We start from the raw sequence: 140,106 nt of genomic DNA, 5'->3' as shown, positions 1-140,106 counted from the left end.
CAGAGATTGACATACAGTTGGGCCAACAAGGAAGTGAGAGCTGTATGATCAATGGTTCCTACTTTGCAGTGGGAAGTCATTTGCAGTTTAGTCTTTGTGAAGGACTATGACTCTGAAACTTGGAGGCCGGCTCTTCAGTAGTCAGTGCTGCAGCTTTGGGGGGTAGTTGGCCTTCAGTTTGATTGATTGATTGATATGGATATTTATATAGCGCCTATCCTAGGTCGGAGACCAAGCTCTAAGAGCTTTACAAACACGGGGTCATTTGCACAACAGGCTGCCTGCGTGGGTACAGCCCAGCGACAGACGGCTGCCGCTGGGCGCTTATCAGTCACTCGTTTCCTGTGTCATTCAATCCGGCAGATTTCAGGCACGCACACATACACACTCAGACAGACATTTAGCATTTTACGTGTATGACCGTTTTGTTTTATTTACCCCGCCATGTAGGCAGCCATACTCCGTTTTCGGTGGTGTGCATGCTGGGTATGTTCCGGCTTGTTTCCATCAGTAACCCACCGAACGCTGACATGGATTACATGATCTTTAACGTGTGTATTTGATTTTCTGCGTGCGTATACACACTGACGAAGAGGATTCGAGGCACTAGCAGGTCTGCACATATGTTGACCTGGGAGATCGGAAAAACCTCCACCTTTTACCCACCAGGCGCCGTCACCGAATTTTGAACCTGGGACCTTAGATTGAAAGTCCAACGCTTTAACCATTCGATTATTGCACCCGTCAGTTGGGAACCATCCTAATGTCCTAGAACCCTCTATCGGCGCCAACACGATCACGACTGGAAATGATAAACGGACTACGATTTCACAACCGATGGAATTCTCATGTGTCTGTGGGCGGGAATTCTCCACTGAGCGTGGCATGAAGATTCACAGGACCAAAAAGGGCTGTAAGAAGAATCTGAAGAATGCTCAGCAGCGCACTGCACCAGCACATAAGACGTTGGAAAACCAAGGCCAGGATTCAAACGACAGTGCTACGACCATCCACTCTGATGATTCAGACGAATCATTTGTACAAGATCTTGAAGCCATACGCCAGAAACTAAACTTGCCACCTGCAAGTGCAAAAACGAAATGGGAACAGGTGGACCAGAAAATAGTCCGAAAACTTGATGCTTGGTGCTTTGACAGGTTAGAGCATCTTGGAACACAAGTTAGCCACCTGTCGGGAAACCTATGGAGTGAAAGAACCAATGACAAGAACACCCCCTCAAAAATCCAGGCGACAACGATAAATGGACAAAAGGATGAAGGCTGCTTGAGAATTGAAAAGCAAGGCCTACAGAAACTTTGGAAAGACCTGAAAGCAAAACACAGTGCCCCCAGTAAAGCAGAATGAGCAAGGAGGAAAAGGAGCAAAAAGAAGAAGACACAAGAATGCTTCTTCCAAGACCCCTTTCAGTGCGCCAGGAAACTGTTCGAGCAGCCCAAATCAGGGTCACTCACAGTGGACAAATAAACACTTGAACAGCATCTCAGGAAAACATATTCCGATCTGCAAAGCATGAAACCATGGTTCATCCCAGGAAACCAGAGAAGGAGTTCAGCCATAAACCACCAACCCTTGGGGAAGTCAGTACAGAAAGTGGTCACGAAAGCCAGGGCCAAATCATCACCAGTGCCAAACGGAATACCGTACCTGCTGTACAAGAAATGTCCTAAAGTCCTTGAGTGGCTTCAGAGAGTTATGAGATCAGCATGGAGGAATCTGGAGATCAGCAACCAGTGGATGAGAGCTGATGGTATGTACATCGGAAAGAGAAGAATTCAAGTACCATCAACCAGTTCAGATCAATATCGCTCCTGAATGGCTGCAAGACTGACAAAATACCTCACAGAAAATGAATACCTGGATGTGTCAGTCCAGACAGGCGGCATCCCAGGAGTCCCTGGTTGTGTAGAACATGCCACAATGATTTGGGATGCAATCCAAAGAGCAAAGGCAAAGAAAAAGGACATAGACGTGGTATGGCTGGATATGGCAAATGTGTATGGGTCAGTTCCTCATGAGATGATCCAACTGGCTCTCGAGATGCACAATGTACCAACGAACATCAGGGAAATGCTGAAGAAGTACTTCTATGGCTTCTCAATGCAGTTCACCACCAAGGGATACATGGCAGATAGAATCAGTCTGGAAGTGGGCATAGCCATGGGCTGTGCAATTTCTCCAATCCTGTTCGTGCTGGCAATAGAAGTGATCTTGAAGGCCTCAGTGAATGCGAACATGGCTCGAGCCGACCTCGGCAACGAATACCACATACCTCCTTTGAAAGCCTTCAAGGATGACACAACAGTCCTTTCAACAAAAGAGGATGACACCCGTGAAATATTTAAGTGGTTGGACGAGCTAGTTGCCTCAGCCAGGATGAACTTCAAACCAAAAAAATCACGGAGCCTCTCACTGCGTAAAGGAAAGGTAGCTGAATCGGTTACATTCACAGTAGCCAACCAGGCCAGTCCAACAGTGTCAGATGAACCAGTCAAGAGCCTTGGAAGATGGTATGATGAGTCCCTGATGGATACAAAAAGAAGAAAGGAAACCAAGCAGACAGCAGAAGAAGGCCTGCATATCATAGACCAGTGTAGCCTTCCTGGCAAATACAAAGTGTGGTGCCCACAGTCTGTGTTGATACCAAATCCCCTGTGTCCTCTCCTGATATATGATATCAGCTGTAGCACAGTCGAGTCGATTGAGGCAAAGATCAACAAGTACACACGCAAATGGCTTGGTGTCCCACCTGGTCTCACTGACGTGGCACTCTAATGTCGCCAAGCAAAGCTGAGGTTACCTCTGAAATCCCTTGTCGAAGAATACAAGGTAAGACAAGACTTCTCAGCATGCTAGAAGACTCAGGAGACATTATTGTGAGGTCCAACCAACCCAAGCTGAAGACTGGCAGAAAATGAAAAGTCAGGGAGGTAGTCAGTGCAGCGAAAGAAAGTCCCAATACGAATGAAATAACAGGACACACCCAAACCAACAGACAGGGCCTGGGATCAACAAAGATGGAATGGTGGTCCAAAGAAAAGAGGAAAGCAAAAAGAGACATGATCATACAGGAGATCAAGAAGGAAGAGGATGATAAAAGAGTCCGGAAGGCAGTCCAGCAAGGCCAGCAGGGGCAGTGGACAACATGAGAAAATGCACTCCAAAGGAGCCTCAGCTGGAGCGACATGTGGAACATGGCCCCTCTGAGGATCAGCTTCATCCTAAGATCTGTGTACGACCTACTTCCGTTGAATACAAACTTGGTGAAATGGGGCAAAGCAGATGACCCTGCATGCCCACTCTGCTATGGCAAACAAACAGTGGAACATGGCCTTAGCTCATGCAAAGCGGCGTTGAGCCAAGGACGGTACACATGGAGGCACAACCAAGTGCTTAAAGAAATTGCACACGTGGCTGCAGAAGGCAATGAACTCTGGCCAAAAACAGCTGTAGCATCCAAAGCACCGAAACGTGGGCTGCTTGATGGTGCCGAAGACTGGGAATGCACAGGTGACCCACCAGAGGGGAAAAAAACACCCGAAAATCATCAGCAAGAGCGGCATGAGACCTGAAATAGTACTCCACTCCAAGGCAACGAAACAAGCGATTCTTCTCTGAAGACTTTGTACTGTCCAACTCTCCCTAGAGTTTCTTATCACTCTTGGCCGAGAGAGTGGGGATGTAACTGGCCCAGATAGTTGGGACAGCACTGGTTGCCTCCTCTGCTGTTCTGATGGTCATAGTCGGACACAACTGTCATACATACCGCGTACTGTTCTTCATGGTCAGCTGCTGCTGCATTGATCATCTTGTAACTAGTCTGGTCTGGTACAGGCTAACAATGACTAAGCCACAATGCAACATCTGTTACCACTGCACTGACATCGCATTTCTCTCGACGGAGTGAGATTGAGACGGACTGGTGAGCGTGGGGGAAGTGGGGTTGAGGGGGTTAAGGAGTAGAGAGGGCAGACTGAGTTTTCTGTGTACGAACACACACACACACACACACACACACACACACACACACACACAGATATATATATATATATATATATATATATGTCTGTGTGTGTGTGTGTGTGTGTGTGTGTGTGACTGATATGATATGTGTGAATGAGGTGGGGGGAATGCGACGGAGGTACGGGAACAGCGATCGATAAACACACTGGCAGACTGGAGGGAAATACTGAAAGAGAGAGAGAGAGAGAGAGAGAGAGAGAGAGAGAGAGAGAGAGAGAGAGAGAGAGAGAGCGAGATGGGGGCGGGTGGGTGAGACAGAAACTATTGAGACAGAGAGAAATGCGAGCCATCAAGTAATTATGGCTCGCATTTCTCTCTGTCTCTCTGTTTCGAGAGTGAGGAGAGAGACAGAGAGAGAGAGAGAGAGAGAGAGAGAGACAGACAGACAGACAGACAGACAGACAGACAGACAGACAGACAGACAGACAGAGAGGGGGTGGGGGGTGGGGAGGCTTGGAGAGAGAAAGAAAGGGAGACAGGGAAAGAGACAGAGAGAAAGAGACAGAGACAGATACGAGCCATAATCCCTAGAAGAGAAACCAAAAGTTAAAGAAAAAAAATGTTTTAATTGTTAGGCCTCTAGCCCATAACGACAGAAGTCACAGCAAAATGTAGCATGCAACATGTGTTCATTTACATATTATAATCCCCAGAAAAGAGAGACAGAGAGACAGAGAGAGAGAGACAGAGACAGAGACAGAGACAGAGAGAGAGAGACAGAGAGAGACAGAGACAGATACGAGCCATAATCCCCAGAAGACAGACAGACAGACAGATTTCGGCCGAACAGAGAGAGAGACAGCCGGGAGGGGGCGGGGTGTGCGGGGGGATGGGGGGGGGGGGGGGGGAAGGAGCGGAGAGCCTCGGAGAGAGTGAGAGAGAGACAAAAGACAAGACAAGACAAAATCTTTATTAACGAGGGTAACAGAGAAGCAAGTAACATGCTTTTTTACATCCAGCCCTCGCCCTAAAGAGGGAATAAAGCTAAAAAAGCGAAAATGAGCACAAAATCAAAACACAATCAAAATACACCATTATTTCACCATTCAAAGCCATTCCACAAAAGGAAGAAGAAGAGAAGAAAAGAAAAAAAAAATCATGAAACACACACACACACACACACACACACACACAAATGCACCCACTCAAGAGACAGTGAGAGGGAACCCAGAGAGAGGGAGGGAGGGGAAGCTTGGAGTGAGAAAGAAAGAGAGAGACAGAGAAACTGAAGAGACAGAGACAGATACGAGCCTTGATCCCTGGAAGAGAGAGAGAGAGAGAGAGAGAGAGAGAGAGAGAGACAGACAGACAGACAGACAGACAGAGAGAGAGAGACTGAGGGACAGACAGAGACAAAGACACTACGGGCACACACACACACACACACACACACACACACACACACACACACACACACACACAGATAGGGGAGGGAGAGGGAGAGAGAGGATGAGACTGAGACTGAGAGAGGCCGGAGACAGAGAAAGAGAGGATAAGACAAAGAGGAACAGGAGTGGAACGGAAGCAAAGACCGTATACGGACCTGTGGGGAAGTCTAGGGAATACGAACGGCAAACTGAAGGGGAAAATAGAGACAAAAGAAAAAAACAAAAAGTTACTCTAGTATTTCCACTCAACTGCTTCCCGCAATATCAGAGAATAAAAACGAAGATTTGAAAAAAGACAGAAAAAAAAGACAAGTAACTGAAGACTGAGAAAGAAAGAAAACAACTGTAACTTGTATCCGATAAGCAGTGTTTCGATCACTGACTGTCAAGTCCTGGACTGTGCAGCTGTTGTACGTGCAACTCAGCCCCCACTGGATGTGACGAATCCGGCAACGCAAGTGTGTTGTGTACACTCCGCTGTGTGTGTGTGTGTGTCAATGTGTGTGTGTGTGTGTGTGTGTGTGTGTGTGTGTGTGTGTGTGTGTGTGTGTACACTCTGTGCGCACGCGCGCGCGTGTGTGTGTGCATGGCTCTCAGTCGTAAAGCAAGGTCATGATGTGTGTGTGTGTGTGTGTGTGTGTGTGTGTGTGTGCCTTTACTAATGTGTATGCGTGTATGGATCTGGTCAGTTAAAAAAAGAAGAAGAAAAAACAGCCGAAAAGAAAAGAAGGCCCTGATATGTGTGTGTGTGTGATCATGTGTGTGCGTGTGCAGTGTATTTATATACATGTGTGTGTGTGTGTGTGTGTGTGTGTGTGTGTGTGTGTGTGCCGCCGGCGTTTGCAAGAACAGGCCAGTTTAAACTGGTTGTGTGTCAGGAAACAGAACAGTGACGAACCCAGTCTGAAGCTGGCGATTGACTCATCGTGACTGTGAGAGTGAGTGGCCTCATAGCCCCGACCAGGGTTCTCTCTCTTCGTTAATTGCAAACAGGCGATGTGTTGAGACAGATGCGAACGCGGAGAGAAAACCACAGCAGCCTATATACTACTATAATACTATACTATGACTTACAGACCGTGCATAGCAGCAGCAGCAGCTGGCTCCTGGCTCCTTGGCTGTCAGTTCTTTCTGACATGCCGTGAGGTCTGTGGAGGGGAGAGGATTGTGTGTCAGTCAGTCAGGGTGTGAAATGTATACAGTACGCACATGATGACACAAGCCAGCCCCCCACACTCCCCGAGGCTTTGGCCCTTTCCAGACTGCGCACAACAAACATATCAGTCGAGTAACTTTGAACACGCGCGCGCGCGTGCACACACACACACACACACACACGTACGCACACACGCACACATACACACACAGCATTCTTCACCCTCTGCCCAATACTGTTCCCCCCAGGCCCCCCACCTTTTCTTTTTTCCGTCTAATATCACTTAAAGTGGAAGACGTTAAACTGAAGACTACTAACTACTACGTACGAACAAACTAGCGTTGGCACACACACAGACACACACACAGACACTGAAAAGAAGCATGTATGCATACACTCAAACACACACATAAAACATAGTCTACACACACACACACACACACACACACACACACAAGTGCCAGCACACACATGTGCACACATCAATACACTCACACCGCTGACTCACACGCATGCGTGTGTGTATGTGACGGTGTGTGTGTGTGTGTGTGTGTGTGTGTGTGTGTGTAGTGTAGTGTCTGTGTGTGTGTGTGATCATCATCATCATCATTACAGATGACGCCAGATAACCCATACACGTACGCATTCCAGAGACACCGAGGCATACATGTATTTCTTTCCCATTCGAAGCATCTACATTAATAAGCTTCGTTTGTTACTGAGGTGAGGGAATCTTATGTCTGAAATGCTTTTAGATCGAAACAATTAAAAAAAAAAAAAAAAAAAAAAGGGGGGGGGGGGGGGGGGGGTGATCAGTGGTGGTGGTGAGAAGGTGGAATGAAAGGAGGTGGGGAGGAAGCCGAGGAAAGAAAGTGCCATATCGCTGTGTTACAGTCACTGACACACACACACACACACACACACACACACACATCTGTCTGTGGTCACAGTGCGTAGAAAGTACCAGAAAAGGTACATCAACTTCTGCACCAGAAGAGGGCAATTAAATGGCTTACTAGTACGGGTATTCGCAAATCTCTCTCTTCTACCGAGTACAATCAGGAAAAGTATAACCAATCAAGTCAAAGAGAAAACTTTCCTCGCGAGGGGCTGCACGCGCGGGGGGCAGTGCACAGAGGGTAGATAAGAAGGCACATAAAATATAGCGGCGCCGTCTGTCGGTGAAACTTTTTTTCTTCAGTATTACCCCCACCCACTCTCCCGGCCGTTTACTCACATGCCGACGCGCGCGCGCGCATGCATTTCTCTCTCTCTCTCTCTCCCTCCCCTTCACACCAGTTTGAGTAGAATTGTTTTTGGTCGTATACACACACACACACACACACACACACAGCAGATAGAGCAGAATGGTTTTGGGTCCGTCGCACATACAGACACACTGACAGACAGACAGACACACATACACACACATGTGCGCGTGACATACACTCAAACTGACACACTTGGAGTGATGGCCGAGAGGTAACGCGTCACCCTAGTAGGAAGTGAGAGAATCTGAGTGCATTGGTTCGAATCCCGGCAGAGTCGCCAGTATTTTGTCCCCCTCCACTAGATCTTGAGTTGTGGTGTGGACACTTGTCATTCGGATGAGACGATAAACCGAGGTCCCGTGTGCAGCATGCACTTAGCGCACTTAAAAGAACCCACGGAAACAAAATGGTTGTCCCTGGCAAAATTCTGGAGAAAAATCCACTTGGATAGGAAAACTAAAATACAACTGCAGACAGGAAAAAAATGCAAAAAAAGAAAAGAAAAAGAGGGGTGGGATTGGGGGTGAGGGTGGGGGATGGGGGGTGGCGCTCTCAGTGTAGCGATGCGCTCTCCCTGAGGAGAGCAGCCCGAATTTTACACAGAGAAATCTGATGTGACAAGAAGAGTAAATATAATTCACACAACTGAATAACCGGCGACAGAAAAACAGGGGGAACTCAGCTGCTGTAAGACTGCCAAGTCAGCTTTCGCAGAATTCCCACCGTCCATTCCGAACAACATCATTCATCAATCGAGATAATGCGCCCATACTTTGCTGCACACACACACACACACACACACACACACACACACACACACACATATATATATATATATATATATATCAGTATTTAAAAAAAATGAATATTCATTTAATTCTTTATCTGTTCAGTTCTTTTTTTTTCTCAAGGCCTGACTGAGCGCGTTGGGTTACACTGCTGGTCAGGCGTCTGCTTGGCAGATGTGGTGAAGCGTGTATGGATTTGTTCGAGCGCAGTGGCGCCTCCTTGAGCTACTGATATGATACTGATACTGCTTCATGCATACACTAAATATGACGACAGAAATTGCTTGAATTATCATCCTCCTCATTTATCTAATGATAATGATAATAGATATTGTTATTGATATTACTTTTATCTTTATCCTTTTTTTGTGCATTACGGTGTCTGGACTGGACACTGTGCTTTGATGCTGCCGGATCGTCAAGTTCACGTTTTACCATCTACCGGCTCAACACGTGAGTCTGGTCGATCGACCGGTTCAGGCAGACCATGCTGCGTGAGTCATTGTTGCAGCTGCTACACTGTTTCGGCAGCAAAGATGCTGAAGTACAAGTTATTGCCTCCAACCTTTTTTTCTTCTCCTTCTCTCAATCCCCCCCCCCTCCCCTCTATCTCTCACCGTAGATAAAACACACACACAAAAAAGTAAAACGTTCTGTCTCTCAGACAGAACCGCACCATCCCCTGCATACCGATGACGTAATGTAAAGGTGCAGCATGTTTTCCCTGGTTAAAAGTAGTTCCCGACGAGATGCTCGTGACGTCAGGAGCTCGGCAGGGCTCGGCATCACACAAGAAAATCGGTTTTTACAGTTCTCGATTAAAAAGAAGCGACTTTGGTTAACCAGTACATAACTACACTGATTTTTATGCTTCTTCTCGTGATCCGCCACAATATTATTAACGTGTACATCATCATGTTTTCGAAATTCGTAGCACTATTTTGATGCTGACGTTGGCCACTGCGGAGTAATTTTCCGTTGAGTCACCGCAGTGATAGGCTAGGCTCGCCGACCAACAGCAGACAGTCAGATTCATCCCTGTTGCTCAGAAGATAACACGTCCACCGCCTAGAGAGAAAATTCAAAATGCGTGAAATTGTTCATCTCCAAGCTGGCCAGTGCGGAAACCAGATTGGTGCTAAGGTAAGAGTACAGAGGGTACTGATGTATGTCTTTGCCTTGGTTATTTGCAGTATTTCGGACTTAGTTTTGACCCGCATCCGAAAAGCAGCCGGCCGGCCGGGTTTTTTTCGACGGCCGCAATGGCGGCTATGCGGCTATGAACTTTTGAATGTTGGATATGAAATTCTTGGGAATGAGCTACTGGATTTTAGAGTAACCGATTGTGAAGGTTCTGCCTGTTACTGTTATGCTATATGTTCGTGTCCTTTAAACAAATGGTTTCTCATGTTTTTAAAATTTGTTTTGTATAGTTTCCTTCGTGATAGATGCCCCCATTTTAGGCGCGGTAAACATGACAGGTGCGGTTGCTCGGCAGTATCCACATTTCCTCTGCACTCGCTCTGTGTGAACACTGCTCATTCCGTCGTGAGGGAGAAAATAGTGGATATTGCTTGGTTGCCCCGCCCGCGGTTTTGACCGTTGACGAGGTTTTCGCTCGAGGCTGTCTAGGTCAGTCCGCATCAACATATTCGGCGAGTCAGCAAAAATTAAGGCGCGGCCCTTGCTGGTCAAGTGGCGCGTTTCCTTGGATCTCGTGTTCGAAATTCCGTTGGCACGGAAACCGGTCCGAACCAGTTGTACCTCACTTTACCTCTTAACCCAGCTTTAAGGGGAAAAAAGAATAAAGAAAAACAAAATATAATAATAAAGAAAAAGATTTAAGGCATGAATCAGACTTGGATTAATTTGGAAGAAAAATACTTGTCTTATTTGGAAGAACATGCTTTCTACATTAAAAAAAAAAAAAAAAAAAGAAAAAAGAAAAGGAAAAAAAAAGGTAAAGTCACTTTAGCATCATAAATTCAGCTCAGGAATTTAGGATGCTATATAGTATAGTGTGATTAAATCTGTCCCACTTTAGAATTCTGAATTCAGCACCAGGAATTTAGGATTCTAAAGTGCAACATTATTTGAATGCACATTTATATTGTAAGCACACTTCACTATAGGTTGCTTGATTAAGAAAAGGAAAACAAGAAAATAAAAACCCAGAGCCACAAAACTTGAGAATTTTGTACTTTGCAAAAATAGTAAAGGATAATATATTCATGACATTGTCCTTTTCAGTAGTGACAAGGAAACGGCTTAAATGTATTTCTCTCTCCCCCCCCCTTGACATTTTTCTGTGCGCACAAGGCATCCAAAAATCTAAAGATCAGTTATATTGACAAAAGGTATTGATTTCTTTTCAACATGAAATGATTACTTGAAAAAGCCATTTAATGGTCACTGAAAAAGAACAGATGAGTAAACCAGGATATTGAATTCACCAAAATTTGTGCAGAAACATTTGAACGTACAGTCGCCAATATTTTCTTCCCCTCCACTAGACCTTAAGTGGTGGTGTGGACGCCAGTCATCCGGACGAGAGGATAAACCAAGGTCACATATGCAGCATGCACTTACTGACTTTGCGCATGTAAAAGATACCATGGCAACAATAGGGTTGTCCCTGGCAAAATTCTGTAGAAAAATTCACTTCGATAGGAAAAACAAATGAAACTGCACGCAGGAAAAAAAATTATTAAAAAAAAAAGAAAAAAAGGGGGTGGCGCGGTCAGTGTAGCAACACATTCTCCCTGAATTTTATACAGAGAAATCTGTTGTGACAAAAAAGAGAAATGCAATACAATATGCCTTAAAAGGCACAGACCAGAAGAGATTTGATTCAAGCCAGTGAAAGACAAGTTTTTGAAAACAAATATTTGCCAGTAATATATTTGATCAAATTGGGTTATTAAACTAAAGCTCACCAGTAATACATTGGATTGAATCAGGTTATTAAAGTTAACAACAGTGGCAGTAACTTAACAAGAACAGCATGTTCGTTCTTTAGTTTAACGTCTTTTCACTGTTGGTGATATTAGCATTTAGCAGTACAGCATGTTTCTCGAGTCAGTAAAAGTTGCACCCCTCCAAAATCATGTATTTTTTCTTTTCCAGTTCTGGGAGGTGATCTCTGATGAGCATGGTATTGACCCCACTGGTACCTACCATGGCGACTCAGACCTGCAGCTGGAGCGCATCAATGTCTACTACAATGAGGCAACAGGTAGGCCTGCAGTCATCAGTGACGGAAAAGTCAACTTATTTAACCATCAATTGTCTGACGCTGGCATCACCCATTTTTGCTCTGGAGCAGGACAGACCTTTGTGATGAAACTTTTACGCTTGGATTGTTGGGTTGAACTTCCGTAGATCATATTTCGTTAATACCATTGTACAAGACGGTTACAGAAGTAACAAGTCTGAAAGTTTTGGATTTGAACTATGTTCTGTGTGTTGGGAAATGCCTCTTAACATCATTTGTATTTTCAAATGATCATGGAAAGCTATGTTTGTAAGATCTAGGTGATTAATTTGTATTGTCCTTGTTCTGTGTATTAGGAAATGCATTTTACTTTCATTTTATCCTTGTTCTTTGTATCGCTATCATTTGTGTTTTGTTGTGGAAAGCAAAATTATAAAGGTATTCTGGTCACTTCTGGATGCTTGATACATCCCCTTGACTTTGCAGGAGGCAAGTATGTCCCAAGGGCCATTCTGGTCGACCTTGAACCAGGCACAATGGACTCGGTTCGCTCTGGGCCCTTCGGTCAGATTTTCCGTCCAGACAACTTCGTTTTCGGACAGTCTGGAGCAGGGAACAACTGGGCCAAAGGTCACTACACTGAGGGAGCAGAACTGGTCGACTCTGTCCTGGACGTTGTAAGGAAAGAATCAGAGAGCTGCGACTGTCTGCAGGGATTCCAGTTGACGCACTCTCTGGGCGGTGGAACCGGATCTGGGATGGGGACTCTTCTCATCTCCAAGATCAGAGAAGAATACCCTGACAGAATCATGAACACCTTCTCTGTCGTGCCTTCCCCCAAAGTAAGTGCATGTGTGTGCCTGCAAATTCTGGCAAATGGCATGTGTGAAACTAGATATAAATGGCATCATTGGTGGGGTGGGGGGGATAGCCATGACTTAAATTTTCTCTTCACAGGATTGCATAACTCATTTTCTGATACTTCTCACGCTGTGAACATGAGTACAGAATTCATTTCAGTTGGGTTTTTTTTTATTAAGATTTTTTTTTTTATAGTGCTGATCAGTGCAATATATATGAATTTACAAACTATAGTATGAATTTGTTTAGTCTTTGCCAGTCTATCAAAACAATGCTCTTTCTTTCAAAAACATTTTATTTATCAATAATTTTCGTGGGTCTGATCTCTTGGCTTCTGCATGCATTGTGATTAACATAATTTTACTTTTTCAAGACGGCAGATTCTTGCGGGCTGTTTGAATGATTCATGTCAGTCACAGCAGAGTAAGCAGTCAGCCTTGAGGCCCAAGTGATTTGTTGTTCGCTTAGGGGGTGGTTTCCTACATCGTTCACCAGAACAAGCACTTCTGAACACCATGCATGTAATTCCACATCAGATTCTTCTGGCGTGTGTAACATGACAATCTCCCATTGTCTGCTGGAACTGGGATTGTGGCAGACAAGCCAAGCTATGGTTGTATATACTAATTGCGGTATTCAGTCACAGAAGTGCTGCATTTTGAAAAATGTTTCCAGTTTGGTTATTGTGCCTTGTTGTGTGCAGGTCTCAGACACAGTGGTGGAGCCATACAATGCAACTCTGTCAGTCCATCAGCTTGTTGAAAACACAGATGAAACCTACTGTATTGACAACGAAGCTCTATATGACATTTGCTTCCGCACACTGAAGCTGACCACACCAACATACGGTGACCTGAACCACCTTGTGTCAGCCACCATGTCTGGGGTGACGACATGTCTGCGTTTCCCAGGCCAGCTGAACGCTGATCTTCGCAAACTGGCTGTCAACATGGTCCCCTTCCCTCGTCTTCACTTCTTCATGCCAGGTTTCGCTCCTCTCACCTCTCGTGGGTCCCAGCAGTATCGTGCACTCACCGTGCCCGAGCTGACGCAGCAAATGTTCGATGCCAAGAACATGATGGCTGCCTGTGATCCCCGCCATGGCCGCTACCTTACAGTTGCTGCCATTTTCCGTGGCCGCATGTCCATGAAGGAGGTGGATGAGCAGATGCTGAACGTACAGAACAAGAACAGCAGCTACTTCGTGGAATGGATCCCCAACAATGTCAAGACTGCTGTTTGCGACATCCCTCCCCGTGGACTGAAGATGTCAGCCACCTTCATTGGTAATTCAACAGCCATCCAGGAACTGTTCAAGCGCATCTCCGAGCAGTTCACCGCTATGTTCCGCCGCAAGGCTTTCCTCCACTGGTACACTGGGGAGGGCATGGATGAGATGGAGTTCACTGAAGCTGAGTCCAACATGAATGATTTGGTTTCAGAGTACCAGCAGTACCAAGATGCCACTGCTGATGAGGAGGGTGAGTTCGAGGAGGAGGATGGAGAAGAAGAGTTGGCCTGAAAAGCATGAACTCGGCCAAAGGATTGACATGTCCATTCCCTTATTTATTTTTTTTTGTTTTGTTGCTTTCATACAGCCAATCCTGCTTCTGGTTTGGTGCAATTAATGAATGGATTCAAGGACCTAAAATCTGTTCTTGTAAAGCCATATCTGCAATTTTTGAAATGGATAATGTGAACTTTGTGGGTGAGGTTTCTATCTCAGATGCTTTTTAAAAAATTTTTTATTGCAGTTTTATTACAGGTGTGACTATGAAAATCTTTTCATTTATGTGCAACAAAAATTTAAGAAAATCATTTTTGTATGTGTTTTTTTTTTTTTTATACATTTGTTATCACTTTTGAAATCGCACATGTCTAGCATATATAGAACCCAAATTGTCATTGTTTTTGTTGCATCCTTTAGTAAAGCCTTTCAAACAAATTTTAATTGTGTACTTTGAGCATGAATGTGTTTGTTTCCACTTGTATTAGTCTCAGTGACCATAGCCCATGCAAATGATGCCATCCTAGCAGCAGAAAACTTGGTTACTCTGTGTTGAACATGCAAAACACAAATGGTGAACTCTTTTTTTTTTTATCAGTCTGTCACAGTAGGGGGGGGGGGGGAACACAGCATGTAGTGATGTTGGATGCGCACAATTGAGGATGGCCTTTAACCTTCGCTGGCTGTCGCTTTTGACTACACATGGAAGCTCATGTGGGTTCACGACCCATACCTTTTAGAGACAAAAACCTGTATATTCCTCCAAAGCTTGCGTGGGTCGTACACGACCCATATTTTGTAAAGAGACAAACCTGTATATTCCTCCGAAGCTTCTTACAAAATATAGAAAAGGAAAACATTGTAACTGATGATACACATGCGCTTGCATGCACACATAGACTCGCACATACTCAGAAGAAACATGCTCATGCATTCTCTCACACGGCACATGCACATGTGCACAAATAGCTGATCAAATTAAACCTGAAATCACTATTAAAAAGATATAGGTTGAGCATGACCCACACGAGCTTTCGAGGGGTGACCACGTTTTTTCTTTTTTGAAAAGCATGGGTCATACATGACCCACACAAGCGTCCGTGTGTAGATAAAACGCCACCTTTACTCAACTAATAATTTTTTTTGCAATAGTTGGCCTTTTAGGTGTAGGAAGCACTTATGAAATTTTGTAGAAAAATATTGAGAATTGGCGGAGATATTTGCATTTTTGTATCCTGGGTCGTGTACGACCCACAATAGCCAGCGAAGGTTAAGCAATTAAGAAAAAAAAAAACAAAAAAACTTTTGTCATGAAATTAGATATGAAAAAAAAAAGTATATTCCTTTCAATGTTCCTGACTGAACACTTCCCTGCTTCGAATAGATAAAAAGACTGGCTTCACAAACTTGTAAGGAATAACCAGTTTCTAAGAAAATTTATAAAATGAAGCTTGTCTGAACCCATCAGTTGCTGCAAGTGCACATTTCTTGTGGAATGTTAACTACATCTACCTGAAATGAAGACCAACACATGCACAACAGAGACTGGGTGATTATTTTAAAATAAACCCACAGTATTTACACATGTTAAAAAAAAGAAGACTGAATTGTCACTTTGAATACACATTTGAACCAAAGAAAAAAATGTGATTTGTACCTTTGGTAACATGTAAAGAAGAAAAAAGTCAGACCTGTGATTTTGGTAAGTTTTGATCAACATGACTGTAGAAAAAATAAACACTGCTTCCTGAGTGCAAGACCTTGGGACTGGGAAGAAAAAAAAAGCCAAAACAAATTTACGAATTTAAAATGTGGACAAGCTACATCATTCTGAGCAGTGGACACCAGACCTGAAACTACCAAACTGGGGGGAGGGGAAGAGCCACTACCACAAAACTGGTTTGGATAAATTTCATGACGAAAATGAATAAAATGGTAAAAGTTACATTCACCTAATGTTAACTTCTTGGGTCAAGACAACCAAAATTTTACACCAAATTCTGCAGAATAACAAGACGGCTTTATCCTAAGCACAATGTCGAGAGTTTTTAGCATTGGACTTCAATCCTGCAGCACTGTTAGTGGTTCAAACCCTGGCTGTTTCTTCCAAATTCAAGTGGTTGATGGCTGACAAAGCTGAATGGCTAGAGCTTTGCACTTGAGGTTCTCAAGTTGATTAAATCCCAGCTGTGCCTGGTGTATCAAAGGAGTTTTTCCAATCTTGGCAGACCTGCTAGTGCCTTATTTCTTCATCTAGTTCAAGTGTATGACATGCAGATCTCATTAAAGCTCCTGCTAACCATGTGATGGAAACAAAAATACATCCAGAACTGCACATATATGAAAATGGTACAAAAACTGCCTAAATCAGTTATGGTGGGGTTAAAAAAAACAAACCCACCTCAGAAAATGTGCAAACTTGGAATGTATCCTGTGAAAACAGCAAATGTGCTGACAGTGCTTAATCTGGAGTGTACATACACACAAATGATGAAATACATGTTAAAATCTCAGTCCATTGGTATTTTGGTGGGTTAAGTGAAAAATAAAGCCCAGCATGCACCCATATCTGAAAATGGTGCACAGCTGCCTCTTCATGATGGGGCAAGAATGGTCACAGATGTAAAAGCTCACCCAGTGATGAGAAGTTAGGTGTTATTGCCCATGAACACAGACAGCCATTTTTAGAATCTTTTAACACAAGAGAGCCAATGCCGACTTTCTTAAGAACACATTCACAAACAGCAGAGGAAGAAATAACCAGTCACAAGCTTCGGCTGAATATTTCAGGTTTCTGACTAGTTTGCGAACTTTTCTTTGACAAGATGTCGGGCAGAAGGGAACGCATCTGCATTTTTACACATATAAGATAGTCGTGTTTGACCATGACTATCAGAACAGCAGAGGAGGCAACTGCTGTCCAGACTATTTGAGCTAGAATCTGTTTATAGTGGAGAGTGTCTTGCCCAACTTACATCCCCACTCTCACGGCCAAGAGGGTTTTAGGACAGTCGGTGTTAAGGATGGTTCCCAAAGGCCAACTAGCCCCAAGGATGCAGCAGCAAGAGCCAGCGCAATTTTGCCTCTTGTCCGAGAGTCACAGTCCTTCAGAAAAGACTAAGCTGTAAACGATTTCCCAATGCAATGGAGAAACCATCGATAATACAGCTCTCAACTTGGCTGTTGGCCCAACTGTAAACTTAGTCAATGCATTTATAAAAAAAAATTATATCTATTTTTCTAACAAGTTGAGTTTAAACGTGTTGCCTGAAAATTAGAATTTAGTTTCCAAGATCATAATGAAATGAAAAAAATACTTGCATTGACAAGTTGGCAGTTTCCATCCATACAATTGATAGGTTTTCAAGTACCAGAGCAGACGTTAGTACCCTTTCATTGCATTGGTTCAGTTGATTCTCATCCTCTACTTAGGATAGGAGAACAAATAAAATTGCAGGCAGGAAAAAATACAAAAAAAATGGGTGGCGCTTGGGAAAGCAGCCCAAATTTCACACAGAGAGATATGTTGTGACAAAAAGAGTAATACAAACACAAATGCTTAGTTTTATGCATTACAGAGCCCTGCATATCTTGAAATCACACTAAAAATAGAGACAGCTGGTTTCTACATTATGAAGCCAACAAAAGGACATGGATCAGCATTTTCAAAAACTGATGACTGCCGTAACCATGAAGTGTAGACATGAAAGGCTAGCAATGGGATTATGCTGAGTTAAGGATATTTGGAAAAATCCTTTTCCCTTCAGGGTCTAGAAAAAGTCTTGAATAGTTGTTTTGCTTCAGTCTTGAAAAGTACAGAAATTCTTACAAAGAAAACCTTGTCTTGAATAGTTGTTTTGCTTCACAGTCTTGAAAAGTACAGAAATTCTTACAAAGAAAACCTTGTCTTGAATAGTTGTTTTGCTTCACAGTCTTGAAAAGTACAGAAATTCTTACAAAGAAAACCTTGTCTTGAATAGTTGTTTTGCTTCACAGTCTTGAAAAGTACAGAAATTCTTAAAAAGAAAACCTTGTCAGTCTTGAAAAGTACAGAAATTCTTACAAAGAAAACCTTGTCTTGAATAATTGTTTTGCTTCCAGTCTTGAAAAGTTTTGGAATTCTTACAAAGAAAACCTTGCCCAGTACCACTGAACAATGCTGAATGTATTTGTAACAAAACAAATCAAACAACTAATCAATTGAAAAAAACAGAAAGTGCTGACAGTTGAACATTGATACCACGATACCCACCAGCCTATTTTGAACAGTAGCAAATTTTTTATTCAGTTTTGCGTTTGGTATGGTAAAGTTTCAGTCTGTTCTGCAAATAGTATGAAATTTTATTTGGTCACATCTGTTGGAAGTCTGACACACTGGTAGGTTGCTTGTAAAAATATTTGATCTCACAGTTCCTTTCATCTCACAAAAGCAAAAAGCATTCATCCATGTTTTCATCAAGACTGCTTTATTTTCTTAAATCAGTGTGGAGAATACAAATCAAAACCATGATTGACATTAAATTCCAAATGTATCAATGCGGAAGACACATCTCTGAAGGATTTTACTGTTGATGTGTTAGTATAAAAAATAATGGAAAAGATAAAAAATAAAATTTGTTACAAAGTCAATGGAAATGTTGATTTGTAAAACCACAATAATATATAAATGCAATAAAATGATGGAAATGGACTTAGAAACACACACAGAGTACACCGCATGATTAAATAAACCCCAGTCTGTACACACTGGTGCAGTGAAGCACGTTCCTGCCATAATCGGACTGGACTGGTTTCACCATTATCAACCACTCACGATGGAAGGCGTCTGGATGACAACCATCATGTAGTCATTTTCTGCAAGACAAATACCCACATGACAGTTTCCTGGATAACTTTACAGGATAATAATTTAAAATGATCAGTGAAAAAAAACACAAAAAAAACTGAACACAACCCCCCAACTCCCCTACCCCCCAAAAAGGACAATGTTTTGCTTTGCAATTTAAAATCTTTTTTTTTTTATATTAATGTCACAGAAGTATTGCAAGAAATACATAAGTGCGTACATATTACAAAACATGTGATACCAATACCGAAGTTTTAAATAAAGGCTAAACTACATAAACAAAAGACATGAGCCTGAGGGGAAGGACACTTTGATGCAAAAAACAAAACAAAAAAACAAACAAAAAAACTAAAACATATTCATTATGAATATATTTAGAAATATAAGAAATATATACTAAATATCTACACAATGGTTAATTCTCAACCCCTTCAGTGCCACACATTATTCTGTCTTTTGTTGCCTATCTGCCAAGCGATTTTTAGGAAGCAGAGGGTAATGAAAAAAATTATGGAATGCAGTGCAAATAACTGCAAGAAAGAATGCATAAACTATACTTTCTGAAAGGAGAATGAACAGACTATCAAGTCATGGATTACAGGATCTTTAATGTGTGTACTTGAACATCTGCGTGTGAATACACATGAAGGGGGTTCAGGCACTAGCAGGTCTGCATATAATATATATGTTGACCGGGATGATCAAAAGAATCTCCACCCTTTACCCAACAGGTGCCATTACCAAGATTTGAACCCAGGACCCTCAAATTGAAAGTCCAATGCTTTAACCACTCGGCTATTGCGCCCATCATCCTGGAATGACTATACGATCTGATTAGGTTTTGCTCCTCATGAATAATTAAAGCAGACATATAAAACTTTCTGACTGGTACGTACTGGAAAGCCATAATATAAAAATAGAGACCTGTAAGAAAATTCCTGCTATGATGAGCATGGATGTGTCCATTGTGGGGTACTTTTTAACACTTCAGCACTTCATGGAAATATTTGTCATTGGGCACTGAAGAGGTTAAAGGTGTTCAAACTTTTTGTCATGGCATTCTGGTTTGGATCATGGCATTTAACTGAACAGCCAGAATATTGTAGCAATGTTCAAAAGGTCATCTTCAGTTTGCATTTTGTAATCTCTTTTATTGGCTTTACTTTTTTTTCTGAAACTGCTCTTTATCTACTTTTGCAAAAACAAAACAAAACAAGAACAAAAAACAAAAACAAAATGTAGTTAAAAAAAAAATTGTTTTCATACAAAGTCATGAGTTATCAGTCAAAACATTGAGCCCTACATGGTTGATTCAGACAATGAGATGTCAAATGAGTTATCTTCAGAGTAAAACTGGACATGTCAGTAACAACAACAGCACTAAACCAGAACAACTGAAAATGCAACAGGCAATGCCATATGTAAGGATCGTTGGTGGTCCAAAATATACTCAAGAACTGTCTGAAAACAATGGAAATCAAGACTGAAATGTTCTAATGCTTAATCTTAAACAAACTTGACAGACTTAGAAAATGGGTTGGGGTTTCACTTCTACATGTATCTGTGTTATACTATATTCCAAACAAAACAAAATAAATTTGGAAAGCTGGTGCCTGTTTACACAGTGAGTTCAGTTTCAATGGGGTGTCAGAGCCTGTGAACTGATCCATAAAATCATACCCTACAAGTACAACACATCTGCTCAGGAAAAAAGAAAAGGAGCAGATGCCTGACCTTCATGTAAGCTGAATGAGCTGGACAAGATAGAATGATAATACCATGTTCACACTGTAAGCATCAAAACAGATATTTTCTGAAGTGTGATCAAACAACTGAACAGTTTTTATACAGGTCCTAAAATACTTTCAATTTCCTCAAAACATTGTGTACACACTGGCAAAAAGACCGGCACATACAAGGTTCAAACTCTCACCTGGAGCGCACATGATTTCATGTTTCTTTGAGCGTAGTCGCAGGAAGGTGAGGTCATTCTGACTGTCCAGCTCCCTGACTGTGTTCCTTGCCTTGTGCACCAGGTTGTGAATGTGTCCAGTGATGCTCACGGTGCTCTCCTGATTCATTGTGGTCCTCAGTGGAATGCCTTAAACAAATGATCAGGTATTTCATGAAGTGATGAACATCAGCTGTACTTTCTTCTGCTTTGATAAATAATAGATAAGCGTACATAAATAAGTAAATAAATACATAAATAGATAAATAAATAAATAATAATTATAATATGAAAAAAAGATCAAATACGCTTATTAACTTTTGTATAATGGGTGTGTGAGAGACAGCCTCCCTATTTTTGGTTGTCCTACAGCGTAGTCACTTCAGTTAAATGTACAACTGATGGGTTCAACAGCTGAGTGGTTAAAAAGCGTATTTGATCTTTTTCTCAAGGCCTGACTAAGCGCATTGGGCTACGCCGCTGGTCAGGCATCTGCTTGGCAGATGTGGTGTAGCGTATATGGATTTGTCTGAATGCAGTGATGCCTCCTTGAGCTACTGAAACTGAAACTCTTCTGCTTCTTTGTAGGCTGTGACTCCCATGTTCACTCAAATACACAAGTGGGCTTTTATGTGTATGACTGTCTTCACCTCCACCATGTAGACAGTCATACTCCGTTTTGGGGGTAGGTAGGGGTTGTTCCTGGCAAAATTCTGTAGGAAAATCCACTTTGATAGGAAAAACAAATAAAACTGCATGCAGGAAAAAATACAAAAAAATGGGTGGTGCTGTAGTATAGCAACACGCTCTCCCTGGGGACAGCAGCCCGAATTTCACACAGAGAAATCTGTTGTGATAAAAAAAAAAAAAAAAGAAATACAAATACAAATTCCGGGTGTGTTCTTGTTTCCATAACCTACTGAACGCTGACAAGGATTATGGGATCTTAAACAAGCGTATTTGATCCTCTGCATGCAGAAAACCATGAAGGAAGTTCAAGCACTAGCAGGTCTGCACATTTGTTCACCTGGGAGATCGGAAAAATCTCAACCCTTTACCCACCAGACGCCATGGCCGGGATTCGATTCTGGGACCCTCAGATTGAAAGTCCGATGCCTTAATCACTCAGCTGTTGAACCCATCAGTTGTACATTTAACTAAAGTGACTACGCTGTAGGACAACCAAAAACAGGGAGGCTCTCTCTCACACACCCATTATACAAAAGTTAATAAACATGTGCACATACGCTCAGTTACTGTGCACTCATGCAAGACCGTAAGGAAAAAAAAAAATGTTCATTAAAAAATCTAAAGACACTACACTGATACATATGGACATGAAAGCAACAAAGTATATCTTAGATCACAGTAACATCACATGTAATTTTTTTAAATCTGATTACAATAAGTGAATAACATGTCATATGAAGTTGTCAATTTGATTATCAATCAAACAGAAAACAACTGACATAGTAAAATGAGAGGTCAACTGTATCCATACCATCATTGTTGAGAATGATGATGCCAGTGACACCTTTATTAGCTTGTATCCTCTTGATGGTTTCATCAATCTCTGCCTGAAAATAGATGAGTGAAATTTGTTAAATGCCATAAAAGGAATTAAAATGGTGCAAAGATAAGAACACTGCAGTTTTCCTGTTCACCCCCCCCCACCCCCCCGGCACCCCTCCTAAAAAAACAACCCAGAAAGAAAAGCCTTTAACACACACATATATCCAAGCCACACTACATACTACATTCTTTTTCTTTTATGTGGTAGAAATGTGATACTGATAGTATGACAATGTCTTTTTTTTTTTTTTAATCTTTTTATTTTTATTTTTTAAATGATCATGAGACCATGTCTACTAAAACATAATTAACAAATTTATATGTCACATTAAGTCACTGTTGTACAAGATCTATGAAATGTGATATGTTAATTAATCTGTTGTAAATCATTAGCGACAACCCATCTGGTGTTCTGTGACAAGGATTAACTTTAAGAAAAGCAACTTTCTGAAAAACTGCATTCTATATGTATGCAATGCTGCCTCATGTTCTGATGTCTAGACAAGCAGTCTGTTTATTGCCTTATTCTTTATTTGGACCCTAGCATCATCTGAAGTATTATTGAATGAATTAACCCCTTTCCCCAGTAAAAAGAAAAGATAACAAAACAAAACAAACAAAAAAAACAACAACCAAAAACAAAAAAACAACAACAACAAACAAACAAACTAAAAACAACAACAACAACAAAAAGACCAATGTCATCATCAGAACAAGGAGACAAGTTAAACATGAGACGCTTATCTAAAGAATAAAGAATTTAGACAGGTTTACAGAAAACTATTTTCCTGTCATTTGTAACAGTGGTACTGGTAGTAGTAATAAAAGTTGCATTAGCAGTAACGTGACTGGCTAAAGCCAAAGACTTCTAACATAATCATCCCCTCAATCAAATTAGTATAGTTTACTGCATTTCCAAATTGCATGTCCAGTCTATCAGACTGCAAATCAATCACTGATGTCAAAATGTATTTTGCTAAAAAGTACAGAAGTGCCTAGGAAATTTTGAAAGTGTAAGTAGATGGTATTGTTTAAATGAGTTCCTGAAGTGAAATAATGTTTTCTTCTTCTTCCTGAAATGTCAATTGGTCATCGCCAACCTTTACTGACATTTTTTGAGGACTGCACTGCACTTATTGAGGGGAGAGAAGGGATCAATAAAGAAAGACTTCCCAGTCCATCCCCCTTTGGGTTTATACTTTCTTTTCCAGCAAACCTTGACACCCTTTTTTTGATTAAAAAAAGAAAGAAAAAATGATTTTTTTCTGTTGTGCATTCTGTGCTTACTGTCTGAGCTGTTTAGCTCTTGCCATTATGTGGTGATATTGTCAACACTGGGATGGGCGCTAGCTGTCCAGTATGCAGTGCTATTTGCCATTTTGGCCTTTTGAATGTCTCTTTGCGTCTTTGTGTAGGTGTGGTTTGAAGTATCTTTAATTCTTTTTTGCCTTTATTCATTTATTTTGTAATAATACTGATAGGGGACGATTTAATCAGAAGCACTGACATCATCAGCACAACCTTCTTAACTGCTTTAAGTCGCTTGATGTTTATGATAACATGTCATGAAATGTGTTGTTTTACAGGGTTTTTGCTTGTTTGTTTGCTGTTGCTGTCTCAGATTATTTTCAGATGTGACTAGTTATGTGTTGAATTTTTCATCGGGCAATCCATTCATCCCCCCCCCCCCTACCCACAAAATCCTCCTAATCCTCTTAAACCTAGAACTAACTAAAACAGCCCACTCGAAACCACCCTCCGGAAAAGAATTCGTGTAGCTGATTCATCGACAAGTCGATGTTGGCTACCCATCCAAAAGAAGAAGAAGAAGAATCATTTCATGGCCATGTTTCGGTCAGATGGACTGAAATAAGCAACAATGTCAACTGTTTTAAAAAAGATGTCTGGCAGTGATCAGGTTCACAGTTGTGGTGGTGCTTCTTTCCGTATGTTCGAGCCATAGACCAGACTAGTTATGACCTGTGTAATGAATGCGAGCACGCACCTGTTTTGTTAGCCTCGGATCAAAACGACAAAAAGATCAATTACTGTTACCGGTGAGTCACTCAATCAAAAGAAAAAATCACCTTTCATGTTTACCTCATCACTGTACGGCATTCATTTCAATAATACGGTACATATCATAATATAGATAAACTCGCAAAACAATAATCAACTTACCATCTTGATTGATTGAGCCCTTGTTAGATGAGGATGGTTGCTACCCTCGTTTCTAAAATTCTGCGCGCATGCGTGATGTCACATTTCTGGTTGTGTCCCTTCCTCACGTAGAAACGATCATTTCCTGTTCAGTCGCGTTCCATCAACTGAAGTGGCGAGCGTTGAATCCCCAGTTCTAAGCAACCATGAGTGTAAGTCTTGTTGTTTATTATTATTAGGAATATTTTTTTATATTCACGATTTCTTAAAATGCTGACTGGCTTGGTTAAAATCCCTTGATGAATTGTATCAGTCAGATTCTGATCACACACCGTTCAGTTGCTAACCAAGGATTGTAACATGAGAACCAGTGACGAGATTCGTCAGCTAATTTCAACAGCTTGTGTCGCATTTAGGAACAAAGCAGTTTTATATTTATTCATTTTGACAAGTATAGAGTGAGCAGACTGATTAATACTTCGGGCACAGCAGAGTGATATCATGCTTTTGTTATAGAATCTGTTTCCTTGTTGATTGCAAACACAAACTATTAGTTTTTATACCTTCCAGTCACCCTTAGTTACCAGGTCTTAACATCTTCTTTATCATCTCCATTTTTCTTAGTTTGATGCACACATTAAACAGCCCCATCACATCACCAGAGAATTGTTGGTTGTGGCATCTGCATTATTGTCAGGGTTGAGATACCAGCTGCACATGTACCATTAAGGAGCTTTGTACATCATATTATATAGCAAGTCTGCATGTTGCCATCATTGCTATGAACAGGGATGGCCATGCTTGTTTATCATCTTTCAAACAGAGGAGGTCTTGTGTGTCAATTTAGAATCAGCATGTTTGGTCCCCTGAGTCCCAATATGCTGAAAATACTTCTCATACACTATACAGTTGTGTGTTGAAAGTAAGGAGTGCTGGTGATAAAACCAGTTCAGTAGTTTTGCTGCACTGCTGTCAGTAGTACTCTCTTGCTTTGGTTATTGGATCTGGATATGGGGCTAAGTAGTCAAGAGCCGTAACCTTGCAAGCAAGAACACCCAGAAAGAGTACATCAGTACCACGGGTAAATCCACATCCAGAGATTCCAACTTATAACTGAATCCAATGCCACATTTTGGCCAGATCTAATGTAATTTGTTGAATACAAAAAGATCCAAACTGTAATCAGTAAAACAATGAGGCCTTATTCAGTTATTGTTTATTAATTTCAAGTTGAAAAACCACTGAGGAAACCATGTGTTTGTTCTTTATTGTCTATGTGTTTTGTTTAGGATTAAAGAGGCTATGCCAGTCTTGAATAAAAACTGAATGAAGCCCGGCGCTGCCTTTTTGATGAAGTGTCTGGGTTTTTCCAGTGTACCTTTTATTTACCTGTGTGCTAGCTGCATCGGTAGCATAAGCAGCATTGACTTGAAGTTGTGTACCTTGTGAATGGAGAGAGTTACCACTCTTTACTATTTGTTGAACCAAATTGTATTGAGATCAATGAAATTTCTTGTGGAGCAAGATACAGTGACATGTAACAATAATCAGTGGAAGAAAAAGGCAAATAGTCTTCATGTAATCACAAGTAAACCCATTCACAGTTAAATAGCATAACTTTTTTTGGGCTTTTTGACATGATAGATATAACACCACTCTGCTTGAGATGTGTCAGTTTCACCAGGTCCATTATGATGTATCTGTGATGGAAGAGAAATTAGCTGCAAAACGCAAAAGGAGCATCATTGTCCTGGAGTTTGTTGGCTTCCTTTTCCAAATATAATGAAAACAAACAAACAAACAAACAACATCAACCAACAACAAAAAAAACCCAAAACACAAAATACCTATACAAAAAACAGTAGTGCTTGTTTTCATGTCATGCATTTTGTTGCTATCTTCACTCTTTTCACTGAACTAAGTGCTTCAGTAGCTGGTCATCTGGATCCAAGAACTTGAAGAAGTCACTATTTTTCCACAACAAAAATTCCCCAAGTGAACAATTTTGCCCCCTCCCCCCCCCCCCCCTCCTCATTTAGCTGTGAATCTTCTCAGCACTTATATGGATCTTGACCAGTGCCAAACAGCTTTTTGTATTATTCTCATGATTTTTTTTCTTGCCAGAGAACATTGCAGAGTATCCATCTAGAACAGAAAAAGATTATTCATTTCTGTTCATACTTGCGTCTTCCAGGTGTCACTTTATTCCCAAATCTGTACAGATGCTCTCAGAAACACTTCTTGAAGCAGTCAGTTCAGTGTCCACTGACACAACCTTTGAACACCAAGGCAGTTTTCTTAAAAAAAGACAAAAAGACAAAAAAGAATTAAACATCGCATGATGATATTCTTTCTTTGAACATAAGATACAAACAATCCCCTTTTCTGGGCAATGGTCCATCTTAGCCCTTTTCTTCTGCATTTTCCTTTCTCTTTTCAGTCTTCTTTCCTGATATTTACCAGGACTGGGAACACTTTTTTTTTATGCTTCCTAGATGTTTTTTCTTCTTCCATAAATGCAGCAACTCCTCATAAAAAGCCAATATCAGTGTCAGTTATTTATTTTATACCAGTTTCTGCTGCTCTGACTCCTCTCAAACACTATCCACTCTTAGAGCATATATAGTGGCTTTTGAACAAAATGTATTAGTTTTCTAATGTATGTACGGAGTGACACAGTTACCAGTAGCTTGAATGAGTAGCTTAATCTTTTTTGTTTCTTGGCATATCTTATTGGTTAAAATATATTTTAAAAAGAGAAATAACACAACATCAGTTTGACACCTATAAATGCATGAAGGACATAAGCAATATCATTTAACCTTACCCATCAAGGAAGAGAATAACATCATTGCTAATGGGAACATAATATTATACAAATTTTCATATATTTCATTGGACACACTCTTACAAGTTAAACAGAAAATTTGGTCAGTACTTCATTTCTTCTTCTTCTGCGTTCGTGGGCTGCAACTCCCACGTTCACTCGTATATACACGAGTGGGCTTTTACGTGTATGACCGTTTTTACCCTGCCATGTAGGCAGCCATACTCCGCTTTCGGGGGTGTGCATGCTGGGTATGTACTTGTTTCCATAACCCACCGAACGCTGACATGGATTACAGGATCTTTAACGTGCGTATTTGATCTTTTGCTTGTGTGTACACACGAAGGGGGTTCAGGCACTAGCAGGTCTGCACACATGTTGACCTGGGAGATCGGAAAAATCTCCACCCTTTACCCACCAGGCGCCGTCACCGAGATTCGAACCCGGGACCCTCAGATTGAAAGTCCAACGCTTTAACCATTCGGCTATTGCGCCCGTCAGTACTTCATTTTAACATGGATGGGTTCAGCAGTCTGTCTTTTTCTGATTTATTATTTTGGATAGTATTATGGATACATATTTTGGATAGTATTATGGATACATGTGTGAAAAGACTAATTGATTCATTTATTATAAATTACAGGAGGTTGACGAAATTCTGAAAAGAATCCAAAGCCACAAAGGTGTTATTGGCACCATCGTCATAAATACTGATGGTAATGTATGCAAAAACATGTGAAATATGCTGTTCATTTAGAGTGATCCCCTTTTGAAAAAATTCAAGTGGAATGTGTTCATGAATTTATTGTCACATTAGCAGTAAGGAAGTTGAACTTTGGAAAAAGTACTTGAGTTTGTGTGTTTGTGTGTATGTGCATGTGTGTGAATATGTGTGTGTTTGTGTCTGTCTGCATGCATGAACACTGAACTTTGCTTTTAAAAGTAAAAGATGCTGATGGAAATGACTGAATGTTCTTCTTTTCATCTTTCTTTCTCTTTGACGTTTCCTTACACAAAAATGTGTACAGTATTGATGGTTTCAAATGTGGTATTACTGTTTCCCTTTTTTTTCTACACATTGGTCAGATATATGTATGGGGTCAAGTAATGACACAGACCATGTTCTTGCAGGCATTCCCATCCGTACCAATCTGGACAACTCGACGACAGTGCAGTATGCAGGCTTGCTGTGCAGCCTGACGCAAAAGGCACGCAACTCAGTCCGGGATCTGGATCCCACCAACGACCTCACTTTCCTCCGCATTCGCTCCAAAAAGAATGAGATCATGTGTGCTCCCTGTAAGTGGTAAAATCTTACACTTGGGGCTTCCTGCATGAATAAATTGTTACATCAAAATGACAACTATTTTCTCTGGTTGCACAAAGTTTGTCAGAATCACAGTCAGGCTGTCTGGATGCGTAACTTATGTACTAAAATTGTACCAATGATGCAGGGGGTTGGTTGGGTTGGAGGAAGAGACATTGATTGTGTTGTTCAACTCACTTGTCACAACAGATTTCTTTGCATTAATTTTTTGGGCTACACTCATCAGGGAGAATGTGCTGCCTTTTTTTTTGCCCCCCCCCCCTCCCCCTTTTTTTCTATGTATGCATTTATTTACTTATCAGTGTATATTCCTTTAAAAAATTTTTTTTTATTATATAGTTTTAATGAATTTTGCGACGGACAACTCTCTTGTCACTTTGATTAAATTCATTAATTTTTTTTTTTACCTGCACTAAACACATGCATAAGAGGCATCATATCAGAATCGGTCAGGCATTGGACTTCAAGTCTAGTGTTAACCAGCGATCAGGGTTCAAGGCCCTGGTTTTTACAAGGTGTTGGGTACTTGGGAAAGGTACTCACATTTTTCTCTCCACCCAGTTGTGAATGGGTACCCAGCTTTGGTTGGGGAAGGTTAAAATCTCAGGGGGAGAGGATTGGGTCCCGCCTTCCATTGCCGTGAGCCCTAGACACAGTGGATTTGATTTCACTGCCCCCCGATGGTCAGAAAAGACTATGGGACCTATTTCCTTTTAACCTCGGAAAAAACAAAACATGCTGCATATGGGAGACTTGCATCATCGTTTCATTGGAAACATAAGCACAGAGGCTGTTGCTTAGTGTCTTACAGAGCAGACTCCCCCCCCAGCTCCCCCGCCGCCACCCCCCCCCCCCCCCCCCAAAAAAAAGAAAAAAAATTGACTTGAATATTAACCTTTTCAGCTTCTTTGGTGGATGTATTATGGCTTGAGCACCTCACTTCTGCTTCCTTTGCTTTGAATATTACCATTCATATTAAAAATTAAGTCTTGCACTACAAACTCTGGGTAAAAAAAAGTACAGGACCTGCCTGTTTACATGAAATCTGATTTAAAAAAAAGTATGCCATGCCTGCATATATTTGTACATGTGTATATATGTGTGTATACTGAAGTGCATGTACATATGCATATCTGGGTATATATTGGTTGTGCTACTGTGGTGTTTTAAAACAATGGAGTCCAAATAGCAACAGAAGTACCGATAACATAAAACCCTAGTATACACAGATTTCAGATTCCTGACCAATCTTTGTACTGTCTTTACACAATCCTTTCTTGACACAGCAGATTTTCGAAGGTGCATTTTGGAATCGTGCACTTTAGAGATCAGCAAGTGATAGTCACATTTAAACATATCCTAGAAGTCTACATTTTGTCATTTTCCAGCAGCTGAACTTGCTTTGTAAAATAACCTCATCATTCGGTGTCATGTTTATTCCACTGACTGTGTGATGTAATGATGGGTTCTCTTGTCTGCCTGTGTTGCAGGTAACGAGTACTTGTTGGTGGTCATACAGACCACAGACAGCACTCAGTAGAGAGGATGCCATTTCCACCTGCCTGCCTCTCCACTCATCATGGTTCTGTTACTACTCATTTGTCAACTGTTCAGACATGGCCTACCCTCCATGTGCATGTGCTTTCAACAGTGTTCCTGAACCCCAGGGCAATGAAAAATTGAAATGTTCACCATAATTTAAACATCATTACACATATTCCATTCGGTTTCCAAGATACTTTCCCCCATTTCCCACATGAAAGATAAGAGGGAGGGGAGAGAAGGTGGTGAGGGACTATAGAAAGTAGGAGGGTAGGGATGGGGAGGGAGGGAGGGAAGTTTTCAATTCAACCTGAACAGTGACAGTTGACAATTACTCAACACAAAACATCTGACTTTTGACCCAGCGGTTCGTCGTATAAATATATCTGCTACCTGGTTACAAGTTTGTTCTATATATAGACATTTCAGTGTGTATTTAACTTACTTCACCCCCTCCCCCCCCCCCCACCACCCTCTCAATACAAGCATTTTGTGTTTCAGTATTTGTTATGTTATGTTGGAAATTCTTGTTTAATAAAATCAGTAAAATAATAAATTGGTTGTTGAATCTTGGTTGAGTGTTGGCTGTTTATTTTTTTTTCTTTATCCGTGCAATAAAGGTTTAAGATGATGCAGAGAGAATTAATGGAAAAACAGAAGTAACTGCAGATTGCTCTGGTAGGAACGGATTTTCAAAAGATTGAACACTCAAGTTTCATTTTACCATCTTTTGCATTGTAATCCGGTTTGAAAAGATGTAAATAAAATGGTAACAAATTGAAAAAAAAATGTATGTTCAATCAGCTGAAAAAAATGCAGTTTTACAAGATAACTCTTACAAGAAATAACGTCTTCATGGCTTGAATATGAAACGGAATGGCTTAATTTAATAATTTTGTTGTTGTTGCTGTTTAAATAAAGAGTTATCAGAAGATGTGTAAAAAGCAGAAATCTGGCCACTTGCATTTAAATAATCAATACATTAAAATATAAAACAAACAAAAAATACTCACAGTTGAAACAATGTTATCTTTATTCCTATACAAAAACTGAACCACTTCAGCATGCTTTAATAATGAAGTGAAGTTTATGTTTGTCATGAATGACATATACTGTCGGTGATCTTTGCTCCCACCTGTGCAGAAATCAGTCACTGGCCTTGGCGACAAAGTGCTGTGGGATATAGCTGTTTCATGGTGATTACCATCTTTTTGTGCACTGTTGCTGTGTGTGTGTGTGTGTGAGAGAGAGAGAGAGAGAGAGAGAGTCTTTCTGAGCAAAGGAACTGCTCCAAATTTGAAGCAAAACGCATCCAAACAATGCGTCAGATCTGAGCATGGTTGACTGAGCCATGGACCTGCAGACTGGTTGATGACTGACAGAAATAACATTTTCCATGCCTCACTTCCCATGGAGATGCATAATAAATAAGACTGTAACCCTTTAGGTAAGTCACGATCATCAGACCAAGTTGCATAATGTTCATTCACTCATTTTCTTCATTTTAATTAAAGACCAAAAGCACCACCCCCAGTTCCACGCATCTGATGTTCAGCTTGGATCGTTTTTATCTGTTTTGAATTACATGTAACAGGGTATGTATAATCAAAATATCCATCAAAGAAACAATAAATAACACCAGTGATAAGTTTGAATGCTCTGAACAACAACCAAAAAAATACCACAATCACAAAAGCATTTGTTTTGAACATCAATAAGACATAGCAGAGGAAGCAGTGAGTCTTAGCTCCTTTAACAGAAAGAACGTTGAAAACCAGCACTCCTTTTTCATACAAATGTTCACGGTCGATGCATTCATTCATGCAGCATGACTTACTGCGCAAAAGGGTGGGTAATGTCATTGATGCATATTTATTCAGCCATGCGTGCATACTGACCATCCATATTAACTTTTTTGAGTGTGTTTGATTTGCCATATGACTGTATTATATTAGTTGCTACAACTTTGCCAGTTAACTCTACCACATTAATTGCAACTTTACATACCAACACAACTATCAAATTTGTGCAGAACTGGTTGTTAAAACCGACTCAATTATACATACACATATGCATTTATTAAACAAACTGAAGACATTAACAAACTGTGCAATCACAGCACTTCTGCATTCCACCTGGTATTGTGTTTTAAAATGGGTCTATACATACTTTACTTAGTGCAGGAAAAAGCAGTACTGCAAATTGCTACCTGTGACGGTTGTGTAAATGGTGCTGGAAGAAGTTCCAAAAGGACTGGTTTTACTGTCAAAGTGCTGAACGTTCACTGAAATAGTATGAGGTGTTAAAGGGACAAGTTCCTCTTTCTGCAGTTTTTCACAGAGTTGTGCAGTACAGTACAGTACAGTACTCAGTACAGTACAGTACAGTTGTATCATTTGGGACTTGCGTGCCACAGGATAAAATAAATGTGAAAGTTTAATAGTCACCAATGTCAACTATCCTTCATGAATTTTGAAATCCAAAAAATATTCAGTATACAGTTACAGAGTGCCCCCTGAATGAATAATTAGCAGCTGCTTAAGATGGAAACAATACAGATCCATGCATTCACCAACCGCAATGTGCATTTGCATCCATTCAACAACAAATGTTCAAATACATAATGCTGATTTAATCTAAACTGCTGGTCTTGCTTGAGATGAGAACAAATGGCACATTAGCAATGATAATAAGAAAAAAGAGAAACAAATAATCAAAAAGACACTATAATAAACTGTAAACATCAGTTCACTAAAAACACCATCAAATAAAGAGAATGCTTTAACTTGAAAAAAATTTTTTTTTTTCACTTACCCAGACCAACACATCAACACATACTCTCATGTGCTCAGACACACACTAAATTATTGAAACAACAACCCTGTACATTTGCAACTGAAGCAAACATACCCTCAAATATCAAACGCACTTGCAAACAAAACCAGAAGTTAACTGGCAGAGAATGCAATAAGAAAGAGCAATAAAAGAAATCAGCACTAGCAGAATTCAGACATATACAGATCAATATCAGACACAAGTATTCTCCAAGCACCATCATGTTAAACATTGTATGGTCTCACATCTTTGTACATTCCCTAAAAAATGACTTCTTCTGCGTTCATGGGCTGCAACGCCCACGTTCACTTGTATGCACACGAGTGGGCTTTTACGTGTATGACCGTTTGTACCCTGCCATATAGGCAGCCATACTCCGTTTTCGGAGGTGTGCATGCTGGGTATGTTCTTGTTTCCATAACCCACCGAACGCTGACATGGATTACAGGATCTTTAACGTGCGTATTTGATCTACTGCTTGCATATACACACGAAGGGGGTTCAGGCACTAGCAGGTCTGCACATATGTTGACCTGGGAGATCGGAAAAATCTCCACCCTTCAACCCACCAGGTGCCGTCACCGTGATTTGAACCCGGGACCCTCAGATTGACAGTCCAACGCTTTAACCACTCGGCTATTGTGCCCGTCTAACAAATGACTAATAAGAAACAAAACAAAGCTCAAGTCATAAGACACAACTGAAAACTCAACAGCCAAAAGATACAACTGAAAACTTGATGGCCACAAAACTAAGTAATCCTCATTTCCATGCATGAAAGAAAACATGATGTAAGGTAAATGAGATATGGCAGGAGGTTCTGTCATAAATAGGTGGGAATGTGAGGCAGTGGAGCAAATGGATGAATGCCTACCAACCTTTAGTCATTATGAATGCAGTGTTTCAACCCCACAGGCTCAACATGCAGCAGAAACACAGAGAAAATGAAACACTTAGTTACTGACACTTAACTAACACTTAGTTACTGACACTTAACTAAAGGAACAAAGGATCTGACTTCGAAGCAATTGTGGAGACATCTGAGCATTTAATTTTCTCTGCAGCATTCCTTCATTTTTGTTCAGCCTTTTTGTTCAGTGGGGTTGAAACGAGTTGCAAATAAAAGTTAAACACCCAATACTCAACGCTTTTATTGGATGTCAGGCATACAATAAGACTCCAAATGTTAAAGAGGAAAGCAAAAAAAAAAAAAAAAAAAAAAAAAAAAAAAAAAAGGCAGAAGAAAAAAAATCACAAGTAAAGTAAGTGTTACAATACTGGATGTTTACTCAACACTTTCATTGGGTGTCAGGCATACAATAAGACTCCAAATGTTAAAGATGAAAGCAAGAAAATTAAAAAAAAAAAATCACAAGTAAAGTAAGTGTTATAATATTGGATGTTTTATACCTTTTTTTTTTGTTGTTGTTCAGTGCTGACCTAGTGGTAATGCGTCTGCCTAGGAAGCGAGAGAATCTGAGCTCAATGGTTTGAACCCCACAGTCACCAGTATTTTCTTCCCCTCCACGAGACCTTGAGTGGTGGTCCCGTGCAAGTCATTTGGATGAGATGATAAATTGAGGTCCAGCATGCACTTTGTGCACGTGAAAGAACCCATGGCAATAAAAGGGTTGTCCCTGGAAAAATTCTATAGAAAATTCACTTTGATAAGAAAACATAAAATTGCAGGCAGATAAAAAAAAAAAAAAAAGAAAGAAAAAAAGTATGAGGTGACTTTCTCACCACAGTACATATCAGAACCGCATATCTAAACAACAAACAAACAAAAATACCACATACAAACAAACAAAAAAAAGACATGAGACACACACACTACATCCGAGAACTCTCAACACCTACACCTGACAGAAGGGCAAACATGAGACACACACATGCTACACCTCAAAAGGCCCTCACTCCTGACACGTAAACACTACACATCAGAGCTCCTCACTCCTGACACATACACGCTACACTTCAGAGCCCCTCACTCCTGACAAACTACAAATCAGAGCCCCTCACTCCTAACACATACACACTACACATCAGAGCCCCTCACTCCTGCCACACATATACAAGCTACACCTCAGAGCCCCTCACTCCTGACACACGACACCTCAGAGCACCTCACTCCTAACACATACACACTACACATCAGAGCCCCTCACTCCTAACACATACACACTACACATCAGAGCCCCTCACTCCTGACACACATATACAAGCTACACCTCAGAGCCCCTCACTCCTGACACACTACACCTCAGAGCACCTCACTCCTAACACATACACACTATGCATCAGAGACCCTCACTCCTGACACATATACAAGCTACACCTCAGAGCCCCTCACTCCTGACACACGACACCTCAGAGCACCTCACTCCTAACACATACACACTATGCATCTGAGACCCTCACTCCTGATACACATAGACACTACGCATCAAAGCACCTCACTCCTCACACACACACACACACACTACTCCTCAGAGCCTCCCTCCACCCCACAACTCTTACAACTGACAGAAGGGCAGGGCCCAGAAGATGAGCCAGGTGGGGAGGAAGGCGAAGGAGGCCAGGGTGTAGGTCCAGGAGTAGAACAGGTACTGGTCCACCAGCAGCAGGAACAGCATCTGCTTGACCTCGTCGATGGACCACCAGGCAACCAGGTACCAATGGTCGTCAGGGTTCCGCCAGGCTGTGTTGATCACAGCCGCCACCATCAGCAGCCCCATGGGGGAGACCAGCAGCAGGGCCACTTGCTGCAGTGTCCGCAGGATGCTGGAATTGGGAGACACAAACGGTTCATGCTGTATTGGTTCAAGTGTTCAACAGTACACAGAGATGCCAATCCCTGTCAAGTGTTTGAAGGAAAATCAGAAAATCTGGTAGGAACATTTTGAATTTGGTAGGAACACTCGGGACAGACAACTGAGTGACGATGCACAGATATTTTTCAGTGTAGGTTTGGCGAAACTTCTGTTCCTGTTGCTGCTTCTTTACAGCTGACACATCTGCGGCACTGTGTTGCTTCCATGGCTGACTTTCTCAGTTTTGAGGCGCTGTTCCTTCCTTACACTCCATAGCTTAATCCACCGGGCACAGACGCTGTTAGACCTAGACGCAACTTGATTTTGCAACATTCGCTCTTGTTTGGGCAAACAATTCAGCTGATTGGTCCACTCAATGCTGTTTGAATGTAAACATGCACGTGATTAGCTGAGTATCATGAGGAGAGACCAAGGTTAGTAGTGACTGTCCTGGTCTCATGATCGATAGGTCCAGAGCGTCAGGGTAATGTTACGACAGGAAAGCATGTGACCATGCTATGTAGTTGAAAATGAACTTGGAATTCACCCCCGAAAGCGGAGTATGGCTGCCTACATGGCGGGGTAAAAACGGTCATACACGTAAAAGCCCACTCGCGTATATACGAGTGAACGTGGGAGTTGAAGCCCACGAATGCATAAGAAGAAGAAGAAGAACTTGGAACAATTTTGACATTGGTGTAACATTAAAACAAACTGTGATGAAGCGTAACAAAATATGGCAAAATCAACAGTTGACTTCTCTCAGTACACATGGATTACTAATATATGTTCAACAGTACACATGAACTGCAAATATAAGCAATGATAAAACAACATCAACAAACTTAATAAGCCCATTCAACCCCTAGGGGAGTTTACAGCCATGGCAGGTCCCCCTGCCATATCGATGCAGAAAACACAAAGAAAATATACTGAAACTGACTGTTTTTTCCCCCTCCAAATTGACATGTAGGGATGTAGCTGGAAATACTGCAGAAGTTAGTTCCCTTAGCTTGCAGTTTATGCACATACAGGAACATGTACACCATTTTAATGAAACGAATTTTGGCGCCAGGGCAATGCTCACAGCGCTGGGCTAAATGAGTTAAAGCTTATAGTGCGCTCACATGTTGCAGCACTTCCATTCCAATGCGATGGCTGATAAACGAAATTATCAAAATCAAATCACTTATTCATAAACAGCAAATAAAGAAATGAGACAAAATATAAAGCAATTAATCTAAAAAATTAAAGATGTGTGAGGTAAAAGATAGGAGGGAGGTGTCAAAGTGTGTAGACTGATCCATATATGTTACACAACATCTGCTTTGAAAAAAAGAATAAACAGCAACCAAAGAGTAAAACGAAGTCAGCAGCATGCCTTATAGGATGCATAACCAAGAAATATATTTCGCTTTTAGCAGAGACTACGTTGTTTAAAACACTGTTGCACTATTTTCAAAGTTGCATTTTAAAAAAATCGTCTTTTTGGAAAGGGTAATTTAATAGTAAAAAGAGAGAGAGAGACAGAAACAAGGGGGATGTGGGCGATTTACCGTGCTGGTATCAGGAAGGCAAAAAAGTGTGTTACCAACATGTTCTTCTCCAATCATAAAAAACAAACAAATGAAAAGCCCCCCAAAACCAAAACAGATGATTTAAATTCCAATAGAAATCCAACACTGACGGCAAATCAAAAGAAGGTAATGAAGGCAATGATAAACCTCCTAAAATCGAGTATGTCTGCTGATATGTCAAAGTTAAAATGGTGATGCGTTTAAAAACCTACTCGAACATGTATACAACTTTTTTCTTTTTACGGGTGAATGTGGGAGTTGCAGCTGCCCACAAACGATGATGAAGAAGAAGAAGAAGAAGGGCAATCATAAAATCAGAACAGTATGATGATGACGATATGGATACTTATATAGCGCCTATCCTCGGTCAGAGACCAAGCTCTAGATGCTTTACAAACACAGGGTCATTTGCACGACAGGCTGCCACTGGGCGCTCATCATTCGTTTCCCCATGTCATTCAGTCAGGTTTAAGCCAGTGTGTATCCATCCCATCCCACTGTGCAGCTTACATATTCTTTTTCTTTCCATTTCTTTTTACTTGTCTTTACTTATACAAAAGAAACAATGATCCTTCCCTCACCCACACACACAAAAAAGGATACGTGTTTGAATTCAAATTATCACTATGGCAAGCGCTGCCTGAATATTTAAACACAAGACATGAAAGCAGCTCAGTAAGTAAGCCAAGGGAGCCTACTAGTTGCAGCTACTTTTGATTTATCCCCTTGGGTGGAGCGGCATTTTGCACAGGACAGGAATCAGACCCCTGCCAAGATCAGCACCATTGCAGTGGGTCACGTTAAGTAAGTTAAACATGATTTTTTGGGGGAAAAAAAAAAAAAATCCTCACATGCTGCGTGTGGGCTTGACCATCATGGTGACAGGCACGGACACTGCAGCCAGGAAGAAGGCCAGAGAGATGTTCATGAGGGACACAGCAAACAGCGTCAGCCCCTGCACGATCAGCCCCACACACTTCAGCAGCTGCCAGTCACTATGGATCACCTCATCGGGGCTGGCTTTCCTGAAACAAGCATCCATAACATCCACATAAACTCACCCACACTATCTGTCTATCTGTTTTATCAATCTATCTAGGCTTTTCTGAAACATACATTGACACCATCCACATAAACTCACCCACACTATCTATCTATCTATATCCAGGCTTTCCTTAAACATACGTTAACACCATCCACATAAACTCACCCATATCATCTATCTATCTATCTAGGCTTTTCTGAAACATACACTGACACCATCCACATCAACTCACCAACACTATATATCTATTTATCTATCTATCTATTTCATATATTTATCTAGGCTTTTCTGAAACATACATCAACACCATCCACATAAACTCACCCATATCATACATCTATCTATCAATGCTCTCCTGAAACATGCATCGGCACCATCCACATAAACTCACCCGCACTATCTATCTATCTATGCTTTTCTGAAACATACGTTGACACCATCCACATAAACTCACCCATATTATATATCTATCTATTTTATCTATCTATCTAGGCTTTCCTGAAACATTCATTGACACCATCCTCACCCACACTATCTATCTACCTATTCTATCTCTCTATCTATCTATCCCACCATCGAGGCTTTTCTGAAACATGCATCGACACCATCCACATAAACTCACCCGCACTATCTATCTATATATCTATTCTATCTTATCTATCTATCTCTCCAGGCTTTTCTGAAACATGCATTGACACCATCCACATAATCTCACCCAAATCATCTATCTATTTATCCATTTTATACATCGATCTAGCTTTCCTGAAACATGCATCGACACATTCCACATAAACTCAACCATATTATATCTATCTATCCATCTATCTATTTTATTGATCTGTCTTGGCTTTTCTGAAACATACATTGACACCATCCACATAAACTTACCAATATCACCTATCTATATATCTAGCTGTCTTATCTATGTATCTATCTATCTATCTGTATATCTATCTATAATATTGTCAAATGGCAGCAAGTGGCTTTCAGAATTCAGTTTTCAGACACAGACAGGATAAGATGCAAGGGTAAGGCATTTTAGTAGAAAGGCTGCACCTTTCAGGCTGGAAACTATGCTATGTGAAGAAGTTATAAACAAACAAATATGTGCATATGTACATACATACACACACACACACACACACATACACACCCACAGTACAATCAAGCCTCCTCAAGGAACAACAAAAACAGAAAAACAGGAAAACTACTGTACCCACTGAACTTTCTGAGAATCATGCATGTGTATGTGCATACACACACACACACACACACACTGAAACCTCCTCAAGTAACATAAAAAACCCCACCCAAAAACCAAATCACCCCCCCACCCTCCCAAAACCACACACACAAAAAAAACCACCTGTAGTCACTGAACTTATTGAAAAAACCCACCTGTTCATCAAGTAGGGATACGCCAGGCCAGCGGAGAAGATGGCCAAGATTCCGTACAGAATGGTGTCTGCGGCCTTCATCTTGATGGCGGGAGTGAAGTGGGTGAGGACGTAAGGGGCGGTGTAGGCCATCAGACCCAGCAGGTAGGCCATCATCAACGTGGGCAGCACCGACAGCAGGCCTGTCGTCGCCACTGGCTGTCAGGTCAAGGTTAAAGGTTAAAGGTCTCATGGCCTTTAATGGACACTGGGTGCAGTGAGTTCATATCCCCTGTGGTGGGTGCAATAGCCAAGTGGTTAAAGCGCTGGACTTTCAATCTGAGGGTCTTGAGTTCAAATCTCAGTGGGTAAAGGGTGGAGATTTTTCTGATCTCACAGGTCAACATATGTGCAGACCTGTTAGTGCCTGAACTCCCTTCATGTGTATATGCAAGCAGAAGATCAAATAAGCATGTTAAAGATCCTGTAATCCATGTCAGCGTTCCGTGGGTTATGGAAACAAGGACATACCCAGCATGCACACCCCTGAAAACAGAGTATGGCTGCCTACATGGCAGGGTTAAAAACGGTCATACACGTAAAAGCCCACTCGTGTACGTATGAGTGAACGTGGGAGTTGCAGCACACGAGTGAAGAAGAAGAAGAAGAATATCCCATGTTCAGGGCTTGGCACAAGAAAGTGGGGCCCAATCTTCTCCTTCTGTCTGCTGTTTTAATCTTCCCCAATCAATGTCAGGTAGCCATTCATACCTGGGTACAGTGAGGAAAATCATAGTACCTTTCCCCAAGGACATGATGCCAAGCCAAAATGGGGCCTGAAACCCTGATCACTAATGATATGAAATAAAGCAAGGGTTTGGATGGTGAAATACCCATATATGGCACAGATTTGCTAAACTCAAATACAGTGAAACACAGTCTTTCATTTTGGAAATAACAGGAGAGAAATTTAAAGCTGTCTGATGAAGATTCTTTTTTATATCAAAGTGGTGTTGTGATACATGCAATGATCTGACAACCAAAAGTATGAAAACGAAATTGGTAGATTAACCTTCAAGGCATAATGCCAAGAGATGAAATGCACAGAATTCTTGATAAAATGGTTCCCACATATTAAACATGTGGAATTTCAACTGACCTATCTGCTGAAAGATTAGTGGGCAGGGGCAGGGTTGCATAAGCAATCTTAGTAGCATGAAGTTTACTGAGCATTTTCCAAAGTCTATGCTAATTCCATAGAATGAGGACAAATCTAAAGCAAACTCAGAACTGCATAGAGCAGTCCAGTTGCATTGTTCTAGATGATTTCTGTTGTCGAGGCCTATTATTACTAGTATAAATAACTGGTATCATAATATTCATGTTTCAATGTACTTTTCCTGAAAACTTGATGCTGTTGTTCCTATGTGTTGTTACAGTACTAAACATGATTTGATTTAATGTCATGTAATATTTTTGTTTTAACTGCATTGATACAGCCATAAAAAAACGACAAATAAATACCCCCCCTCCCCCCAAACCCAAAAAACAAACCAACAACAAAAACAAACAAAAACAACACATTCATAACCCCCTATCCATACTTCAGACGGGCGGAACAGCTGAGTGGTTAAAGCAATGAACTTTCAATCTGAGGTCCCAGGTTCAAATCCTGGTTGCAGCACCTGGTGGGGTAAAGGGTGGAGATTTATCTTATCTCCCAGGTCAACAAATGTGCAGACCTGCTCATGCCTGAACCCCCTTCATGTGTATACACACGCAAAAGATAAAATACACACATTAAAGGTTCTGTAATTCATGTCAGCATTCAGTGGGTTGTGGAAACAAGAAATTTCCTGGCATGCATCCCCCCATTTCCGCAAACTGAGTACGACTGCCAACATGGCGGAGGTAAAAACAGTCATACGCTTTAGTTAAAGCCCACTGGTACATACGAGTGAATGTCAGCCCACAAACAAACAAAGAAGACCCATACCTCAAAGTCTTCATCGTCCAGATCTGAGTCTTCCCCAATCAGCTCCTCAGCAGCATCTCCCTTGCCCTCTTCTTGCGTCATTTCCTTTCCCAGTGGACTCTCTGCCTGGTCTCCACCCCCTTTCAGAGGCCCTTGTCCCTCCACAGTTCCACTGTCCTCCTCGGTTTTAGCATCATCCTCTGCTGTGGTGTCTTCTTCTCCTTCATCCACAGACTTTTCCTTTTTGTCTTGTAGTTCATCACAGCTGCCTGTCTCCTCTTTTTTCCCATCAGCTGTGGGGTCGGTTTTCTCCTCTTCACTGGAGTGGGTAATGATCCACAGAGCCAAAGCTTGTTGGTGTCAAGGAGAACTCTGCATTATGGAGGTGGTTGTTCTGAACACCCCAAATCACAGAAAACTCCAACCCGTCCATAGCAAGATTGATGTGAGCCAGCTCTATAAAGTGCAAAATGGCATGAGCTGAATTTTAAAAGAAAAAAACAACATGTATTGAAAAAAAAAAAAAAAAAAAAAAAATTTAGTCTTCACATGTACTTGGCAACTGTCTCCTAACTGCCATAATTTCTTCTGGTTTTATTTGGCTAATTCAAGTAACTACAAAACAACAGCACTCCAACATGAAAAAGAGTTACCATTTACAAAGTCTGTTAAAGAATTTTCAACCAGCAGTCCACTTCATTTTTCAGCCAGATCAAAGACTGAAATGGAGCTGGCAACCAATGAGAATTTCTGGAACAGATTTTACAGGATATTTTGTGTCTTCTTGTGTGTCTTGCAATGTCAGGAAATAAAATCTTCTTTTTTTTTTTTTCTTTTTTTTTTGTGTTCAATACAACTGTGATAGGGAGTGGGAGGGAGATAAGGTAATTTTGATATTTTGCTCATCTCTGATCTTCCCAAATCATGATTATTTCTTCTTCTTTTCATTCATCAGACGGACACCCCAGAAATCATGATATAAATCACACAAAATATGTGCACACCTTGACATGCCTCTTACATACAAACGCACACTGAAGCAGAATCGACAGGAACATACATTAAGGAAGTATATCACTGACAAACATTTTTATGAACTTTCATTTTTGGTCAACGCCACAGAATTCTAGTAACAAGTGGACTACATTTAAACTGAGAAGCATATCACTGGTATTTTTTTTTTTTTTTTTTTAATCTTCACTTTTGGGTAGCACCAGAGAATAATAGCAACAAGTGGATCACATCTACATAGAGAAACATATCATAGGTAGAATTTTGTGCCAACCTTCACTTTTTGGCAACACCAGAGAATATCACATCTACACGGAGAATCATATCATAGGTAGAATTTTGTGCCAACCTTCACTTTTTGGCAACACCAGAGAATATCACATCTACATGGAGAAACATATCATAGGTAGAATTTTGTGCCAACCTTCACTTTTTGGCAACACCAGAGAATATCACATCTACATGGAGAAACATATCACAGGTAGAATTTTGTGTCAACCTTCACTTTTTGGCAACACCAGAGAATATCACATCTACACGGAGAATCATATCACAGGTAGAATTTTGTGTCAACCTTCACTTTTTGGCAACACCAGACAATATCAGGAGCACAAGGACCACACCTGTTTTGTCTGGTCCGCCTTGTCTGTGTGGCAGAGTGGATAAGACGTCAATCTTATTTATTTATTTATTTATTATTGTTATTAATTTATTATTATTATTCTTATTACTACTACCTTTTTTTTTTTTAACATCATAGGTATTATTTATTTATTTATTTATTTCTGTAAGCTTATCTATTATTTATTCACCTTTTGTTTTCTTTTTTTTTTCCCCTCAAGGCCTGATTAAGCGTGTTGGGTTACGCTGCTGGTCAGGCATCTGCTTGGCAGATGTGGTGTAGCGTATATGGATATGTCCGAACGCAGTGATGCCTCCTTGAGCTACTGAAGCTACTGAAACTCTGCCTATACAGTGTCTGTGAGGGTCTGGGTTTGATTCCTACTCTCGCCCTTTCTCCCAAGTTTCACATGAAAATCAAACTGAGTGTCTAGTCATTTGGATGAGATGATAAATTGAGGTCTCATATGCAGCACACACCTGGCGTACTGAAAAAAGAACCCATGGCAACAAATGCTTTGTCCTCTGGAAAAATTCTGTAGAAGAAATCCACTGTGATAGGTACAAAAACATACCTACATGCGCTCAAGGTCTGACTAGCGCATAGGTTATTGCTGCTCTGAGGCATCTGCCTAGCAGATGTGGTGTAGCGTATATGGGCACATTCGAACGCAGTGCCTCCTTGAGAAACTGAAACTGAAACTAAACTGATATTGTCCCTGTGTGTCCATTCCTCAAAGGATATCTTGATGACTCCAGCGGTAGCGATCAGACCAAAGGGGGGCATGTAGATCCCGATGGAGATGTACCTGTCGGTTGATGGGAGCAGGTAGAAGAAAAACGACTGGTGGAAACGCTCCAGCAAGTTGTTGAGGCTGCGGAAAATGCCCTCCACCACTCTGCAATCAGTATTGTGAGGCACTGTATGCTTGGTGTTCTTCAGAACAATGGGATGCTTCAGTGAGTACTTAGAGTTTTTTTCCTTTGCCCTTTTGGACTATAATGCTCAAGTGAACATTCAACTGTACATGGTGAATTAAGATAATATCCATTTCAGATTACAATTGAAATCACTCACTTTTTGGTCAGACAGCATTTTAACACATACACACACATGCACACACACACACACACACATTTATCATTATTTTTTAGAACCACTTACATATAAATAAAAACTGATTCAATGACCACACACACATCTCCAAATACTGATCTATAATTTACCTTTGTTTGATTATTCAGTATCACGTTCATGAAAAGTAATGATTAGATAAGTGATATCACACACAAACATGTGCAATTTTTTTGACCACCTTCAAAGACAGAAAATTTCTTAATGCTAAACTACTGAGATAGCATACGTGACCCAACCCAGAACTGCACAGAACAGTACATTTGCATTGTCCTTGTTGATTTCTACTTTTGAGGCCTATAACAAGTATAAAAGAACTGGTAATTAACTCACTCGGGACGACAAGTTTTCTCCCTTGCTTTTCCCCACAGATGGCCCATTTGTAAGGGTTTGGAAAAAAATGACAAAAAATACAAAATACTGTGTAAGAAAATGAAACTTTCAGAACTGGTTTATTACGTGTTGAGCTATTACATATAAAAAAAAATCAAATTTTTCATCTTATTTTTACAGTTTTGCCATATGTAGAAAATACTGCCAATTTTTCACCCCGAATCACCATACCCATGGTCGCTTTCTGCATTAAATTCGCTTTCTCCTTTGTCATCATCCACCTCTTCAATGTCCGACCCTTCAGTTTGTAGCATTTCAAGTACTTCGGCAACCCTAAAACATTGCCGTCACTGCCTTGTTCGCTTCACAACATTCTGAGAAGAGCCCGCTTTGCTAACAGGCTGGCACGCGAGCAGACGACCGGTCAGTGACTTTGTCAGCGTGTGTGCGAGATGGGCCACACATCCCAGGCTGACCAATCATACTGTTCGATTGTGGAGTGACCCAGAATAGCGCACTCTGCTTGGCTAATCACAAAATCACGTGTATAGCGCATGATGGAATTTTACTTTCGGAGAATGCTATTCCATTCCTTCGTCTGAATCCGAATACATTTTGTGTAGGAATGCATGAGCATTCCTTCGTCCGGAGAGAGTTAATGTTGTTGATATGAATAAAACTATAGAATCAATGATACACACACATATATGTCACATGTAACACCTAGTAACGGGAAACAACCCAGTTTAATAAGAATGTATGAGTGGTTGGGGTGAAGGCCCTTGGGAGGACAAAGACAGCAAAGAAGAAAAAATAAATGTGATGCTAAAACTGCAAACTATTTATGGTGTTGCTGTTGAATGCATGGTCTACACAATCCTTGCACTGAAGACATAACAATGCACACAGCACAGACATGCGCACAAAACGCACACACCACCTTCACAAACCTGGCAATCTGCTCCAGAGGATAGCTTCTGTGACCCCTCGGCTTGGACACTCCCTCCACGGTCAGAGCCTCAATGTGGAACCGGTGGAAGAGTCCATGATTGCCAGAGGGGGCGCCCGAGGCCTGTGACCACATCATGCGCAGCATGGTGCCCAGCATGTGTTGGTAGCCCTCCAGTGTCTCCTGGTCTGGGGGGTCACGCTGTCGACAATCAACAACATGTGTATACAGAGACGCCAACCTCTGTCAAGTGTTTGTAGGAACAATCAGGGTCATGCTGCCACCAATCAACGTGTACACAGAGATGCCAAGCCTGTCAAGTGTTTGTAGGAACAATCAGGGTCACGCTGCCGCCAATCGGGGTCACGCTGCCGCCAATCAACATGTACACAGAGATGCCAACCCCTGTCAAGTGTTTGTAGGAACAATCAAGGTCACATTGCTGCCAATCAGGGTCATGCTGCCGCCAGTCAACGTGTATACAGAGATGCCAACCCCTGTCAAGTGTTTGTAGGAACAATGAGGGTCACGCTGCTGCCAATCAACAACAATGAGGGTCACGCTGCCGCCAATCAACAACAATGAGGGTCACGCTGCCGCCAATCAACAATGAGGGTCACGCTGCCGCCAATCAACAACAATGAGGGTCACGCTGCCGCCAATCAACAACAATGAGGGTCACGCTGCTGCCAATCAACAACAATGAGGGTCACGCTGCCGCCAATCAACAACATGTTTAGGCAGAGATGCCAACCCCTGTCAAGTATTTGTAGGAACAATCAGGAAATTTGGTAGGGACATTTTGAATTTGGTAGGAACACTCGGACTCCAAGCCACACCGGCAAACGGGCACAGACGCTGTTTGACCGAGTCGCAGCTTGATTTAGCCACGTTCTGTCTTGTTTGGGTAAACGATTAAGCTGATTGGTCCAATCAATGCTGTTTCAATGTAAACATGCATGCGATTAGCAAAGCATCAAGGTTAGTAGAGACTACCCTGGTCTCAAGACTGACAAGTCTAGAGTGTCTGGGTAATGTTACGACAGGAAAGCATGTGACCAGGCTATGAAGTCAAAAATGAACTCATCAGAACAATTTTGTGTTGGTGTAACAAACTACGATTGAGTGTAAAAAAAATACGGCAAAATCGTAACTGGTGGGATCTCTGTGTATGTTACCGGTGATAATGATCTAGCTGCCCCTTCACACAGAGTGTGAATCATAGCAGCCTGTATATGACTGGAGTCATTACGTTAAAATCTTGATGAATCGCTCCACCAAATAAGAATGGTCATGCACCACCACCACGTACTGAATCAAGAAAACGCTATCAATCTGCCATTCTCAAGGCCTGATTAGCACGTTGGGTTTATGTGAAGGTCACATATCTGCTTTTTTATCTTATATATATATATTTTTTTTTACACAGCTGTGGTGTTGCATATATGGATCTCTCTGCATGCTTTGACACCTTGGAATTCTCTTTCTCTCACTTTTTATCTCTCATAAAAATGTTAAACTTGTTGAAGACAGAAAATTTTAGGTGTCTATGGCTTAAAAAAGGAATTACTTGTTGTGTGTGCAAGTTAATGTCACAAAACGTATGTGTGTCAGAAATGTTATAGAAAAACAGAAAGCTGCTGGTACTGAATGTGGGACCACCTAGAAAACAAGAGCATGACAGTCTCTATGATGAAACAACAATGGTTGTACATGAAAAAGCCATCCATAAAAAAACAAAAAACAAATGGATATAGGAATTTTTGCAATCCATGAAAATTTGTATAAATCAGAATTTTTGGAAGGGCACTGGTACATTTTTGGGTTTGTTTATAAATAATTGATAACAATTTTTTTACCCCCCCCCCCCCCCCCCCAAAAAAAAACCCTGACAGATTCATGCATTATCCAGACTCTTGCTAAACTCTGCAATGTGTATGTAGCCCTGTTGTTACTGTTTTCTCTATGATTCATATGTCATGAACAGAAATGTTAGGACAAAAAATCTGTTCACAAATAAAATCTATAGAAAAAAAAAGAATAAAAAAAAAAGAGAAAAAAAAGAAGAAAATCATCAAGCCATCCCCCAACCTGATGATGAAGCGTGGCGGGCACACGCTCACGACGACTGAGGCGGATGGCGAGGTTGAAGAGGTCAAGGTTGGGCAGCTGGCCGTTGAGGCCCTCCAGCTTCATGTTGAGGTAGCGGATCTTGTCGCTGGGCAGCTCCAGGTTGATGGCCGCCTGGATCGCCCCGCTGCGACCTGGGAGGTCGTCCGCTATCACGTCTGTAGGAAGGAAACACACAGGAAAGTATACATGTGACTTCCTGCAACAGGGGAGGTCGTCCGCTATCATGTCTGCAGGAAGGAAACACACAGGAAAGTATACATGTGACTTCCTACACAGAGGGAGGTCATCTGCTATCATGTCTGCAGGAAGGAAACATACAGGAAAGTATACATGTGACTTCCTGCAACAGGGGAGGTCGTCCGCTATCATGTCTGCAGGAAGGAAACACACAGGAAAGTATACATGTGACTTCCTGCACAATGGGAGGTCATCTGCTATCATGTCTGCAGGGTGGAAACATAATGGGAAGTATACATGTCTGATTTCTTGCAACAATGGAGGTTATCTGCCATCATGTCTCTAAGGAGGAATCATAATGGGAAATATACATGCATCACTTCTTGCAACATGGGAGGTAATCTTCTATAATGCCTACAGGAATGAAATACAAAGGGAAGTATATATGTGATTTCTTGCAACATGGGAGGCAATCTGCCATCACATCTACAGGGAGGAAATGTACATATGTCAATTTTATTGTAATCTTGCAAAATCTTGTTTCCCCCTTTTCTCCCAAATTAAAACCATAAAAACGGAAAAAAACCTATGTGGGGAGAAGTGTTGTAGGACTGACAATACCATTACCAAACTTGAGAAAAAAAGGTTATTCTTCAATGATCCAGAATACAGTCAGAATTGTGGTAAGCCAAACTGTAATTAACTATTATCATTTCTGTTCCCAGTAAATGTCGCATTGTTAGTAGTTCTACATCTATTTTCAAAAATTATTACTACCATATTAATCTCTCAAGCAACTGAATTCTGCCACACACAGAATACTGATAATTATCCTCATGTAATTTGAACTAACTACAGACCAAAAATCTCAATACGACAAACCACACAACTGTTAAAGCTGAACTCACATGGGGTCTTTGTTTCATGGTAGGCATCTAGCCAAGCATGTACACCAATCTCTTCAAATTCTGTCAGCAAGAAGATCACATCTTTGGCCCAGTAAGGGTTGTCTGAAACAACAAACATTTTGCTGTATAAAACTGTGAAGGGTTAATACTTCTGTGACCTGAAATATCACAAGTTTGGCTTGGATCAGTCTGCCGAAATAGGAAACGCATTCTGTGACACATTCATACAAAAAGAATCTAAAACAGGAAAAAGCACAATCAACGACAACCAAGTAATTTAACTTATGTTCAGACACAGGCACACAACTTCCAGCCACTGCTATTAAATGCTTCCCCTCATACAGTACAAAGCTAAGACTGTGCATAGTGCTGACAGTTTTTTTTAAAGGTGACCCAAGGCAAAATTCAAGAAAATTCTGTTTTAACAAAAAATGCACAACTGGTGTCAGATATCATAATATGAGACAGACAAAAAGGGTATTGGGGAGATTAAGAGGATACTGAAAGCTTGACTTAATTAATGGAAAAAAAAAAGAAAAAAAAAAAAAGGACAGGAGTACAACAGGGGAAGAAAGGGAGGGAAAGATGAAAGAAGGAATTTACAGCCTTCAGCTTCTGTTCCTTCTGCTCTCCCTCCCTCACACACACTTGACACACTCAGATGCACACACTTTCTGTCAGCAAACGGTGAACTCGTACACCTAAGTTTAAGAAAAGGTCTACTTGAAGGTTTTGCAAACACACATACACATGACAGGCAGATACACATATGTACATCATGAAGACACAGAGGCATACACAATCACTCACTTCCAAACTGTGTAAACATACATACATATAACTGGTAGATACATATGTATATCATGAAGACATGGAGGCGTACACACTCACTCACTTCGGAACTGTGTAAACATACATACACATGACTGGTAGATACATATGTACATCATGAAGACAGAGGCATACACAATCACTCACTTCGGAACTGTGTAAACATACATACACATGACAGGCAGACACATATGTATGCCATGAAGACAAAAAAGTGTACACAATCACTCACTTCCGAACTGTGTAAAAATACATGTATACACATGACTGGCAGATACATATGAATATAATGAAGACAAGGAGGCGTACACACTCTCACTTTGGAACTGTGTAAACACACATACACATGACAGGCAGATACACATATGTACAGCATGGAGACACAGAGGCATACACAGTCACTCACTTCGGAACTGTGCTGCCAAGGCCAGCATGAGCGCTACGCTGCCGTCCGTCTTTGTTTTCTGGTGGCTGGCAGACCGCAGGGGGGCTGTCATCACCAGAGCCTCTGTGCTGGCAGCACGACGAGCTCGCAGAATGGCAAAAATGTTCTCTCCATGTAAATCCTGGGAGCATGCACAGAGCTTGTTGGTACAAAAAAGTCATCACAGCACAAGGACAATTACACATGTGCTAGAGAATACCAACACAGTCTCAGTCACCCAAAGCACATTTACTGCAGTTAGCAACATCACAGCACAAAGACATTCTGCAAGTGCTACAGAATACCAACAGAGTCTCAGTCACCCAAAACACATTTACTGCAGTTAGCAACATCACAGCACAAGAACAATTCCACAAGTGCTGGTGAATACCAACGAGTCTCAGTCAACCAAAACACATTTACTGCAGTTAGCAACATCAAAGCACAAGGGCAATCCCAAATGTGCTACAGAATACCAACAGAGTCTCAGTCACCCAAAACACATTTACTGCATTAAGAGGCACAGTGGGAGACCAAGTGAAAAAGGTGAGGGTAAGAATGGAAGAAACAGACAGAATACCTGACTGATGGCCATCTTGAATGGGTATTTGATTGTAAAGTTGTGCCGATAGGTGTCCAGTCCCAGATTCTGGAATTCCTTAAAGATCCATGCTTTTGGCACTATTCTGAAAATAAAAACAAACACAAATTCTAAAGAAAACTTACTGAAACAAAAATATTGGACATACAATCTTCTACTGTTCAAACTACAGTAAAATGGCCAATGGTATTGGAATAAGCATCGTTTCAATTCAGTTTTTCAAAAATATTAAAGTAGAAGGAAATATTCTTTCAACAGTGCCAACAATCATTACTTTATTATTATGTTTCTGGAACACATGAATATTCTTGACTTAACCAGAAACCACCCAACATTCTGTTACAGAAACCAAGCCTCCCACTTGCCCATAGCGAACATTTGTCATTTCCATGAATACCCTAATGCCTATAAACTTAAACCTTGCAATCTAACTAACAACATCTCATTTTGAAGATAAAAAAACAACAACATAATCCCCACAGCTACTAAAAATGACAGTCTAGACTGAACATCTTTACATCTGAAATGAACTGAGTCTGAAATGTATAAATGTTAGTCACATGTTCTGTTACTCAAATTTGCATACATGAATGAATACATGTGTGGAAGTGCTGTGTTGTGTTGTGTTGTGTGTGTGCGCGCGCGCGTGTGTGTCTGTGTGCACATGTTGTGTGCTTTGTTAGTTATGTGTGTATGTGTGTGTGTGTGTGTGTGTGTGTGTGTGTGTGTGTGTGTGCGTGTGCACACGTTTACTCGCATGTTGTGTGCTTTTATCAGTTGTGTGTCTGTGTGTGTGTGAAATGATGTAAGAAAAAAAAATCACAGTATTCAGACAAAACAGCCAAACAGCTGTTGAGAAGCAGACTGCGAGAGATCATTTTCTTCATTGGACGATTTTTTTTTTTTTTTTTTTGCAATCTCATGGACTCAGGCAAAAAAAAAAAAAAGCCATACATCTTTGTCTTTTCCTATTTATTTCCATTTATTACTATCATTATTATTTATTAATTCATTTTTTAATTTTTGTTGTATTTTCTCCTTTTTTTCATAGTTTGACCAAGCTGTTGGTTGTTTTTTTGTGTTTTTTTGTTTGTTTGTTTTTTAATGTAGTTATGTTTTATGTTTACGTTTGATTCTAATGAGCCCAAATTGCTGCTGCTGAAGATGTTCACTTACTTTTTGTCTTTGTTCATCTCAGCTTTCAGCAGCTGCATGTAGGAGCTGAGTGAGGGAAAGCCATGGGGCAAGTCACTCTCCACAAGACCTGCACAGTGTGTTTCGTTTTATCCAACATTTCCCTTCTGTCAAAACAGGCACATGCCTTTTGAAGTTAACAACAGTCCTCCACTTTCTGATGCAAATTAAGGCACACTTATGGACACACCTACAAACACACACACACACAAAACACATATAAATATGCACACACACACACACACACACAAGAACTGGCAAGATATATTCTTTTGAGTGCTTTAATGTTCGCAATCCATAACTGTGTCTTGTGGAAGATCCTGCATGTGCACACAATTTATTTCTTTTATCTGTTTGTTGTGTTTAGTTTTAGTGTCCACAATTCCTTTGATGGGTTTTACAACAAATAAATGAATAAGTTCTGAGAGTTCGGAGTTAACACACACACATTTTGAATCAATACCTAGTTTATCAAAATACTGATTTTTGTCCCCACTTTTAACATGTAAAATCCACGACTGTATTAGAAATAGATTAAAAACTCAAGTCACAAATCAGTGGAAGCAGTCACTTCATTACAGAAAGAACATTTGTAATTGAAAAATACTGTTCTGACACAGCCATTCCTGGACATAATGAGCCAGCCAGTCTGGGAGGAATTCTGAATATCAGTATTATTACACAAAATGAAAGTTCATAATATCAACAAAAGATGAATGGTTCCGAAGAAAATTCTCAATAAGAAGTTCTGAAGAAAGAGTTATTTCCTGACTCAGAAGGACCGATTCTACTAAATTCCAAGCCCATTTTAAATCAGTGACAGATGACAAACTGGAACCAACCTGGAAGCAGTGCATTCTCTGAGAAATAGGTGCCAGCATTCAGAGGGCGATGAGCTAGGGCAAGGAACCAGACCACACCCACAATGTAAAACAACACGGAGAGCTTCTGATGATACTTCACGATGCCTTGCATTAACGCCTGTCTCTGCTTTGTGTTTGTCAGCAACCCCATCGTTCACTGGAAAAGAAAACATCATTCATATACTGGACTTATGTAATCATGCTTGGTGACTCCTATGAATAGAAATAGTAGAATAGTAAACGGTGTGCCATTCATAAGCCTCTTGTAAACACGCTAAGACGACAGCTATCACAGTTTCAACAAAAGTATGTTCAAGTTCAACCACTATAAGTGTGTCATTGTTTTCTTCAATTCATAAAATCACTTTCGTATCTTCATAAAAATACAAGGAAATTAGGCTCATGGGCCACAGACTACATGAGATAGTACAATAGTAAAATAATGTTTTACATACATAAATTTGCAAAAGTATAGCACATTCAAAGCGTACAAAAGAATACAATATATAAATGCACTAAATATATATATATATATAAATATATATATATATATATATATCACTTCTTTCTCTTTCTCCAAACCTCCTCCCCTACTACTCCAAATCACTATCTCCCTTGAAGTGTGTATGCTGATAAAAACTAAACAAGATTCAGAGAAGAAAAAAAAACAATTTTCTTTGCAAAGCTTGTATTTTATTCTCTTCTATTATCAAGACATTATGATTATTATGACAGGGATCCACAACTGAAGTAGCTCTACCAAAACTTTGCTGAGCCACAGAAATAATAGTATTTTCATTTAAAGATACAAAAGGATATAGTAAGTTAATACAGTAGGTTACATTTGAACCCAAGCACGTATACAGGACTACCTCACATCTACTTAACATAACAGTAAACATTACCCCCTCACTCAAGAGTGCATACACATTCTAAAATATATAAAATCATGTAAAGTGATCAATGTTAAATGACAAGTGCACACACATTCCCCTAGGTACATCCACCAAACAGCCAGTGCAGATACTGTGAACCAATTTACACAACAGAAAGAACTCAATCCAAACAAATGTTATATTTGCAATATGGTTATAACATTGTAAACTGAAATAAGAAGGAAAGACAAGAATAAAATACTGATAATGTCCATAAGCAGGCATAAAAGATAGGTCTGGGAGGAATGCCTTTGCTTTTCTTCAGTTCTTATGACAAGGCCAAGCCAGCCACGCTCTAGCTGTCCCATGAGTGAAACCTTAATCGTTTCAGCACAGGTCTTTAACAACAACAACGATAATAATAATGTACATCTGCATTGTACCCTTTTTTCTGTAAGAGCCCAGGGTGCTTTACATGAAAGAAAAAGTTACAAATGACATGAACTTCTCGTGGCTGCTCCCCCTCCCCCCTCTTCTCTCATTCCTCACACATCATTACAAACTAAGTGTGTTGGCAGGCATGATGTGGTGTTGGAGATGCAGGAAACCAAAAAAGCTTCCTGGTATTGAAAAGATAGGTTTTTAGTACAGAGTGAAAGGCAGATATGGAGTCAGATGATCTGGAAGGTTGTTCTGGATATGAGGAGCAGTGAAGAGGAAAGAGCGCCCACCATGAGAACTTTCAAAAGGTAACAGTCTGAGGAAGAGCAGAGAGCTCTTGTGGGAGTATAAGCACTGGTAAGGTCAGAAAGATACTAGATAGGTAGGTCCAGTGGAGTATAAAGCAGAAAAGCAGAGACATGTAACTTTGTATTCAATTCTCCTCTCAAAGGGCAGCCAGTGCAGAGTACAGAGTACAGAGGTGAGGAAAAATGTGATCAGTATGTGGAACTCTGAAAGCCAGACAGGAACTGAGGAAGCACTGTTTTCAAGTTTTTGAATTTGCTGAAGATGATTATGGGGGTTTCACTAGCCTCTATACTGATGACACGACAGTCTTCAGTTGCCTGGGATCATGACATCCTTCTCCAAGCTGACCCACAGAGCCTTGAAGAGTGGGATGCAGTGTGAGACAAGGCATTCCATCCTAACAAGGGCAATGCGCTCACTGTCAGCTGGAGCAGGAGGCTGAACAACAACAGTATGCCCTGAATGGCCATGTCCTCTGTGTTACATCTGTCAGGTACCTTAGACAGGCAGTTTTGCTAAAGGTGACACCAAGTGGAACTAACACAACACAAACATTGTCAACAAGGCCAGCAAGACCTCCGGTTTCCTATGGTGAAACCTGCAAACTGGAGCCTTAAAGGTGAAGGAGCTGGCCTACAAATCCTTTGTCAACTCTTGAAGCATGCATGCACAGTCTTTGACCTTTTTTCCCTGAGAGAATTCACTAAGATTGATGGTGAGAAATGTTATGTGGTGAGGTATATCCTCAACTGTCATTGTAACACATTAAGTGTGGGAGAGATGCTGCAGACTCAGATCATTGTTGCTTGTGCATCAAAGTCTTGTTCACTTAACTCCACCAGCAGCTACACAGAGCAAGAACATACCTAAGGATATCTGACAGACTGAACAGTTGGGCTGAGGCCCATAGCAACAGCTTTTTTCTTTGCACAGTGTGGGGAGGGAATGCATCCCCAGCAGAAGCAGCCACAGCCCAGTCACTTGAAAGCTTCATTACAAAAGTGTCTTTCAATCCTCCAAAATCCAGCTTTGTTTCATAGCATGTGAATGTGTGAGTGACTGTGTTGATGGTCTTTGCCTTGCCTACAACTTGGGTCAGGGCTGGTTGTGGGAACTTAACAAACTGATTACAATTCCATCATCTTGATTTAGCTTTCCCCCCTCCAAACCCAGTCATTCCATGATGATAGTTATTAAGAGGGGCCATGACTGATGATTCTTTGGGCATTTTAGTTACCACTACTAATCACAACTGTCAAAAAGGTCTGCGGCATCATGATTATGTCACATCTGATGATGGAGTCTCCTGTCGGGCCGACGGATAAGCAGGCAGGCAGGCTTATCTGTCGGTGTGTGTCCTCATATGGGAGAAGAAGCCGATTCTGGATGCGCAGCACTTCCCACAGGTGTTGCAAGGGAAAACGTCTCCAGGAGCTAAGCCCTGCTTCCTTTGCTCACGCTTCTCCTTAACCCCTAGGCTGCCTATATGATGAGATAACTCGTCATGGAAAGCATGTACGCTTCGCTGCCACAATGATGAGATAACTCGTCGTCGAAATATTCTGACTTTTCCCTGCTTTGCATTCAGTTTGTTGACAAAAATGCTGATAGCTTTAGCTTGGGGAATCTTTCTAGATTCTATTCATAGCTAGAAACACCATCTGCGTCATAAGGCAGTCCTTTATTTGAACGTTTTGGTTGGGTTACTGGCCACAGCCTTTGCCTGGCTCCTCTCCTCGCTTGCTCAACAAAATGTCGGACTGACTCCGTGCTCAAGACATGCGATCGTGGCGAACTAAATCAACCAAGATTACTTTCTTTAGCTGATGCTCAGAAAGAATTGAAGCATAAATTCGAAGGAGAAGACAGTGATGAACATTTATAGGATGATTTGATAGAAAATAAAGGGAAGCAATCAAGAGAGTGGCCAAGATACGACTATCAGTGAGTGATGCCGGCTGTTCAGCTCTAGTATATGACAGAAGTCACTGAATTTTTAGCAGTGTGAGCTATTTTCTTGGCACTCGGCCAACGTGGTCTGATGAGAACTGGATAAAGTGACTGTGTGAGAGGGGTGAAGAGGAGGGGGGTGGTGACTGAGGGGGCGTGGCCTCACATCCATTTAATCACTTGCAGAAGTCACAATGCATTATGTATCTATTTCTTTTTCAGTTTTTTTTATATTGTGGTTGTTCTAGTATGATTTTGTGTGTGCAGATATCCATTTGTCCAGAAAATATGATATTTTAGTGCAAATTACCTGACTAATGTTTGTAATGAACAAGTTGAAAATGTGACAAAAAACAAAACACTGATTTCAAAACAACAGCATGTCACTAAAAATACATAAAATGGGAAAACATCATGTGTTTTGTATTCTTTATTCATTTCCCTTTCAGAAAATATATACTTTTATGGGTCTTTCTCCAATAACAAAGAGCACAGAATTTTTTGAAAATTTATACCCGTTTTTTGTGAAAAAACCCTGTCAAATAGATTTCACTTCAATCTTATTTTCCTGGCAGCGAAAGGGTTAATGGCCAGCATTCTCTTGTTTTCAAATGTATGTATGCCACTAGAGCACAGCATCCTCCAGCAACAGCGGTCAAGGGCATCAGTTTCCCAGGAAGCGATGTCTATGTCACAGGCTTTGAGGTTTGTCTTCAAGGTGTCCTTGAAGCGCTTGCAGGGTCTTCCAAGTTCGCGGTGGCCTTCCTTCAGCTGGCCATACAAGAGCATCTTCGGGATCCTGCTGTCTGTCATGCGGACGTGTCCTGTCCAGCATAGCTGGCACTGGATCAGCAGGCTTTCGATGCTGGACAGGCCACTCTTCTCTAGGACCAGAAGGTTGGAGATCCTGTCTTGCCACTTCATGCCGAGGATCTTTTGTAGGCATCTCTGGTGAAACTGCTCAAGTTGTTAAATGTGATGGCGATACGTCGTCCATGTTTCACAGCAGCACAACACGGTGGTCAGCACAACAGCTCTGTAGGTTTTGATTTTGGTGCTGAGCCTGATACCCTTCTTGTTCCACAGCGTGTTGTTGAGTCTGCCAAAGGCGGAGCTGGCCTTGGCGATGCGCAGCGTCACTTCTGCATCAAGGGTTCCGTTGCTGTATAGCATGCTGCCCAGGTACCAAAACTTGTTGACTGACTTGTTCTCTGTGTCATCAATCTTAATTGCAGGTGGGGGGGAGGCACTGGCGTTCAGTGAACTAGCTGGTTGGTACATGGACTCGGTCTTGCTGAGGCTGATGGTGAGTCCAAACGCGTGCAGGAGGTTGAGAACCTGTCCATAATGAACTGCATGTCCTCATGGGTGTGTGCAGCAAGCGCGCAGTCATCAGCGAAGAGGAACTCTCTCAACAGTGCCTCAAACACCCTAGACCTGGCGTGGAGTCACCACAAGTTGAAAAGTTTGCCATCTGTGCGAAACTGAATGTAGATGCCCCGGTTACAGTCTTGGAAGGCATCAATCAGCATGGCCGAGAAGAGAATGGAAAACAGTGTGGGTGCCAGGACACAGCCCTGCTTCACTCCATTTACCACAGGGATCTGACATGTCAGTATTTTCCTGTACTCTCGCCTGCATGCCATCATGTCACACATGCCATGGCAGCTAAATCACCATGGCTATGGAAATGTATGTATTCTGTTTGTATAGCAAGAAACGCATGTAAAAGTGTCAATCTGCCGTTACATATCATTGCATTTCTTTACAACGCCCTGCATGCCAATCAAACTGACAATCCTGCCCATAGTTAATAGAAGACAGAAGAAACATCTTGTCAACTGGACTTCATTTCACCCTTTACAGTGTTCATGTGCTTCCTGCTGTTGTTGGACCGGATCATGAAGTTGCTAATCTGCGCACATGTTTCCCCCCATTTCTGTCTGAAGTGGTTAAGATGTAATTTATTTAACACAACTGAAAATATTTGTAAAGTAGTGCATACCTACACAGAATTTCCACAGTGTATTTTCAGACACAAACCTCTGTTTGCAGCCGAATCAAAAGCGTCTGGAAGGTAAAGTTACCAGGAAATTTTCAATATAAACCCATTTGAAGAAATAATGCCAAGAAAGAATGGCTGACGATACCTACAAAATGAGAATAATATGATTGAATAAAAATACCAACATTTGACTGTGTTCCAAGCATCATACATATATTTAATTTTGGATAATGTTGACAAGTTCAATGTTTTTCTTTGCAAACTTCAGGCGAATTTGTGTATATTCAGTGAAAAAAATTTCGACTTCGTTCGCGCCGTCTGCTAGACTAGACAAAATGGAGGGATGCGTGTTGGAGTGTTTGCAACGATTGCACGACCCGATTCCCTTGCCTGACAAGACACCAGTCAAACTAGGACGCTCTCCGCAAACTCAGATCACTGAAGCAAGATGTTCCCGATTGCAAGGTAGTTTGAGAATTGAAACCGATTTGCTATTTATGTTATGCCATTCGATAAATCAACAGGTCTGTGTCTGTGACATGTCTCAGTGTCTGTTTTTGTGGTTCAAAATCGATATCGTACTCTGGAAGTGTATTTGTACGATTCGCCATTTCCTCTCGTCAGGCACAACCAGAATTTTAGTTTGAGCATTCGTCTCTCAGAATGAGATAACTACAACTCACTTCTGTCAGTCTGTCCCAATCAATATCTTGACAAATTAAAAAATGTGCAAATTTCCACTGTGCAAGACTGAACTGAAATCAGTAAAGGCAGAGCTTCGATCACTTTCACAGTTTCTGGATATGATCCTGTTCAGTCCCGCCACAAAACTCTTTATATTGGCGTCCCATCAAAACACATAATTATTGCATGCACATTTTTACACTCTCAGTCTATTTTCATTGACAATGCTCCTCGTTATCAAAGGCAGCTCAGCTCCTCATATGACTCAAAGACACTTTGCAATCCTTACATCAGAGTTAAAACATAGCAATGGACAATGTACCTTTTCTTATGCAGGTCTTTCTATCTGGAATACAACCTCATATTAAATCCATCGCATACATGCACATGTTTCGCAATATGAAAAAGGCCTCAACCCCAGCCTGTTCATGAAAACATCACTATTTTCTCATGACATGGTGGCTATCTTTCAGTTCAGTTCTTTTCACTGCCATGTTTCCATGATATCAACTGTGATTGATCAGTTATGCAGGAGTAACATGATGTATGAACATGTGCCTGTTTGTGTACTTGAATGCTTTGTGTGTGTGTGTGTGTGTGTGTGTGTGTGCTCTCACATGCACGTGTTTTTATTTTTGTGTATGTGTGCACACGTTTGTATTGTGTGTGCTTGTTTGGGGTCAGTGGAAGGGAAAGGGTGAACATATAGTTTATATTTGTGAGTTTGTGTGTTTTTTTTTTTTTCAGTTGAATACTGTTAAAAAATATATCACTATAAGCATATCATATGTAAGTATGTGTGCATGGTTTTATTTGGTAAAAGTCTCATTGTATCTTTATGTTGTTGAATTTATTTTGTTAAATATGTGTTCATTATCATAGTATCAGAGTGCACTGGATAGAGCTGTAACCCCATGACTGCTGAGAAAAAACAGCAGAAAATGATGTTTCAAATCATAAATCAATATCCCCAAACAATCAGCAAAGAACAGAAAATGGTATGGAAATAAACCACTGATGATATATGTGTATACATAATAAAATAATGTGAATTTTCAGCCTTCCAGAGAGTTATTTCCTTTCTTTTGGTGATGTCATTATTGATGTCAAACTGACTGTGAATTTTACAGGGATGGCAGTCAGTGGATTAAAGCACTGTTGAAATGAAAAATTTTCATTAACGTATTGTCAATGAATATAATGTAATCACACATGGCATTCACCATTCATCAGTTTAATGTGTGGGAGAGGGGAAATGGGGGGTGGGGGGTGGAGGTGCAGGGTAATTTGGGAGATGGTGTGTGTGTGTGTGTGTGTGTGTTGGGGCTCATGTATGTTTATGTGTATTTGGGTCTGTGCACGTTTGCTTTTGCTTTGATATCTGTGAAACTGCATGTTTTTTGCATATCTGTTATGCATTGTGTATGTGTGTGTGTATGTGTGTCTGCATGTTTTACATTTATTTGCTTAGTTGTTTATTTACTATCATTATTGTCTTTTTATTTTATTTTCATTTATTATCAATATTGTATACTTATTATTATTATTATTATTGTTGTTTTTTTATAAATATTTTTTCCTTTTCTCTCAAGGCCTAAGTGCATTGGGTTTCGCTGCTTGTCAGGCATCTGTGTAGCATATATGGATTTGTCCGAATGCAGTGACGCCTCCTTGAGCTACTGATACTGATACTTAGTGTGACTGGCTAATGTCTTTTCAGTTTTCTGGATCTCAGTAACTGAGTAAGTTATTAAATTGTCAAAGGCCAGATGTAGATAAAAACAACAACAACAACAAAAAACCGACTGGCGGCTATGTACCTCATATTATTGTCTATTATGGATCACTGCTTGTAAGACATGCTAATCTGCAAAGGGGAATCAGTTGTGTAACAGTAACTTAGCTGAACATCGTCAAGCATTCAGTCATTCAGAATTTATCATTTAAAGGGTTTTGCATTTATTTTCTTTACATTACTCATTCGAAGTCTAAATGTTTGTAAGTGAATAACTGTTGAGTGTTACTGGGTTCATATTGTGAAATAAAAAAGATACTAGCTGGCTTTACCATCCACTGCCCAACCTTTCAGCTTTACCATTCCCCACCTTTCCCCTCCTTTCTCTCCATTCTGTCTTCTGTTTCTTTCTTTTTTTATATTTAAAAAAGAAAGTTTTATAATTCATTTTACTTTCTTTGTTTTCCTTCTTTTCCCCGTTTCTGTATTTATTTAGGATGTGGAGGTGAGGTTAGACATGTCACTAGCATGCTGTAATTGTGATAATTTTTTAGTGTTTACATGGGATTTACAGCTAATGGATGTGGATGAGACAAATTTTAACACTTTTTCTCTCACTGGTCACTTATTGTTTAATTGTTAACACATCTATCTAATCAAATTAATTGGAATAATATGTAAAGTTTTATACTCAAATAACTACTGATACGCTTGCACTAACTGATGAATTACATGTTTGTTATTTCTTTCTGTTGGTCAGGAGCTGGAAGTGACAATATTTTGTGCTTTGCTTGTTTCAGTGGAGGTACAAGTTGATTGGAAGACAAGAGAAATCAAAGTGACCCAGCTTGGGGCGAACACGTCTTGCATTGATGGGCAGGACCTGGAGCGAGGAAAAACAGTATGCATGTCCCCTGACTCCACACTGTTCGTCCTGAAAGGAATGTATCCACACAAGGTCAGCTTCAAGGAAGCAGACAGACAACCAGGAGATGAACCAGAGCAAGCATCAAAAAGTCTGGAACCAGAAAAAAACACATCCACAGCTGGAAAGAAAAGAGCAGCTGAGCCCATAGATGAAGTGAAGGAAGAATGTGCTCCAGCAAAGAAACCCAAAAGTTCAAAGCTTAGTGAAGATGATTCAAGATCAAGAAATGGGGAGGATAAAGAGCCAGCTTGCAAGAGCAAAGTGGATGGCAAGCTGAAAACTTCACGGCCCAATGGAGACAGTCAGAGACCCAGGGTCAGTGAGGAAAAAGAACAAGTGCCCAAGAAAAGATCAAGAGAGGACAGTAAACATGACAGAATTGACTCAAAACATAGCAAGAAAGATTTAGGTGTTGGTAAATCAGCACCTCAAAAGGTCACTGACTTCTTCACTAGCTCAAAGATTGAAAACAGAGAGAAGGACAAGTATGCTGAAAAATATGAAAAAGATAATGAAAGCAAAAAGGAAAAAGACAGCTCGTCAGATAAGAAGGGAAAACGTTTAGACAGTTCATTTGATAAGAAAGAAAGACGATCAGATAATTCCTCAGATAAGAGGGAAAAACACTCTGAGAGTCGTGACAGGGAGGGCAAAAGTGGACATAAAACGGACCCCAAAGCAGATCTGAAACCAGAAAGAAAGACCAGCTCAGACACCAAAAAGGAAAACAAGAAAACTTCCCAGGATATGTCTGATGAGGAGGAGGATGCTCATGTCCACGCTGTGGCAGAGAAGCTTCAACAACTGAAGCAAAAAGCGAAAACTGAGAAGTTTGACAGCAAAACATCATCATCAAGCTCTTCAAAGTCATCTGAGAAAAGGAAACCTTCAGTAGAGTCAGCTGCCAAATGTAAAGTTGGGAAACCTGCGCCCATTGACTCTTGGGATTCACTGGATGACAGACTGTTCATCTTCACTTCGAAAGGAACTTTTGCTAGCGAAAAGGTGTGTGTTAATGTGTTGTGTTTGAGTGCGTGCTGTAATTCACAGGTGCACATGAAATCTGTGTGTGTGTGGTCATTACCGATTGTTTGCATAAATACACATTCAGTGTACATGCCTTTGGCATGTGTGTGTGTGTGTGTTTGTGTGTGTCTGTGCCTCTGTGTGTGTGTGTGTGTGTGTGTGTGTAACTGTATATGTGTGTGTGTGCTAACAGATGGGTGGAGAGATGTGGGTGTATCTCAGTGTGTGACAGAGAATGACACTGGATCTTGATATATGTATGATATATATATATATATATAATTTATATGCTTTAGACATTTAGTGTGTACTTAAAAGCTTAAGATAATTCAAATTATATCAGTCTGAAGATGATGCACAAATAAGTGAGTAATTTGATTTTGATGACATGAACTAGTCTTTTCTATTATGATAATTGTTGAGAATAGTAAAAATTATAAATCCAGGCGCTGTTCTTTCAAGACCTCATGCCTGTTTATAGTTATAGCTAAATGTGTACAGGATGATATATGAGTTATGACCAATGTTATTTCTCTCTAAAAGGTTTTGGTTTGCATGTGATACAAGTCTTGTTGCGTGCTCTTTTTGTTACAAATAGAAGTGATAATTTTCAGTGTGTGTGTGTGTGTGTGTGTTTGGGCATGCATCATCACTGAGTTTGCAAATGCATAATATTTTGTACATTTTGAAACTGGTTTAGTGGTATATTGATTATTCATGAAACTGATTTGCATGGTGAATTAAATTTAAAAAAAAAGCTTTTGTCAGTTACACACTGTATGTATTTAGATGTGGTGTGTCCATCGAGATCGATGATGACCATCGTTGTCATCCAGATGGGGGATGGGGGATGGGGGGAGGGTGGTGGTGGGGTGGGGGGAAGAATGCTCATGAATCTATCTGTGAGTGCGCAGATGGCTGAATAGTCCAATCTGCGCACGGAATGTCCGCTGACAGTTGGGGCAGACAAAGACAGGCATATCATTGTCAGGGAGCTTGTTTGCCCGTGACTTTCTGGCCTGCCTCTTCTGAACAGCTGCAGCAGTCCTGTTGGCCTCGCACAACCTGGCGCCTTTGTGCACAGCAGCGCGCCATTTGTCACGGTCCACTGCAGATTCCTCCCAGGAGTCAGGGTTGATATCAAACGCTTTCAGAGAGACTTTCAGAGTATCTCTGAAGCGCTTCTTCTGACCTCCGTGTGATCTCTTCCCTTGTTGCAGCTCGCCATAGAAGAGCCTTTTGGGCAGCCGATGGTCTGGCATGCGCGCCACGTGTCCAGCCCAGCGAAGCTGGGACTGCATCAGGATGGTGAAGATGCTGGGAAGGGTGGCTTTTGCGAGCACCTCTGTGTCAGGGGTCTTGTCTTGCCACTTGATGTTCAGTAGCTTCCTGAGGCATGTTGTGTGGAAATGGTTCAGCTTCTTGGCATGTCGTTGGTACACTGTCCAAGTTTCGCAGGCGTACAGTAGTGTGGGGAGAACTAATGCTCTGTAGACCTTTAGCTTGGTCTCAAGACTAATGCCTCTTCTGTTCCAGACATTTGCATGGAGTCTACCAAAAGCTGCGCTTGCTCTTGCAATCCTGACGTTCACTTCATCGTCGATTGTCACATTTCGTGACAGTGTGCTGCCAAGGTATGTGAACCGCTCCACCGCACTGAGTCTCTGACCGTTGACTGTGATGTTGGGCTCAACGTAGGGTTTCCCTGGGGCTGGCTGATGGAGAACTTCAGTTTTCCTCGTGCTGATGGTAAGGCCGAAGTTCCTGCTGGCAGTGGCAAACTTGTCGACGCTGAGTTGCATGTCAGCTTCAGATCCAGCGTTGAGGGCACAATCATCAGCAAACAAAAAGTCTCTGATGATGTCTGTCATGACCTTCGTTTTTGCTTGAAGCCTTCTGAGGTTAAACAGCTTGCCATCTGTTCGGTACTTTAGGCCGATTCCAACATCGCCATCTCTGAAGGCATCAGTAAGCATTGCAGAGAACATGAGGCTGAACAGCGTTGGAGCCAGGACGCAGCCTTGCTTGACACCATTTGTGACAGCAAAAGGAGCAGATGTTTCACCATTGTCCTGGACTCGAGCCTGCATGCCTTCATGGAATTGGCTGACCAAGGAAATAAATTTCCGAGGGCATCCGTACTTGGCCATGATCTTCCACAGTCCCTCTCTACTCACGGTGTCGAAGGCCTTAGTGAGGTCGATATAGGTGGAGAACAGATCAGCATTTTGCTCCTGACATTTCTCTTGCAGCTGCCTTGCAGCAAACACCATGTCAGTGGTTCCGCGCTCTTTCCGGAATCCACATTGGCTCTCAGGCAAATGACCTTGGTCAAGGTGTGCTGTGAGGCGGTTAAGTAGGATCCTGGCAAGTATCTTGCCTGCGATGGAGAGCAAGGAAATGCCCCGATGGTTATCACAGGCTTGCCGGTTCCCCTTTCGCTTGTACAAGTGAATGATAGATGCATCTTTGAAATCCTGGGGGATCGTCTCTTCTTTCCACATGAGTGAGTACAGCTGATGAAGCTTCTCAGTCAGCACAGTGCCTCCATCCTTGTAGACCTCTGCTGGTATGGAGTCTGAGCCAGGTGCTTTGCCACTGGATAGCAGACGGATTGCTTTCTGGGTCTCAAGAAGTGTTGGCGGATCGTCCAGTGCTTCGTTGGTGGGGACTTGTGGGAGACGGTCTATGGCTTCATCATTTATGGAGGAAGGGCGATTTAAGACACTGTTGAAGTGCTCAGCCCATCGTTCGAGAATGTTCTCCTTCTCGGTGATCAAGGTATTCCCATCTGCACTGAGGAGGGGGGATGATCCTGAGGATGTGGGGCCGTAGACTTCTTTTAAGGCATCATAGAACCTCTTCATATCGTGCCTGTCAGCATATCCCTGGATCTCATCAGCTTTGTCACTCAGCCACTTATCCTGCATCTGGCGTAACTTTTGCTGAACAGTCCTGCGGATGTCATTGTTGTATTTAGATACATCCTGCTACATCACATTATATTAGTCTTAACATTACATACTGTTGTTTTCTTTTTAAAAAATTCTTTTTAATCCAAACAAGCTTTGGTGTGCCATGAGTCATGCAGCGTTGTTTATCCTTGTTACCAGATAGCAGGATTTGACATTGATGGGACAGTCATCACCACTCAGTCAGGAAGGGTATTTCCCAAGGACACCAGTGACTGGAGGTGAGTGTTGTATTGAACTGTATTAGTTGTACTGTGCTGTACTGAACTGTACATTGTACTTTATTGTTTTATTCTGCACTGTACTGTACTGTACTGTACTGTACTGTACTGTACTGCATTGCACTGCACTGCACTGTACTGTACTATTTTGTAATGTATTGTATTACTGTTTGTCACAATATATTTCTGTGTGAAATTTAGGCTGTGAATACCACAACCACTAGACGGCAACATTTTCCACAATGTCAGAACATAAAACTGATCAGCAGAACTCTGCATATAATGATATTTGATTAAAAAAAATCCTCTGCTCCATGTCCCTTGTTTTAGAGTAATAGCCTGTCTTCAGTTGTTCAGAGGTAGTATCAGCTCCATAAGTCAGCAACATGTGAAAGTCCACCCACAAACACAGTCAGATGTATATACTCACATGCATAGATATACACTTGTGAATTGCAGTTGGTGTGTGTGTGTGTGTGTGTATGTGTGTGTGTGATATTTTATTATTATTTTTTTTTTATAAAACGAACTCTGTTGTGTCTGATAGATGACATCCCAGTCAGGGCATGTGTCCTGACAATGTTTTGGGAAATAGCACTGTGTAAGTTATCTGTCTATACAGAGCCTGGAGTTTAAACTCTGATGGGGACACAATGGGTCTCCAGACACCGAGGCAATGATGTAACATCATTTGCACATGGTTACATACAAACAGATGCGCAAACATGCATGTCAGACGTGGTCAAGGAAACGAAAAATTGTGAAAGAAATGCTTTTAGTGGTAGTGATTATCACTATAAAACCTGATCATTATCCATGTGCAGGGTGTTGATGCCAGACATTTATGGGAAGCTGAAACAGTTGGTGGCTGCAAACTACAAGATTGTGTTCTTCACAAATCAGGTGAGTTCATTTTCTGTTTTGCTGATAACACTATAGGTGGTATGATTGTGAGGAAAGGTTGACACTGAAAAGCGCGCGTGAGTGTGTACTAGCATGCATGCCAGAGGGCGTCACTGGATATTTTCACAACATATTTTGCTTTCAAGATTTTGCTTTCAAGATGCTTCTGAAGATAATTCACTGAATGAAACACTTCAATATCTAGCATGACTGGATAGTTGGCTGACTGGATGGTTGGTTTTGTGTAAAGAGTGTGCTGATAGTTTTTGTCATAGTATGAAGCTGATGACTTTTATTTCTTATATGTAGTTTCTTCTTAAAAAAAAAAAAAAATCAGTAGGAAGGTAACTTTACATAAAATGATACTAGTTGGCTTTATGATGGTGATTCCTTTTATTATCATTTTCTGTTTGGCAGATCATTCAAAGAAAAAGGAACAATGATTAAACAGGGAAACAGACACTCTTTCATTTCAGGATCAATTTAAACGGATGTTCAGCAAAAGTGGGCACCGTTGACTTGATGTGATTGTTGTTATTCACCTACTCTAACCGTACCTGGGGTAATTTGAGCTTCACAGCGCTTGTAGCTTTTAGAGGCGTTTGATTGGCTAAGAGCGGACCGGGCAAGACGGGTCGTCTTTTCACTGTTAGCTGCGCAAAATTTGGCCAAGCAGAGCAAACCGATAGGCCTAGTTTGCATCAGTTTGACATGGTAAGTATATGTATCATCAAACATGGAGTATTATACAAACTCCTCCTTTGACAGTGGTTTTTTTGGTATTGACAGCTGGGCGTGGGGCGAGGAAAGATCAAGATTGAAGACTTGCAGGACAAGTTTGAGAAAGTGGTCAGCAAGCTTCAGGTGCCTGTCCAGATCTTCATATCCACCAAAGGAGGCTCCTACCGCAAACCTGCTCTGGGAATGTGGCAGATCTTGAAGAAACAGGTATCTTTGCTTCTCCACTCTTTCTGAGGAGTCCAGGGAAAAGGGAGGGGATTTTGGTTGGAGAGATTGTGTTGGGGATCTTCCTTGAAAACAGAACAGGAAAATTTGGGAGAATTCATGATTTGTTTACAGCTTTGTATCTCATGTCTGTACGCGTGTGTGTACGTGTGTGTGTGTGTGTGTGTGTGTGTGTGTGTGTGTGTGTGTGTGTGCATTTATCTGTGCCTCTGTGTGTGTGTGTGTGTGTGTGCATTTTTCTGTGCCTGTGTGTGTGTGTGTGTGTGTTTGTCTGTGCCTGTGTGTGTATGTGTGTGTGTGTGCATTTGTCTGCACAAGAAACAGTGATATTCAAGGCGTTTTGTCTGATCCTCCTCAATGTGGAACATCACTTGTTGAAGTTGATATAATTCTGCAAATGAAATTATGTTGTTTCTTCTGCTTGTCATGTTACAGATGCTTCATCTGCTTCACTCACACCCCACCATAAAACAACCACCCTCTCTCACTCACTCCCCACTATACCACCACCACCCTCTTTCACTCACACCTCACCATACCACAACCACCCTCTCTCACTCACACCCACCCATATCACAACCACCCTCTCTCACTCACACCCACCCATATCACAACCACCCTCTCTCACTCACACGCCCCCATACCACAACCACCCTCTTTCACTCACACCCCACCATACCACAACCACCCTCTTTCACTCACACCCCACCATACCACAACCACCCTCTCTCACTCACACCCCACCATGCCACAACCACCCTCTCTCACTCACACCCCACCATGCCACAACCACCCTCTTTCACTCACACCCCATCATACCACAGCCACCCATTCTCACTCATACCCCACTATACCACAACCACCCTCTTTCACTCACACCCCATCATACCACAGCCACCCTCTCTCACTCACACCTCACCATACCACAGCCACCCATTCTCACTCATACCCCACTATACCACAACCACCCTCTTTCACTCACACCCTACCATACCACAACCACCCTCTTTCACTCACACCCCATCATACCACAGCCACCCTCTCTCACTCACACCCTACCATACCACAGCCACCCTCTTTCACTCACACCCCACCATACCACAGGCACCCTCTCTCACTCATACCCCACTATACCACCACCACCCTCTTTCACTCACACCCCACCATGCCACAACCACCCTCTTTCACTCACACCCCACCATGCCACAACCACCCTCTTTCACTCACACCCCACCGTACCACAACCACCCCCTTTCACTCACACCCCACCATACCACAACCACCCTCTTTCACTCACACCCCACCATACCACAACCACCCTCTTTCACTTACACCCCACCATACCACAACCACCCTCTTTCATTCACACCCCACCATACCACAACCACCCCCTTTCACTCACACCCCACCATACCACAACCACCCTCTTTCACTCACACTCCACCATACCACAGCCACTCTCTCTCACTCATACCCCACTATACCACAACCACCCTCTTTCACTCACACCCCACTATACCATAACCACCCTCTCTCACTCACACCCCACCATGCCACAACCACCCTCTCTCACTCACACCCCACCATGCCACAACCACCCTCTTTCACTCACACCCCACCATACCACAACCACCCTCTTTCACTCACACCCCACCATACCACAACCACCCTCTTTCACTCACACTCCACCATACCACAGCCACTCTCTCTCACTCATACCCCACTATACCACAACCACCCTCTTTCACTCACACCCCACTATACCACAACCACCCTCTCTCACTCACACCCCACCATGCCACAACCACCCTCTCTCACTCACACCCCACAATACCACAACCACCCTCTTTCACTCACACCCCACAATACCACAACCACCCTCTTTCACTCACACCCCACCATACCACAACCACCCTCTTTCACTCACACCCCACCATGCCACAACCACCCTCTTTCACTCACACCCCACCATACCACAGCCACCCTCTTTCACTCACACCCCACCATGCCACAACCACCCTCTCTCACTCACACCCCACCATACTACAACCACCCTCTCTCACTCACACCCCACCATACCAAGACCACCCTCTTTCACTCATGTCTTAACTTAACATGAACATTCTCTGTTTGTTGTTGTTTTATATATTCCTTTCCTTGTGGAGTCTCTTTTGTTTTAAGATGTGTGAATGTGTGCACATCTAAATCTTCTTGTAGCGAACAGACAATAACCCAGTAGGAATACATTTTTGTGTGTGTGCATGTCATAGGCATTGTAGTGTTTGTATGTATGGGTGAGTGTATAGTTGTGTGTGTGTGTGTGTGTGTGTGTGTGTGTGTAATTTCCAAGAGCCAGTTCACAGTGGTGTGGGAATGTCTGGATGGTTTCAAGTTCAGGCACTCTGGTCCCAAACTGTCACTGAGATTTTTAGTACCAACTGCCTTCTGTGCAGAGTTGAGAATGCTGTAGCTTTGTACAGAAGACTGGGACAAAAGGCAAGTGTGTATGTATTACATGCCAAGATTTTGTACATGCTTGTGTGTGATGAATAACCACACATACATGTTTTAGTCGTTCCCATTACATTTGAAAATATACATCGGTCTTTCAGTTGTGCAGCAGTATCTGTTGAGAACTGAATTTATAAAATGGTCAAACTGGAGCATGGATTCCATTATTCATTAAAAAACAACAACCAAACAACAAAAACAAAAACAACAACCTCAGAATCAACTGCAAAAACCATATTAGTTTGGAAACCAAAGAATTGCCAGGGAAACCCATGTGTTAAGCTGAAACAGCTTGCAGATTAGGGAAAAGGTGTTGACTATTTGAAGTTGTACTTGACTTAGGTTAAGGTTGTCAGTAAAAACTCTTATTTTGTTATTCTCTGTTGTTGTGAGGGTTTTTTTGTTTTTGTTTTTATTTTATTTTTATTTTGTTTTTTTTATAAAAGGTTTTTACAACAGAGTAATGTCCTGTTATACTCTGTTTCAAAAAAAAAGAATTTTTTTTTTAACAGCAGAATAATGCTTGTTCATTATCCTTGAGGATTTCTTGACTGCAGTAGAATGTTTTTTGTGTGTGTTGTCAATGAAAGACTGTTGAGAAAGTTTAAAATGTTGAGAATGCTGTGAGAATATGTTCATTCATTTATTCATATTTTTTGGTGTAGGTTTCATGAAATGAGTCTATGTTTCTTTGCAGAAAAATGATGGAATATCTATTAAGATGTCGGACAGCTTCTATGTTGGAGGTAAGAGTCTATGTAGTGATATTGGCCTAGTTTCTTATAAAGATTATTAGAAGTGAGTTAATCCTGGTATGAAAAACAACAAAACAAAAACAAACCCAGATCTTCAGTTTTGGATAAACCATGCGTAGTTGAATGTCAGTTCTTGGTAGATTTATTAATGTCCCTGAGGGAGTTTTTATCATTGTATTTATGGTTTTTGTTGTTGTTTATATATGTATGTATAGCTGTCTATCTATCTATCTATATTGATATATCAAAATTCATGTCAAGTACGTTTATGCTGTCAAAGAGAAAAATCTGCAAAGAAGGAAACTATATCAGAGGTAGTTAAGAATAAGAATATAAAGGAAAGCAGTATCCAAGGCATTCATTAGTTTTCATGTCAAATGTAAATGAGACAGAACTAGTCTAAAGGTTTGTGGACAATAAGACTAGTTGTCACAGGATGTGTTCATTACATGAGTAGTGCTAGATATATGCCATGAGAAGGCCTTCATTTCTTTCATTTTCTGTTTTCATGCATCTTCTTGAATCTTAATGGAATATTGTACTATGCTTTTGTGCAAATGTTTTCTTCATTACTGTTTATTGTATGGGAAGCTGGTTTATTTTTGTCATGTTACATGTTATTCTTTTCTGTATTACTTAATGTCACAGAGGTGCTGCTTAGTTACCAGTGATCAGAGCTCAAGGCTCCATTTCAGCAAGGTGTTGTGTCCTTGAGAAAGGCACCTTACTCTGATTTTCCTCACTTCAGGTGTGAATGGTACTTGACTTTGGTTGGAGAAGGTTAACTCACTCCGGACGATGGAACGCTATAGCATTCCTGACGTAAGGCAGCGTTCCAGAGGACGGAACACTATAGCGGTTTTGACAATTAAAAATTTGTCCACGTTTTCCTCATGGGGTAGCATAAAAATTGCAGCTACACCAGGCATTGCGAACGTGTCAAGGGTCGAATGGAAAGTTTCTTTATGATATTTCAGTGACCATACACTCGTGGCCAGCCGTTGACCTTGGTACCCCACATGGAAAGCTAATCTGCATACATATCAAAAATGGCATCGCAGGTGATACAAGTGGAAATTTTTTGGAGCAAACTAGATCATGACAGCGGCTTTTTACTGCTGCTTAAGTGATTGAAATGCTTCAGACTGATGGTTCCAACATCGACGAGGATGATGAAGACGTTGAATAAAGTATCTGCAGTGAAGAAAGCTACCAACAAAAATGTACTGACAGTGACTCAGCTTCTGAGGGCTGTGAAGAGAGGGAGGGGTGTGGGTGTACACACGAAATTAGAAGAGGGATCAGTGGGTCAAGTACAGGCAGTTTCAGTCTGTTACTTTGTGTTTTGCATTTTTTGTGATTTTTTCCCTTACCCTAACAAATGGGTTGTCTGCAGGGGAAAGCAAGGGACAAAACTATTCGTCCGGAGTGAGTTAAAATGGCGGAAGGAGCTGACACAGTGGATGTGAATTCACTGCTCATATGACTGTAAAACAGCTATGGGGCCTTTACCCATTTTGATGTGGAACATTTCAATACACATTAACAGTGAAGTAATGATGTGATTTCCCCATGGGCAGATGCAGCAGGAAGAGCAGCGGACTGGGCACCGAAAAAGAAGAAAGATTTTTCATGCAGTGACAGACTGGTAATACATTTCTTTCGTCATTGGAGGTGGAATATATTTACAGTACTTTGAACTGAACTGACAGTCTTATGTGTTTGAAATCTTTTGATAAGTTTTTGTCTCCATTTTAATAAAATTTCAAGAATTTTTTTTATCTTGTTGTCATCTTCTGTCTGCCTTTTGTGCTTAGTTTCTCTTTTATTTTCATTTTTTGTTTGTTTTATCTTTCTATCTAAATCACTGTCTCACTTTCTCTTCCTTTCTACTTCTCTGCTATCATTCTTGAACTCTGTGCTTTGTATACCTTTCTGTTTATGAGATGTGTTTGCAGTGACCCCCTCACTATTTACATTCCAACATTTGCATTGATCATCTGTCGTGTTCTCCAAATTGGCCCTGTCAGGACAAAGTCCTGGGGTGACAGTCTTGCCATATAGATTCAGACACTCCCAGTCAATTTCCAGCTTAAAAACCAACTTGATGATTCATTTATGAAAACAAACTGCCTTTGACTTATTATGTAAGCAAATAATTATTCATGTGTATGGTTTGCTGTGTATATTGTACTTTTGTTGCACTGTCTTTTGCACTGTTTGTAATGTTCGCATGTTTTGATGGGTGGTGTAACAGTGTTTTGTATTCTTATTGCAATTATTGTAAAGCACTTAGAACAAAATCTGTTTGATAAGATAAACTTAATATATTGATGATAGTGATGACAATAATAATAATAATAATGATACTACTATATATATATATATATGTATATGTATATATATATATATATATATATATATTACTATTATTATTAATATGATAATGATGATGAATATGATGATGATCATCATCATCACTATTAATGATGCTGTTATCATTATTGATATTTTGCTATTTGTTATTGATTTGTTGCATGCAGTTTGCCATCAACGCAGGCCTGACCTTCCACACCCCGGAGGAGTTTTTCCTGGGCCACAAGACAGCGGCCTTCACTTTACCTGACTTTGACCCTGTGAGGACTGCTCCTGTCTTTTTTCGTCGGTTTTATTTCAGCCATTTGCCTTGCATTTTGCTTTCAGTTTGTTAAATTTGAATTCATCTGCTTTTTCCTTTTGTTTAATTATTTTGTTTTGTTTTATGTTGAAATTTTACACAAACCTTGGGCAGGCTTCAGTTATTTTATTGACTCACTTGTGTAAACAAAGTGAGTCTATGTTTTAACAAGGTGTTCGGTTGTCTGTGTGTGTGTGTTTGTGTGTGTGTCCATGTGTCTGTGTGTCCATGGTAAACTTTAACATTGACATTTTCTCTGCAAATACTTTGCCAGTTGACACCAAATTTGGCATAAAAATAGGAAAAATTCAGTTCTTTCCAGTCATCTTGTTTAAAACAATATTGCACCTCTGGGATGGGCACAAAAAAAAAGAAAAAAAAAAGAAGCCTAATTATATGCAAACTGCATTTACTGTTATATTTATATTTTTTGTATTCTCTAAACTTGGCACTTTGACCTCTTATTCTGACACAACAACAAGAGGAGTCATTATTATCATTTTTTGTTCAAACAGGAACTTCTTTTGCTAAGCATGGAATTTTTATTTATTTTGCAAACGTTTTGGTGCAGATAGTAAAGAAGGGAAATTACTCTGTAATTAATGGTAGGGGACTTAATTTATCACAAGTGAGTCTTGAAGACCTTGCCTCTCTTGTTTAGTTTTATGTTAATATTTTACGCAAACTGTGGGCAGGCTCTCAAGGCTGGAACAGAAAAACAGCAGTTTAACTAAATACTATACCTTGACCTGCTGGTGCAGACTCCAGCAGGGGTCTGATTCCCTGTCTTGTGCTAACCATTGCCTGCCTTTGGGGAGAGAAGAGAAACAGTAGATGTGGTGTAGTGTATGTGGATCAATCTACACACTTTGACACATTGAAACAAAAAAGCAACAACTTGTGTCTTCATCTTGCTGGACTGTGGCAGAGAAAATGTGTGTGCTCTTATTACTTTACTATGAACTGTCCCTTGTGAAGATAAACCTTTTGTCTGTTCCCCCTTTTTACTTTTCACTCTGACACCCTCTTTTTAACAAGTCTGCTTTGCACTGTAAATGGAATGTTAAAGGGAATGTGAGCTGTTCATTTTAGGGACGTGCATAACATGATGCAAAAATAGCGTTATTGTTTGACGTTACTGTTTGATTGCTTTGCATTTTGTCATCTTACATTGACTGAGAGGTGTGATTGTTAACTCACTCAGTACGGCCAGTCCTCTCTTCTCCTCTACACAGACCCCTCAGATGTCCAGTGGGTGTCTGAATGACCCAACCTTTAGCTTCCGTCGTCAGAAGTGTGGTATTCTTTGTCAACATTCATGTCTTCAGTATAAGAGCCTTCCGCTTGCAATATTTTGATGATGGTAATTGGGGTGAAACGCTGTTAACGTCGTCTCTTTCGCCGTTCGTATGGAGAGAGTTAATCTTGTTACGGTATACAGTAAGACAAGGGTTGTATTTCTGTGTGCAGACCTTTGCAGCAACTGTGATAGGTGAGGAGGAAAATAGGGAGAACAGAAAAAAAGAAACAAAAACATATAGACGACATTCAAAAACAAGAAAGATTTTAAATTAACAAAACAGTTAAATGTATGTATTTCATGCATGTAGACATATTTTTGTAGAAAAATGCATGGTGAAAGTTTTTAAGTCTGGGTCTTAGAATCAGATATTTTCGAGAAAAAGAGAAGAGAGAAAAGCCAAAAGTAGGGTTGTGCTCTGTTAATTTGTTGCCAGAATCAGATATTTTCGAGAAAAAGAGAAGAGAGAAAAGCCAAAAATAGGGTTGTGCTCTGTTAATTTGTTTGCCATATTTTATGTTCAGAGAGCCATCAGTATGGACACACCATTGTTGCATGGAGGTGAAAGGTTAACCAGTGACTCTCAAGAGGTGAGACTTTTTCATGTGTCTGAACCAAGATTAATTTGTTTTGGAGGAACCCCCCCCCCCCCCCCCAGAAAACTATGTATGTGTATATATGTATGTGTCTGTAAATTAGAACTGAAGTGCCATGAACAGCTTATACATAACTTTTATTTTTACTGGTTTTGTGTGTTTGTGTGTTGATGAGTAGGTGTTTCACTTTTTTTGTATAGTTAAGAAAGATTTATCATGTTTTTAAAAAAAATGAATACAGACATTTGCCTTCAAATCAGCCAAACAAAAATAACACAAGACTTGAATAAGATTGATTTAATGAATTGGCAACAGTGTGTGTCTGTTTTCAATTAAGCACCCCTGCAGAAGTGCATGCTGTTTGACATCACACTGGAAGTACATCTCCATTGAAATCATCAATGTAGTCTGAAAAATGCCGTAGGTCATAGGCTGAATGATACTTAATAATCAGGTCTCCTGTACAAAGCAGATTCAAAGCAGAGAATGGAAGATTATCAAAAGACCAGTGTGAAAAGTCAGTTTTAGTTTTTAAATTAATTGCAGTCAGTGTAAAAATTCATTGATTAAACTTTTGTATTATTTCTTTCAACAGGTGGTCGTATTTGTTGGGCTCCAGGCTTGTAAGTTTTAAGTTAGGTTGCATGTGTGTGTCTACCTACATGTGTGTGAGAGTACATGGATATGTGAGTGTGTGGTTCAGTGTGTATGCATGTGCACACATATGTGTTTGTGAGAGAGAGATAGAGAGTGAGGGTGAGTGTGTGTGTGTGTGTGTGTGTGTCTTTGTACATAATTCCATGTTTTAGAAACTCCCTTGTGCATGCTTTTACTGTTATTCCACACCTGCATAACAAAGCAAAGCAAAATAAAGACTTGACAACAAAAACAATTCTGTGAAGGAAGATAGAATATTATTTCGCATTACACAGTAATTTACACTGTGAGGTAGGATAGCAGAGATTCCTTTGTGGCATTGTCTATGAATTGTCGTTCCTGCATTCCCCAGTGTGCTACTTGATATTTGGCTGCATCATTCTCACATACCTTTGGGAACTCTAGGGTAAATAATGAATACAATCAGTGCAGCATCATTTTCACAGTTTCAGTTTCAGTAGCTCAAGGAGGTGTCACTGCGTTCGGACAAATCCATATGCGCTACACCACATCTGCCAAGCAGATGCCTGACCAGCAGTGTAACCCAACGCGCTTTGTCAGGCCTTGAGGAAAAAAAAAAAATCATTTTCACAGATCTTAGGGAGCTGTTGGGTAAATAATGAATACAATCATTGCAACACCTTTCTCATATACGTTTGGGACCAGTTGGGTAAAGAATGAATGCAGTCAGTGCAGTAGCTTTCTCATATACTTTTGGGACCTGTTGGGTAAATAATCAATACAATCATTACAGCAACTTTCTCAGTACCTTAAGGATGAGTTTGGTAAATAATGAATACAATCGAAGGAGCATCATTTTCAGAAATCTTAGGGACCCGTTGGGTAAATAATCAATACAATCAAATCAGCGCCTTTCTCGCGGACTGTAGGGTTCAGTGGGGTAAATCACAAAAGCAGTCAGTGCCGTATCATTCTCACAGGCCATAAGGACCAGTGGGATAAATAACAAATGGTGTCAGTGCAGCTTGTTTCGTCGTGGCTGTCACAACAGGTGTTGATTTTCAGGTGTTGAAGTAACTCACATGTCCATGATTTCTTAAGGATGCCATGACTGATTTAAAAAAAAAAAACCCCAACTTTTTGATGACCATATTGATGACCATCCTGTGCTCATCTCATTAGTCTTTGTGGGAAATAAGCACATTGACGCTGTTAATTTACAAAGAAAGAATCATGTTTAAATTGAAATGATCAATTTGTATTGTGAGTGTGGTGTTTTTTATTTTATTTTATTTTTTATAAATTTTTTTCATAGCTGGCAAGACTTCCTTTGCAAAGAATCATCTGGTTCCGAAGGGGTACATTCACATAAATCAGGTCAGTTTGATATGTCCATCATTATGTTTTGTTTTGCGTATTTGAAAGGAAATTATGCTGACACTTTAATACACTGGTGTGGGATGCTTTGAGCATGTTATTACGAGACACTTGCTGTTTGTAAATAATCATCAACAAGCACAGAGACTTTTCACTTCACTTTCAGACAATGCATGTGTTTCTTCAAGCCAGTAATTCTTGGCTCTTCCCATCAGCTTGCATACTTCATAAATTTTTTTTGAATGAAATGGATGAAGTAATTTAGTATTTTAATGTGAAAAACCAAGACCAAAAAGCAGATCATTGAGTATTTCACACACCTTCCTTCTTTTACAAGTATTAAAACAACAGCAACAACAACAACAAATTACAATGAAGTCTTAGTGATGTCATTTCCTTACATCCCTGGATGGAATATAAACTTCAGCTTTTAAAAATATTTTTGTATTCAGCATCAATTTATGCAGTTAAAAAAAAGAAGAAGATAAATTGGGAAGGCAAAGCCTGCTGTTTTTGAATGTTTTCTTTTTTGGGGATAGCAGGTCAGGTGCACAACAAGACATGTCATGACAAGAGAGTTTATTCTGGCAGGCACCTGATTTGTTTTTGGTCACGGACTGTGAAAGTGTTTGTGACATCATCTAGCATGGATGAGAAATAACTGATGAGTAAGCCATAGTTTTCGTTGATGCAAAATTAATAGCTTTTGGAGGAAAAACACAAGTTAAATGGATGGGTAGATGTTAAAGAAAAGGAAAAAAACAACAACAAAAAAACAAACAAACAAAAAAAACACCAAACTCCAGTCATATATATACATGGATAGATGTTGAAAAAACAACAACTCTATCAGAGTGGATTTCCTCTACAGAATTTTGCCAGAGTACACCAGTTTTGTTGCTGTGGGTTCTTTTTCAATGTGCCAAGTGCATGCTGTATGTACATGGGACCCGAGTTTATTGTCTTATCCCAATGACTAGACGCTCAGTTTGATTTTCCAGTCAAGCTTGGGTTAAAGGACAAGAGCAGGAATGGAACCCAGACCCTCACAGACACTGTACTGGCAGATAAGTGTCTTAACCATATTGCTACCTTCCGACTTACCCCCTTCCCCGAGGTTGGACTGCAAGCAACAATGTCAAATGTCAGGTACTGTGAGGGAATTCTGGCTTCCGTGCCTGTGGGCTGAACATCTTTCTTCACCTTCCTTGGTACTGCATGTTTTCTCCCCTACCATTCACAACACAAAATCATAAGGGTCAGCAACTTAATCATGAAAAGAAAGTTATTTCTGATTATGCAGTGTAATTTACAAAAAAAGAACAAACAAAAAAGAAAAAAGAAAACTCAAAAAACAAACATGTTAGTATCTCTTTGCGTGTTTTTTTTTTTCTTTTGGCAATTTTTTTTTTGTGTTGTTGACAAAGTAGAAAGCTTTGTTTGTTTTTTTTCACCAGAATTTGTGACATTTTATTTTTGTGTATATTTTACTGATGATGAATGATGAATAGGCTGATGACTGACATTGTTGCTATGAAGGTCCATGTAGGTTTTGGACTGCTTGACAAGGCTGAAAATGTGGAAGGAAGAAAAGAAAAAACAAAACAGCAAAGTAAAATACCCCCCCCCAAAAAAAACCAAAAAACAAAAACAAAAACAAAACAAACTGACTGCTTTCTTGACACTTGTCTTATAAAGTGAGTATCTTTATTCCCAGGATACACTGAAGACCTGGCAGAAGTGTGTCAGTGAATGCAGCAAAGCGTTAGAAGCTGGGAAGAGTGTGGTCATTGACAACACCAATGTTGAGCCGGAGTCCAGAGCCAGGTAACCTCTCAAGCGTGTTACTCAGAATGAGTGAATGAGATCTTTTCTTTCTTTTCTCTCTTTTTTTTTCTTCCTATTTTTGTTTACACGAATAAGGCATTTGATATGAACAGATACTTATTTGAAATGAATTAAGTAGATGATACACTTAACATGGTTTATATTGTTGAACTTTGGTAAATATGGGTTTTAGCTGTGTGTTTTTGTTGTGTATCAGTGTAAATGAGCATTTTCTTAAACATTTTAGTTTTCTTTTCCGTACTCTTCCCTTGAGTGGAACAGTTTCATTGCTTCATATTCTTGTTCATCATCTTCATCACTGTAGTCACAGTATGGATAATTTCCCTCCAAGTGGAAAGTTGGTAGCAACACTGTGGTATTATTTTACTTCCAGCCTTTAATCCACAGTCTCATTTCAAAGGTGTCTGGACTGTTTTATTCATTAACAAACAGGTCAGTGTGAGAAGTTGATTTTCACCAAACCACAAAATCTCCCTGTGACTTGTGACTTTCTCAAGGCCTGACTAAGCGCATTGGGTTACGCTGCTGGTCAGGCATCTGCTTGGCAGATGTGGTGTAGCGTATATGGATTTGTCTGAACGCAGTGACGCCTCCTTGAGCTACTGAAACTGAAACTGAACTTGTTAACGTTTCCATGTCAAGTTGATGTGGCAAGGTGAGAACGGACTTTGAGGTGCATTTGTCGAAAAGGACAAGCTTGGTTGTCTGTTTAAGAAATGTGAAGGATGCAGTCATTGTAAATATTGGATAGAAAGCTTTGTGAGGGAGTTCCCAAAAGTGCTCTAACATGCAAGAGCCATGGAAAGCAGACCAGGTTGTGATTTGATAATAATGATGATAATAATAAGTTTATTTATATAGCGCCCAATCAAATGGTTATACTGTAAATGCTTTACAATTACGATGGTTTTAATTAAAAAAAGAAAAAAAATCTCTATGTTTGTTTGTGGGTGCACATGTGTGTGACTGTGATAAACTAAATGAACACTTCCACAAGAAATCTCCGCTCTTCCTCTGACTGTTACCTTTTGAAACTTCCTTGTGTCAATACAAGAACCTATGGTGAACGTTCGTTCTTCTTTGCTGCTCCTCACATCTGGAACAACCTTCTTTATCATATCCATGCATCTGATTCTATTTCTGCTTTTCGCTCATCACTAAAGACACATCTTTTTAAAACCTGTCTTTAAGTACTCTCAGCTTCCTTTTCTCCAACACCACCCATGTCAGCTCACTTTGGATGTATGTAGAGTGTGAAAGGGAGAGTGTGAGTGACGGGGAGGGGTTTTTGAGAAAGAGTGGTCATGAATGTTTTATGTTACTTGTAATATTTTTCTTTCATGTAAAGTGCCCTGAGCTCTTAGTGAGAAAGGGCGCTATATAAAATAAAATGTATATTATTATTATTATTATATGATTGTGAGAAAAGTGAAAGTGGCGAATCTGTATTTTCTGTATTGTTTGCATGCAGATACATAGACTGTGCAAGAAAAGCTGGCAAGCCCTGCCGCTGCTTCTTCTTTGATTTCACAGTCTCCCAATGCAGACACAACGAAAGGGTAAGTTTTTGGTTTTGTTTTCAGCTGTGTTTGAGTCAGTGTTGACCGATATGAAAACAGTGAAACCAGGGGAGAATTCCAATCATCTTCTCCTTCCTGTTGATTGAACACATAGTCTGAATTCTCCCAGCAAATGCTTACCTTTCATTCTTCCTCTTACCAGTGACACAAAGTGAAAGTGTGTTGTCCCACTGAATCAGTTTTGCTTGTATGTGTCCATGGTAAATTTTGATAATACTGTAATATTCGCTTTTAAGTGCAACCTGAACCAGACTTGGTAAAGTTATAAGTATTGATGAGACCTTTTCAAAGAACCGATGATAGATCTTTAAACAAAATTTATGTATATAGAAATTGATTTCTCTAAATCATAATTTTCTCATCACTGAATAGTATCATGGGTTTTATTCAAACAAGTTAAGAGAAATAATATCTGGTGTGTGTTCATTGTGGCAAGGAAGAAAAGTGTTTTTATATAAACTGCATTTAAAACAAAGACCAAACAGGAATTAGTTCAGCAGGTAAAGAGAATATCAAGAGAATATTTGTCGTTTGTTTGTTAAAAGTCTTTGTTGTGTAAAAGTTGCAATAAAGACTCTAAATAAAATGTGTTATCATGAAATAGTACCTTTACCTTACCTTTTTGTCCCGTGACCCACCGGGTCGTGGGGGGGGGGGGGACACAAGGGATGCAGCGGACGTCACTCCCCTCCAGCCTGGTCTGCTCTCGGCCTCTGACACCAGCTCTGGCATCTTCAGATGAGTCCAGGTCTTGATGTCATCTGTCCAGCTTCTCCTTGGTCTTCCCCTCTTTATTCCGCCCTCGATGGTGCCCTGCAGGATGGTCTTGCACAGGGTGTTGTGGCGGGTCACGTGGCCAAACCAGGCCAGCTTCCTCCTTTTGATGGTGGCCAGGAGGGGTTCTTGATGTCCGGCGAAGGCTTCGACTTTGCTCCAGACATAGTCGTTGGTCTTGTGTTCGACCCATGAGATGCGGAGCAGCTTTTGGTAGCATTTCATCTCAAATGCTTGGATCCTCTTCTCAAGCTCGGCTGACAGTGTCCAGCTTTCACATCCATACAGGAGAATGGCGAGCACTAAGGATCTGTACAGTTTGAGTTTGATGGCAAGGGAAATGCTCCTGCTCCTCCAGATCTTGTCCAGTTTTGCCATCGCTGATGTTGCTGTGGCGAGGCGGATCTTCACTCTGAGTTCGACCTGCCGTCCTTTGTAAGTGTTGCTTCCAAGTACTTGAAGGCTTCCATCTCTTCAAGTTCCTGGTCATTCATGGTGATGTTGGCGTGGGCGTTGGTGTTACTGTTGACTACCACCTTGCTTTTCTCAGCGCTCACTTCCATGCTGTAAGCGCACATGCAATCAGTCAGCCTGTCTGTCAGATCTTGGAGTTCTTGGTTGCTCCGTCCCAGTAAGTCGATGTCATCTGCAAAGCGTAGGTTGCAGACTGGTCTTCCTCCTACAGAGACGGTGGTGTGGAAGTCTAGGAGGGTCTCTCTCATGATGTTCTCCAGGAACAGGTTGAAAAGGACTGGTGAGAGTAGGCATCCCTGTCGGACGCCGACTGTGGTGCGATGTTGTTGTTAACATAATGTCTAAAAAAAAAAAAATGACCATGAGTCTTATAATTGGCAGCTTTGTGTACATTGTTTCTGTGTACTGAATAAAAAATAGTGATTTATTTGACAGGCACAAACTGTCTATATATTTTGAAAACTGAGTTAATGAAACGGTTCAAATCTAAATATATCTGCCATATTGAGTGACATCCTTCATATCTGTTTTCTGCCCATCATCAGAGATGGGATTCTTAGGAATTCATACTGAAATCTGTATTTTAGAGAGGCCCACATGTCATTATTGTGAATCACACAAATCAGTCGAGAAAATCTTAGGTCATACTATAGTGCATAGTCCTGTAAAAAAAACAAAAACAAAAAAACAAAACAAAACTGAAAACATGCATGGGGAGGCCAGAATTTGCCACTTAAAAAGTAAGAAATCATTATTATTATATATTATTCTTCCCAGACCCTCTACACCCACTGGGGCCCACAGGCGGCCCCTGTGCCCCAGTCCAACTTTCAATTTTTCATAATTGCCCATTCCCATTTCTGCATCACCCGTTTATTTCAGTGGCATTCCTCCCATTTAGAATCCCTCATCATTCATATCCAGGCTGTTATCAGTGAATCATGACTGAAAAAAAACAACCAGAAATGGAAGAAACTAGTATAAATTTGGATGTATCTTTTGTTTTGATGGTTCCACACATGTAACCCCTCTTATCACCAACATCTCCCTCAAATGTTTTAAAAAAAAAAAGAAAAAAAAAGTTATGAATATATAATGTGTGTTCATTAATATTTAAATTCATCCTCCTGACTTGAGTTTGAACTGCTACATATGAAGCAGTGTGTACAAATCCTAAATATTTTGCCATCTGTGCGCTGGGCTTCTTGGCGATGATTTAATTATGTATGCGTCACAATGAAACAGACAGCTGAAGTAAGTACTTGTATGTGATTGCAGGGGAAAAACAAATTAGGTAAAACAAAGTTTGGTGAATCGATGCACCCCCCCACCCCCTCTCCCCTCCCACTCCTCTGTTCTTGCCATGTAGGTTCTGTTATCTCAATGCAGGATATTTCACAGTGACCATTACAAAGTATTTTCAGACACATTGAATACAACATTGTTCAAGTTAATAAGTGCTAATGTTGGTCATGATCTATTTTGAGTTCTGGAAGCGAACAGTCTGAAAAGCATTCCTTCACTGCAGGAATGTATTTGGCTAATGGACATACTAGCATGTAAGCTGCAGTTTAAAAAAAAAAAAATTATTAAATAAAGAAAAGAAACCAGCAAAACAAAACAAACATTTGCTTCAAAAGATTTTTGGGAAAATTGGGAGATGCTAAGTTTTGGGTTGTTTCTGTTAGTATGAATGTCTTTCGAATGCAGAATCATGCATTTTGTTATGAGTTACTTTGATTTGAATCTGCTGTGTTACACATTGTACAGAGTGTATGCGTCATGATCTTTTTGGTTTAAGTCATAAATGGAAGAAAATGATTTATTTATTATAAGTTATTTTGTTCATAGGATGGTATTTTTTGACAGGGGTAGGGGTGGGAGCTTTTTTTTTTTACAGTTGGTTATATTTCAGACTGGAAACAGTTGTGTTCAGTCTAAGATCAGCTTGGCAGTTTTCATGTTTAACAGTGGCCAATGGCAGTATGGTTTGAGAGACGCTAAGGTATTCTGTTCCATTTAGATGTGTTCATATTCATTGGCTGAGGTTTACTGTAAAGACAGATGTTGTTGGTTTGACAGTTTTGTATCATTGTGAAGCATCGTTAGAAGACTTCTTACCGCAGAGAATCATACTGACACCAGCTGTTTTACGGCTTTTGTTGTTAGTGACAGGAGGATTGTGTTAAACATGAAGGATGATATTCTGATGCCGGTGGTTTTCCATATCTGTGCATGTGTGTTTTCAGTTCAGAGAAATCACGAACAAGGATCATAAACCTATCAACGAACAGATTTTTAATTCCACCAAGTGAGTAGTATCACAGTTAGTGTTGATATTATTGATGTGTGTGTGTGTGTGTGTGTGTGTGTGTGTGTGTGCACATGTGTGAGTTTCTGTAAATTTCCACTTTTGTGTACATATTTGCATGAGAACATGTTTTGCAAAAAAAATCATAGCAGATATACAACAAAAGCAAATCAACATGGATTTTGGGTGATTGTATTGTCTTTTACTCAGAAGTGAAACAAACAAACAAACAAAAAACCCAATAAAATATCCTTCACTTTCATCTTCACAAATGGTTGGACAGTACTCACATTTTATTAAAGTAATTCTAAGAGGGTCATTGCCAATTTAGAAATAAAACAAGAGGTAAGAGGAGCTTACGTGATTTAAGTAAAGTGTATGAAAAGCTGTTGTGCCGTTTCGTTCATTACAATAACAGCCTGATTTTTTACACGTGTGCAGATCAAAGTTTAAGCCCCCTGAGACGAGAGAAGGCTTCAGCAAAGTCGTCAGAGTCAATTTTGTACCCCATTTTCCTGACAAACTTCATGAGAAAGTCTACCGCCAGTTTTTGCTGGAGAAGTGAGGGTGCTTTTGGAGTGGAGGAACTGGAGTTCACGTTATTCAGTATCATTGGATGTTGTGCGGTTTTTCTTCATGAGAAGTCATTGAAGGGAAAGATTGTGTGAATAAAGCGTTTGTGAATGCATATTTTGTATGGTATTCATACATAGTGTGTGAACCAAAATGTTTTTTGAAATTAATTTCTATGGAGTGCATCATTTGTGGAAAACCATGTGTCTGCACCAGATTTTTGTTTTTAGGTCTTTGATTTTAACACACTTGAGGTGCTCCTTCAAGGTGCTTGATATACATTGAAAGTGAACTCTGTGTGTGTGAGAGAGAGAGAGAGTGTGTATATTGTGTATGTGTGTGTGCATTTGTAAGCGTGCATGCATTTGTGCTTCTTTCTGGTTTTGCATCTTCTTTCCTTGAAACTGATTTTTATATACAATATACAGTATTTCTGAAGTGTACATGTACACATTTTCCTTCCTTGCATCAATTCCTTGTCCTTCAAAGAAAGAATGCCAAAAATGAAAAGGAGATTCAGTCATTCAGAAATACTTGATGAAAATAATCTTTGTGCACAGAACTGCCTTCATGTACAGATGCATATGGATATACAGCCAAAAAGTACGAAAGGCGTATTACTCATGACTGAAGATCTAAGATTGGTGAAATAATGATGAGATATATTTCAGGGTCAGACTTTCAAATTCCAGATAGAAAACTGTTGCTGTGATTTTTTTAAAAAGCTCAGTTTGTGTGGGATGGCCAATTTTCCAGTGATCCAAATGTGTTTGCTCATTGCAGTCATATTCTTTATTGTGCAGTTTAGTGTCATGTAGGCCACATGTCATGTCTAGCGTTCATCCGATAAACATTGTTAATACAGGGACTAGTTATTTTTTGTAATTTGTAATTACTCTATATAATCACAGTTCATATTGTGTAACCTTTTATTAAGCAGTTTTTTTTTTATTCAATTGAAAATGGGACTTCATTGGGAGCAAATGTGAGCTTTTTGAATCCCATATTTTGCAGCCAAAAATATTTTTCTTGATTTTTGTCTTCTCTGCTTTTCATTTGCATTTTATCCCTCTCTTTTATCCAGCCTGTTTTGCTTTCAACCAACACCAAGCAGATAGTAAAGAGGTAAAGGTAATTGGCATTCATTTTATTTATATATTTAGTTATTATTATTGTCATTATCATTACTAATATTTCTTATTCATTTATTTATATTTTTTTCTGTTTTTTTATAATTTATTTGATTTATTCATCTATTGTTATATGTAAATTTTAAAAGTTTTTTTTTTAACTTCATTTATTCATTTCTTCTTCATTTATTTGTTCCCCTCAAGGCCTGACTGGGATTACACTGCTGGTCAGGCATCTGCTTAGCAGATGTGCTATAACGTATATATAGATTTGTCTGAATGCAGTGATGCCTCCTTGAGTAACTGAACTGAACTAGCATTCATCTCACTGTGTGTATAGCATTGGTTTAAGGCCAGCATTTTGGTTGACAACTCACCTAAATGGGATTTGGATCTGAGAACCTTCTTCTTTGAGGGTTGAAAATTGAGCAGTTAAAGCAGACTCATCTGTTATCTCGTTTGTCATTTATCAGATGGATTCCCCCGTCTCCTCGACAAAGGTGGCAGTACGTTGCAGGTCCTCCAGTCTTCCGTAGAGGTTCCGGGCCACTGGGACTGGGTCGGGCCAGTTCTCTCGGAGCGCTTGGTGGAGTGGGCAGGACTGCAGCAGATGTTCTGTTGTCTGTTCTGCAGGGGCACTGCTCTGTGTCACCGATACGGGGTTTTGTGAAAAGGTGGTGTTTCAGGCGGTTGTGGCCTGTCCTGAGCCTGAAAATGGCTACCTGCTCTCGATGAGTCAGCAGGTAGTACGGGTCTGCTCTGTTGTGGCATGGATGCTGCTGCTTCCCCTTGTTCTGCAGCTTGGCCTCAATGATGGTCCTGGATTCAGAGTAGACTCATCTCACTGTTTGTACTTCTGAACATCCAACATTACTCTTGTCCTCAGTCTTTGCCTTTCTCCCAGTTTCATTTCAGACTTCTTTGTACTTGGATTTTTTTTAACTGCCTCTTGTGGAGGAAGGTGGCAGAATGGTTAAGATGCTCATCTACCAATGCATTGTCCGTGAGGGTCTGGGTTTGAATCTTGCTCTCGCCCTTTCTACCAAGTTTGGCTGGAAAATCAAACCGAGTGTCTAGTCATTCAGATGAGATGATAAACTGAGGTCATGTGTGGAGCATGCTCTTGGGGATCTGACAAAGAGCCCATGGCTACATGATAAGTGTTGTCCTATAAGCAAAATTATGTAGAAGAAATCCACTCTGTTCGGTACAAAAATATGTATGCATGTACTCGGAAGTCTGAATGGTGCATTTGGTTATGCTGCTGTCAGGCATTTGCTTAGCAGCTGTAGTGCAGCGTGCATGGATTTGTCTGGATGCAGTAACGCCTCCTGGAGAAACTTAAACTATGAAACACACAGGAATACCAGTAATTACAGCAGGTTTACACCTGTCTCTTACTGGATTGTAGTCATTTAGCCAAGGCTTTGCCCTCTGTTCAGACCCCCCCCCCTCCCCCCACAAATCCCAGCCTTCGTGTCTGCCACACTGACATACCTCTTTTCTAGAGGATGCTGCAGCCTGAGGGTGGAATCTGGGTTCACCTGCTTGAATCTCTGATAGTCCAGATTTTTTTATGCCCTGGTTGCTATGCCAGGGAGATAACATTCATTTATTTATTTATTGAGACATCTTGTTATAACGCATATTGTTGAAGCTCTATGTGCTTTATATATATAATGAGGTGCAGTCCAATTATCAGTTTTATCCTGCTATAAGTTGAACTGGAGTTCTTCTCTGTATTACACAGCTTTACAACCCACCCTCCTACTCAGGGTCCACTTCCCTTTAGGCTGATGCTCGGGAGTAGATCTCTTTCTTCTGTTTATAAAAAAAAAAAAAAAGAAGGAAATAGCCAAAAATATTTACGCTGAGGGACTGAATCCCATTCACAGCTCCTCTGGCTGGTGATGATTGTGATGTGCTGACAGCCAGACCAACTAGTGACAAATAAGCTATGAAGGAGTGAGCTTCACAAGTAAGGCCTGTAGAGAAGAGACAGTGCCAGTTATGTTGTGGTCTGTGCCTGAGACAGAAGCTTTCTGAGAGAAAAGGGGAAGACTTAATGTTGCTTGCCAAGAATAAGCAGTCTACAGATACATCATATTTATTTAGCTTCTTGTGTCTGCCATGCAGGTTGCTAAGTATGTAGTTTATTCGGCAGAATGGTGAGCAGGCCTTTGGTGGGGCCTTTGTCAAGTTTATCTTCCAAAGAAAGAACCATGGTTGTGGTGAGAACACCTGGTAAAAAAAGTTTGTTGACATTGAATCCCTCACTGTAGCACCTTCCAAAGAGCTTAAGTTGCAGCAAGATCACCCGATAAAGTAGTCTGTTTACATTGAATGCCAGAAACGAAAGACTGGTCTCAAGGATTGGTTTCATTCAATTTGGCTTGATGTTTGAAGCTTCAAAATGATAGGTCTTTTTTTTCCTCAATCGTTTTGTCCCTCCCTTTTCCTTTTTAACCTCCCTTTCATGCGCACATGAAACATGATCCACACAGGTGGTCCACTGAGCGACACTAATATGCCACTCCACTGGTATTGATTGTTTATGTTCCACATCTGCCAGTCACAGTCATTCCGCAGCTGTGTTTCATGGAATTTTCACTTTGTCTGCTTGCATCCAGTGGAAAGGTGGAGTCTTATATAAAGTGAAGTGAAAGGTTACAACAAACTGGTAATTTTTTTTTACCACATCATTATGTATCACATGTGTTAATTGCCTGTTTCAAGGTGAATAATTGTCATGACCAGAATGAGATGGAAGAAAGAAATTTCACTGACAAGAAAAGATTTAGAACTGTTAAATTAGGGTGTGAGCGTGTGTGTGCATGTGTGTGTGTGCTAACATGTCAGTATTATTCCTTATTCAGTTTCCAGTTCATGTTATATTGACAACACATTTAGGTGGGCATGGAGGGACTCAATTATTTATGTGTGTGTGGGTCTGAAGTCTTCAGATTTATCATGAATTGAAGGACAGGACAAAGAATGTTTTGCACTTTAGCACCCTCAGTCTGTTGATTAGTGGTGTGTTTGTGAAGACCTGTTTCCAGTGGGGGGTTTTCCCTCTGAAATCAATGAAATGGCTGGGTATGCATAGCTTGTACTTACTCAGATTCTGAACAACTGTGCAAAAACATTGTTCATGGTGGATTGCAGCGAGATGGGGGATGGATTATCTCAGCTGCTAAAGCTACAGTCAGTGTAATTGTATATTCTCAGGTGTACCGGCCTGGAAGTTAACATTGAACATGAAAAGCAGTGGCCAAAGAACAAGTGTAGGGGGTCAGCTTAAACAGCATCACATTCCACAGGATTACATAATAACTGGATTGCTTTGTCATTGGTTTTTGCTCTGTCATTGTGTTTCAGACAGTATATGGTGGTTGTGTCATTCTCATTCTTGGTTGTTCAATGGTTTCTTTCTATTTCAGGTCAGCATGAACTTGGCTGGTATATTGTTAAATTGTATGTCTGTGAGCTTGCTACCAGGATATTCTAAAGGAGATTTTAATGATGGACCTTTTCTGCCCTGCTTTATTTGTATTACAATTGCAGCCCAATGAGAAATATATGGTTAGATATGATTTGGCCTCTCATATTTTTGGATTCATATCAATTTGAAAATAGTTATAGCTCTGTAAGAATTTCTTTTTCATTTACTTATTTTGAAAAGAAGTTTGCCACTGGAAGATCACTAAGATGGATGGATTTGTTTTTGTTTTGTTTTTTTGTTTATACACATACACAAGCGACAGTCCCTAGACACAGATGTATAAGTAAGAGAGAAAACTGACACACTGTCAGTAAGGATTCAAAACATGGAAGCTGTTTATTGACTCCAGGCAGTGAATAGGAAAGCACAAAAAAGGTCTGTTCTTGCAGATTATGTGGCAATTTTTTTATCACCATTAAGGCAGAAACATGTGTTTTCATGTGGACTGTGTGGCTGTGCTTAGCACCAACACCATCCCAGACTGGGAATCTGTTCAGCGTGACCCAAGTCAAGCACTGCAACTCCAGCAATAAAGGAAAATGAAATGATCTTTAAAGAATCTGTGATTGCTAATAATGTGAGCAACTTTTTTTTTTCCTGTTTGGATCATAACATTCTGTGGCATTTGATCAAGCCTTTTAACTTAGGAGTGACTGTCTTACCTTCAGTGGGGATGCTGTGGGCTCTCTATGTTGTGAATAATATCCCAGTCTAAGTTGCTTGGGTACAGTTGTAGCTGTAATTGTCTTTTCCTTTCAGGTTTGATGGGGTTATGCAATATGATGTGGTTGTTGTATTGGTGGATTTTATTGTAAGCCCTGCACGTTCAGGTGGGTTTTTAGAATAACACTTAGAGAGTGTTGCATTTGGTCACAGAAACAGAAGAGAGGCAGAGAAAATTTTAAAGGGCAATAAAGACATATAAAAACTTGAAGGGTCCAGTACATGCTTTTGTGTAAATCCCATGAATAAACCAGAGTTACATTATGAAGATCAAGGTATGTTTTTTGTTTTGTTTTTTTTCTCTTTTTTCTACCACATTTTTACACCTGCTATTGGTAATGCAATTCACTGTTGCAGATTTGTTTTAAGTATTTTTTCACACTGCCAGCATTGTCTGACACACAAGCCCCTGTCCTGTTATGTACAGTCCAGAAAGAAACCCAGCAGACAACAGCACAGGTGGACAGAAAACTCTTAAAGTCCCCCCCTCCTTCCACTACCCCCCCACCCCCGACCCTCCCCACCCCCTTCCCCCTGGCTCCCCACTTCTATTCTCATGATAAATACATGCGGGTCATCTCCAGGGATGTATGTCAATGGGCCCAAGTAAATATCATTAACAGATTGCCTGCACGATAGTTCCCAGCAACCCTGAATACAGAGTATGGCTACCTAAGTGGCAGGGTAAAAATGGTCAGACCATGTACAAGCCCAATTGTTCATGAGTGAATGTGGGAATTGTAGCCCAGAAATGCAGAAGAAGAAGACTTCGAGTTGATAAATCCTATGGTCAACAAATCCCATGATTGATCGATATGAAGGTCATTGGGTCACGCTGTTATATATCCCAGTCCTAGTGACCAAATGGAGGTCAGAGGTTGCACTGACTTATATTGGGTCAAGGTGACACTAAGAGGGTCACTGTAACCTGTCACTCTCACCCAGTTAAGGACAACATTACTTTGAGCTCCTACGTCGCTAAAGGCCAGTCCTCATGACACTGCGAGTCATTTTTCTTTAAAAAATGAAATAAAATCCAGACTTGTCTCCAGGCCCAATTTCAGTCATCACAATCTTTGACACTGATTTATCACCCATCCCCCTGTAAACAGAGCATGACTGCCAACATGGTAGGGGTAAAAACGGTAATACACGTAAAAGCCCATTCATGTATGCGAGTGAACGTGCGGGTCACAGCCCACGAATGAAGAAGAAGATAAAATTACCCTGAAAAGAAATTACCAGGGGTGGGATCTGTTGACCATGGTGTCTGCAATTGTGTCAGACTGACCCCATTCATTGCATGCACGGACACCACAGGAGGCAAGAAGCTTTGTGCCATGGAGACCTGTCTTGCTTGCTTGCCATCCCCTCCACAAGACTGAGTGGTGGTCTGGGTTCTAGTCATTTGGATGAGACGATAAATTAAGGTCCCTGTGCAGCATGCTCTTGGCACATGTAAAAGAAATCACAGTAACAAAAGACTTGTCCCTGGCAAAATTCTGTAGAAAAATTACTTTGATGGTATTACAAATACACATGCAGATAGGCGGTGGGGATTTGGGAGGGAGGTTGCACTACCCTGTGGTGAAGCCTTTCCATGGGGAGAGCAGTCCGAATTTCACACATAACAATGTCTTGTGACAAAAAATAATACAGTAGAATACACTTATGCAGTAGATAGTTGATGGAGCAATTTGTTTACTTCTAATACTTTATTTTCATATTATAATGTTTCTGAGTCAATGTTTATGTCTGGTGAAGAAAAAGAATCTTGAAGAAGACTGCATACTTTTTTCTTTTATATATGGTTGGGACAGTTTAAGCTGTGCAAAGATTCTGAAGTTATTTTCTACTGAAAAATGTTTCGCATCCATTTGGCGTTTGCATTATAATGATATTTACCATCAGTGACATTATTATTGCAGTATGAAAACAAATTAGTTGAAGGATGTAGTATGACAGCTTATCATTATTATAATGTTTTTTGTGTACATTGTTGAATAAAATAGTGATACAAATCAAGTCATAATTCCATGTTACAGTTACATATGGTACTGTTGTCTGTGAGATCCCTGTGTTTGTGGTGTTCAGTAAACAATCAAAAACACCAGAGAGTTTCCTTTGCATTCGTGCACTTGCGTGTGTGAGAAAGAAAGATAGCAGGTGTGTGTGTTTGCTCAACCAACAGATGTGGGCTGAATCAATGATGGTATTTCTGTACGTAAAAGAGCGCTTGATTTAGTTTAAAACTACACCTGTGTTTTAAGGTTAATCTGATCATTCATGTGTCAGTTGTCTTGAGATCAATACTGTCAGGAACGTTATTGACAGTTAACTGCATTAATAATTAACTGCTCATCACGGCTGTTGGAAAGCTGTGACAATGGACTTCGCTAATACTGACTGTCCATGAACCAAGCAAGCTAAATTGAATAACTGGTCAGATAAAAAAAAAAAAAAACGAAGAAAAAAATGAGAGAACATGATTTTACTTTGAAATGACATGGAGAAGAGGGGAAGAGACCAACTAGAAAGAGATCCAAACCCTCATAAACACATCTGCATCATACTAACTGTTCATTTGTATTGGATACCATCAATCATCAAATATGTCTTCAGTTGTGACCCAGTAGCCTTCGCAGTACTTGATGTTCAATCTGTACACCACTATGTTTAGTGACTGCTTCATAGCCAGGGGATTGTACAGTGAATACACAATGGCCAGTGCCCTTCCCCTCCCCTCTCCCTCTCCACCTGGTACTTAGCCTTGTAAAGTATGCTCTTTGGCGATTGATCTTGATTCGTAATGTTACTTTTTCTCTTTTTTTTCTTCCTACTTTTATCTCCTCTGTAACATTACTGTCATTCCTGTGAATTGATACCCTAATGTATATCCATCTCTGTGAACCTGTCACAAAAACAATTAGCAATTCACAGAATTATAAATAGCAAGCCAAATGGGAGGCATCTCTTTAGAGGAGACTTAGCACTGCTGCTTTGTCTCTTCCTACTGATGATGACGATTATCACTTCTGCTTTGTCACTTCCTACTTTTGATGATGATTGTCACTGCTGCTATGTCACTTCCTATGGACGATGATGATTGTCACTGCTGCTTTGTCACTTCCTATGGACGATGATGATTGTCAGTGCTGCTTTGTCACTTTCTACTGACGATGATGATTGTCACTGCTGCTTTGTCACTTCCTGTGGACGATGATGATTGTCACTGCTGCTTTGTCACTTCCTGTGGACGATGATGATTGTCACTGCTGCTTTGTCACTTCCTATGGACGATGATGATTGTCAGTGCTGCTTTGTCACTTTCTACTGACGATGATGATTGTCAGTGCTGCTTTGTCACTTTCTATGGACAATGATGATTGTCAGTGCTGCTTTGTCACTTCATATGGAACATGACGATTGGCAGTGCTGCTTTGTCACTTCCTATGGACGATGATGATTGTCACTGCTGCTTTGTCACTTCCTATGGACGATGATGATTGTCAGTGCTGCTTTGTCACTTCCTGTGGACGATGATGATTGTCACTGCTGCTTTGTCACTTTCTACTGACGATGATGATTGTTAGTGCTGCTTTGTCACTTCCTGTGGACGATGATGATTGTCACTGCTGCTTTGTCACTTCCTGTGGACGATGATGATTGTCACTGCTGCTTTGTCACTTCCTGTGGACGATGATGATTGTCAGTGCTGCTTTGTCACTTTCTACTGACGATGATGATTGTCACTGCTGCTTTGTCACTTTCTACTGACGATGATGATTGTCAGTGCTGCTTTGTCACTTCCTATGGACGATGATGATTGTCAGTGCTGCTTTGTCACTTCCTATGGACGATGATGATTGTCAGTGCTGCTTTGTCACTTCCTATGGACGATGATGGTTGTCACTGCTGCTATGTCACTTCCTATGGACGATGATGATTGTCAGTGCTTCTTTGTCACTTTCTACTGACGATGATGATTGTCACTGCTGCTTTGTCACTTTCTATGGACGATGATGATTGTCAGTGCTGCTTTGTCACTTCCTGTGGACGATGATGGTTGTCAGTGCTGCTTTGTCACTTCCTATGGACGATGATGATTGTCAGTGCTGCTTTGTCACTTCCTGTGGACGATGATGGTTGTCAGTGCTGCTTTGTCACTTCCTGTGGACGATGATGGTTGTCAGTGCTGCTTTATCACTTCCTGTGGACGATGATGATTGTCAGTGCTGCTTTGTCACTTCCTGTGGACGATGATGGTTGTCACTGCTGCTTTGTCACTTCCTGTGGACGATGATGGTTGTCAGTGCTGCTTTATCACTTCCTGTGGACGATGATGATTGTCAGTGCTGCTTTGTCACTTCCTGTGGACGATGATGGTTGTCACTGCTGCTTTGTCACTTCCTATGGACGATGATGATTGTCACTGCTGCTTTGTCACTTTCTGTGGACGATGATGATTGTCACTGCTGCTTTGTCACTTCCTGTGGACGATGACGATTGTCACTGCTGCTTTGTCACTTCCTGTGGCCGATGATGATTGTCACTGCTGCTTTGTCACTTTCTACTGACGATGATGATTGTCAGTGCTGCTTTGTCACTTTCTACTGACGATGATGATTGTCACTGCTGCTTTGTCACTTCCTGTGGACGATGATGATTGTCAGTGCTGCTTTGTCACTTCCTGTGGACGATGATGGTTGTCAGTGCTGCTTTATCACTTCCTGTGGACGATGATGATTGTCAGTGCTGCTTTGTCACTTCCTGTGGACGATGATGGTTGTCACTGCTGCTTTGTCACTTCCTGTGGACGATGATGGTTGTCAGTGCTGCTTTATCACTTCCTGTGGACGATGATGATTGTCAGTGCTGCTTTGTCACTTCCTGTGGACGATGATGGTTGTCAGTGCTGCTTTGTCACTTCCTATGGACGATGATGATTGTCACTGCTGCTTTGTCACTTTCTGTGGACGATGATGATTGTCACTGCTGCTTTGTCACTTCCTGTGGACGATGATGATTGTCACTGCTGCTTTGTCACTTTCTACTGATGATGATGATTGTCACTGCTGCTTTGTCACTTTCTACTGACGATGATGATTGTCAGTGCTGCTTTGTCACTTTCTACTGACGATGATGATTGTCACTGCTGCTTTGTCACTTCCTATGGACGATGATGATTGTCAGTGCTGCTTTGTCACTTCCTGTGGACGATGATGGTTGTCAGTGCTGCTTTGTCACTTCCTGTGGACGATGATGATTGTCAGTGCTGCTTTGTCACTTCCTGTGGACGATGATGGTTGTAAGTGCTGCTTTATCACTTCCTGTGGACGATGATGATTGTCAGTGCTGCTTTGTCACTTCCTGTGGACGATGATGGTTGTCAGTGCTGCTTTGTCACTTCCTATGGACGATGATGATTGTCACTGCTGCTTTGTCACTTCCTGTGGACGATGATGGTTGTCAGTGCTGCTTTATCACTTCCTGTGGACGATGACGATTGTCACTGCTGCTTGGTCACTTCGTGTGGACGATGATGATTGTCACTGCTGCTTTGTCACTTTCTACTGACGATGATGATTGTCAGTGCTGCTTTGTCACTTCCTGTGGACGATGATGATTGTCACTGCTGCTTTGTCACTTTCTACTGACGATGATGATTGTCACCGCTGCTTTATCACTTCCTGTGGACGATGATGATTGTTACTGCTGCTTTGTCATTTCTGTGGACGATGATGATTGTGACTGCTGCTTTGTCACTTTCTACTGACGATGATGATTGTCACTGCTGCTTTGTCACTTCCTGTGGACGATGATGATTGTCACTGCTGCTTTGTCACTTCCTATGGACGATGATGATTGTCAGTGCTGCTTTGTCACTTTCTACTGACGATGATGATTGTCAGTGCTGCTTTGTCACTTTCTATGGACGATGATGATTGTCAGTGCTGCTTTGTCACTTCATATGGAACATGATGATTGTCAGTGCTGCTTTGTCACTTCATATGGAACATGATGATTGTCAGTGCTGCTCTGTCACTTTCTATGGACGATGATGATTGTCACTGCTGCTTTGTCACTTCCTGTGGACGATGATGATTGTCAGTGATGCTTTGTCACTTCCTGTGGATGATGATGATTGCCACTGCTGCTTTGTCACTTCCTGTGGACGATGATGATTGTCAGTGCTGCTTTGTCACTCCCTATGGAACATGACGATTGTCAGTGCTGCTTTGTCACTTTCTACTGACGATGATGATTGTCACTGCTGCTTTGTCACTTCCTGTGGACGATGATGATTGTCACTGCTGCTTTGTCACTTCCTGTGGACGATGATGGTTGTCACTGCTGCTTTGTCACTTCCTGTGGACGATGATGATTGTCAGTGCTGCTTTGTCACTTCCTGTGGACGATGATGATTGTCACTGCTGTTTTGTCACTTCCTGTGGACGATGATGATTGTCACTGCTGCTTTGTCACTTCCTGTGGACGATGATGGTTGTCAGTGCTGCTTTGTCACTTCCTGTGGACGATGATGGTTGTCACTGCTGCTTTGTCACTTCCTGTGGACGATGATGATTGTCACTGCTGCTATGTCACTTCTTTTTGATGATGATCATCATTTGTGCTTTGTCACTTCCTACTAAACGATGATTACCACTGCTGCTTTTCACTTTCCATGGAAGATGACGATTGTCACTTCTGCTTTGTCACTTTCAACTGACGATGATAATGATTGCCACTGCTACTTTGTCACTTCCTACTCATGATGACGATTGTCACTTCTGCTTTGTCAGTTCCTACTGACGATGATGACGATGATGACTGTCACTGCTGCTTTGTCACTTTCAACTGACGATGATGATGATAATGATTGTCACTGCTGCTTTGTCACCTCCTACTCATGACGACGATTGTCATTTTTGCTTTGTCACTTCCTACTGATGATGACGATTGTCACTTCTGCTTTGTCAGTTCCTACTGACGATGATGACGATGATGATTGTCACTGCTGCTTTGTCACTCCCAACTGATGAGAATCATTCAGTGGAAGAGTAAGACTGAGCAACACATATCTTGCTGTAATGAAAAGCAAATGAAGTTCACTGATAACGTTGATCTGTGATCAATAAATCTTATATCTGTTCATCCTCTTATGCACTCGTAATCTCACAATTAAAAAAAATGCACACGATGTTTCCATCATCATAATCTTATTTCTGTTCATACTTTTATGCATCTGTAATCTATATGTATAAAAAAAAGAAAAAAAAAGAAAAAAAAAAAAAGAGCGCGCACGATGTTTCCATCATCACAATCATGTGCCAGTCAACAATAATCACCACCACATACACACACACACACAAACATAACGCCTCCCTCCTCTCAACCCAGCTGTCTCTCCTTTATCTCAAACTTTTGATCAATGAAATTGAATAAAATATTTAATGACCAGTGATTAATCAGTTGTATGCAGATGCTTCTGGCGCTTGCACCGATCGCAGGTTTTTTTTCTATCGTGATGCGTTGGATTACACTGGTAGATGAAGCCAAACACCTAACCATAAATATGTTGGAACTCTTGATCTGTTTTCGCCTGGAGCTATTAACAGGTCATCACTTTTGAGAATGTGGTCATCATTATTTCATCCTCCAGTGCGAGTTTCTTTTTAACACGCTCCTTTCATTTTGATAATAACCAAATGCGTAGATACGGGGGAAAAAAAAGATGATTTATTCAGACCGATGTAATTAAAATGCGCTTATCTTGGGCAGAGTCTGTTCCAGTAATTTTCGTGTAACAGCTATCAACTCCATCCACCCAAGAGTCTTTCAGTCAGCTTTACCCAAGGAATGAAAGTGTCAAAGTACAATGAAAGGATATGGGTTTTATTTGAAAAAAAAGAGCAAAAACACAACAAAACAAAGTTCGTAAGAGAAATAACATAAATAACAACAAAAATCAAAATTTCAATGACGGTCACAGGCACCCAGGCTCTTTGCAGATTCTGTACTCAGAAATATTGTTTGAATGGAACCAGATCAAGGGGCAGTGTCTGCAACCAAACCAAGAGACAGTGTTTTATTGGAACCAAACTAAGGGGCAGTGTTTGACTGGAACCATACCAAGACACAGTGTTTTATTGGAACCAGACTCAGGGGCAGCGTTTGAATGAACCAAGCCAAGACACAGGGTTTCATTGGAACCAAACCAAGACACAGTGTTTTACTGGAACCAAACCAAGACACAGTGTTTTACTGGAACCAAACCAAGACACAGTGTTTTACTGGAAACAAGCCAAGACACAGTGTTTTACTGGAACCAAACCAAGACACAGTGTTTTACTGGAACCAAACCAAGACACAGTGTTTTACTGGAACCAAACCAAGACACAGTGTTTCACTGGAACCAAACCAAGCGACAGTGTCTGACTGGAACCATACCAAGACACAGTGTTTTACTGGAACCAAACCAAGACACAGTGTTTTACTGGAACCAAACCAAGACACAGTGTTTTACTGGAACCAAACCAAGACACAGTGTTTCACTGGAACCAAACCAAGCGACAGTGTCTGACTGGAACCAAACCAAGACACAGTGTTTTATTGGATCCCAAACCAAGGGGCAATGTTTGACTGGATTCCAAACCATGGGACAGTGTTTACTTGAAACCAAAATAAGGGTGACCAGTCCATCCTCTGGGAACTCAGCAGGCTCAGACTGCGAGCGCAGAGAAATTCTGCTAGACATGCCAACAGCAGCACCCCCGAAAACAGCCTGACACAAATGACAGAAATCCCACCACGCATGTGCAATGTGAGAGATGTCACTTTGTGTAAGATGTACATAATATTTATTCATGGTTTTGAAGCATTATACGTTCAGTGTTTGCTTTTACTGTAACAGAACTGGCAACCCCTTCCTGTGGATACCTGGTGATTTGATCATCCTCTCGCCCCGGTTATAGAAGCTGCTCAACAAATACGACGCAAACAACAGAAAGCGAGGTTCTATGCTATAACGTAATTCAGAATGCATAGGATTCAATGTCAACATGATAAAACAAGCGAATTAGGCCGACATTGGATACAGTATCAATACTGAGCATACTTTGTTGTGCAACTTTATCAACCCAGAACTTTATAAGGTCTTTACACGACGCCAAAATAAAAGGAGAATTTTCTTGATATTTGAAACAAACCCACCTACCTATCAGTGATGGCTACCTTCTGAAATGATTCCATGCTCCAGTGTCGCTTTGGCTCCGTGTCTTTCTCCCCAAAGGACGACCAAAGAACACTTCAACTTGATCATGCGTCAACAGGGCCAGCAGCTGAGCACTGCAGAATTCAGGTACGAATTTACCAGGTGTATTTGCAAAATATGCCCCCTCCCAACCCCCCACCCCCTCAACTAAAAAACCCCCCAAACAAAAAAGCCCCCCAAAAACCCAGCAACAACAAAAAACAAAACACAACAACAACACAAAAACAAACAACAACAAAAACAAACCAAAAACAAACAAATAAATACAAAAAAACAAACCCACCTGATTTCGATAAGTAAAGATGTCCATGGAAAATGCCACGCAGTATGACTGCAGTTTCACTGACCACCTTCTTGTAGATTCTAACCGAAAACTCACTATATATACAAGGTCTTTGTTCTGACTAACCTTTTGATACATGTACAGTTGTATACGTTGTATATCCGTACCTATACACTGCCTATTTTTTTCTTTTCTGTATTTTTTTTAACCTTAGAAATTACGTGAGGTATGGCCAGGTCCTGATGAAATCAGAAATAAACCAAAGCGCCACCCCGGCACACTTTCTGAAAATCCAGAAAACAGTATTTGTGATGGAATTTTTTCCACCACCAAAATTTTTGTTAAAAAATTCTGGAAAAGAAAGAATCTTTGGCAGAAAATAATAAGTCGCAGTGTGGGGCGTCCATTGAAGGACTGAAGACGATGTTTGAGACAGAGAGAAAGAGAGAATGATACGGACACACATCGATTATCTTTCGCTTATTCATTTCCGAAACCGCATTCGTTCGTAACGATCTTCCTGAAAACTTGATAAGAGGCTTTTTTCGCTCCCAGCTGCGGCTGCCGGGTTAGAAACCGCAGGCGATGTTTGCCTGTTGATGAGCTGGCGTAATTAGATGGGCGGCGATTGTGCTGTGGCTTGCAACCACTGTTTAAGTCTAGTTTTTTTATTTTTTTTTAAACTTGCGAACACCGGTAAGAATGATCTCGTGGACTGGGCAGCGAGGCGCTAGATCATCCAACCACAGTTTGCTCCCTGAGCGTTAACAGTCTCCTCAGTAATCAGAAGAATCCTGTCTGTGCTTTCTCACGGCAGTTGTTTTCAAGGACGCTCTAGCTATCACGCGCTGTAACTTCGTGTCTCCAGTAAAGCTGCGGCTTTTGCATTCCAGTTTCCTTTGTGGTAAATCATAAGCGTTTGCAGCAGACAACGTCATGTAAACTTTATCGTCACTTGGCTGTCAAATCAAATTACACCCGGACTAATTAAAAAAAGAAGAAGCGGTAAATCATCGATATTTCACAAGAGCTGGTTCAAGTCAGTTTTTTTGACAGAAACATCTCGATTTGCTAACTATGCCTGTTGCAATCCACGTTAAATAAAAATCAAAAAGGATGAACATGTCTTAGGCATATAAAAACGAAATAGAACTTAAACTCGTAATTATTTAGAAAAAAAATTTTAAAAAAAAGAAAAGAAAAAGAGAGAAAGAAAAAAAGAAAGAAAAAAAAGAAAAAGAAAGAAGAAACGGAATCCTTACAGTGAGGCTTATATATATATATATATATATATATATATATATATATATATATATATATATATTGTTTTTCTTTTTGTTTTTTTTGTTTGTTTGTGACATAAAAAAGCACTACTGGAATTTTTTTCCCCAGTTTTTCCCTTCCATTACATCTGAGTGATTGCATAGCTAATCGAGTCAGAGGAGCTTGTGAAGAAACTTACTTTGTGCCGACAGTAGTTGGTTTGAAAACAGATTTGGCTAAAACTGTCATCAACTGATGGATAATGTTTTACGGATTTTCCTTGCTTTTGTGACTGGTGTCAAGAATAACTAACTGCTTAAACTAATCGACATAGAGAAAGCAAGAATCAGTTTAGCATTTAAAACGACCGGAAGTGACTGCTGCAGAAGGAACAATCTCACAGGTGCACAAAAAAGCATACAGTTGGACAGTACCATACAAGACACTGGTAAAAGCAGGTTCTAAAATGCATCACTTTTGTGCAAAATTGCTGACGATCGCTAAAATAATGAGTTTCTTTTCTTTTCAAGAGGAGATCAAGAGCAGTGAAGCTCACCTGATTCGTGAAACACTCCTGAAGAACTACGACCCCCTGGTGAGTCCTACACTGAACTCCTCCCAGAAGGTGTACCTGAACGTCTCTATCGGTCTGAAGAGTGTCATCCAGCTGGACATGAAGAAACAGACCCTCATCTCTTCCGGCTGGCTGAGGATCACGTGGTACGATGAGTTTCTGCACTGGGACCCGCAGCAGTTCCCTCACCGTGAGGTGCACCTGAAGGCAGACATGGTGTGGCGCCCTGACCTGGTCATCTACAATACGCTCTCTGATCTGGATCAGATGGCGCGCCTGAAGAGGAAGGTGATCGTTCACCACACGGGACTGGTCACGTGGTACCCGGGAGGACTGTTTCAGACTTACTGCTCCGTCGACATTTTCCACTACCCTCTGGACACACAGACATGCTCTATAGAAGTGACGCCTTGGTCCACCACCAATGACTACTTGAACGGAACATGGGGGGATCCAGCCTTTGAAATCAGTGGAGGCATTGAGAACCACCCTGAATGGAAACTGATTGACAGGAAGACCAGGTACCAACTTTGGCCCGATAGCTTCTGGCGTATTTATTTCATCTACACTCTGGAACGAAAAGTGACGTTCTATGTACTGAACATGATTTTACCAGTCTCGCTGCTGTCTCTGTTGAACTGCATGGTGTTCGTGCTGCCTGTGGAATGCGGAGAAAAGATGACGGTCAGTGTCACTGTCTTCCTGTCTTTCACGGTCTTTTTGTCTCTCATCAACAACTCACTGCCACAGAACTCTGACTCAGTGTGTCTCTTCAGCGTGTATGTCGCCGTGCAGATGTTCATGAGCGTTTGCTTCATTGCCATGGGAGCTTGCATTGTGTTCATCTACGGACAGGACAAAGACTGCTGCTTTGCATCTCAGCGTCACTTCCGGTCTTCAGAGTCCTCTGAAAGGAAAATGTCATTTGGTATTGTCTCTCAGAATTCTTATGACAGAAAAATGTCGTTTGGTATGAACTCTTCGAATTCTTTTGAAAGAAAAAAATCGATTGGCCAAAGTTCTAACTTGGACACAATCAGTCGTACAGAACCGGCCTTTGATCTAATGAGCTCTCCTATGGGTTCTGAAAACGATGATTCCTTTCACTATGGAACAGAGTTTTCAAACACTGGTCGTTGTAATGATAATCATGATGGCGGGGACTCGTTTAGTGTCAGCAAGTACAAGTGCAATCTGTCCATAAAACACACCTGGTTCATGCTTCTTAGACTCCATCACCTGGGTCCTCAAGACAGGCGCAAATTGTCGAAACAGCTGGACATAATGTGTTTAAAACTGGGTATAGTCATGAACATAATGTTCTACATCATCTTTTGCTGCATTTGGATGCTGACCTAATTTTGTGAGCACACCGTGATAATACTTTTCTTTGGCAGTTAAATCTAGGAACGTACTTGGAACGGCCGTGGAAAGGTTTTGGCACACTTCAGTGGTTGTTTACGTAGTTGAATGAACTGTCAAGGAGCATTTTAAGGTGTGACAATTGCTCCATTTATTTTTCGTTTTCATCTTCTTTCTCTTAGTCTTCTTCTTCGCTTGTGCGCTGCGACTCCAACGTTCACTCGAGTATTGCACGAGTGGGATTTCACGTGTATGGCGGTTTTTACGTCTGCAATGCAGGCAGGCAGTCATACTCCCGTTTGATTTAGTGAAAAGTGGCTTCAATTGGAATGGAAGTGAGGTGACTTTTCGGGGTTTCCCGGTCTTCGATGGCGTGTTTCCTCACGCCGCCAACGTCCACTTCTCGCTCCCAGTCACAGCCAGCTACCGTGCGGCCCCCTCACCTCAAGTCTGCCAGCGGTCAGTCCCTGATACAACACCTTCACCTTACTGGTACTGTTGTGAATCACAGAGAACCATCCAATTTTGTGTCCTTCCTCACCTTCACATTACTGGTACTGTTGTGAATCACAGAGAACCATCCAATTTTGTGTCCTTCCTCACCTTCACCTTACTGGTACTGTTGTGAATCACAGAGAACCATCCAATTTTGTGTCCTTCCTCACCTTCACATTACTGGTACTGTTGTGAATCACAGAGAACCATCTGTCCTTTCTCACCTTCACATTACTGGTACTGTTGTGAATCACAACCATCCAATTTTGTGTCCTTCCAATCTTTTTGTCTATGATTTTTTCACGTAGCGCTACATGCCAATAGGCTCTTTTTGTTCCAATAAAAGTTTCAGTTTCAGTAGCTCAAGGAGGCGTCACTGTGTTCGGACAAATACATATACACTACACCACATCTGCCAAGCAGATGCCTGACCAGCAGCATAACCCAACGTGCTTAGTCAGGCCTTGAGAAAAAAAAAGGGTGAATAAATAATAGATAAATACATAAAAAAAGAACTACAACTACTAATATGTATAAGGCGCAAAAACGTGATGAAGTCAACTATAAGCGTACATAAATAAATAAATAAATAATAATAAAAAAAAGGTAATAATAATAAAAAAAAGAAGAAAAAAAGACAACGATGATAATTAAGCAAATAAATGTAAAACATGCAGACACACAATCACACATATATGCATAACAGATATGCACCAAACATGCAGTTTCACAGATATGAAAGCACAGTCAAATACACATAAACGTACATGAACCCCAACACACACACACATTACCCTGCACCTCCTCTACCCCCACTCCTCCACACACTCATTTCTAGGCTACGTATCGCAGCTTCCACGGCACACACACACACACACACACACACACAGAGGAACACTTACTTGTACAAGCACACACACATACGCCCATACCCCCCACCCCCACAAACATATATACAAAGATATATATATATGCACACCTGCACGTTCCAATATTCCGTTGCTCCCACAGTGTAGGCATGCATACACACACATACCTCATCATCTACCCCCTCATCCCCCCCCCCCACACACACACACATACGCACGTGCACAGAACTCTCCTGACACTTGTGTACACTTACACCCTCGCGCATGCACAAACGCACACAAACACACAGACCCACACATACACACAAACACACACATACACACACGCACAGAGGCTGCCACTGATTGGCCGCTAAGAGGGATGGGAAAAGATCTCTGATGCCAAGAATGTGGCGTCTAGTGTGTTGCTCAGTCTATTGTGTTTGGAAAAGCCCACAGAGACTCTGTTCCGTTTTGAAGGAGTTTGTGCAATGTTGGTTTGGAAATGATGCCGATATCTGTTTGATTTGCAAAGCATCGAGCTCTACCTTTCATGCTAGACTTACAGCCGCTCCCCCTCTCTGCCTTTATTTCTTTGAGGCGATCGATGGTGTGATGGCCTAGTACTTGTTCTTTTTGATATTCTTTGACTAAATCACCAGTTGATTTCACAATGAAAACAATATGTGGAAAAACAACAACAACAACAGGTCTCTTGCTTCAAGTTTTTACTCTTCTCCTCTTAACTACGATGAGTGGTTCAATGTGATGTTCACGTTAAGTCAGTATGCGTGCAAGGATACACTTACAGGACACACAGCTTTGGCGGCACATGTAGACCCTATGCATTGCACATTCATATGTATGTATATATGTATAAACAATCATATTGAAATGGTCACTGTTAAGATTAAGATTGCCGAACAGGTCGTGCTCAGGCAAAACTGAGAGAACAAATATCATTTTGTTCATGTCCATGCGTTTGTGTTTCTGCCAGCCGAAAAAGCGTGCATGTTTGCATACTTGTACATATGTTCTGTTCCTACAAAAAATCAAGATAGAAAAATACCACATATTGTTATCTTTGTTACAAAAATGGTGATTTGTGTCAGAATGTATAATTTAGAATTGTATAGTGGAGTACTACCTGCGTAAAAAATCTGCATTTTTGAAACTGTAGATAATTTTGCTTAACAAGACTCGTGGCTAATTTAGTTTCTCGAAAGAAAACAACATTCATGTTATATTTCAATTTGAATAGGATTCGAAATATAGAGGATAGGGTTTGACCTACCCATGCCAGTGTGTGGTGTGTGTGTGTGTGTGTGTGTGTGTGTGTGTGTGTGGATACATTTAAGCATATGATCTTACCGTTATGTATACACAAACGATACTGTTCCGGCTGGCCAGTTATCAATCTACGTCTTTTTAATGAGGTGTTTATGAGAAAGAAAGAGAGAGAGAGAGAGAGAGAGAGAGAGAGAGAGAGAGAGAGAGAGAGAGAGAGAGAGAGAGATGCTTGCCTGCGTGAGTGCGCGCGCGTTCGCGTATTAATGTGTGCGCACGCGCTCACGCACCTTTATAATTATGAGGATATCAGAAATGAATTGTTCATACTTTGTACAAGTAAGCCAGCTTTTGAAACACTCTTGTACTACAGTGAATACGGATTCTATGGTTGTGATGTTAATTTTTGAGCATGTCTCATGATTTCCCATTCAACCTTTATTTTATTTCTCATTTCCTGACAGCTGACTTGAAACGGATCTAACTAACTGGACGTGTGCACAAGATGTGCGGTGCATGCTGGTATGGCACTTTGGCAAAACGTTGTTGTGGCCAGCTTGATAGATGTGAATCTGTAGTTGTAACATTTCTAGTTGTTTGTTCTTTCTGATAGCCTGGGTGACGTGCATACTTATATAGCACCTATCCTTGGTCAGAGACTAAGCTATAAGCGCTTTGAAATACATGGAGTCATTTGCATGACAGGCTGCTTACTTTGGTAGAGCCAACTGAGAGTTGCCTATGGGCACTTCAGTCAGTCACAAACACACATGGAGACACTCATACACACAAATACACAGACACACACACACACACAATTAGACGATTGTGTAAAATACAATATTTACAGAAACAGATTCTTAAACGATACATTGTCCAAATACCAAGCCAAGCTGACTGACCTTACTAAAGGAATTACAGCCAAGGCTGGCGAGAAATTTGTTAACGGATGTTTCTTTTCATAACATGTTTATGTTTTATTGTGTCTTATAAACCAAAGGTTTTATTACAATGAAATATTCTATTCTATTCTATCCACACACACACATTTTCCTATTGAATATTGGCATAAGGAGGGATGGAGGGGTGGGTGGGGGTGAGGGGGGAGAACGCAGGGGTTGAGCCAGCAAAAACCAGCCCAAATAGACTCGATACCATTTGTGACAGATGTCAAAAGGAAAATCCAGTTGAGTGGAAAGTGTCAACCTGCTTGTTTTCGGGGTCCCCTGGCCACAGGTCACGTGGCACTGAACGTTCCAACAGAGCCCAGTCAACAACAGCAAGGAAATCAAGAGCAGAAGGGAGTGCCTGGCAATCATGGAGTTGACCATGGCTTTCTTTTTTATGGGGGCCATGAGTTGACCCAGCCCGCATCAAAAGCAACACTTCTGTCAACAGTGGCGAGATTTCAGCACGTGCAGTTCATCAACTGGCATCCCGTGTTATTTTGATAACTGCCTTACTGAGTAATATTGCCCTGCTCCGAACAGACAGGCACGAGCTCTGCCGATTGTGTTTACTTTGCCTGTTCGGCTTTTGTGGATTGACGTGGTGCAAATCGCTGGTCGACTGATAGCTTCCGGTTGATCACGGTGAGCTCTGGCGGAACCGGACGCACGGACAAGAGCAGACACTAGTGCAAGGGAGTGCTTGTGAAAACAGTTGATAAATCGTGTTCGTGGAATTTAGACGATGGAAAAACGGTTTTGCACGCAACAGCGTTCTGTGAAACGACAGCATCTATGGTAATGCAAACATACCCTGTTTATTTATTTAGCATTCGGCAGTTGCAGGATTTAAGCTGATGAGTTTGACATCGATCGGGTAGATCATGTAGCTCTGATAAAAAGATTTAACTTGCGAGGTTTCATCTGAAAGCAGTGACATTCTAAAAGTGCTTGTACCATTTGCACTGACTTCAGAATCATTGTTGACATCGTTTGTGATGTGTTGTGTCAAATGTCTGTGCTGCAGAAAAGCCAGTGGTATAAATTGTTACACAGATAATACGTTCTGATTCCAGAATCAGCCCAGCAAAAAACAGACACTTCAATGAAATCCATCGTCAATTATTGACAGGAATGTGTGCCATGACACGGTTGCGTGCCGTTGGAAATTCAAGTTGTTGTGACGTATATTTTCAACAAATGACTGATTCGTATTTTTATTTTGCAGAATTGTTCCTCGTGTAAGTTCCCAGAGTCAAAGGAACTTATGCAAAGACGATTTTTCTTCTTCAAAACAGATGTTGAAATTGGCCTGAAGTACCTCAGATGAGTGTTTTGTTTTGTTACTTTTTTTCTCATCAGTAAACGTATCTGAACTGACGGAATATATGAGAAATGGCGAAATAGTCATAATTTTTTTATATTTCTTGAGTGATTCATTAATGAAAAATATTCACTGTCACAGAATGCCACGCCGTTTCCACAGATTAACATGCCAAAAGCAGGTGTTTTTAGAATAATTAGTTGTTTTTTTATGTAATTCTAAACACAAATTTATATAATGTCCTTGAACATTGTGGGACAAGTCATAATTAACATGAAGGCATTTTGTTTCATAGTGTTGACAGTCGTTACAATGACACCGTTCCTTCCTTGTCAAGCTGATGATGATTTTATCGGGAACGAAAGTTACTTAATTCGACAGATACTCATGAAAAACTACGAGCCACTGGCACGCCCAGTAGCTCACCCCTCCCAGGTGGTTCAGGTCAATCTGTCCATTGGCGTGGAGGGTCTCATCGAGCTTGACATGAAGAAACAGACTCTGGTCTCCTTTGCCTGGCTGAACATCACATGGTATGACCATTTTTTGCGCTGGGATCTGAACCAGTTCCCTTACCGCCAGATCCGCTTGAAAGAGGACATGGTGTGGCGTCCTGACTTGGTCATTTTCAACACAGTCAACCGTCTGGACCAACTAGAAGACCAAAAAAGAAAGGTGATCGTTGAGCACACTGGAAAGATGGTATGGTACCCTGGAGGACTCTTCGAGACAGCCTGTTCTGTTAATATTTTTCACTACCCTCTGGACACGCAGACATGCACTGTGGATATAGCGCCTTGGTCTACAACCAATGACTACGTGAATATATCTCTGACTGAGCAGGCCTTTGAAATAGAAATGGAAAATCACCCTGAATGGAAACTGGTTAGCAAGACTGCTCTGCTCATTCAAAGTGACCATTTTACGTATATTCACTTCACCTTTACACTGAAACGAAAAGTAACGTTCTACGTACTGAATATGATTTTACCTATCTCACTGCTGTCTGTGATGAACTGTCTGGCGTTCTTGCTGCCTGTGGAATCTGGTGAAAAGATGACAGTCAGTGTCAACGTATTTTTGTCTTACACTGTCTTTCTCTCTCTCATCAATAACTCACTTCCTCCGAACTCTGACTCGGTGTGTCTCTTCAGCGTGTATGTCGCCGTGCAGTTGTCTCTGAGCGTTTGTTCCATAGCCATGGCGGCTTGCACTGTCTTCATCTACGAACAGAGTAAAGACTCTGATACAGTATCTCAGTTTAGGTCCCAGTTTTCAACTGTGTCTGGAGGACAAACACGTTTGCGAATGAGCTCTGATTCGCAGACAAAGAGACAATCAGACACAGACGAAGAAATGGTAAGTTTTTCAACCACGAATGAAGCGAGACCTTTGGATTTTGGAAACAGCGACTCATTTCACACTGGCACACAGTCAAGAGACACTGTTTCCAATGCAACAAATAAGGATGACGAGGGCGCGAGGAAAGAGCAGAGGGGCAGTGTGTCCACGGATCACGTGTGGCCCATGCTGGTCAGGTTCCATCACCTGAGTCTGCACGAGAGACGACAGCTGTCACGGCAGCTGAACAAGATGTGTTTAAAACTGAATTTGATCCTCACCATCGTGGGGTTTGTGGTCTTCGGTTTAAGCTATGTCTTTGCCTGACTTTTGTTTTTTTTGCCGTTTCTGTGGACAATCTGATGAAGCTACACTTCCCTGAAAGTTGGTACGATGACCAGAAAAAAAGGTTACACATAACAGATGGTGTCTTGTAAGAATGATTTTCATTCAGAAAATCAACAGCACTAGCTGGCATGAATGACATAAAAAGAACTACTGGATTTTTTTTCAGTTTTTTTCCCCTTCTATTACATCTGAGTGATTGCATTGGTAATTGAGTCAGAGGAGCTTGTGAAGAAACTTACTTTGTGCCTACAGTAGTTGGTTTGAAAATAGATTTGGCTAAAACTATCATCAACTGATGGATCATGTTTTACGGATTTTCCTTCTTTTTGTGACCGGAGTCAAGAATAACTAACTGCTTACACTTATCGACATAGAGAAAGTGAGAATCAATTTAGCATTTAAAACTGATAAAGTAGCAATGGCCGGAAGTGACTGCTGCAGAAGGAACAATTTCACAGGAGCACAAAAGCATACAGTTGGACAGTACCATACAAGACACTGGTAAAAGCTGGGTCTAAAATGCATCACTTTTATGCAAAATTGCAGACGATCGTTAAAATAATGAGTTTCTTTTCTTTTCAAGAGAAGATCAAGAGCAGTGAAGCTCACCTGATTCGTGAAACACTCCTGAAGAGCTACGACCCCCTGGTGAGTCCTACACTGAACTCCTCCCAGAAGGTGTACCTGAACGTCTCTATTGGTCTGAAGAGTGTCATCCAGCTGGACATGAAGAAACAAACCCTCATCTCTTCCGGCTGGCTGAGGATCACGTGGTACGATGAGTTTCTGCACTGGGACCCGCAGCAATTCCCTCACCGTGAGGTGCACCTGAAGGCAGACATGGTGTGGTGCCCTGACCTGGTCGTCTACAATACGCTCTCTGATCTGGATCAGATGGCGCGCCTGAAGAGGAAGGTGATCGTTCACCACACGGGACTGGTCACGTGGTACCCGGGAGGACTGTTTCAGACTTACTGCTCCGTCGACATTTTCCACTACCCTCTGGACACACAGACATGCTCTATAGAAGTGACGCCTTGGTCCACCACCAATGACTACTTGAACGGAACATGGGGGGATCCAGCCTTTGAAATCAGTGGCGGCATTGAGAACCACCCTGAATGGAAACTGACTGACAGGAAGACCAGGTACCAACTTTGGCCCGATAGCTTCTGGCGTATTTATTTCATCTACACTCTGGAACGAAAAGTGACGTTCTACGTACTGAACATGATTTTACCAGTCTCACTGCTGTCTCTGTTGAACTGCATGGTGTTCGTGCTGCCTGTGGAATGCGGAGAAAAGATGACGGTCAGTGTCACTGTCTTCCTGTCTTTCACGGTCTTTCTGTCTCTCATCAACAACTCACTGCCGCAGAACTCTGACTCAGTGTGTCTCTTCAGCGTGTATGTCACCGTGCAGATGTTCATGAGCGTTTGCTTCATTGTCATGGGAGCTTGCATTGTGTTCATCTACGGACAGGACAAAGACTGCTGCTTTGCATCTCAGCGTCACTTCCGGTCTTCAGAGTCCTCTGAAAGGAAAATGTCATTTGGTATTGTCTCTTATGACAGAAAAAAATGTCGTTTGGTATGAACTCTTTGAATTCTTTTGAAAGAAAAAATTCGATTGGCCAAAGTTCTAACTTGGACACAATCAGTCGTACAGAACCAGCCTTTGATCCAATGAGCTCTCCTATGGGTTCTGAAAATGACGATTCCTTTCACTATGGAACACAGTTTTCAAACACTGGTCGTTGTAATGATAATCATGATGGCGGGGACTCATTTAGTGTCAGCAAGTACAAGTGCAATCTGTCCATAAAACACACCTGGTTCATGCTTCTTAGACTCCATCACCTGGGTCCTCAAGACAGGCGCAATTGTCGAAACAGCTGGACATAATGTGTTTAAAACTGGGTATAGTCATGAACATAATGTTATACATCATTTTTTGCTGCATTTGGATGCTGACCTAATTTTGTGAGAACACCCCGATAATGCTTTTCTTTGGCAGTTAAATCTAGGAACGTACTTGAAACGACTGTGGAAAGGTTTTGGCACACTTCAGTGGTTGTTTACGTAGTTGAATGAACTGTCAAGGAGCATTTTAAGGTGTGACAATTGCTCCATTTATTTTTCGTTTTCATCTTCTTTCTCTTAGTCTTCTTCTTTGCTTGTGCGCTGCGACTCCAACGTTCACTCGTGTATTGCACGAGTGGGATTTCACGTGTATGGCGGTTTTTACGCCTGCAATGCAGGCAGGCAGTCATACTCCCGTTTGATTTAGTGAAAAGTGGCTTCAACTGGAATGGAAGTGAGCTGACTTTTCGGGGTTTCCCGGTCTTTGATGGCGTGTTTCCTCACGCCGCCAACGTCCACTTCTCGCTCCCAGTCACAGCCAGCTACCGTGCGGCCCCCTCACCTCAAGTCTGCCAGCGGTCAGTCCCTGATACAACACCTTCACATTACTGGTACTGTTGTGAATCACAGAGAACCATCCACTTTTGTGTCCTTCCCCACCTTCACCTTACTGGTACTGTTGTGAATCACAGAGAACCATCCAATTGTGTGTCCTTCCTCACCTTCACCTTACTGGTACTGTTGTGAATCACAGAGAACCATCCAATTTTGTGTCCTTCCTCACCTTCACATTACTGGTACTGTTGTGAATCACAGAGAACCATCTGTCATTCCTCATCTTCACATAACTGGTACTGTTGTGAATCACAACCATCCAATTTTGTGTCCTTCCAATCTTTTTGTCTATGATTTTTTCACGTAGCGCTACATGACAATAGGCTCTTTTTGTTCTAATAAAAGTTTCAGTTTCAGTTTCAGTAGCTCAAGGAGGCGTCACTGCGCTCGGACAAATACATATACGGTACACCACATCTGCCAAGCAGATGCCTGACCAGCAGTGTAACCCAACGCGCTTAGTCAGGCCTTGAGAAAAAAAAAGAAGAAAAAAAAGGGTGAATAAATAATAGATACATACATTAAAAAGAACTACTACTAATAATAATATGTATAAGGCGCAAAAACTTGATGAAGTCAACTATAAGCGTACATAAATAAATAAATAATAATTTTAAAAAAAGGTAATAATAACAACAACAACAACAACAAAAAATTTAAAAACAATAAATAAAAAAGACAACAATGATGATAAATAAGCAAATAAATGTAAAACATATACACACACATATACACACATATGCATAACAGATATGCACCAAACATGCAGTTTCGCAGATATGAAAGCACTGTCAAATACACATAAACGTACATGAGCCCCAACACACACACACACACACTACCCTGCACCTCCTCTACCCCATTCCTCCACACACTCATTTCTAGGCTACGTATCGCAGCTTCCATGGCACACACACACACACACACACACACACACACACACACACACACACAGGGGAACACTTACTTATACAAGCACACACACATACGCCCATATCCCCCACCCCCATAAACATATATACAAAGATATATATATATATATATGCACACCTGCACGTTCCAATATTCCGTTGCTCCCACAGTGTAGGCATGCATACACACACATACCTCATCCTCTACCCCCCTCACCCCCCCCCCCCCCACACACACACATACGCACGTGCACAGAACTCTCCTGACATTTGTGTACACTTACACCCTCGCGCATGCACAAACGCACACAAACACACAGACCCACACATACACACACGCACAGAGGCTGCCACTGATTGGCCGCTAAGAGGGATGGGAAAAGATCTCTGATGCCAAGAACGTGGCGTCTAGTGTGTTGCTCAGTCTATTGTGTTTGGAAAAGCCCACAGAGACTGTTCCGTTTTGAAGGTATTTGCGCAATGTTGGTTTGGAAATGATGCTGATATTTGTTTGATTTGCAAAGCCTCGTGCTCTACCTTTCATGCTAGACTTACGGCCGCTCCCCCTCTCTGCTTTTATTTCTTTGAGGCGATCGATGGTGTGATGGCCTTGTACTTGTTCTTTTTGATATTCTTTGACTAAATCACCAGTTGATTTCACAGTGAAAACAATATGTGGAAAAAAAAACCAACAACAGGTCTCTTGCTTCAGGTTTTTACTCTTCTCCTCTAAACTACGATGAGTGGTTCAATGTGATGTTCACGTTAAGTCAGTATGCGTGCAAGGATACAGTTACAGGACACACAGCTTTGGCGGCACATGTAGACCCTATGCATTGCACATTCATATGTCAGTATGTATGTCAGTATGTATGTATGTATATACAATCATACTGAAGTGGTCACTGTTAAGATTAAGATTGCCGAACAGGTCGTACTCAGGCAAAACTGAGAGAACAAATATCATTTTGTTCATGTCCATGCGTTTGTGTTTCTGCCAGCCGAAAAAGCGTGCATGTTTGCATACTTGTACATATGTTTTGTTCCTACAAAAAATCACGAAAGAAAAATACCACGTATTGTTAAATTTGTTACAAAAATGGTAATTTGTGTCAGAATGTATAATTCAGAATTTTACAGTGGAGTACTACCTGCGTAAAAAATCTGCATTTTTGAAACTGTAGATAATTTTGCTTAACAAGACTCGTGGCTAATTTAGTTTCTCGAAAGAAAACAACATTCATGTTATATTTCAATTTGAATAGGATTCGAAATATAGAGGACAGGGATTGACCTACCCAAGCGTGTGTGTGTGTGTGTGTGTGTGTGTGTGTGGATACATTTAAGCATATGATCTTACCGTTATGTATACACAAACGATACTGTTCCGGCTGGCCAGTTATCAATCTACGTCTTTTTAATGAGGTGTTTATGAGAGAGAGAGAGAGAGAGAGAGAGAGAGAGAGAGAGAGAGATGCTTGCGTGCGTGAGTGCGCGCGCGTTCGCGTATTAATGTGTGCGCACGCGCTCACGCACCTTTATAAAACACTCTTGTACTACAGTGAATATGGATTCTATGGTAATTTTTGAGCATGTCTCATGATTTCCCATTCAACCTTTACTTTATTTCTCATTTCCTGACAGCTGACTTGAAACGGATCTAACTAACTGGACGTGTGCACAAGATGTGCGTTGCATGCTGGGATGGCACTTAGGCAAAACGTTGTTGTGGCCAGCTTGATGGATGTGAATTTGTAGTTGTAACATTTCTAGTTGTTTGTTCTTTCTGATAGATTGGGTGACGTGCATACTTATATAGCACCTATCCTCGGTCAGAGACTAAGCTATAAGCGCTTTGAAAAACATGGAGTCATTTGCAGACACAAACACACACACACACACACACACACACAATTAGACGATTGTGTAAAATACAATATTTACAAAAACAGATTCTTAAACGGTACATAGTCCAAATGCCAAGCCCAGCTGACTGATCTTACTAAAGGAATTACAGCCAATGAATGTTTCTTTTCATAACATGTTTATGTTTTATTGTGTCTTATAAACCAAAGGTTTTATTACAATGACATATTCTATTCTATTCTATCCACACACACACACATTTTCCTATTGAATATTGGCATAAGGAGGGATGGAGGGGTGGGTGAGGGTGAGGGGGGGAGAACGGAGGGGTTGAGCCAGCAAAAACCAGCCCAAATAAACTTGATACCATTTGTGACAGATGTCAAAAGGAAAATCGAGTTGAGTGGAAAGCGTCAACCTGCTTGTGTACGGGGTCCCCTGGCCAGAGGTCACGTGGCACTGAACGTTCCCACAGAGCCCAGTCAACAACAACAAGGAAATCAAGAACAGAGGGGAGTAAAGTGCCTGGCAGTCGTGGAGTTGACCATGGCCTTCTTTTTTTATGGGTGCCATGAGTTGACCCAGCCCGCATCACAAGCAACACTTCTGTCAACAGTGGCGAGGTTTCAGCACGTGCAGTTCGTCAACTGGCATCCCATGTTATTTTGATAACTAACTGCCTTACTGAGTAATATTGCCCTGCTCCGAATAGACAGGCACGAGCACTGCCGATTGTGTTTACTTTGCCCGTTCGGCTTTTGTGGATAGACCTTGGTGCAAAATGCTGGTCGACTGATAGCTTCCGGTTGATCACGGTGAGCTCTGGCAGAACCGGACGCACGGACAAGAGCAAAAACTAGTGCAAGGAGTGCTTGTGAAAACAGTCGATAAATCGTGTTCGTGGAATTTAGACGATGGAAAAAAGGTTTTGCACGCGACAGCGTTCTGTGAAATGACAGCATCCATGGTAATGCAAACATACCCTGTTTATTTATTTAGCATTCGGCAGTTGCAGGATTTAAGCTGATGAGTTTGACATCGATCGGGTAGATCATGTAGCTCTGATAAAAAGATTTAACTTGCGAGGTTTCATCTGAAAGCAGTGACATTCTAAAAGCGCTTGTACCATTTGCACTGACTTCAGAATCACTGTTGACATCGTTTGTGCTGCATTGTGTCAAATGTCTGTGCTGCAGAAAAGCCAGTGGTATAAATTGTTACACAGATAATACATTCTGATTCCAGAATCAGCCCAGCAAAAAACAGACACTTCAATGATATCCATTGTCAATTATTGACAGAAATGTGTGCCATGACACGGTTGCCTGCCGTTTGAAACTCAAGTTGTTGTGACGTATTCTTTCAACAAATGACTGATTCGTATTTTTATTTTGCAGAATTGTACCTCGTGTAAGTTCCAAGAGTCAAAGGAACTTGTGCAAAGACGATTTTTTTTCTTCAAAACAGATGTTGTTGAAATTGGCCTGAAGTACCTCAGATGAGTGTTTTGTTTTGTTACTTTTTTCTCATCAGTAAACGTATCTGAACTGACGGAACATATGAGAAATGGCGAAATAGTCATAATTTTTTTTTTTTTTTTACTTCTTGAGTGATTCATTAATGAAAAATATCATTCACTGTCACAGAATGCCACCCGTTTCCACAGATTAACATGCCAAAAGCAGGTGTTTTTAGAATAATTAGTTGGGTTTTTTTTATGTAATTCTAAACACAAATTTATATAATGTCCTTGAACATTGTGGGACAAGTCATAATTAACATGAAGGCATTTTGTTTCATAGTGTTGACAGTCGTTATAATGACACCGTTCCTTTCTTGTCAAGCTGATGATGATTTTATCGGGAACGAAAGTTACTTAATTCGGCAGATACTCATGAAAAACTACGAGCCACTGGCACGCCCAGTAGCTCACCCCTCCCAGGTGGTTCAGGTCAATCTGTCCATTGGCGTGAAGGGTCTCATCGAGCTTGACATGAAGAAACAGACTCTGGTCTCCTTTGCCTGGCTGAACATCACATGGTATGACCATTTTTTGCGCTGGGATCTGAACCAGTTCCCTTACCGCCTGATCCGCTTGAAAGAGGACATGGTGTGGCGTCCTGACTTGGTCATTTTCAACACAGTCAACCGTCTGGACCAACTAGAAGACCAAAAAAGAAAGGTGATCATTGAGCACACTGGAAGGATGCTATGGTACCCTGGAGGACTCTTCGAAACTGCCTGTTCTGTTAATATTTTTCACTACCCTCTGGACACGCAGACATGCATTGTGGATATAGCGCCTTGGTCTACAACCAATGACTACGTGAATATATCTCTGACTGAGCAGGCCTTTGAAATAGAAATGGAAAATCACCCTGAATGGGAACTGGTTAGCAAGACTGCTGTGCTCCTTCAAAGTGACCATTTAACGTTTGTTCGCTTCACCTTTACACTGAACCGAAAAGTAACGTTCTACGTACTAAACATGATTTTACCTATCTTGCTCCTGTCTGTGATGAACTGTCTGGGGTTCTTGCTGCCTGTGGAATCTGGTGAAAAGATGACAGTCAGTGTCAACGTATTTTTGTCTTACACTGTCTTTCTCTCTCTCATCAATAACTCACTTCCCCCGAACTCTGACTCAGTGTGTCTCTTCAGTGTGTATGTCGCCGTGCAGTTGTCTCTGAGCGCTTGTTCCATAGCCATGGCGGCTTGCACTGTCTTCATCTACGAACAGAGTAAAGACTCTGATACAGTATCTCAGTTTAGGTCCCAGTTTTCAACTGTGTCTGGAGTACAAACACGTTTGCGAATGAGCTCTGATTCGCAGACAAAGAGACAATCAGACGCAGACGTAGAAATGATAAGTTTTTCAACTACGAATGAAGCGAGACCTTTGGATTCTGGAAACAGCGACTCATTTCACACTGGCACACAGTCAAGAGTCACTGTTTCCAATACAGCAAATAAGGATGACGAGGGCGCGAGGAAAGAGCAGAGGGGCAGTGTGTACACGGATCACGTGTGGCCCATGCTGGTCAGGTTCCATCACCTGAGTCTGCACGAGAGACGACAGCTGTCACGGCAGCTGAACAAGATGTGTTTAAAACTGAATTTGATCCTCACCATCGTGGGGTTTGTGGTCTTCAGCTTAAGCTATGTCTTTGCCTGACTTTTGTTTTTTTGCCGTTTCTGTGGACATTTTGACGATGCTACACTTCCCTGACATCTTTTTGTTATGAACAGTTTAAAGTTGGTACGATGACCAGAAAAAAGGTTAAACATATATACAGATGTTGTAATGTAAGAATGATTTTCGTTCACAAAATCAACAGCACTAGCTGTCATGAATGCAGAAAAGAAAAATATGAGAGAGAGAAAGAGAGAGAGAGAATCTGCCCCTGCCTGACACATGACTGCTTTCACATTGACACTACATCTTAAACTCTATGATCAACTTCAGATTCACTCTCTGTGTTCCCATATTCAAACGCTCCACAGTCAGTCGCCGCTCTCTCTCCGCCTCTGGGTGTGACACTTGGAACGAGCACTCTTCTTCTTCTTCGTCTAATCTCTGCATATCGACTCATGCAAGTCCGGCCTCTTTCCGTGAGATGTTTCATGTGCTAAAAGTTGCTTGCTTTCTATCTGCGGTTGTTTATACGTTTTGTCAGTCATCTTTTTTATTATTTTTTTATTTTATTTTTATTTTTTCGGACAGCATATATGTGAATGATTGGAGTGAAAGCGCTTTGATTTGTCTCTGGATAAGATTCAATTCTGTATGTATACATTTACTACTGCTACAACTATTACTGCTGCTGCTACTACTACTACTACTATTACATCTACTTTTTTTCAACAATTTTTTAATTCCCCATCTCTCACCCATCCATCCCACAAATCTTAAATTCATTCAACAACATCTTTCTGATATGGTTGTTATACAGGATTACCTGCAATGGACAGGAAAAGAATTGAAAAGTGTCATGGAAACATGCAACAATGTTGGCAATGACATGATATTGTAAAGTGCATACAGCTTCAAGAATATGCGCTGTAGTAAGACATCTTAATAAATAAATAAATAAATGAACATTTCTTGAGACAATACGGACATAATAAATTATGTGACGGATGTCTTCACATTCTTTTTAAAGTATTGCTAAATCAATGTATTACTGATGATTTTTTTTAAGCCTCTATTCATTTTTTAAACTATGCAGCTCTTTTTTTCAGCAAAGTACTACAACTACTACATCCAGTTCTTTCTCTGTCTCATTTGAAATTATTTGATGTATGCAAAGAATCGAACTGAAATTTTATATTTCATATATATCATTGCCTTTGTAGAATTTTCAATTTTCGGTGTCTTTTTTCTCAGAAATCCCCGAAAACGTAAAGCAAGCATTATACTTATTATCATCTAGAGACTCTTTTTTTTCTTTTTTTCTTTTTTTTGCAAACAAAACAAACAAACAACAACAGTGGCAACAGTAATAACAATAATGTACATTTGTATAGCTCTCTAAGAGCTCGGCACTTCACATGAAAGAAAACGTTTTACAAATTACATGAACCACTCATGACCACTCTCTCTGCCCCCCTTTCTCCTCCTCCTTCCCCTACCCCCTCTCCGCAACTTCTTTCAAATCTTATACATGCAAAGTGAGTTGACAGTCATGGTGCGGTGTTGTAGAAGCATGAAACTTAGAGTGCTATCAGATTATTTTGAAAAAAACCCCCAACAAAACAAAAACAAACAAAACAAAAACCCCCAGAGTTTTTAGTGAAAAGCGAAAAGGCAGCGATGGAGTCTGATGTGGAAGGTTGTCCCAGACGATAATAAATATGCAACACATGTACACGTTCGATAAATACATACACCCTGTATATAACACGCGATTTCCCCAATAATAAAGAGTAACATGTACTGTTTTAATAGACTTGACAAACGGGAACTTTCGTCTTTTACTTGTCTGAATCTATTTTCTCCCTTTTTTTGTACTTTCTTTTCCTGACCGATGAATGTGTATTTGAAGGTGTGAGAATGCAAACATAATTTGAAAAACAGACATAAAAAAAAATCAGAAATGTATAGATTGCTGTGTAAAAACCACCGCGTATTTATAAATATAAGACGAAATGAGCAATCTGAATGTGCGCCTTCAACTTTGATTACGTGCATAGTTTCTTTGCAATGTAAAATAGGCATATACGTACGAATGCATTGCTGTAGCATGTGTGACAATGCATGTATGGAAGAATGGAACGTGATTTTAATGGATAGTATGTTGTTGTTGATGTACACAGGCCAGAGTAAGGTTTATAATCATGCTTCATTGCTCGCCCCGTGTAGCAACATGTTCGCACCCGTTAGTTTTTACCCCAAGGTAAACAAATATTTCTAGCCCAGACTGACCCCGTAATCTTTGCAGACTAGTCTGGAATGACACTCTCCCCCCTACCCCCACATGGAGTAAACCTCAACTGGTCAGGACTGACACCACCCTCCCCTAGTTGGATTGTACCCTCTGCCCCCTCGTAATGGATATAGTGTTCATTCAAGGCCAGCTTGAAATGACCCCCAGTGAAAAAAATTCGCCCAGTAACAATCAATACATGCTCGTAAAGAAGCGTTTGCTTTCGTCAAGTTATAATGGAGAGGAGGGGGCGAGGTGTCAGTGGTGAAAGCTGGCCTATAGCGACCCCACTTTTAATGATCCCACCCACCCACTTAACACACTTCCTTCTGGTTGACAGTGTAAAATACCACTTGCAAAGAGTACCCCCCCCCCCCCCTATATATATATATATATATACATATGATTATATCGTTTGTCCCCTCTGCTGTTGCTGTGAGTTATGATGTGCTCAAGTATTGTCTTTATTCAGTCGCCTGTGATTTGTTCATAGCTGTGACGACGGCTGTCGAGGCTATCCCAGAATGAGCCAGGGGCAAAATTCAGCAGCGGGTTGTTACTTTGGTATCAGCGTGCCATTTCCGGCTGAAGGTGTCGCGTTTGCGCTGACAGACAATCGCGAATGTCTCATTCGTTCATTTTTGCATACCCGACACAAATGGAAATACGAAGCTAGCCCAACAGTAAGTAATTAGCATTTCCACTTTCTCTTGTGTGTGTGTACTTATGTAATAAGAAGACTAAAATGGTTGACTGATAATACCTGAAGGGTGAATACAGAAGAAAACGGTGAATCTGGTGCAAAAGGTGAAAACACACAGTTTATAACGCATCTATATATTAATTAACACAAAATACTCGTTACTTTGTCAGTTTGTGATGCGTTTGTTTGACACCCATGTCATCTTGGCAAGAAAAGCAATTTTTGGAGTAGTGCTAGGGTGGTTATTTTGACAGGCCCGCCGAATAAAAAAGGGGGAAAGCTTTATACTTCATGTATTGAAACTTCCAGGACAACCAGCTATATTGTGGTCAACGTTCACACACAGTCACAGACACACACACAGACACACTAAGTAACAACGCAGTGTGTAAGAAATTCTATGACAATATATGTATATATACATATACATGTAACTATGGTTATCTTTTAAGTTTAACCACAAAACATCTTGATGAAAACCACAAGGCATACGAAACCCAGTTATATTTACGTACAGCTGCACTGTGTCAGTGAAAAGAAGCATATAAAACAGACAATTCTCAGGCTACACAAGCTCTTTGAATATATTCTTCTTTGCATGTGACAACTTATACCTCCCACAAGACTGAAGTTTCAATCAGAAACATGAAAACAGGATGAAATAACTAAAAAATAATTTGTTCACTGCGTCTTGGTACACGTCCACGGGAAAAAAAGTTTCTCTAGTACTCTACTTCAGGTCAGCTAAAGAATTATTACTATTATAATTTTTTCCTCTAGGTTGATAAACTTATTCGTAGTCTTTTCTTTTCTGCTCTGATCATCGTCCCTCAAAACGGGGAAGATGAAGTTTAGAGAAGGCAATGCACACGAGATTTTCTGTGATTGCCATGATGAAAACCCAACAGTATCAGCATCTGACAGAATGGTCTACCTGAAAACGAACACACACGCACGCACGCGCGCACACACACACACACTGAAGGGGAGGGAGGGGGTGCTTTAGGGGGTGAAGGGAAAAGAAAACGAAAGTGGTGCCCGTTTGTTGTCGATACTGACATTTTATTTCCTCGAGCGAAATGAATAGGCACGCTTCTAGTCTGTGAGTATGTACGGATATAATTATGTGTTTTGTGTGCCGACAAACACAACACATGGTACCCCATGTTGTCTTTGGTCTTATCTTCGCTTTCTCTCTTATGTGCGAGAGTGTTTCATGTGTGCAGAACGTTGCTGTAGATAGATTGATGTGAGTCAATTCCGTGGTTCCTTTCCTGAGGCTCCTGTGTTTTCTCACGTAACTTGTTTGCTCGATATTCAGTTGGTTATTGACAGAAGTGTTGTACACACACACACACACACACACACACACAGAGAAGCCTAAATGGATGTTGTCCTTATCCATGTAGTGTTACAGCCCTAAATGGGTGCTGCCCTTATCCACGTGGGTGCATGCCTAAATCCGTAAACACTACCTAAACACTGGACATCAGGGAATGAAATTCGTCTTTCTTCATTAATCCGTTGTCAGCCACAGCTATGCTTTAGCTAACCATGATGGACTCTATTTTAGGGTGTAAGAACACTCACAGTGCAAAATGCGTAGCGTTTATCTGTATTCTTCTGATATGTTCCTTCTTTTAAAAATCCGCGTAAAAACGCGTTAAAAAAATGCTCAAGTTTATTCAGTCAGCAATCTTGAGTTTTCGTTAAAACAGAGAATGCGTTAGATTTTCACCCAGATAAGGACCACAGTCAGTAAGGACTGCCACAGAGAAGATTGGTGTCTCTTTTGCCATTGAGGACATTCGTTTCCAATTAACACAACCAACAGTATTATATTCCATTTAAATCTTAATAGCCACTGTACACATCAGGGAACAGGAAATTATCACCAATTATGGAAAGTTCCTGGCTCCAGGCACTCAGTCATTATGGGTTTTATCACCCTCAGACTATCAGACAACTCTCCGTATGTTTGGATTATCGATTTGATAGTAACTGCTCCGAATATCACCCTTCACATACGCTGTGATTCGAAGAAGAGTCTGTGAGCAGAGTTTCACGTTGCTTCAGTCAGAAAGAATCACAAAGTGGAGGCAGGGAGACAGGCAAGATACGGATGGGAAAACGATTACGAAGAAGAAAAGACAGATCTATAGCAGGAAATTCAAACTGGAGGAACACAGAATCCTATACCCTCAACAGCAGGTGCTTGGGCCAGTCAAACACAGCATCGTCTTCCACGACAATCTGCGAGTGTAATGGGGGATAAACGTTCCACTGAAATACTGAACCTGAAGCACTCTGTACAGTTCTTTCAACAAAAGGCAAGTTTTTAAAACGCAAATATAGCAAAATCAGAATTCCGCTGCCTATCATAAGACAAACTGTATGATGTTTCATCACCCCCCACACCACCACAAAAAAGTAATGGAATCCCAGTTGTCATTCTGTCTGATGGTCTCCGACGTCTCCGTGCGTTCCCCTGTTGGTGATTATTATGAGTTTTGGTGAAACGACGTCTGGCTGGTGAACACAGGACCCCAAACCAGACTGATGGTGCATCAAAAATGATCCAGAAACACATACCTGAAGAATAGCCTGTGGTTCGATACGTTGCTTTTCTTATCCTGTGTAAACTGACTTTTACCTAGATTCTTTTAGTCTACTACCTCTTACTGATTCAGAAACAGAGCTGATCGGGAACGTGGTAATCCAGTTCTTTATGAGTTTACTGATTCCATAACTGTACAAACTGTCATTCCTCTTACATTTGCGTTCCTCAGCTAGTGTATTCTGTTAATTTTCGGTCTCGTATGTCAACATCTGATTTGCAATTGATGCCGTCGAACGTGCCTCCAACACATTTCTATTATGCTGCATTCAGTTCAGTTTCACTTTCTCAAGGAGGCGTCACTGCGTTCGGACAAATCCATACACGCTACACCACATCTGTTGAGCAGATGCCTGACCAGCAGCATAACCCAACGCGCTTAGTCAGGCCTTGAGTGCATGCTTACATATTTGTGTACCTATGAAAGTGGATTTCATTTTACGTAATTTCGCCAGAGGACAACACTCTCGTTGCTATGGGTTCTTTTTCAGTGCGCCAAGTGCGTGCTGCACACGGGACCTCGGTTTATCGTCTCATCCGAAAGACTAGACGCTCAGTTTGATTTTCCAGTCAAACTTAGGAGAAAGGGCGAGAGCGGGATTCGAACCCACACCCTCACGGACTCTCTGTATTGGCAGCTGAGCGTCTTAACCATTCTGCCACCTTCCTCCATGCTGCATTAATATGGTGAAGTGGAAAGAAAATGCTCAAGTAAAAGAAGCTAAAGAACATACACAACTGCCAGTGCTGGAACAATTGCCTTACATCACAGGAGACATAGTGATATAACAAGTTTTCTGTGATTACTTTAATGTACCTTTTAGAAATATTTGAAATTACTGGATGACTTGGAATCAACAACATTGACTACATACATCTGAAATACAGAAATAATCTGATGTTGAACAAAGTTCCGTATTTCACATGCAAATGAAGCAGGTGTAATAATAACGTTCGAGAACCTGTGCTCACGGGAAAAACAGGCCAGAAGTCACAATGAAGTTACATATGTTTATTAGTATTGTGGTTTTAACAGTCGCGAAAATGGCGAAGTTATCTTGTCAAGCTGAGAATAACAACAGTGAAACGTACCTCATTCGTCAGATACTAATGAAAGGCTATGACCCATTGGTGCGCCCAGTCGTCAACTTTTCTCAGCCAGTTTATCTGCGTCTGTCCATGGGCTTGAAGAGTTTCATCGAGCTGGACATGAAGAAACAGACCTTGGTCTTCTTTGGCTGGCTGGGCGTGGCGTGGCATGACCACTTTCTGCGCTGGGACCTGGACCAGTTCCCTTTCCACAAAGTTCAGCTGACTCCGGACATGGTATGGCGTCCCGACCTGGTCATTTGTAACACAATGGATGATCTGGACCAGCTGGAAGACCAGAAGAGAAAAGTTATCATTGAATCCACAGGAAAAGTGACATGGAATCCTGGAGGGCTGTTTCAGACTGCCTGTTCTATCGACATTTTCCACTACCCTCTCGACACACAGACATGCTCAGTGGAAATATCAACTTGGTCCTCATCAAACGAAGACATAAAGGTCTTTGCGGATCCAGCCTTTGAGAAAACCAACAGCTTAGAAACCCATCCTGAATGGACAATCGTGAGAAAGACGGCAGGATACAACATTTGGCTGAACAACTACTGGCGCGTTCAGTTTACATTTGTTCTGAGACGCAAAGTAACGTTTTACATATTGAACATGATTTTACCAATGTTGTTACTGTCTCTGATGAATTGTCTGGTATTCTTGCTACCCGAGGATTCAGGAGAAAAGATGACAGTCAGCGTCACTATGTTTCTATCTTTTGCAGTCTTTTTGTCTCTCATCAATACATCTCTTCCTCAAAACTCTGACACCGTATGTCTTTTTAGCGTGTATGTTGGAGTGCAGATGTTCTTGAATGCATGCTGCATAGTAATGGCAGCTTGTATAACTTTCATCTCTGTGAATGATAATACGGACCAGTCTTCAAATGTCTGTGAAAGAAACGCGTCTTGTGGTGGATGCTCGGAAACTGTTTCAGGTCCAGTGAGTGATTCAAAGATAAAAAGCGCGATAAGTCCCAGCTTTGGTTATCAAATCACTGGATCATCACAGGCTGATAGAGAATCAACGGACACTTATTGCAGTACAAGGATTTTGGATAGTAATGGCTCTGTAAAAACCACGCAGTGGAGTGGCACTATGTCAGTGAAACCGGTCTGGCTCCTGTGTATGAGATTCCATCATCTGAGTCTTCGTGAGAGAAGGTTTTTGTCACGACAGCTGGACAAGGTATGCTTGAAATTGGTTATGAGTGGCACTGTCATCATTTTCCTAATCTTTTCCTGCCTGTGGATGTGGGCGTGATGGTCATTTGATTTTACAGGCGTTTTTTTGATTTGTGACTTGGTTATGGAACAGTCCTTTATGATCACAGAAAGCTTTAGTTTCACTTCCGTTCTAGTATGTAGTGCTAGTGAACTTTTTGTGAACAAGTATCTATTAAATTTGATTGATCTTCGTTTTCGAATGTACAGTGGTTTCATTTAATAACAACAGATTGTCGGGCAGTTAAATATCGTGTTATCTTGTTTTGAGCAATTTGTATTTGTGTCCAATTCATGTTTTTCGTTCAACATTGTCAAGATTGTCCAAATCGCTAAGAAATTCTTGTGCTTTCAGAAATAATTTTGTTTAGGGGCAATTTCAATCCAAACTTTTCAATCTGTTTTTATCGACTTTGCAAAAAGAAACCCGAACAAACATGGTAGATCCAGTGGTTTAAAATGCCCCTTTTAAAGAAGTATATTTGTGTGATAGCAATTTCCATCTGAACTATGGAGAATGACAACGTGCATCACCAAGTATCACCTGTGTCCGAAATAATGATAAGTTAAATGTGTGTGAAGGTGTGTGTGTGTGTGTGTGTGTGTGTGTGTGGTGTGTGAGTGTGTGTGTGTGTGTGTTTGTCCATGGACTCATAGTATGATCTTCTTTAGTACTCTATTTCATGTCAGCTTTTGAATGAATACAATTAGTTCCAGCCTCTCAGATATGATAGAGGATCTCAAGTGGCCAAGTCTTCAGGACAGGATTCTGGCAACACGCTTTGTCGTGTTTTTCAAAATCACCACAACCTGGTCCACACTGACCACACCAAGAGCAAGTTAGATCCTGCTCCACCACGACAGCGCCGCGGCCTTCGCCAGCAGTTCCAAGCTTCCACAGTGTTGTCCTCCCAAGGACCATCAGGGATTGGAACAGTCTACCAGAAAACGTAGTGGGGGTCACGACCATCGACGCTTGCATGTCATGAGCCTCCAAACTTCAATAGGGCAGCGTTTTTGTTTTTGTTTTCCTCCGGGGCCCGGGCTGCCCTGGCTAAACTGGGGGTGCTTAACGGTCGTTTTGTTTTTCTTCCAGACTCCCCGTTTTTTAGTGACAGAATAATCAGAATGATGATAGTGGTCGCTAAAGAGGAAGAGGAAGAAGTTCACCTGTGGGTGGATATTCACGGAACGAGCTAATCGTTATCTTTTTTTCTGCTCTGATCATCGTCCCTCAAAACGGACGAAAATGGAAGTTTTAAGAAGGCTATGCACGCGAGATTTTCTGTGATTACCATGATGAAAACCCAACAGTGTCCGAACTATCAGCATCTGACAGATAGGTCTACCTGAAAACGAACGCGCGCGCAGAGAGAGAGAGAGAGAGAGAGAGAGAGAAGGGGTGGTTTTAGGGGAGAAGGAAAAAAGTGGTGCCCGTTTGTCGTCGATACTGACATTTTATTTCCGCGATCGAAAGGATAAGGCACTCCTTCCTGTCTTTTAGTATGTACGGATACAATTGTATATGTCACATGTGCCGACAAACACATGATTTCCCCAAGTTGTCAATGGTATTTTCCTCGCTCTCTATGTGTTCGTGTATGCAGAACGGTGGTAATGAAAGATTGATGTGAGTCAGTTCTGTGGTTCTTTTCATGTGGTTCCAATGTTTTCTCACGTACCTTGTTTGCTCGATCTTCGGCTGGTTATTGGCAGGGGTATTGCACACACACACACACACACACAGATAGATAGATAGAGAGAGAGAGAGAGAGAGAGAGAGAGAGGGGGGGGGGGGTCAGTCTACTAAAATGGGCGTTGTACTTATCCATGTGGTGTTACAACTCTAAATAGATGTTGTCCTTAACCATGTACTGTTACAGCTCCAAATGGGTGTTGTCCTTATCCATGTGGTATTACAGCTCTAAATGGGTGTTGACCTTATCCATGTGGTGTCAAAGCTCTAAATGGGTGTTGTCCTTATCCACGTGTGTTACAGCCTTTATTTGGTGTTGTCCTTATCCAGGTGGTGTTACAACTCTAAATGGGTGTTGTTATTTTCCATGTGGTGTTACAATTCTAAATGAATGTTGCCCTTATCCACGTGTTACAGCTCTAAATGGAAGTTGTCCTTATCCATGTAGTGTTACAGCTCTAAATGGGTGTTCTCCTTATCCATTTGTTATTAGAGCTCTAAATGGGTGTTGTCCTTCACCATGTGGGTCCATACCTAAAGTTGAAAACGAAAGTTCATGGTTACACTAAACCCTGGGCATCAGTGAATGAATTTCATCTTTCTTCGTCATTTGATTATCAGCCACAGATGTGGTTTAACCAACCATCGTATCCTCAAAGTTAGGATGAAAAGGCACAATCAGTTAAAAAAAAAAAAAGCGTAGCGTTTACCCTTATTCTTTTAAAACGTCGCTTCTTTTAAAAATCCGTTTGTCAGGGTGAGATGTAAAATATGTTTGTGTAAAAGTGCCCAAGTTTATTCAATCAGCAATTTTGGCTTTTCGTTAACAGAGAATGCGTCAGATTTACGCCCAGATAAGACTGCAGTCAGTAAGGACTGTCGCGAGAAAGATTCTTTCTTTTTCCCCGTGGGGACCTTTGTTTCCAATTTAGACAAGCACCCAACACTATTACATTCCATTGAAACGTTAATAGCCGCTGTACACATCAGGGAACACGGAGTTCCCAACTTAATTACAGACATTTTCTGGCTCTGGGCACTCAGTGTGGGTTTTACCATGCTTTGACTATCGGCCAACTCTTTTGGCAGGTTTGAGTAATCGATTGGATAGTAGCTGCCCCGAATATAACCCTTCACATGACAACACTCCCACAGTCCGATACCACGGAGGCAGTCTGTGAGTAGGGTTTCACTTTGCTTCAGTCAGAACAAATCACAGAGCTGAGGCAGGGAGACAGGCAAGATATAGATGGGGAAAAGATTACAAGGAAGAGAAGACAGACAGAAGAAAATCCAAACTGGAGGAACACAGAATCCTATTCTCTCAACAGCAGGTGCTCAGGCCAGCCAAACAAAGCACATTCCTCCACGGTACTGGGGGGTGGAGGGGTTGGGGGGTGTGGGGGACTCAACTGAAATGCCGAACTTAAAGTGTTCTGTGCAGTGATTTCAACAAAAGGCAAGTTTTTAAAACGCCAATACGGCAAAATTAATTTATTATTCCGTTTCCTATCATATGACAAAAATGAATGATGTTTCACCACCTCCCACACCAACATAATAAAGTAAGGGAATCCCAGTTGCCATTCTATCTGATGGTCTCTGATGTCTCAGTGTGTTTCCCTGGTAGTGATTATTATGAGTTTTAGTAAAACAACGACTGGCCGGTGAACAATGAACCAGCGAGTACAAACGACAAGGGGTTGTGTGGAAACCAGACTGATGGTGCATCACAAATGATTCAGAAACATTTACCTGAAGGAGAACCTGCAGTTCGACACGTCGCTTCTCTTATGCCATGTATGTTGACTTTTTCCAAGATTCTTTTAGTCTACCTCTTACTGATTCAGAAATACAGCTGATCGGGAACGTGATCATCCAGTTGTTTTTTTGTTGTTTTTTTGTGTGTGTTTTTTAAAATGTTTTTACCGATAGCCTCCATAAACTGTCATTCCTCTTTTATTTGCGTTTTGCAGTGACGGACATGATTCCATTCCATGCAACGTCTGTGGACGACCTTGTGCCTCAGGAAATGGTCTTTATTCCCATATGAGCACCCACATCAGCAGATGACCTGTCTGCTTACTCATCCGTCGGACACAACGGGAATATCCAGAGCAGTGACGGGACTCAGTGTCAGGATAGAATGTACAGTTGTAGACGAAACCCACCCAGCTTGATGATTTCTAAGTGTTAGTATGTTCTATCAATTTAAGGTCTCCTACGTCGACATCTGATTTGCAGTTAATGCCATCGAATGCGCCTTCACCATATTTTCATTACGTTGCATTGATATCAGTATCAGTAGCACAAGGAGGCGTCACTGCGTTCGAACAAATCCATATACGCTACACCACATCTGCCAAGCAGATGCCTGACCAGCAGCGTAACCCAACGCACTTAGTCAGGTCTTGAGAAAAAAAAATGCATTGATATGATAATGTGGAATGAAAATACCCAGCAAAACTGCTAGTGCTGGACCAGTCTCATTTCCTCACGGGAGATGTGGTCATATAAGAAGTAATCTGTAGTGACTTTTTATGTACCTTCTACAACTATTTGAAAATTATTGGATGGCTTGAAATCAACAACGTTATTGCAAACGTCTGAAATACTGGAAAAAATATGACCTTGAACAAAGTCTCGTATTTCAGATGCAGATGGAGTAGGTGTACTGTTTACGTATAGGAATATGTGCTTTACACCACGTGGAGAAACAGGCGAGAAGTCACAATGAAGTTACGTTTGCTTGGTTTTGCGCTTTTGACAGTCGTGAAAATGGCGATGTTATCTTGTCAAGCTGAGAATAACAGCAGTGAAACGTACCTCATTCGTCAGATACTAATGAAAGGCTATGACCCATTGGTGCGCCCAGTCGTCAACTTTTCTCAGCCAGTTTATCTGCGTCTGTCCATGGGCTTGAAGAGTTTCATCGAGCTAGACATGAAGAAACAGACCTTGGTCTGCTTTGGCTGGCTGGGCGTGGTGTGGCATGACCACTTTCTGCGCTGGGATCTGGACCAGTTCCCTTTCCACAAAGTTCAGCTGACTCCGGACATGGTATGGCGTCCTGACCTCGTCATTTATAACACAGTGGATGATCTGGACCAGCTGGAAGACCAGAAGAGAAAGGTTATCATTGAATCCACAGGAAAAGTGACATGGTATCCTGGAGGGCTGTTTCAGACTACCTGTTCTATCGACATTTTCCACTACCCTCTCGACACACAGACATGCTCAGTGGAAATATCAACTTGGTCCTCATCAAACGAAGACATAAAGGTCTTTGCGGATCCAGCCTTTGAGAATACCAACAGCTTAGAAACCCATCCTGAATGGGCACTCGTGAGAAAGAAGGCAGAATACACCTATTTGTCTAGCATCAACTACTGGCGCGTTCAGTTTACATTTGTTCTGAGACGTAAAGTAACGTTTTACATATTGAACATGATTTTACCAATGTTGTTACTGTCTCTGATGAATTGTCTGGTATTCTTGCTACCCGAGGATTCAGGAGAAAAGATGACAGTCAGCGTCACTATGTTTCTATCTTTTGCAGTCTTCTTGTCTCTCATCAATACATCTCTTCCTCAAAACTCTGACACCGTATGTCTTTTTAGCGTGTATGTTGGAGTGCAGATGTTCTTGAATGCATGCTGCATAGTAATGGCAGCTTGTATAACCTTCATCTCTGCGAACGATAATACGGACCAGTCTTCAAATGTCTGTGAAAGAAACGTGTCTTGTAGTGGATGCTCGGAAACTGTTTTAGGTCCAGTGAGTGATTCAACCATAAAAAGCGCGAGAAGTTACAGCTTGGGCTCTCAGTTCACTGGAACATCACAGGCTGATACAGAATCTACGAACACTAACTGCAGTACAAGGATTTTGGATAGTAATGGCTCAGTGAAAACCACGCAGAGGAGTGGCACAATGTCAGTGAAACCGGTCTGGCTCCTGTGTATGAGATTCCATCATCTGAGTCTTAGTGAGAGAAGGTTTTTGTCACGACAGCTGGACAAGGTATGCTTGAAATTGGTTATGAGTGGCACTGTCATCATCTTCCTAATCTTTTCCTGCCTGTGGATGTGGGCCTGATGGTCATTTAATTTTACAGGTATATCACAAAGGTGTTCTACTGATTTGTGACTTGGTGACGGAACAGTCCTTCATTGATCATAGAAAGGTTTAGGTGCACTTCAGCGCTGGTATCTCATGTGAGTGAACTTTTTGTGAACAAGTATATATTAAATCTCATTTATCTCCATTTCCAATTTTTCCAATATACAGCGCTTTTATCTAATAACAACAGGTGGTAGATCAGTTTCAGTTTCTCAAGGAGGCGTCACTGATTTCGGACAAATCCATATACGCTAAGCATGCGCCTGACCAGCAGCATAATCCAGTGCACTTAGTCAGGCCTTGAGTGCATGCATATATATTTTGTGTACCAGAAGTTTGCCAGAGGACAACACTCTCGTTGCTGTGGGTTCTTTTTCAGAGCGCCAAGTGCATGCTGCACACGGTACCTCGGTTTATTGTCTCATCCGAATGACCATACGCTCAGTTTGATTTTCCAGTCAAACTTTGGAGAAAGGGTGAGAGCGGGATTCGAACCCAGACCCACATGGACTCTCTGTACTGGCAGATGAGCGTCTTAACCATTCTACCCTCTTCCTCCTCCAGATGGGCAGAGAGTTACTATATCGTGTTATTTATCTTGTTTTAAATGATTTGTATTTGTGTCCAATTCACGTTTGTCGTACAAGTTTGTCCAAATTGCAAAGAAGTCCTTGTGCTTTCAGAAATATGTTTATTCAGTGGCGTTTTTAATCCGAACTGGAAAGCACTGAGCTTTCGGTGTTCTTTTCAATCTGCTGTTACCAAGTTTGTAAAAAAGCAATGTAGATCCTGTACTTTAAAATGTACTTTTTAAAGAAGTATTTGTGTGTGATGACAATTTTAGGCCTAACTGGGTAGAATGACAACGTGCATCACCAAGTGTGTAACTTTTTACTGAAATGATGATTATATTTAAATGTAATGTAATGTAATATGTGTGTGTGTGTGTGTATGTGAGAGAGAGGGAGAGAGGCACAGGCATCCATCCATGACACGTTATTATCTGTTATCGCTTCTGGAAGCATCATTACCTGTTTAACGATGTTTTTGGTATTTTAATGATACACTCGTGACTTGATCAGCTTAGGCCATGGTGGATCAATGTGTCAGCGGAGAGCTACAGCATTCCGGGCGGACAAATCCTCCTTAGGCCGGTGATTTGCTGGACAGGTTTCTGTTCCCATGGCAACATAATGTGTATTCCGTTTCATTTTGAGATCTGTCATCACGTCGTGCTTGTTTGAATCGGTTGGGCGGCATATCGTCCGATCAAACTTATTTTAAGGAACCTGTTCTTCCCAGAACAACTGAAGAATTCTTGTAGTTAAAAAAAACAACAACACGGGCGTTAGATTTCTGTCCATTGGCTATCACGTGAATGAAATGCATTTCTCATTAAACTGTGAAGAGTGAAAGTCTTCTGGTTTGTGGCAAATCTTTTGAGTGAAAATACCTCTGGACTAAGGGGAAGCCTGTCAGTGTAGACCAACGAAGGACTGTATGAGTAGGTATACAATTTCTACATCGGGAAAACGAATTTCAGGAGGCCTATTAGATCCTCGAGGAACCAAACTAACTGATGGAAATTAATTACAAATTATCTTATGCTGTTTACCTGCAGATAATGGAACTCCCTTTAATGATCAAAGTAATGACAGCGAGAATCAGCTTTTTATCGAAATATATCGGTAATCACAAGAACTGATGTGCATGAGTTTCAGTTTCAGTAGCTCAAGGAGGCGTCACTGCGTTCGGACAAATCCATATACGCTACACCACATCTGCTAAGCAGCGTAACCCAACGCGCTGGCTGGTCAGGCCCAGACCTCAACCCAGGACCCAGGACATCAACCCTGATGTGTGTGAAAGGTTGGTAATTTCACAGCTCTATGTCAACAGATACCAACACCAACAGTCACACGAAAACAAGGGGAACTGCATTCCACAACAATGTGGTTGTACCCATTCAGTGTAATATTGTTGACGGTTGGAAAAATGGCGAATTTCGTCTCTTGTCATGCTGAGATCAAGGACAACAGAAGTTTCCTGTATCACGAGATACTCATGAAAAACTATGATCCATTAAGTCGACCGGTAGCTAATTTCTCCCAACAGGTTCATGTGAATCTTTCGATTGGCATGAAGACTTTTATAGAGCTGGACATGAAGAAACAGACTCTGGTTTCATTTGGCTGGCTAGCCGTCAACTGGTATGACGAGTTTCTGCGCTGGGACCTGAATCAGTATCCTTACCAAGATATCCATTTGAATCCAGATATGGTGTGGCTTCCTGACCTGGTCATTTTTAACACAGTCAGTGATGTGGACCAGTTGGAAGACCAAACGATAAAAGTGATCGTTCATCACACAGGCAAAGTCACGTGGTACCCCGGAGGACTGTTCCAGACTTTCTGTTCCGTCAACATTTTTTACTACCCTCTGGACACACAGACATGCTCCGTGGATGTCTCTGCTTGGACTTCCTCGAATGACATCCTGAATGGAACCACGATAAATCCAGCCTTTCAAAGGGTAGAGGAGACAGAATCCCACCCTGAATGGAAACTGATAGGCATGGAGGCTGAGTACCAACTTTTTTATACCAATTATTGGTGCATTTATTTCACATTTATATTGAAACGTAAAGTGGTGTTCTACGTATTGAACATGATTGTACCGGTCTTGTTGCTGTCTCTGATGAACTGTCTGGTGTTCCTGCTGCCCGCTGAATCAGGAGAAAAAATGACGGTCAGTGTCACAACATTTATATCATTTGAACTCTTCTTTTCTTTCATCAACGACTCACTTCCTCAAAACTCTGACACAGTTTGCCTCTTCAGCGTATATCTTGCTGTGCAGTTGTGTCTCAGTGTTTGTTCCATTATCATAGCCGCCTGCATTGTCTTTATCAGCGAAACGAATAAAGAATCCAACATTTTATCTCAGCACCAGCATCAATCTTCAAAGTCCTCAGAAAGAAAACTGTCATTGGACGGGAGCTCTGATTCACACACACACGTCAGCCTGGGAACGGGCCTGACTCCAATGAGCACTTCAGGATTCAGGTCTGGGCCTCGGCCATCACTTCACGGGGCAGAAAGCAGCGAGTCCTCACAGCCTGACAGAGATCATGCGGACACTGCTCATGGTACAGGGAATCAGTTTGGCTATAGCTCAGTTTGTGCGAAACAGAGGAGTTTCAGCATGCCCCTGAAAGAAGTCTGGCTCATGTTGATGAGATTTCATCATCTCAAGTCTCATGAGAGACGGTTTCTGTCAAAACAGCTGGACAAGGTGTGTTTGAAACTGACATTGAGCATCAACGTCCTTGTGTTCGCCATCTTTTGCTGGCTTTGGTCATTCGGTTCCAGTTTGGGGATATCTTAAAAGAGTTACATCTTGTGTAGTGCAGGTGAAGATGACCAGAGGAAAGAATTCGCACATTTCACTGTGGTGGATACTTGAAAAAAACAACAACAAAAAACCCCGAACATTATTCCCTTTCAATTATTTGTTATTTCTCTTGTTCTTTTGAGTGTCAAGAGCGTAAGTGTATGCTGAGTTAAAATTAGATATAGTTTGAGATACAAACTGCAAAAAGCAAATAATTATACATAAGTATATACATATGTATGTATGTATCAAAGAACAATGATTCTATTTGTCTATACTTTGTTTGCTTATTTTACAGACTATTAAGCAATTAGCTGCTCATAATATATACCAAGGTGCAATGAGCAACAATAGTATTTAATATTTTTATAACTCGTCCATTTAGTTTCCTCCCAGTTCTGATACTATCAGTCACCAAAAGCTTTAGGACGTCAATTGATATCTATCCAGGGGAGTCTAGGAGTACTGCTTGTTGTGTATGCAGGTAGTTTCTCTCGGACAACTTCATCAAAGATCACACGAGAGCAGACATGTTGATATGCTGTGTATGGGTGTAGGGGCTGTGGACGTTTTTGTGTGGGGGAGTCTGTGTGTTTGAGTGTGAACATGTGCGTGTACAAACGCTTTTATGCTTGTGCATATTTGTCTTTAAGTCCCTCTGTGTTTGTGGTTGTTGTCTTTTATCATTATTTCCAATTCAAGTATGTACTTTTTATGTACTATCGCCCCCCGGCCACGTACCCCCAAATTCCTTATAATCTCGGCACACTTGGTAATCGAGACATATATACTTTTCTATTCTATTCTATCAAATAGCCTGGATATCCAACAACTCGAGTCTTGGTGTCGAAACTCGAGTGGTGTCAAACACATGAAATGCCTCCCCCTCAACCCCACCCCCCGCCCCCTCTCCCCAAGGTAGAAGATACTCCCCGGTTGGTGCCCTTGAAGAGTTAAGTATTTGTAATCATCAGGTCCTCCCACCTCCTTTATTCATTCCACATTTCCCATTGCTACTCTTTAATTTTTAAGCATCTTAACATTATTCACAATTGACAGAAGTGGTGTTTGCATTCACTTCTTTTCCTCCACCACATGGTTGTTCACAACACACACACACACACACACACACATGATGTGCGTTAGTACATTTCCTTTGCAGTTGTTGCTGTGTGTATACCTACATATCAAATGAAAGGAGTATGGGCAAAATGGGAATTTTTTTTTTTCATGAACGATATTTCCTCGTTTGTTACCGTATACATTACACTTACACGTGAGTGAGGGTTCCCCCATGGCAGAATTGGGTTAGGTGTCGGACTTCTGACCCAGTGTTCGGCAGTGATCGGAGTTCGAGGCCCCGTTTCAGTATGCTGTTATGTCCTTGAGACATACACACTACTCCGATTTTCTTCGCTCCATCCATGTGTTAATTTGTATTTGTATTTCTTTTTATCACAATAGATTTCTCTGTGTGAAATTCGAGCTGCTCTCCCCAAGGTCGCTATACTACCCATTTTTTTTGTTATTTTTTCCTGCGTGCAGTTTTATTTGTTTTTCCTATCGCAGTGGATTTTTCTACAGAATTTTGCCAGGAACAACCCTTTTGTTGCCGTGGGTTCTTTTACGTGCGCTAAGTGCATGCTGCACACGGGACCTCGGTTTATCGTCTCATCCGAAAGACTAGCGTCCAGACCACCACTCAAAGGTCTAGTGGAGGGGGAGAAAATATCGGCGGCTGAGCCGTGATTCGAACCAGAGCGCTCAGATTCTCTCGCTTCCTAGGTGGACGCGTTACCTCTAGGCCATCACTCCACATAATGGATACCTCGTTCGGTCGGGAAAGGTTTAAAGAGCAGAAGGAGAGCCCTGGTCACAGTGAATGTGAACTCCCTGTTCGTATGGCCGTAAGACCGGGACGTTTGGCATTGCACTGTTTGCTTTGTTTCCTGTAATTAGGTGTGATACCATATCGTATCCGAGGAACGTCTTGTTATTTTCATATATTTTCTGTGTTTTTTTTGTGTTTTGTTTTGTTTGTTTTGTTTTGTTTTTTGTTTTGTTTGTTTCTATTTTGTCCATTTAATTAAAAATCATCATAAACAATGTAATTTTCTCCCCGTTTCTATTCACTGTTTTGTTCTTATTTACTTCAGTAAGTTATCCTGTCATAAGTTGTGAACAATGAATCTGAAAATGATCATGTTTTTAGGTATTTATTGCCATGCCTTTAAGCAAAAGCGCAGGTAAGACTGGAACCCCCCCCCTCCCCCCGCCCCCCCAAACAACAACAACAAAACAAGAAACAAAAAAACACGTCAGTAACTGCCATTTATATACCAAACTTGGAAAATATCTTTTTAAACATTACTGCATTTGTGTAACGTTCACCAGCCGTCAGATCAAACGAATGATAATTGATCACGTGCTCGACCACGAAATAAACTCTTAGCTTCTTGTTGCTCTGCTACTTATGTGAGGATGTTTCATGTATCATTTTCCTGGATCAAGATTTCTTTGAACCAATTGCAGCTGGAGTAAATCTCAGGGTGGAGGCAGGGACACGGGCAAGAAAGAAGGGGGAAAGATTTCAAGAATGAAAGAAATCCAAACTAAATGAACAGGCAATGCCTCACTCAAATAGCAGATGCTTATGCCAGCCAAACAGAACACCTCTTTCACGAGTCTGTAAGTATCATGGACAAAAAAAGGCTAATTGAAGTTGCCGAAACAGAAGCGCTTTCCATGGTTAATATCAATATAAAGAAAGGGGGAAAAAAAAAAAGCAGCAAAATCTGTTAACCCGTTCCCCACCCTATCGCACGACAAAATGGACGTTTCATCAAAACCGCAACAATTATTCTGTCTGAGGGACTGATGCGTCAGTTGGTTCCCTATAATTATGCTGTGTAAACAGTGGTCGGTCGATGAACGAACAGCTCTCAGCTATGTGGGACGGGCAGCGAAGAACAAACAATATGCAAATGGCAGACAACGATACGCTGATGCTTCACGAGTGGTTTAGAAACATAGCTGACTGGGACAGTGGTCATCCAGTTCTCATGTGTTCAGATACTGATTCAGAACAGAAACTGCAGTCCAAAGCGATTTATAAAAAATAAAATAAAAAAGTCGGCAGTGAATACAGAAACTCGGCCAGTGACTCTTAGCAAATGGAATGGTGTATTCGTTTCTTGCACTATGCATCGGCATCCGATTTGCAACCGTCGTCCTCTTATCTGCATTTATGTTCGTTATGTATCTTGTTATGATGCACTGAAGTTAGCGATGTGAAATGAAAAAAAATAATATACGCTTCAGAGAGCGTGCACATTTGTCAGTGGCTCAGCAATCTCTTTTTGTGAGGGAAGCTGAGGTATGACCCACGTAAGTTCTTTATTGTGACTTTGAAAAAAAAAAAGAAAAAAAAAAGAAAAAAGAAAAAAAAAGAGAGAAATATTTCGGCTTGAAATCATCGACAAGTTTGCATATAAGTGAAACACAGGGGAATCTGGCATTGAACAAACCTGTTATTTCAGATGCGTGTGAAGTAGGTGCATGTGTACGTTTAAGAACACGTATGTCTTTAAATGGGGTGAGCGATTGTCTGCAACTGACCTTTCATACATTGGCAATGTAATATATCGTATCGTATTACTCTTTAGTTACAACAGATTTCTCTGTATGAAGTTCGGGCTGCTGCTCCCCACGGACAGCGCGTCGCTACAATGAGAGCGCCTGCAAGTGTACATGTCTGCCTATTTTTCTACTGAATTTTGCCAGGGACAACCCTTTTGTTGCCAAGGGTTCTTTCACGTGCGCTAGTGCATACTGCGCACGGGACCCCAGTTTATTATCTCATGCGAATGACAAGCGTCCAGGCCAACACTCCAACAGGAAGAAAGTACTGGTGAGTGTGGGGATCGAACGAGTGCGCTCAGATATTCTTGCTTCTCATTTGAACGCGGTACCATGAGGCTAGCACTTCATTCCAAAAACAAAGGCGAACACTGCTTCTGTACACGTGCAGGTAAATATGTTGGAACATATATGGAAAAGGTATAATTGTAGTATTTTGCATAATTATATTTTTTTCATGTATGACAGTATGTCTTTGTTTGTTAAGATATTTAATTTCAACCAGCTGTAATTTCGAAAACTGTATGACATCAACCAAGACATCATAGTAGATGGAACTAAGGAACAATACAC

General features: G+C 41.2%; 9 protein-coding genes across 12 annotated transcripts; 7 read left to right on the top strand and 2 right to left on the bottom strand.

Annotated features, from left to right (window-relative positions):
- The first annotated feature begins 9,627 nt into the window (after positions 1 to 9,627).
- On the top strand, positions 9,628 to 14,664 carry LOC143300746 (tubulin beta-4B chain). Its single transcript, XM_076614651.1, has 4 exons — positions 9,628 to 9,787; positions 11,771 to 11,879; positions 12,345 to 12,700; positions 13,423 to 14,664. The coding sequence occupies exons 1-4, from the start codon at positions 9,731 to 9,733 to the stop codon at positions 14,239 to 14,241; spliced, it is 1,341 nt and encodes a 446-aa protein (XP_076470766.1). The 5' UTR covers positions 9,628 to 9,730; the 3' UTR covers positions 14,242 to 14,664.
- A 4,007-nt stretch (positions 14,665 to 18,671) lies between these two features.
- LOC143300148 (dynein light chain roadblock-type 2-like) lies at positions 18,672 to 24,858 on the bottom strand. Its single transcript, XM_076613686.1, has 4 exons — positions 24,777 to 24,858; positions 22,525 to 22,600; positions 21,006 to 21,173; positions 18,672 to 19,080 (listed from the first exon to the last, which is right to left on the bottom strand). The coding sequence occupies exons 1-4, from the start codon at positions 24,777 to 24,779 to the stop codon at positions 19,028 to 19,030; spliced, it is 300 nt and encodes a 99-aa protein (XP_076469801.1). The 5' UTR covers positions 24,780 to 24,858; the 3' UTR covers positions 18,672 to 19,027.
- A 6-nt stretch (positions 24,859 to 24,864) lies between these two features.
- Positions 24,865 to 31,024, top strand: LOC143300149 (dynein light chain roadblock-type 2-like). Its single transcript, XM_076613687.1, has 4 exons — positions 24,865 to 24,967; positions 28,226 to 28,298; positions 28,714 to 28,881; positions 30,400 to 31,024. The coding sequence occupies exons 1-4, from the start codon at positions 24,962 to 24,964 to the stop codon at positions 30,447 to 30,449; spliced, it is 297 nt and encodes a 98-aa protein (XP_076469802.1). The 5' UTR covers positions 24,865 to 24,961; the 3' UTR covers positions 30,450 to 31,024.
- Positions 30,743 to 58,915, bottom strand: LOC143300147 (GPI-anchor transamidase component GPAA1-like). 4 transcript variants are annotated; one of them, XR_013057625.1, is made up of 14 exons: positions 58,833 to 58,897; positions 53,232 to 53,409; positions 52,372 to 52,459; positions 51,175 to 51,280; positions 50,577 to 50,736; positions 49,340 to 49,441; positions 48,213 to 48,409; positions 46,123 to 46,322; positions 44,450 to 44,603; positions 42,094 to 42,423; positions 40,120 to 40,316; positions 38,528 to 38,701; positions 35,625 to 36,070; positions 30,743 to 35,548 (listed from the first exon to the last, which is right to left on the bottom strand). XR_013057625.1 is itself a non-coding variant. In XM_076613685.1 (13 exons), exons 2-13 carry the CDS (start codon positions 53,401 to 53,403, stop codon positions 35,803 to 35,805), a joined length of 2,148 nt encoding a protein of 715 aa, XP_076469800.1. In that variant the 5' UTR covers positions 53,404 to 53,409; positions 58,871 to 58,915; the 3' UTR covers positions 30,743 to 35,802. The 4 variants fall into 4 exon arrangements, 3 of the variants coding, with proteins under 3 accessions (XP_076469800.1, XP_076469797.1, XP_076469798.1); XM_076613685.1 differs by having other exon boundaries at positions 30,743 to 36,070; positions 58,871 to 58,915; XM_076613682.1 differs by having other exon boundaries at positions 30,743 to 36,070.
- A 166-nt stretch (positions 58,916 to 59,081) lies between these two features.
- Positions 59,082 to 88,609, top strand: LOC143300373 (uncharacterized). Its single transcript, XM_076613990.1, has 15 exons — positions 59,082 to 59,297; positions 62,052 to 63,184; positions 66,319 to 66,398; positions 67,223 to 67,301; positions 68,091 to 68,249; positions 71,476 to 71,524; positions 73,114 to 73,181; positions 74,077 to 74,169; positions 76,035 to 76,100; positions 76,702 to 76,729; positions 78,040 to 78,101; positions 79,819 to 79,928; positions 81,421 to 81,508; positions 85,027 to 85,088; positions 85,530 to 88,609. The coding sequence occupies exons 1-15, from the start codon at positions 59,168 to 59,170 to the stop codon at positions 85,651 to 85,653; spliced, it is 2,331 nt and encodes a 776-aa protein (XP_076470105.1). The 5' UTR covers positions 59,082 to 59,167; the 3' UTR covers positions 85,654 to 88,609.
- A 22,314-nt stretch (positions 88,610 to 110,923) lies between these two features.
- LOC143300275 (acetylcholine receptor subunit alpha-type acr-16-like) lies at positions 110,924 to 111,958 on the top strand. The gene has a single exon (XM_076613871.1). The coding sequence runs from the start codon at positions 110,924 to 110,926 to the stop codon at positions 111,956 to 111,958; it is 1,035 nt and encodes a 344-aa protein (XP_076469986.1).
- A 13,514-nt stretch (positions 111,959 to 125,472) lies between these two features.
- Positions 125,473 to 127,637, top strand: LOC143300274 (acetylcholine receptor subunit beta-like 1). Its single transcript, XM_076613870.1, has 2 exons — positions 125,473 to 125,973; positions 127,395 to 127,637. The coding sequence occupies exons 1-2, from the start codon at positions 125,473 to 125,475 to the stop codon at positions 127,635 to 127,637; spliced, it is 744 nt and encodes a 247-aa protein (XP_076469985.1).
- Positions 127,638 to 131,223: 3,586 nt separating this feature from the next.
- On the top strand, positions 131,224 to 133,659 carry LOC143300273 (neuronal acetylcholine receptor subunit alpha-7-like). Its single transcript, XM_076613869.1, has 2 exons — positions 131,224 to 131,985; positions 133,612 to 133,659. Exons 1-2 carry the CDS (start codon positions 131,224 to 131,226, stop codon positions 133,657 to 133,659), a joined length of 810 nt encoding a protein of 269 aa, XP_076469984.1.
- An 837-nt stretch (positions 133,660 to 134,496) lies between these two features.
- On the top strand, positions 134,497 to 135,623 carry LOC143300272 (acetylcholine receptor subunit alpha-L1-like). Its single transcript, XM_076613867.1, has 2 exons — positions 134,497 to 135,327; positions 135,525 to 135,623. Exons 1-2 carry the CDS (start codon positions 134,497 to 134,499, stop codon positions 135,621 to 135,623), a joined length of 930 nt encoding a protein of 309 aa, XP_076469982.1.
- The last annotated feature ends 4,483 nt before the right edge of the window (positions 135,624 to 140,106 follow it).

Source organism: Babylonia areolata, chromosome 26 (assembly GCF_041734735.1).
Source record: "Babylonia areolata isolate BAREFJ2019XMU chromosome 26, ASM4173473v1, whole genome shotgun sequence".
Taxonomy (NCBI): domain Eukaryota; kingdom Metazoa; phylum Mollusca; class Gastropoda; order Neogastropoda; family Buccinidae; genus Babylonia; species Babylonia areolata.
Note: the sequence above shows the minus strand (reverse complement) of the source record. Positions and strands in the feature narration are given on the sequence as shown.

What these genes read in the sequence shown, in the direction of transcription:
- LOC143300275 (XM_076613871.1), top strand. Translation starts at nt 110,924, where the DNA reads ATGAGTTTCTTTTCTTTTCAAGAGAAGATCAAGAGCAGTGAAGCTCAC.
- LOC143300149 (XM_076613687.1), top strand. An exon ending in CATCGTCATAAATACTGATG is followed by an intron (nt 28,299 to 28,713) that starts GTAATGTATGCA and finishes ATGTTCTTGCAG; the next exon opens with GCATTCCCATCCGTACCAAT. An exon ending in TGAGATCATGTGTGCTCCCT is followed by an intron (nt 28,882 to 30,399) that starts GTAAGTGGTAAA and finishes CCTGTGTTGCAG; the next exon opens with GTAACGAGTACTTGTTGGTG.
- LOC143300746 (XM_076614651.1), top strand. Translation starts at nt 9,731, where the DNA reads ATGCGTGAAATTGTTCATCTCCAAGCTGGCCAGTGCGGAAACCAGATT. An exon ending in GAAACCAGATTGGTGCTAAG is followed by an intron (nt 9,788 to 11,770) that starts GTAAGAGTACAG and finishes TTTCTTTTCCAG; the next exon opens with TTCTGGGAGGTGATCTCTGA. An exon ending in CTACTACAATGAGGCAACAG is followed by an intron (nt 11,880 to 12,344) that starts GTAGGCCTGCAG and finishes TTGACTTTGCAG; the next exon opens with GAGGCAAGTATGTCCCAAGG.
- LOC143300373 (XM_076613990.1), top strand. Translation starts at nt 59,168, where the DNA reads ATGGAGGGATGCGTGTTGGAGTGTTTGCAACGATTGCACGACCCGATT. An exon ending in TTTCATGCAGTGACAGACTG is followed by an intron (nt 73,182 to 74,076) that starts GTAATACATTTC and finishes TGTTGCATGCAG; the next exon opens with TTTGCCATCAACGCAGGCCT. An exon ending in TAACCAGTGACTCTCAAGAG is followed by an intron (nt 76,101 to 76,701) that starts GTGAGACTTTTT and finishes TTCTTTCAACAG; the next exon opens with GTGGTCGTATTTGTTGGGCT.
- LOC143300274 (XM_076613870.1), top strand. Translation starts at nt 125,473, where the DNA reads ATGAAAGGCTATGACCCATTGGTGCGCCCAGTCGTCAACTTTTCTCAG. An exon ending in CCCATCCTGAATGGACAATC is followed by an intron (nt 125,974 to 127,394) that starts GTGAGAAAGACG and finishes GAATACAATTAG; the next exon opens with TTCCAGCCTCTCAGATATGA.
- LOC143300273 (XM_076613869.1), top strand. Translation starts at nt 131,224, where the DNA reads ATGAAAGGCTATGACCCATTGGTGCGCCCAGTCGTCAACTTTTCTCAG. An exon ending in TTCCTCAAAACTCTGACACC is followed by an intron (nt 131,986 to 133,611) that starts GTATGTCTTTTT and finishes TCAATGTGTCAG; the next exon opens with CGGAGAGCTACAGCATTCCG.
- LOC143300147 (XM_076613685.1), bottom strand. Translation starts at nt 53,403, where the DNA reads ATGGGGTTGCTGACAAACACAAAGCAGAGACAGGCGTTAATGCAAGGC. An exon ending in CCTCTGGAGCAGATTGCCAG is followed by an intron (nt 44,604 to 46,122) that starts GTTTGTGAAGGT and finishes TACTGATTGCAG; the next exon opens with AGTGGTGGAGGGCATTTTCC. An exon ending in GTCAAGCCCACACGCAGCAT is followed by an intron (nt 36,071 to 38,527) that starts GTGAGGATTTTT and finishes TCCCAATTCCAG; the next exon opens with CATCCTGCGGACACTGCAGC.
- LOC143300272 (XM_076613867.1), top strand. Translation starts at nt 134,497, where the DNA reads ATGGCGAATTTCGTCTCTTGTCATGCTGAGATCAAGGACAACAGAAGT. An exon ending in TTCCTCAAAACTCTGACACA is followed by an intron (nt 135,328 to 135,524) that starts GTTTGCCTCTTC and finishes CACACACGTCAG; the next exon opens with CCTGGGAACGGGCCTGACTC.
- LOC143300148 (XM_076613686.1), bottom strand. An exon ending in CATCATTCTCAACAATGATG is followed by an intron (nt 21,174 to 22,524) that starts GTATGGATACAG and finishes CATTTGTTTAAG; the next exon opens with GCATTCCACTGAGGACCACA. An exon ending in TGAAATCATGTGCGCTCCAG is followed by an intron (nt 19,081 to 21,005) that starts GTGAGAGTTTGA and finishes TTTGTCTTGCAG; the next exon opens with AAAATGACTACATGATGGTT.